Source organism: Rhineura floridana, chromosome 3 (assembly GCF_030035675.1).
Source record: "Rhineura floridana isolate rRhiFlo1 chromosome 3, rRhiFlo1.hap2, whole genome shotgun sequence".
Taxonomy (NCBI): Eukaryota; Metazoa; Chordata; class Lepidosauria; order Squamata; family Rhineuridae; genus Rhineura; species Rhineura floridana.
Window position 1 is genome coordinate 79414275 of NC_084482.1, and position 120740 is coordinate 79535014.

The following is a 120740-nucleotide window of genomic DNA, read 5'->3' on the forward strand; positions in this document are numbered from 1 at the left end:
TGATTTGAGTTTCTATTTCGAAAGGACCCACCCTCTTGTCTTGTAATTTTCTACATTTGCCCGGCATCTGGAGGAAGCGGGTGGACAGCCATACCTGGTCTCCCGGTTGAAGGGGGGGGGCCTCCTTCCTGTGCAGGTCAGCAACTCGCTTGTACTCCGTTTTGGCTTCGTTTAACTGCTGTTTCAGTGTCTGTTGCACCGCTTGCAATTCCTTAAGGAAGTTCTCAGCTGCCAGTACCAGCATTCCTTCTGAGCTGCTTGGAAAGACTTTAGGATGGAATCCATAATTAGCGAAGAACGGGGTTTGTTGAGTGCTGGAGTGCAGAGAATTGTTGTAGGCGAACTCTGCAAAATGCAAATATGATACCCAGTCAGTCTGTTGATAGGACACATAACTTCGTAAATATCTTTCCAAAACGGCGTTCAAGCGTTCCGTCTGCCCATCTGTCTGGGGGTGATGGGCGGAGGAGAGTTTTAATTCTGTCTGCAACTGTTTCCACATTGCTCTCCAAAATTTGGCTGTGAACTGAGTTCCTCGGTCTGAGACTACGCTGTTTGGCAATCCATGCAGCCGGTAGACTTCTTTTATGAATAACTTGGCCGTTTCTTTAGCCTCTAAGGCCCCTGCACAAGGAAGAAAGTGTGCCATTTTGGTAAGTAGATCCACCACTACTAAGATGGCTGTCATTCCTTGGGACTTGCGTAGATCAGTTATAAAATCCATGGAGAGGTCCTTCCAGGGTTCGTGTGGGACAGGAAACGGTTGTAACAGTCCTGCTGGTGTCCCTGTTTGTGTTTTTGTCCGCAGACAGACAGAGCAGGACTTTACACAACTCTCAATATCCCGACGCATTTTAGGCCACCAGAAGTCCTTGGCCACGTTCTGAATGGTCTTGTAAATCCCAAAGTGTCCCGCTGTGATGGAATCATGACACTGGCATAGGATTCTGAGCCTTAATTCCCCTTCTGGCACATATCTGGCAGTTTTGAACCATAACAGTCCATTTCTCCAGTGAAAGATTACTTCTGAGTCTTGACCTTGTCCCGTCTCCTGCTGATATTTTAGCATGTCTGCATCTTCTTGTTGTGCCTTTTTGAGTTCCTCTTCCCATGAAGGCTGGCATACTCCCAACGTTAATTTCTCTGGCGGGATTACGTACTGAGGCTGGTCCTCGGATTCACTTTCTTTGTATTGTGGCTGTCTGGATAAGGCATCCGCTCTCTGGTTTTTGGCTTGGGCATGGTAAGTAATCTGGAAGTTAAACCTAGTGAAGAACTGGGACCATCGTATCTGTCTCTGGTTCAGCTTTCTGGCGGTTTGGAGGCTTTCAAGATTCTTGTGGTCGGAGCGCACTTCAATTCGATGAGAGGTCCCCTCTAGGTATTGTCTCCAGTTTTCAAAAGAGTCCTTGATGGCCAGCAGCTCCTTCTCCCAAACTGTGTAGTTCTTCTCTGCAGGCTTTAACTTCCGAGAGAAGTACGCACAGGGGTGCAGCTCCTTCCCTTCTTGGTCTAATTGTAGCAGGACCCCCCCGATGGCAAAATCTGAAGCATCTGCTTCCACTATGAAAGGGCGGTTCGGATCAGCAAAGCGCAGAATGGGCTCAGTAGCAAACCTTCTCTTCAGCTCCTCAAAGGCCTCGGTGGCGTTCTCTGTCCATTGAAACTTCTTCTTCCCCCTTAAACAGTCAGTCAGAGGAGCTGTTAATTTGGAAAACCCTGGAATGAACTTTCTGTAATAATTGGCAAACCCCAAAAACCGTTGTACATCCTTTTTGGTGACAGGTTGGCCCCAGTCCAATATGCAGCTTACTTTCCCTGGGTCCATCTCCACGCCTTCCACTGAGATTCGATATCCAAGGAAGTCTAGAGACTTGAGGTCAAATCCACATTTCTCTAATTTAGCATACAGGTGATTTTCTCTCAGTCTCTTCAACACCGTCTTCACATGCTGGTCGTGGTCTTCCTGGTTCTTTGAGAACACCAGGATATCATCTAAGTAACAGATTACATACGTGTCCAACAAGTCTCTAAACACGTCGTTCATGAATTTTTGAAAAATTCCTGGACTTCCACAAAGCCCGAACGGCATGACCAGGTATTCATACTGTCCGTAAGCGGTCAAGAATCCTGTTTTCCATTCATCTCCCTCCTTCATTCTGATCAGATTGTACGCTCCTCTCAAATCCAACTTCGTGAAGATTTTTGCAGAGCGCAGTCGGTCCAGCAACTCTGAGATCAGGGGAAGCGGGTAGCTGTTGGGGATGGTGATCTGGTTCAATGCGCGATAGTCATTACAGGGTCTGAGTTCCCCCCCTTCTTTTTCACAAACAATAGTGGCGCTCCAGCAGGGGATTGTGAGGGGCGTATGAATCCTCGCCTCAGGTTTTTATCCAGGAATTCCTTCAGGGCCTCCCTCTCATTCTCTGTGAGAGAGTAGATTCTCCCTGATGGGATGCTGGCTCCTGGCACTAGGTCAATCGCACAGTCGTAAGGGCGGTGGGGGGGTAAAGTCTCTGCCTCTTTTTCATCAAACCCATCTTTGAATTCTTCATACTTTGGCGGCAGGGTCACTTGCTCGATCTCTTGCACTGCCCCCGCTAAGGTGTTCTTGATTCCTTCAGGTTGACAGTTCTCCTGGCAATACTGTGAGGTGAACCACACCACCGTCTCCTTCCAACTTATTGTGGGTTCATGCTTTGCTAGCCAGGGCATTCCCAGAATCACCTCAAAGTTTGAGAGATCTGACACGTATAGCGAAATGAACTCTTCGTGCCCAGGGATTTGAAGTTTCACTTCCTCCGTGGCTTGTGTCACCCCTCCTGACTTCAGGGGTCTCCCATCAATAGTCTCCACAGCTAGGGGAGCGACCAGTTTCCACCGGGAAATTCCATGACGCTTGACTAACTTTGCATCAATAAAATTTGTGGAGGCTCCACTGTCAATTAAGGCAGTGGAATTAAACACCACTCCTCTGGAAGTTGTAATCCGAATAGGCAAGACCAACACCCCCTTTGAGGGAGGTTGGATCGTTGGGGGGCCTTTATACAACGCTGCCCCCAGACCACTGGCCTGCATGTGGACTGGGTGTTCTAGTTTCCCAACGGCTCGGCTTTCCCCCCTTTCAGTCCACAGTCTCTGGCCACATGGCCCGGCTTTGAACAATAAAAGCATAAACGTTCCCGGCGTCGTCTTTCCTTTTCTTCTTCCGACAGTCTTGGCCTACCCCCTCCCTGTCCCTCAGTTGCATTACCTGCCATCCCTGTAGTGGGAAGGGTCTTGTTGCAGGATGCCAAGGCTGAGTATCTCGGGACCTCCTGCTTCCTTTCCAGGCGCCTTCCTTCCATCCGGTGATCTATCTGTAGGCATAGCCGGATGAGCCCTGGTAGGTCAGCGGGGGGGGAGGTCCTGGCCAACTCATCCAGGATTTCAGCATTTAATCCACTCCGGTACATAAACATCAGGGCGGCATCATTGTAACCAGTTTCCTGGGACAGAATTTTAAAAGCGTTAGTGTACTCGGAAACAGTCCCTTTAGCTTGCTTCAGAGCACCTAGTTGCCGCGCTACTGTTTCAGCCCTTTGCGGGTCTTGAAACATCTTGGTCATCTCCTGTATAAATCCTCTGTACCTTCCTAAGACAGTATCCTTTCTCACGAGATACGGAGTCACCCATTTTGCAGCTTCTCCCTCCAGGAGGCTAATCACGAAAGCTACTTTAGCCCCATCATCTGGAAATTCCGTGTGCCTGACATCCAGATATAACTCACATTGAGCCACGAAGGTTGCCAACTGATCACTTTGTCCCACGTATTTTGGGGGCAATCCAATGGGAACCTTTACTACGGCAGCTGGAGGGGCTGTTCGCATCTGGTCTATCGTGGCCTTCAAGGTTTGATTATCCGTCTTCAGCGCCTTGACTGCTGCTAGCAGGGCTTGAACATCCGTCTGCAAATCAGCTACCTTAGTCCTCAAGAGTTCCACTTCTTCCGTCTCAGAAGTGGGGTTCGTCCCCCCCGCTGCTCCCTTTGACATCTTGTCCCAGTCAAGTGAAGAGAGCGTTGAGGGTGATTTAGGTGGCTCTGTCAAGCTGTCAGGCCCAGGATGTGACTCAGGAACCAGACCAACGGCTGTAGTTAATTCGTGTTTTATTAGGGTAATGTCCAAACAAAGACTGCGTTTTCTCATGAAGCAATACAGGGATACAGGTCCTGCGGCATTGGGAGAAAGTTGACAGAGCAAGGGACTTCTTCCCGCCTGTTCTTTAAGAAGGGGCCAAACGGGCGCGCAATCTTTCGCTCCTCCTTAACTGCCCCTCAGGTACTGCCCGCCTTCCCCCCCTTCTCTCCTGTCTTTTCAGCTGTCTGCGTGTGCGCGGTGAGGGGGGAAGCATCACCCCCTCCTCTTCTGAAGTTTCCGATTCCAGGATGGGGGATAGGGGAGGGGCTGATGGTAAACTGCCTCCCCGCTTTTCGGCTGTGAGCAGCCCTCCCTCTTTCCCCTCTTGCTCTGAGCCTGAAAGAGGGGGAGGCGTGAGAATGTCCAGGGAGGGCTCAGGCTCCCCGTCGCTAAGCGACCTTATCACTGGCAGTTCCTCTGTTTCGACTTCGCTCCAAAAGGGGAAGTTCCTCCCCCTTCCCTCTGCCATCCATCCGAATACTCTTCTCCCAACTCTCCGGGATCCAGCTCCCCGGGATTGGGACCCCAGCTCTGCCTTCCGACACTTAATTATATTTAAATGAGAAAAAGTATGACTCACCCAGGTTTCTCAGTTGCTGATTCGTAAACAAATCCCTTTTATTGTAGTAATTTAAGCCAAATGATAAGATTTAGACAGAAGGAGGCTCGCTGGTTAAGAACGTTTTTAGGAAGAAAAAAAAACACTTCGCTTTTTTTCAGTACAGCATGTTGGAAGTCCTGACTCCGTCTTCAGCCGATCGGTATGCCTTCTTATCTCAGGGAATTCCTGATCAATTCCAGCAGCCGACAGCTCAACGAAGTCCTGTGGAAAATCTGATCGGTTCACCTATACCTTGGAGAACATTTAAGCCAGTCAAAGTTTCCTCTTGGCTGGCTTTTAAACTGAAATAAGCTTCCTCTGAGGCAGAGATCTCTCAGAGACAATCACCAGCTGGGCACTCACTTCCGGGAAGTCTCGGTAGACCACCAGTCTCTATGGTTGTTGGTGCCCTAGACGCTGTAGCAAAAAACGTTTGAACATAAGAGCGCAAAAGTTTGAAGTTCCTGTTGATTTGGTAATAGTGGCTGTAATGGAGTTCACCGAGTTTTTGGCTCTTTTACAGCTCCACTTACTGCTATTACATTTCTGCCTTGTGCAGTTGAGGGCAACCAGAGCCCAACGGGTGCCTGGACAGGGTCCTGTGCCACCCTGGAGCCCAGGAACAGCAGGAGCCCGAGCAGTGCCCAAGCCATGCAGAGCTTCCTCGGCTCCTGCAGGGTGGTGGTGGAGGAGGCTACTTCACAGCAGCTGCACTGGGGAAGGTTTGGGATAGGAAGCGCCATGATGTAGCAAACTCAGTGCGGCAGGAGGTGGTGGTGGCTACATTCCCCCCCTTCTGGCAACACTGTTAACAAGCCAGGGCTTGGGGGAGGGGGATCTCCGCCTCCTCCCCTTGCACCCCTCCCACCCAGCCCCCAAAAGCCTTTCCTAGCTAAGGAACCCCGCGTGGCTGCTGGATCCCTCAATTCTTGGGGGCTGCTGCTGGTGGTGCCTACTCCAGGGCCTCCCCTCCCCCCTTTGGCACACACGCACGCGCATTGGACACATCCGTTCCCCTTTCTCCGCTTTGAAGTGTTCCCTCTAATAAAAGAGACCTGCAAACCACTTATCTGACAATAATTGCTGTATTATTGCTTTCCTTTGCGATATTGTGCTAAACTGAATGTATGTATTTTACTGGGGGTAAACACGCCTGGCAATTCCACTTATTTCTCATGGAACTGCAAGCAAGTAAGGATGTGTTATGTTAATGGGGAGCACCCCCCTTCTAACAGCACCATTTTTTAATGGGGACCCTCCAAAACTCTGGAAAGGGAGGGGACATGGAGGAGGAGGAGGAGGGGAAAGAGGCGATCGCTGCAGCCGCTCCAGCCTCTGCCCTTGCCTTGCGCCCACTCGCTGGCTCATAAATTCAAATTTCGCGCTCTTGCGTCCAAGCGCAAAGGTCCAAGTGTGAGCAATAGGTTCTGGAGGGAAGGATTGGCCCCAGGCCCGGCAGAAATGGCAGCGGCGGGAGGAGAGGGAAATGTGTGTGTGTGTGTATGTGTGTGCAAAAGGGGGGAGGCCCTGGACTCACGCCACCACCAGCAGCCCCCAAGAATCAAGGGATCCAGCAGCCTCGCACGGTTCCTTAGCTAGGAAAGGCTGCTGGGGGCTGGGTAGGAGGGGGTGCGAGGGGGGAGGCGGAGATCCCCCTCCCCCAAGCCCTGGCTTGTTAACAATGATGCCAGAAGGGGGGGGAAATGTAGCCACCACCACCTCCCACTGCGCTAAGCTTGCTACATCGCAGCTCTTCCTATCCCAAACCTTCCCCAGTGCACTGCAGTACCTGCTTGAGCGCAAATGCGGAAATGCGCATTTCTGCATCTGGGAAGTACATGGCTCTGATTGGTTCAGTTTCCCGGGCTTTTCCAAGCACATTCGCGTACATGCGCACAAGTGAAAATCCATTATTGGATGGTAATGACAGAAGGGGTACTGGGAGACGCCCAAGGTCCGCCCATGGACCGCCTACATCTCTATAAACCACGGTATCGCATCCGAGCCCCTAATGTTGCAGCGGATGATGACCGGTTTAAAAAAGCAAATCGCATTTTTCGCGGTAATGCCAAAGTGGATTTAACTGCGCGAAAATGTGCAAAAGCGCATGGCGTCATATGGACGACTGAAAAATAATGAATACACAAAGCGTTCATGTCATACATTATACAGTCATCTGGATGACACCTAAGTCTGCCATTTCCTTATTTCACCATCCCCATCACCCTCTTTTAGTACCAGGAGAGCAGCTGGGAGGGCAACACTAAAGCAGGCACAAAGAATGGGCTGAAAGAAAGCCATGCTTGCAGCGCAACCAAAATATGGGTCCCTCCCAGTGCACCCCATTCAGACAGGTTTTGCATGACATCTTCTCCACTGATCTCCTAAGCAATGGGAATGCACCAGTGAGGATAGATGTGGGATGACATGGTCTTTTGATCCCACCTGGTGGATCCATCCATTGGTATGCAATCTTGCTGAGTGCTGGCATCAGCCATATTTAAGTATCCTAGAATCTGAATCTCATTTTCTAAGACTGACAGCTCCTGGACTGTAGGATGTGCCTGCATTTTTCAAGGCTTATTGCTCAGCAAGGGCAGCATTTTAATAAGATATGATGCACTTGTCAGGGGTTATCTCTATGTCACAGCTTATGAGCAAATATAGTATTAAAGGTGCCCCACCAGACTGCTCCATTATTCATATTCCAAGTTGTCTTTCTCCAGAAGTGGAAAAGTTCACTGACAATGCAGTCTCTATGCATATTTACTCAGAAGAAAGTCCAACAGTGTTCAGTGGGGCTTTGTCTCTAGTGACTGTCCTTAGCACTGCAGCTGTAATCCTATATATACTTACTTGGGAAGTAAGTTGGTGACCTTGGGCCTGTCACAATTTGCAGCATAGCTACCTTGCAGTGGGGTTGTGATGACAAAAGGCCATTGGTTTACTGAAGAAAGTGAGAGATCATTCAAATCATACACGCACAGGCACAGGCCCCTGTGACGCCCTTCCCTGGCTCTCCCTGTCAGATTCCTACCTGCTCGTGGTTACTGCCTGTCACTAGGCACCACCAGGGACTCCACCAGTCCGGACTGTCCTTTTTTATGGTTTCTCTCCCCGCTCTAGCACAGATCTCAACAGATCCCCCTGCTAGGCAGCACCACCAGTCACGTCCTATAACCAGTATTCCCAGAGACTCTGCCTGAGTCTCTCTATCAGGTTACCTCTGTGACTGAGTGCTTAAGCTGTCCAACTCCCTTTGTATCAATGCAGATAATTCTGGTTTGCTCTGAATACTTGTGGTGTTATATTCTCCCCTTCACCGCTGCCACCATTTGTTTCCCTTCAGCCTTGGTATTTACCTTACCCTCCCTTCTGGTCTGTGAAACCCCAGCCAAGGATCAGGCCTTTGGTAAACCAAATATATTTATTAAATAACAGAGATAACAAGATTTCTTTATAAAGGCACTTAAGCATATGGTTTCATCTATTCCTGAGGTACTGGTCTTAGTATTAATCCAAACTCCACACTCTCCTCACATCCACCAACTCTCCACCCAATCTCCTCTCAAAAACCCACCAAAACAACCCACTCACGATCACCGTCCACCCAGATTTAACTGTCATCCTTCCATTTATACTCTCCGCCATTCTCCACCCTCAGCCAATCATCCAGCATTCTACTGCCCATTCACTCCCCCTCCTCTTTCACTCCACTTACCACGTATCTTCTATTCAAACAGCACTTACCATATATACACTAATACAGGAACATCACATTTCCCCCCCCCTTAAAATAACAGCAGAGTATTATTCCTGTTCCAGGATTCATACGCCGCGTTAATAAGTAAAACAAGTCTCTCTGGGGAAAATTTCTTTCTTTGTTCCTCCGTCTGGTCACGTCACTGCAGTCCCAGCCACCTGCCTTGACAGTCCATCGGCCAATACATTGTCCTTGCCTTTGATGAACTGGAAGTCCACTTGATAGTCTTGTAGGGCCCAGGACCACCTCTGCAGCATAGTATTATGGTTTTTCATAATACGCCACTGGATGTCTGGTGCCTTCTCTCTCCTGCAGCAAGACGACTCCCAGCACGAGGTCTGACGCATCCGTAGCCACGATGAATGGTTGCTCATAGTCTGGTGCTATTAATATAGGTCCTTGGCACAAGGCTTGCTTCAGCAGATCAAAAGCCTTCTGACATTCATCCGTCCATACCACACGCTCAGAACACTTCTTGGTTAATTCATGCAAGGGGGTTGCTATTTCCCCAAAATTTCTCACAAACTTCCTATAAAAACCAGCCACACCTAGAAATGCCCTAACTTGCTTTTTGGTTAAGGGGATAGGCCACAATTGTATTGCCTCCACCTTGCTCCATAAGGGGGTGATTTTCCCACTCCCCACCTTATGTCCTAAATAGACCACCTCCTTCAACCCAAACTGGAATTTCTTAGCTTTTATTGTGAGGCCTGGCTTTCTTAATGCCTCTAATACTGTTGTCAGGTGTTGGACATGCTCAGGCACCGACTTGCTAAAAATGGCCACGTCATCGATATAGGCCACTGCAAAATCTGACATGCCTCGCAACACAGTATTGATTAGCCTCTGAAATGAACTTGGTGAGTTCCTTAGTCCCATGGGTAAGGTCACAAACTCATATAACCCATCTGGTGTACTGAAGGTAGTTTTGGCTCTGGATTGCTCGTCTAGTTCCATTTGCCAAAATCCTTTACAGAGGTCTAACGTAGAGATAATGGTTGCTGCCCCCAACAACTCTAACACTGCGTCCACCCTAGGCATAGGATATGCATCTGGGACAGTAATTTTATTGATTAGCCGATAATCAATGCAAAATCTTGTCGTTCCATCTTTTTTTGGAACCAGGACAATACTTGAGGCCCAGGGACTGATAGATTCCCTGATCACTCCTAGTTCCAGCATATCTTCGACCTCCTTTTTGATTTCACTCAAAACTTTCCCATTCACACGGTACGGCATAGATCTGATTGGGGCATGATCTCCAGTATCAATGGAATGTTTGGCTATACTGGTTTGGCCAGGTCTATTGCTGAAGAGATTCCCATAGTTTTTCAAAACTCTCAGAATCTCTTCTTTTACTTCCTCCTTCACCTCCTCTGACCATTCCACTTGATCTATCCCTCTTTTGTTTTTGCTTTCCTGTACCAAATCCGGAAGTTCAGGCCCACTTCCCTCAGGGAATAAGGTAACTTGCAACACCTTTGCATCCCTGGTATGGTAAGGCTTTAACATATTTACATGAACCACTTTGTTTTTGTTTAATTGGTCTGTGGTAATTACATACGTCACTGTGTCAACCTTATCTCTTATGGTATATGGTCCCACCCAGTTAGCCTGTAATTTGTCATGTTTCCTGGGTATGAATGCCATAACCATATCTCCCACATCATACACACGTTCCCTGGCTGTTCTGTCATACCAGTAACTTTGCTTCTGCTGAGCTTGACTGAGATTGTCTTTCACAACTTCCATCATTGATGTTAATTTATTGCGGAATTCCAATACAAAATCCACTACAGATGTTTTGTACTCTCCCAGGGTTCCTTCCCATGATTTTTTTAGCAGTTCCAAAGGTCCCCTCACTTTTCTAGTGAACATCAGTCCAAAGGGTGAGAAGCCTGTTGACTCCTGAGGGACTTCTCTGTATGCAAATAAGAAGCATCCCAAACGTTCATCCCAGTCTTGTGGGTGATCTTGAACATAGCTTCTGATCATGTCCTTCAAAACCCCATTGAATCTCTCAGTTAGCCCATTAGTGGCGGGATGGTAAGTAGTGGTCTTTAGATGTTTTAGACCACAACATTTCCACATACATTGCATCACTTCTCCCATGAATACACTGCCTTGATCCATCAGCACTTCATGAGGGAAACCCAGCCTCATAAAGATTTTTAACAAAGCCTCTGCCACTACAGGGGCTTCTACAGATCTTAGTGCTTCTGCGTCTGGGTACCTGGTGGCAAAATCCACCACCACCACTAGATATTTCTTGCCATGCCTTGTGGGTTTGGAAAAAGGGCCCACCAAATCTATTCCCACTCTATAAAAGGGTTGTCCAATTATAGGAAGGGGCTTTAAGGGTGCCTTAGTCTTTACTCCACTTTTTCCCACCTTTTGGCATATACCACAAGATAGACAATGTTGTTTTACATCTTTGGAGATATTTGGCCAATAATAGTGTGCACTCAATCTCCTCTTGGTCTTTTTTATTCCCAGATGTCCTGCACATGGGACATCGTGGGCTACCTCTAGCAATCTGGTTCTGTATTTGCTAGGTACTATCAATTGCTTCACTGGTTCACATTCATCCTTTCTCTCAGCAGGCATCCACAGTCTATATAAAATCCCATTCTCACACACAACTTGATTCCTCAGTTTGTCAGTGAAAGGAATCTGTTGGGTCAGGGCTTGCTCCTTTATTTGCTTCAAACTGGTATCCTTATTCAGTTCTTCTCTGAAATGCTCTGTCTCTTCCTTATTAGAGACCACTTGATACAGTTTGTCTCCTTCAGCAGGCCTGCTAGTGGTTGCTATGGTGACCTGAGGCTCGCAAACAGATTCCACCCTGTTTCCTTCAGCCCCTTTTAACATGGCTTCTGTTTCTCTGCCAAGTTGCTGTCTGGTCACCACATATATTTTCCCTTGTGCCCCCATAACATCTCTTCCCAGTATCACTGGTTCTTGTTGTTGGGCATTAATACCGACTTTATATTTTCCCTCTATATTTCTCCATTTCATTTTCACTAGGGCTATGGGTAAGCTTTCTGGTCTACCCCTCACTCCTTGAATAGTCACAGTTTCCTGAGGTAATATTTCCTCAGATTTTATTAAATCTGGCCTCAGTAATGTCTGAGCGGCACCAGTATCAAGCCATGCCCAATAATTTGCCCCTTGTACACTCACTTCCTCTCTCAGACTTGAATCCAAGTCTTTTACTTCTGTCCAGTTTATCTGGCAGAACTGAACCTTTTTCGTTGTTAGATCTTTTGGTTCTATTTTTACTGCCCTTGCCTGAGCAGGATTACTAATGGGGTTGGCAACCTCACATTGAAAACGTAGGTGCCCCAGTCTACCACATTTATAGCATAATTTCTCCTCTGTTTTAGGGTACACAGATCCACTCTGGGGTGTCCTGTGCCCTACAGATTTTACTGGAGGACTCACTCGCTGTGGTACCACATCCTTTCTGCCGCCACTATATGGTCTGGGTTTAAAATCTCTTGATGTTTTCCCCACCCAGCCAGTTCTATTGGAGGCAAAGCGATCCGCCATCTCTGCAGCCTCCTGCACCGATGTAGGGGAACGGTCTTTGACCAGGAGCCTTATTTGTGGTGGTAACTGATGGTATAATTGATCCAGTATCATGAGGCTTTTCACCTCTTCCACTGACTGAGCTTTTGCACTACTCATCCACTTTCCAAATATATCCATCAACTTTGCTCCCAGTTCAACAAAAGACCTCCCTGCTTGGATCTGACAGTTTCGGAATAATTTTCTAAAGTAGTCAGGTCCCAGTCTGAATCTTTTGTAGACTGCCTCTTTAAACTCAGCATAGGTGACAGGCCTGTCTGAGGGGAAATATTGGTATACCTCTGCCAATTCCCCTTTGATCAGGTTTGATAAATACTGCATGTATTTATCTTCAGGTAGCCCCCACAATTGAGCTGCCTTTTCTTTTTTTTTTTTTTTTCTTTTTTTTTTTTTTCCAATAATTTTTATTCAAATTTTCATAAAACATACAAGACAAAATCATAAAACATTCAAAGACAAAAAACAAAATCAAAAATAGTTAAACAAAAAGAAAAAAAGAAAAAACAAAAAACAAAAATAAAAAATAAAGAGTAAAATATTGACTTCCCATTTGTCAAAGATCAAATCAGTTATAAGTCTATAATATATAGCAATCCTGTCTCTTAAGTCATATTATAAAATCACTTTCCTCCAGTAGTTATCTTACTTAATCATCAAATCTCATAAACATTACTTTATTCTTTCCACAAAAAGTCAAAGAGAGATTTCAATTCTTTAAGAAATATATCTATCAATTTTTTTTTTCCAGATAAGCATATCGATTAATCCATCTCATTACTAATTATGATAATCTTATTGTCATAACCATAGTCAAAATAAACATTTCAATTAATCCATCACATCAGAATCTGTTAGGTTCAGTAATTTCAGTAGCCATTGTTCTATTATCTCTATTAGTTCCATTTTCCATCTTCCATCTTCAGTAGTCTTGTTAAGTCCAGTAATTTCAATATCCAATCTTCCATTATCAGTATTCCATAATAATCTTGCTGTCAAAGCCATAGTCATATAGTAAGAGTCTGATGGGAATTACCTCTATCCCAAATATTTTCTTGCCATCCATTCTGAATAGGTTGCTGAAATACTGCTGTAAAATCATATCTCTGTTCTTTTTTTCAAAATACACTGGGTCATCTCTTAAAAGTTTTTCCATTGTCACATGGCTGCAGTTAATTCCATAGATTTTCTCTATATTGGGCTCCATCACATCATTCCAGTCCAGAAGATAATCCATGCCATTGATAACTTTATCTCTAGAATCTTCATTAATTTCTTCAGAGATAACATTGAGTTCCAAACAATAGATTTTATTTCTAAAGTCCATAGACTCCAAATCTTGTTCCTGTTCCACGTTTGTTCCAATCTCCGGGATCTCCTCTCTCACAGGGACCCCTATTCCAGTCTCCAGGGTCTCCTCTCTCACAGGGACCCCTGTTCCAATCTCCGGGGTCTCCTCTCTCACAGGGACCCCTTCCAGGGTCACCTCTCTCACAGGGACCCTTATATCTTTAATCTCCTGCTTCATTTTACTCAATTCAATTTTCGTTATCTCAATCTCATCCATTATTTTCTGAAACATAGTTATTTCCAGATTCTCAGCCACTTTCTTAATTGCCATTTTAAAAGAAAAATATAGGAAAACCACTTCTTATTTCAGCAACAATTGGGTTAATACTCCAAACTTGGTGACATCACAGTATAAACAGAGCAGACAGCCTTATCTCTCCAATAGTTAAGTAAACAAAATGCAGTTCCCAGGATCGAAACAATTAATGGCAATCGTCAAGAAACAGATTCGTCAAAATAAAATAGACCAAAAAGAGAGTAGTCTCAAAACAGTATAATATTTTTCAAAATAAAAATCTGGAATAGAAATCCCTCTTCTGTGTGTATCTTTAGAATGCAAATCCAGGACAGCTTTTTGCAACAAAAACAGAGATAAGCTATTAATTAGTGCGTAGCAGAGAGAAGTTACGGCTCCCCAGTGAGATGTCAAAAACCGATCAATCTGGCAAATCTCTTTTAAACAGCAACAATTTAAGTCAAGTAAAAGAAAAATATAGAAAGAAGGGTGCTTGCCTGTTAATGCGTTCTCTCTTAGAAGATAAGATGAACGTTCGCTTTAACAGATAGAGCTTGCTGTTGAAAATCCGTCCCACCTTCGTCGGCTGGACCTCGTCCCATAAATTAATGAGATCTGGTCGTCCCAACAAAAATAGGCTTTGAGGTTAATCTCTTCGTTTCTCCCTACCCGGGAGAAGTTTAATCAGTCAAAAAAAAAGAAAAAACTGACTGATATATCTGAATAAGCTTCTTTTGAGGCAGGAGCCCGTCTCAAAAGCAGGCACAGGCTAAGTCACCCTTCCCGGAAGTTCCAATTGAGCTGCCTTTTCAAAGGTTGTGAGATAAATTTGAGGATCTTGACCAGGCTCATAGACAGCAAAGTCCTTTGGAGTAATTTTTATTTTTGCTCCATCTCTGTCTTTCCTTGTCTCCTCAGAGTGAAATTTCTCTCTATCCAATTTTAATCTTTCCCCTTGTATCTCAGCATCCACTCTCATTCTCTCAGTTTCCATCCTCAATTTCTCAGTTTCCATCCTCAACTTCTCAGTTTCTAACTCTCGCTGTTTATCTTTCCCATCAGCTTCCATCCTCAATTTCTCAGTTTCTAACTCTCGCTGTTTATCTTTTTCCTCAGCCTCCCATCTTAACTTCTCTCTCAAATACTCTATATAAGCGGGATTGCTTAAGTATCCTTCTGGGATCTCTTCCCTGACAGGTTGTTTTTGCTGGGCAGTTGCAAATCCTATAAGTGCTACCCTCAATTCATCTACCCTTTTACGCTCGTGAGGTAAATTGAATGTTATGCACTTCTCCACCAGCTCCTCTCTTTTCATTTTTATATATTCAGCCATGGTGTTTGAGTTCACTCACTCTTTGCCACACACTCTTTGCCAGTCACTCTCACAAGTAATCTTGTTTTGTTATTTCTGTTTGCCACACCACTGTTAGGGATTCTCTAGTATTCGTGCCACCGCTACAGCCAACACCTGTGACGTATTCTCCTTTGTCACCATGTGTCTTTGGGACTCTCTTTGGTTCGTATCCCACCGCTGTGCCACCACATGTGACGCCCTTCCCTGGCTCTCCCTGTCAGGTTCCTACCTGCTCGTGGTTACTGCCTGTCACTAGGCACCACCAGGGACTCCACCAGTCTGGACTGTCCTTTTTTATGGTTTCTCTCCCCGCTCTAGCACAGATCTCAACAGATCCCCCTGCTAGGCAGCACCACCAGTCACGTCCTATAACCAGTATTCCCAGAGACTCTGCCTGAGTCTCTCTATCAGGTTACCTCTGTGACTGAGTGCTTAAGCTGTCCCACTCCCTTTGTATCAGTGCAGATAATTTTGGTTTGCTCTGAATACTTGTGGTGTTATATTCTCCCCTTCACCTCACATTCTCCTCACATATTCTATTATATTCTCCTCACATCCACCAACTCTCCACCCAATCTCCTCTCAAAAACCCACCAAAACAACCCACTCACGATCACCGTCCACCCAGATTTAACTGTCATCCTTCCATTTATACTCTCCGCCATTCTCCACCCTCAGCCAATCATCTAGCATTCTACTGCCCATTCACTCCCCCTCCTCTTTCACTCCACTTACCATGTATCTTCTATTCAAACAGCACTTACCATATATACCATATATACAGGAACATCACAGCCCCATCCTCTCCTCATGTTTTATAGTGTAATACACCAGGCAAGATTTGAATGCACACACAAATAAATCCCATGATTTATCACTAGCTCCTGTTCTACATCCCTGACTTGTTTCTTTCATCTTTCCCTGTCAACATTTAGAAAACCTAGTCCCCTCCTCAGAGTCAGAATACAGAAACTGTAAAGTAGAGTTGGGGAAACCTGCAGCTCTCCAAATGTTTCTGGACTACATCTCCCCTTGGCCATGGTGGCTTGAGGGAGTTGGAATCCATCAACAACTGAAGGGCCAAAGGTACCCCATCCATAAGAACATAAGAACATAAGAAGAGCCTGCTGGATCAGGCCAGTGGCCCATCTAGTCCAGCATCCTGTTCTCAACCAGGTGCCTGGGGGAAGCCTGCAAGCAGGTCCCGAGTGCAAGAACACTCTCCCCTCCTGAGGCTTCCGGCAACTGGTTTTCAGAAGCATGCTACCTCTGACTAGGGTGGCACAGCACACCCATCATGGCTAGTAGCCATTGATACCCCTGTCCTCCATGAATTTGTCTAATCTTCTTTTAAAGCCATCCAAACTGGTGGCCATTACTGCATCTTGTGGGAGCAAATTCCATAGTTTAACAATCTTTAGAATCAACAGCCTTGTTAAATCTTCATCAACAGGCCACTTCTACTCCAGAGGCTATTCTTGAAATATATGAGGCGACTGCCACTGCACTAAAGCAATTGGTGATTTCCTCTGCCCCTCTTAGACCTGTAGGTGGCCCTAGATCATGGTATGATAGGGATTGCCGTGTAATGAAGCGAGAACTGGGTGCTCAAATAAAAAACACTCGCTGGAACGCTTCAGAGGAAGCTACTCTTCAATTATTATTATTGAAAAGGCCTTACAAGAGGCTCCTTAAAGAGAAAAAACAGGCTTACTTTGAGAATAATTGGAGAGACTTAGGACAGGCCCTACTACAAGGAAATGACCTGGAATTTTGGAAACTTGTTCAGGGGGGGGGTTGCCCAAAGCCATTTCGTCCCTATTCCTCCAATTCTCCCTGAAACTTGGGTGTTACATTTTAGTGCTATTTTCGGGTCTGTGCCATTATCACCACCTCTTTTGCCGGACGACCCGCTAGTCCTCCCATCGTGGCCCCCAGTCTCCAGTTCAGAGATAGGAGATTTGATTTTGGCTCTTCGTGCAAATAAAGCACTTGGGGAGGATATGTTGCCCCCTGAGATCTTCCTGTCAGAAATTTCATGGTGGGCCCCCCTTCTTGCTATTCTCTTCACACACATCAACACCACGGGAGCCTTTCCTTTGGGATGGCGTACTAGTATAATAGTACCTATTTTTAAGAAAGGGAACCCTTCAGATCCCCGTAACTATAGGCCCATTAGCCTTCTTGACACCACAGCCAAATTATATGGGCATTTCCTTTTGAATAAACTTATGGATTGGGATACTAGGCATTCGATTATTCATCAGGAACAGGCAGGTTTTAGAAAGGGCAGGAGCACAATGGACCAAGCCTACACCTTACATCATTTAATATCTAAATCTGTAAAAGGTCCGAGCACATCGCTCTATGTAGCATTCATAGATTTTGCTTCGGCTTTTGACTCGGTGGATAGGGAGTTGTTATGGCATAAACTGGAGAAAACTAACACAGACAAAAGACTTTTATGGCTAATCAAATATCTTCATCAATCTAATTATCTACGTGTCCGTATAGGCAGGAATGGCGCCCTCTCTCGTGAAATCCCTGCTACAAAAGGAGTCAAGCAGGGATGCATATTGGCCCCCTTTCTTTTTAATTATTTTATAAAAGATATTATCCCTGCACTGACTTCAAATAGATTTTTCCCCCCTCTGTGGGTACAAAAAAAATCTCAGCTTTATTATATGCAGATGATTTGGCCCTTTTTTCTTTAAATAAAATCGGCCTAAAAAGAATGCTAATCTACCTAGAGGATTATTGCCATGCTCAGCATTTGCAGGTTAACCAATCAAAATCTAAAATTATGGTTTTTGGGAAACATAGTAAGGCCAAAACAAACTGGACTTTGAATGAGAAACCCTTAGAACAAATCCAGTCCTTTAAATACCTTGGCATAACTTTCAATACCAAACTCTCATGGAAACCCCACTTGGAAGACATTAAATTAGCAGGTGCAAGAGTATTAGGCCAAATGAAAAGATTTTTTTACACTCGTGGGGGTCAGTTGATCATACCTATGTTGAAAATTTTTACTGCCAAAGCCCTACCCAAATTGCTTTATGGGGCAGAACTCTGGGGACACTCACTAAAAGCCAGTCTTGAGACCCTTCAAAACTCCTTCATGAGACAGATTTTGGGACTACCTCGTGGAACTCCATTTGCTCATGTAAGGGCTGAACTAGGCCTTTCATCATTGATAGCCAAAATTGACCTGGCTGTGTTAAGGTTCTGGAGGAAGATTTTAATGATGGACGAGACTTCTATCGTCAATCTTTGCTGGCAATAACAATTACAGAAAGGCAGTTGGGCCCAAGCCACTAGAGCTCTAATAGACTATTATAATCTTTCTCCTAGAAACCTTCTATCCTTTTCTCCATTGGAGCTCCGCAATTGGATCCTGAACTTTGATGCAGATCAAGACAGGGCTTCCATAGTGTCATCGCCCTTTTCACAGTGGTTCCCTCTTGTAAAAGTAAATCATGCCATTCCCTCATATTTTATTATTTTAACCAGTGCTCCTCTACGCAGAGCTTTTACCAAAATAAGATTCCAGTGCTCCTCTATGCAGAGCTTTTACCGAAATAAGATTCCAGATGATGTCTACAGCTTTCCTGGAGGGCAGATACAAGGGGATTCCGAGAGCGGAGCGTTATTGTATCTGCGGAAATAAGGCCATAGAGGACCTCGTCCATTATATGTTATTATGTCCGCTGTATAATAACCCAAGACAAAAATTTCTGGAACCCTTGATTAGCTCTAGGGAAAGGTTACCTCCCGATATTTTAATAGTAAACTTATTGGCGGACAAGCAAAACACGGTTACAATGGCGGTGGCAAATTTTGCTCTTGCCGCCAAAAAGATCAGAGCAAAATATGTTAAATTACAATCTCATTAGATCTTGGCTCGTTGTAACTGTTCTCGTCTTGATATAAATGTATTTTATTGTCACAGTGTTCATAGTTTGTTATGCAATGGCCTATGGCTATAAGCAAATAAAAAAAAAATGATAACTATGCGGTGAGTAAAGAAGTACTTCCTTTTGTCTGTCCCGAATCTTCCAACATTCAGCTTCTTTGAATGTCCACGAGTTCTAGTATTATGAGAGAGGGAGAAGAACTTTTCTCTATCCACTTTCTCAATGCCATGCATAATTTTATACACTTCTATCATGTCTCCTCTGACCCGCCTTTTCTCTAAACTAAAAAGCCCCAAATGCTGCAACCTTTCCTCGTAAGGGAGTCGCTCCATCCCCTTGATCATTCTGGTTGCCCTCTTCTGAACCTTTTCCAACTCTATAATATCCTTTTTGAGATGAGGCGACCAGAACTGTACACAGTATTCCAAATGCGGCCGCACCATAGATTTATACAACGGCATTATGATATCGGCTGTTTTATTTTCAATACCTTTCCTAATTATCGCTAGCATGGAATTTGCCTTTTTCACAGCTGCCGCACACTGGGTCGACATTTTCATCGTGCTGTCCACTACAACCCCGAGGTCTCTCTCCTGGTTGGTCACCGCCAGTTCAGACCCCATGAGCGTATATGTGAAATTAAGATTTTTTGCTCCAATATGCATAATTTCACACTTGTTTATATTGAATTGCATTTGCCATTTTTCCGCCCATTCACTCAGTTTGGAGAGGTCTTTTTGGAGCTCTTCGCAATCCCTTTTTGTTTTAACAACCCTGAACAATTTAGTGTCATCAGCAAACTTGGCCACTTCACTGCTCACTCCTAATTCTAGGTCATTAATGAACAAGTTGAAAAGTACAGGTCCCAATACCGATCCTTGAGGGACTCCACTTTCTACAGCCCTCCATTGGGAGAACTGTCCGTTGATTCCTACTCTCTGCTTTCTGCTTTGTAACCAATTCCTTATCCACAAGAGGACCTCTCCTCTTATTCCATGACTGCTAAGCTTCCTCAGAAGTCTTTGGTGAGGTACCTTGTCAAACGCTTTTTGAAAGTCTAAGTACACTATGTCCACTGGATCCCCTCTATCTATATGCTTGTTGACACTCTCAAAGAATTCTAATAGGTTACTGAGACAGGACTTTCCCTTGCAGAAGCCATGCTGGCTCTGCTTCAGCAAGGCTTGTTCTTCTATGTGCTTAGTTAATCTAGCTTTAATCATACTTTCTACCAGTTTTCCAGGGACAGAAGTTAAGCTAACTGGCCTGTAATTTCCGGGATCCCCTCTGGATCCCTTTTTGAAGATTGGCGTTACATTTGCCACTTTCCAATCCACAGGCACGGAGGAGGACCCGAGGGACAAGTTACATATTTTAGTTAGCAGACCAGCAATTTCACATTTGAGTTCCTTGAGAACTCTCGGGTGGATGCCATCCGGGCCCGGTGATTTGTCAGTTTTTATATTGTCCATTAAGCCTAGAACTTCCTCTCTCGTTACCACTATTTGTCTCAGTTCCTCAGAATCCCTTCCTGCAAATGTTAGTTCAGGTTCAGGGATCTGCCCTATATCTTCCACTGTGAAGACAGATGCAAAGAATTCATTTAGCTTCTCTGCAATCTCCTTATCATTCTTTAGTACACCTTAGACTCCCTTATCATCCAAGGGTCCAATTGTCTCCCTAGATGGTCTCCTGCTTTGAATGTATTTATAGAATTTTTTGTTGTTGGTTTTTATGTTCTTAGCAATGTGCTCCTCAAATTCTTTTTTAGCATCCCTTATTGTCTTCTTGCATTTCTTTTGCCAGAGTTTGTGTTCTTTTTTATTTTCTTCATTCGGACAAGACTTCCATTTTCTGAAGGAAGACTTTTTGCCTCTAAGAGCTTCCTTGACTTTGCTCGTTAACCATGCTGGCATCTTCTTGGCCCTGGCGGTACCTTTTCTGATCTGCGGTATGCACTCCAGTTGAGCTTCTAATATAGTGTTTTTAAACAACTTCCAAGCATTTTCGAGTGATGTGACCCTCTGGACTTTGTTTTTCAGCTTTCTTTTTACCAATCCCCTCATTTTTGTGAAGTTTCCTCTTTTGAAGTCAAATGTGACCGTGTTGGATTTTCTTGGCAATTGGCCAGTTACATGTATGTTTACTTTAATAGCACTGTGGTCACTGCTCCCAATCGGTTCAACAACACTTACATCTCGCACCAGGTCCCGGTCCCCACTGAGGATTAAGTCCAGGGTTGCCATCCCTCTGGTCGGTTCCATGACCAACTGGTCTAGGGAATAGTCATTTAGACTATCTAGAAACTTTGCTCCTTTGTCATGACTGGAACACATATGCGGCCAGTCTATGTCCGGGTAGTTGAAGTCACCCATTACTACCACATTTCCTAGTTTGGATGCTTCCTCAATTTCATATCTCATCTCAAGGTCTCCCTGAGCATTTTGATCAGGGGGACGATAGATTGTTCCCAGTATTAAATCCCTCCTGGGGCATGGTATCACCACCCACAACGATTCTGTGGAGGACTCCGCCTCTTTTGGGGTTTCGAGCTTGCTGGATTCAATGCCTTCTTTCACATATTGAGCGACTCCGCCACCAATACGTCCTTCCCTGTCCTTCCGATATAGTTTATATCCAGGGATAACCGTATCCCACTGGTTTTCTCCATTCCACCCGGTCTCCATTATGATCACTATATCAATGCTCTCCTCTAAGACTAAGCACTCCAGTTCTCCCATCTTGGTTCAGAGGCTCCTAGCATTAGCGTGCAGGCACTTGTAAGCAGTGTCTCTCTTCAAGTGTCTTTGGCACTTGTGGTTTGGCCTGTGGTGATTTTGCTCTTCTGAATTTATATCCTGTGCCCCTGCTCTCACAATGCCTACTTCTAGGCCTACCCCTTTTAAAATTTCATCATTTCTTTGGTCTTTATCCCAGGGGGAAGGTTTATTCCGAACCGGACCTTCCTCAGCTCCTGTCGGGTTTCCCCCCTCAGTCAGTTTAAAAGCTGCTCTGCTACCTTTTTAATTTTAAGTGCCAGCAGCCTGGTTCCATTCTGGTTCAAGTGGAGCCCGTCCCTTTTGTACAGGCCTGGCTTGTCCCAAAATGTTCCCCAGTGCCTAACAAATCCAAACCCTTCCACCCGACACCATCATCTCATCCACGCATTGAGACTGCAAAGCTGTGCCTGTCTGGCTGGTCCTGCGTGTGGAACCGGTAGCATTTCAGAGAAATCCACCTTGGAGGTCCTGGTTTTCAGCATCCTACCTAGCAATCTAAATTTTGCTTCCAGGACCTCACGGCTGCATTTCCCCATGTCGTTGGTGCCAACGTGCACCACGGCCACTGATTCCTCCCCAGCAGTGTCTACCAAACTATCTAAACGACAGGCGATATCCGCAACCTTTGCACCAGGCAGGCAAAACACCTTGCAGTCTACATGCTCATCACACACCCCACTGTCTATGTTCCTAATGATCGAATCACCCACTACAAGGATCCCTCCACCCCCTGGAGATATATCCTCGGCACGAGAGGATAGCTGCTCATCCCCCAAGGAATGGGTCCCTTCTAAGGGATCGGTTCCCTCTTCCTCAGCTGGATGCTCTCCTTCCCAGAGACCATCATTCTCCATGATAGCAGAAGAGCTATCATCCTTGGAGTGGGACACAGCTACAGTGTCCCTGAAGGCCTCCTCCACACACCTCTCTGCCTCTCTCAGCTTTTCCAGGTCAGCCACCTTGGCCTCAAGGAAATGAAGTCATTCCAGAGAGCCAGGATCTCATTGCACCGAGAACACACCCACAACTTTTGTCCAACAGGCAGATAGTCGTACATGCTGCAGGCAGTGCAAAACACTGGAAAGCCCCCACACCCCTGCTGGCTTCTTACCTGCATAGTTTTGTTTAAGGTTTATTACTTCAATGGGTTGGAAACTGCGGTTTTGTTGAGGTCAGGGAACAGACGGGCAGAGTGGGGGGGGCCTGGCCTCCTCGCCCTGCTGCTGAACACGCTCTGCTGCTTAACTCGCCTTGACGCTTTGTCAGCTGGGGCCTTGACGCTTCGTCACCTGGGGCTCCCTCTGGCTCGTGGAGCTGGGGCTCCCTGCCCTAAAGGGACAAATTGCTAAAAAAAAAAAAAGCAAAAAAAAGCAAAGGAGCAAATGAATGGCAGCAATTCAAGCATTATTTATTATACATATGTATTCCACCTTTCCTCCAATGAGCTCAAGGTAGTGTACAAAATGGTCCTCCCCCTTCCAATTTTATCCTCATAACAACTCTGTGAGGTAAGTTAGGCTGAGAGACAGTGACAGGCCCAAGGGTTGTATCCTGCCCTCGGGACAAGGCAGGATTTCAAAAAGCCAAAACCAGCAACTGAACTAGAGAGCCTTCACAATGGCCATTCTGCCCTGACTGATAACTGCAACATATGTAAGAAGCATCAAGCAGAGTTCTCTTTGTTTCCAGTTGTTAGTAGCCTCTTTCTTATAAGAGCCACCGTTCCAGTTCCTTGCCATGCTTCCTAAACTGAAGCACTTGCAGGGCCCTCTCAAAGTGTGCCTACTATCACAACAAACCATTAGTAATAATGGAAACACCTTTAAGATCCACGTACTCTCAGAGCTGAACGTGAGATGTCAGTGAGCATAATTAAAGCAGGTGCCTTTCAGAGCCTGTTTTGAGAGCATCAGGGACATTTATTGTCACGATTTATGGGAGGACTCCAAAGAGGTGGATGTCAAGACTGTGTGGGATAGAGAAGAACAAAAGTGCAATGTTTATTGAACTCCTCTGGAGAGTGCTTTTTTTCCACCTAAATTTAGACTGATCGTTCCTAGGGCTAGCAAGAGCCCAGATGCCAGAACGATGCTGCCATCTGCAGGCAGAACTCAGAAAAGGGCGAAATGAGCCGAGTAAAAAGAAGATGGATATAAGACTAGTTGCAATGCCATATATTCTGTGCTCTGTGAGCACAGGTTCAAAAGAGGACAGGACTCTTGAACCTTTAACGGTTGCATAGAAAAGGGAATGTCCTCAAATGCAGCACATCATGCTCGGATGAGAAAAGCTGTGCCTGCTGAAACTTCCTCCTTGAGACAGCTTTCAAGGTTGCAGTCTTGCCCTGTTGAACTCAGTGGGTGGTATTCAGTGCTAGTCCTACTCAGAGTACATCCATGGAAGTTAATAAACATGGCTAACTTGGGTTCATTAATTTCAATGGGTCTACTCTGAGAAGGACTCAACTGAACACAACCCAATTATTATTTATTATTATTACTTTATTCATTTATATCCTGCCTTTTCCCCAAAACTGGGACTCAGGGTACCTTACAAAAATTAAAACAAATACAGATAAAAACATGTAAAAAGTTATTGTTAAAATGTCATTAAACTATCTATAGAATTAAAACCATTTAAAACATATCCATTAAAAAGCCAAAGATAAAAATAAGCACACTATTAAAAGCCCTTGCAGTCAGTTCCCAAACGCCTGTCAGGATAGAAGCATTTTCACCTGCCAGCAAAAGGATAGCAAGGAGGAAGCCAGTCTAACCTCCTCAAGAAGGAAGATCCACAGTCTTGGGGCAACCACTGAGAAGGCCCTCTCCCGTGTTCCCACCAGATGTACCTGAGAGGATGACAGGATTAAGAAAACGGCCTCCCTCAAAGATCTTAGGGCTCCAGAAGGCTCAAATGTGAAGATGAGGTCCTTGAGATAGCCTGGACCCAAGCCATATCAGGCCTTATAGGTCATAACCAGCACTTTGAATTGTGTTCTGAAACAAATTAGTAGCCAGTGGAGTGTTGTAACAAGGTAGTCGTATGCTCCTTGTAATAAGCCCCAGTAACAATCTGGCTGCAATTCTTTGGACCAGCTAGAGTTTCCAAACATTCTTCAAAGGCAGCCCCACGTAGAGCATGTTAGAGTAATCCAAAAGGGATGTAACTAAGGCATGTGCCACTGTGATGAGATCAGACATCTCTAGGAATGGGCGCAGTTGACAGTCCAGTGGGACTGACTTCTGGATAGACATGCCTGCATCTGATCACTCTATATCAAAGGTGGGTAATTGCAAGTCTCTGGGCCAGATCCAGCCTGTGGCTTGGCCTCTCCCTTTCAGCCCCACTCCCTCCTCCCAAAGCCAGTGCACAACTATAACTTTCATACAGAAGTACTGTGTTTCTGTCCTAGCTATGCTGTGCTGACTTCCAGTCCCTCCAGATCACAATACAATGTATACTTTCTGACTGGTTTTTTGGGGGGGAGTGACAACCGCAGATAGATAGATAGATGGATAGATGGATAGATAGATGGATAGATAGATGGATAGATAGATGGATGGATACATGGATAGATAGATAGACTGTCCCTCAAAGTAGCTCCAAGGAAGAAAACCAAGGCATAAAATGAACATCCATGCCCTTCAAGATCCTATTAAGCAAGCCTACTTTCAAACAACTCTCAAGAAACATCTACCAACGGAACTCCCTGAAAATGTCGAGGAACACTGGATTAAACTGAAGACATCCATTATTGCAGCATGTGAACAAACTATTGGATACCAAACTAAGACACATCAGGATTGGATTGATGAGAATGATAGTGAAATTGAACATATCATCGACAAGAAAATAAAAGCCTTCCAGATATGGCAGAAAGACATTAACTGTGCTGCTAATAAAAAAAATCTATGTCAGTGCAAAGGCTGAGGTCCAAAGAAGAACTAGAGAACTTAAGAATGCCTGGTGGATAAAGAAATCCAGCACTTTGCAGATGCTCATGATGCACGGGGCTTTTTTAATGCCACAAAGGCCATCTATGGACCAACGAATTACGGTACAAATCCCTTATGTTCAATAGATGGTACCAAACTTCTTAAGGATAAAGAGTCTATTGCACTGCGCTGGAAAGAGCATTACCACAACCTCCTTAATTGTAACTCTGTTGTGGCCGGTGAGGTCTTCTCGCAAATTCCACAACAAACTAGAGGCCAGTTTGCAGTATCCCCTAATTTGGATGAAGTCAGGAAAGCCATCATTCAAATGAAGGACAACAAAGCTAGTGGACCTGATGGGATTCCTGCTGAAGTCTTAAAAGGTGGGCCTGGACTTACACAACAACTTCATAAGCTCATCAAAAAACTCTGGATGAGGGAGGAGATCCCGGAAGACTTTAGGGACGCCATAATTATCACCCTTTTTAAGAAGGGTGATAGAAAAAATTGTGGGAACTATCGAGGTATCTCTTTTCTTGCTACCGCAGGTAAAATCCTTGCAAGGATCCTCACAAATCACCTCCTACCAATCTCAGAGGATGTCCTCCCCGAATCTCAAAATCGTTTTTGCCCTTCCAGGGGGACAGGGGACATGATCTTCACTGCACAACAGCTTCAAGAAAAATGACAGAAGCAGAATCGACCATTATATATGGCATTTATTGATCTGACTAAGGCCTTTGATACTGTGAATCAAACTGCTCTCTGGACCATCCTTCTGAAAATTGGATGCCCTGATCAATTTGTGAATATTTTGCAACTCCTTCATGACAACATGACAGCGACAACTTTGGATAACAATGGCTTTCAGAGCGATCCATTCAGAGCTGGATCAGGCGTAAAACAGGGATGTGTCATTGCTCCTACCTTATTTGCTATCTTCATTGCTATGATTCTACACCTTATTGAGGGGAAACTTCCTACTGGTGTGGAAATCATATATCAAACAGATGGAAAGCTTTTTAATCTCAGTAGGCTGAAAGCAAAAAGTAAGATAATGTCAACCTCTGTTGTAGAACCTCAATATGCTGATGATAATGTAGTCTCCTCACATTCAGAGAAAGATCTTCAAACTATCCTAAATGTCTTTGCAGAAGCATATGGAAAGCTTGGGCTCTCACTTAATATTAAAAAAACCAAAGTTCATCAACAGGTGTGAACTAGTCCCTCTGTAGCACCATAAATCTAGCTTAATGGTGTAACATTGGAGAACGTTGATCACTTCCTCTATCTTGGTAGCCATCTCTCTGTAAAAGCTGACATCGATGCTGAAATTCAACGTTGTCTGAGCTCTGCGAATGCCGCATTCTCCCAAATGAAGCATAGAGTGTTCGAGGATTGGCATATTTGCAGGGAGACCAAACTGCTTATTTACAAAGCCATTGTACTACCAATCATACTGTACGCCTGTGAAACATGGACCATTTATAAATGCCACTCCCAACTTCTTGAAAGATTCCACCAATGCTTCCTCCAGAAAATTCTGCAAATTACTTGGGAAGACAGACGGACGAATGTTAGCATTTTGGAAGAAGCAAAGACTACCAGTGTTGAAACAATGATCCTTCAACATCAACTTCCCTGGACTGGCCATGTTGTTCGAATGCCTGATCACCATCTTCCAAAGCAGCTACTTTACTCCCAACTTAAGGATGGAAAATGGAATATCGGTGGACAGCAAAAGAGGTTTAAAGATGTTCTTAAAGTGAATCTAAAATAATGTAACATGAACATCGAGAACTAGGAAGTCTTGGCCCATGAATGTCCCAAATTGAGGTTGGCTATTATCAAAGGTGCTATGGACTTCGAAGAAGCATGAATACAGGGTGAAAGGGACAAATGAGCTAAGTGGAAGGCACGTCAAACAAATCTTCATTGCAACCATCTTCCATCTGGAAACGTATGTCCTCACTGTGGGAGGCCGTGCGGATCCAGAATTGGCCTCCACAGTCACTTACGGACCAACTGTGAAAGACCTTATCTTGGAAGACAATCTTACTCGGCCACGAGCGATCGCCAATGAATGAATGATGTGACTGAGTTTAAAGCAAACCAAAACATTCGGCCAGAATATTGTTATTGTTCTGCATTAGTGATTTCACTGCTTTTATATGCAGATGTATAATACCTTTCCCTCCTCTAGGATCCACACCTTAATGTGGTGAGGGGGTTTCAGAGAGTTGAAGAAGCTGAGAGCAATGCCGTCAGGAGTCTAGACCAAGAGGCTAGATTTCGAGCAGGGGCACCCAAAAGCTGAGACACCAGACTAAGATGCATCCAAACTCAGAGGAAGACAATGGTAAACAACCTCTGAATACCCCTTGCCATGAAAACCCTATGAACAGAGTATCCAAAATGCAACACGAGATAGGGCTGGAAGATGGGACCCCCAGGTCAGATGGCACTCAACGAGCTACTGGGGAGGAATAACAGACAAGTAAGAGTAGCGTTGTGACTAATGACACCACTGGGTCAAAACCAAAAGGAAGCCCAGAGGCTGAAGCACACAGATGCGAAAGGAGTTGTCCGGAGTTGTACAACGTACACAATAGGAACATGGAATGTGAGAAGCATGTACCAGGGAAAATTAGAAATTGTCAAGCAAGAAATGGAACATATCAACATTACAATACTTGGTGTGAGTGGAATAAAATGGACGGGAATGGGACATTTTCAACAGGCAACTACAAAATATTTTATGCCGGAAATGAGAAATCAGGAGGAAACGGGGTTGCTTTAATAGTGAGAAGTGATGTAACAAAAGCAATTAGGAGCTATAACGCAAGGTCTGAGACAGTGATATCAATGAGATTTAACAAGAAATCTATTAACATAACCATCATCCAAGTCTATGCTCCAACGGCAATATGGAAAAGCTCAGCTTATCCTGATACTTATATGATATAGGAAGGGCCATAGTAGCTCAGCGGTAGAGTGCATGCTTTGCATGTAGAAGATCCCAGTTTAGTCCTGGCATCTCCAGGTAGGGCGTCTGGAGAGCTGCTGCCAGTCAGTGTAGAAGAGATGGTATTGAGTTTTTTTGGGGGGGGTGAAATTCAATTCTCTACCAGAAAGTATTTGATTCATAGGGTCACCATAAGTCCAAATCGACTTGAAGGCACATAGCAACAACAAACAATACCTTTCCATGATAGTGTGCTAGAGTTTGTGTTGAGATTGTATGGTGAACTGGAAAGATTCTAGCTCAGATCTTGGCTCTGCTATGAGCTTACAAGGTGGCCTTAGGAAAAATAATATTTCTCATACTTGTATGGGCATGATGCTGATCTACATTATATGGTTGCTATAAGGATTGTTAAGATACTCTGTAGCTCATAGGATCATAAGAAACTGCCTTATACTGAATCAGACCTTTGGTCCATTTCACTCAGTATTGTGAAATTGACTGGTAGTGGTTCTCCATTGTTTCAGACAGGGTTCTCTCCCAGCCCTACCTGGAGATGCCAGGAATTGAACCTGGGACCCTGTGTATGCAAAGCAGCTGCTCTACCACTGAGCTACGGTTGTTCCCCACAGGAAGAGGAAGAGCAGATGGCTTGTATGCAGACCATCTCCAGTTAAAGGATCACAGATAGCAGGTGATGGGAAAGACCTCTGCCTGAGCTTTGGCAAACTCCTGCTAGTCAGCATAGAGAATACTGGATTAGACAGAACACCAATATGACCTAGTATATGGAAGCTTAATTATACAGCCACAAGAATGGCTGTATACTATAGTCAGAATGGATTTTTCACGTTCTGCAATGTTAAATTGAATATATCCCCATGCCATACTGCTGCTTCCCATAAGCTCATTTCAAAACCAAAACTTATAGTCCTGAACTCAGAAAAAACGTGCTTAACAACCCTCTAAATGTTCATGGCGATACACAACACAGTCAGAGAGAATTGAGAGTTCAAAGTGTAAAAAGAGAGAGAGAGAAACCAGACCCCTTTTGGACTTTTTTCTGTCAGAGTTCTCATAATTTGTTGAAATTAATTAAAAATCAGCCATGTTCACAGAGTACCTGTAATCCTATTACCCATACTCTGACCTTCATCCTCTGCAGTTTAAAAGTGAGGGAAAAAAGCCTGACTGAGTTTTAATTAATTTAAGAAATTTAGCATTGAACTCAATGATAATGCTGGGCATCCTCAGTAAGAATCAACTGTCAGTGTTCTAAAAGCCAGACTCACAGCTGCTTGGCTTGCCTAATCAGCACATGCCCTGTTTCTAAAGTTTGGGCTGATTGCAGGTGTTGTCACCACTCACCATAGGCTCAGAGGCACATGTTACCAAATTCTTCCAAGCTACACAGGAAGTGGATTGGACTGTGAAAGACCAACCCAAATTGTGTTTGCATTTTTACAGATTTGTAGGACAGTACAATATCTCAGGAGAGCCAGTGTGGTGTAGTGGTTAGGGTGTTGGACTACGACCTGGGAGACCAGGGTTCAAATCCACACACAGCATGAAGCTCACTGGGTGACCCTGGGCCAGTCACTGCCTCTCAGCCTCAGAGGAAGGCAATGGTAAACCACCTCTGAATACCGCTTACCATGAAAACCCTATTCATAGGGTCACCATAAGCAGAGCTTGGAAAAGTTACCTTTTTGAACTATAACTCCCATCAGCCCAATCCAATGGTCATGCTGGCTGGGGTTGATGGGAGTTGTAGTTTAAAAAAGTAACTTTTCCAAGCTCTGGCCATAAGTTGTGATCAACTTGAAGACAGTCCATTTCCATTTCATAATATCTCAGAGAGGAGGTCAGGTCTCCTGCTCCCCTGGTGCATTCACTATACTGCCCAATTTCCCTGGTTTTTAAAGTTTGATAGAAATATCTGTTGGCTATAGGTATATTCTTAAACTGCAAGGTTTTTTTTGCCTCCTAGTGAATATTATACTATAAATGTTTTATTTAGTTATAAGGATAGTCCTGCCATATTCTTGAATGTACCTAGCCTCGTAACAGTCTATTTCAATATCTGTTGCTCAAGACACATACAAACTTAGGAGTGGCTCAGCTTTTCTGATTTGCCTGTTGTGTGGTCCTGCATAGGTCTGTACCACATCAGAAAGCAAGTGGGGGAAGATTATTCATTTGAAAGTGGTCCCATATCAACCCTCCTCTGCCTGCTAGCATATTTAGGAGAAAGCTACGTGAGACTCATTTTCCCTGACATGCTAAATATGCACAGGCAGAAAAGGTACCATAGTGGTACTTATATTTAAGCTACCCCATGAGCTACCTCATGAGCATTTCTGAGGTGGTACAAGCCTATGCATGACAGCACCCCATGCAAAGCTGAGCATTTAGATCATATATCAGTCAGAATCTGAGAATGAATGTTGAGGTGCTTCTCCCATACAGAATTGAACACCATGGGGATCTTCCCTAAGATCTTCTGTTTAAGAAGCTTCACGGTTTGCTTTTTGATACAAGATTGGAGGCTATATATCAGGGTTGGAGAATCTTTTGCAGGCCAAGGGCTGAAATAATTATTGAATGAATGAATGAATGAATTCTGTTCTGGGCAATCTTTTAGGGTTTACAGTGATGCATGGGGCCAGAGCAATAGATGTAAAATTTACTTTTGTAGTTGGCTAGTTTTATACATTCTCACACATCTCTCTCTAGTCTCCATTCAGGCATTATCAGAGGCATTATCAGAGGACACTTTCCAACCAGGCAAAAACATCCAAGGTGGCTGCAAAGTACGGCTGGTGAGGGGTGTGGCCTGGAGGGAAGAGGTGTGGCTGAGGAGACAGTGTAACCTGAGGAGAGGCCCAAGAGCCAAACAGAGAGGCCTGGAGGGCTGCATTTGGTCCCTGGGCCTGAGGCTGTCCACCCCTGCTCCATACCCAACCAGCAGTCAGGTTCTGCTTGGTCCTCTCTGAGCTGAAACCAAGAGACTTATCTATTCTATGACAGCTTCAGCCAGTGGCAGCTGTAATGTTTTAGTTGGCGCGTTGCACAATCACATCTCCTCAAATGTTTGCTGTGGCAATTAGACAGCAGAAGCCAGTCTGCTGAGGGTTAGCATGATATCAGTATCCATATGACCAACTTTAGCCCATGGCAGCATGGCTGGAAGTCAGCAAGGGCTGTCTAAATGACACAGCTGTCGAGCATTGAAATGATGGTACGGGCAGGCCCTTAGGAAGTCCAGTGTCTTGAGCCCCTCTGCTAATCTTTCAGTTAACTTTGCATTTGCAGTTCAGTAAACACATAGTTAACATTAACTTGGGCAGTTAGGAGGAGGAGCCTGGTATATTTTGTGTTTTTTGCTTTCAGAGAATTGGCAGAAGCTCTGGTAAAGACACCCAGCATCCTGGAAAGACAGGACTAATGTACATGTTCATTTATACTCTATCTACTAACTGAAGTTCTCAAGGAGTCTAACAATATCTTTCAAATACAATAATATAGAAAAGGTTTACTAGGGCTGTAAACACACTAGTCACCAGATCAAAGAGTTTCCATTAGCCACACTTGGAGAGGGAATGGGTTGATCTGCCGATCAGTTGGGAAATCTTTTTGAAGCTGAATATTTTTTAAAAAATGCACTCAAGCTAATTGCACCAGGTCTTACAGTAGGTTTTACAGCCCCACTGAACTGGGACTTCCTTTTGACAGACATGTATAGGATTGCACTGGAAGTGAAGCAAACGTTAGCCTGTGCTCACTCAGCATAGTTTTGGAGTGACACAATATTGTTTGTTTAAAACTGGTATTTTTACATAGGATCTATCTCCAACCACATGCCTCCAGAAAACTCACAAGCAAGACATGACAGTTGGACTCCAGGCATCAGAGACACATTGCCTCTAATAAAAATATTGTATTTTTAAAATGGGTTTTTGTTTTAAAATTTTTATTGTTTTCATTGTTTTAATTGCTGTAAACCGCCCAGAGAGCTTCGGCTATGGGGCAGTATATAAATGTAATAAATAAATAATTGGATGTTCCATTATATTTTTTTTTCATATATTTGACAAGATTTATATAGCACTTGAATGTAAAAAACCCCACACCTCTAAGCCGTTTGTAAAAGGTTCCATTTGATTTGCCATGGCTAAAATCTCATGATAAACATGAAAATCTATTTTCAGCCCCTCTGGTGTTCTCAAATAAAAGCTAAAAAAGCACATCCCATCTGGCAACCTTTCCTGGGGTTCCAGAATTAACTGAAGTTTTAGTTCATGATACATATTCATAAGTAAATGACGATGAAGAGAAACACTAAAAATAACCTTTTTTTTCTGAAGTAGCCTATGCCATTGAACATTAGCCTATGAAGGAAGCATTTATTAGCAACATACGCTAGAAATAGAACCTGCAATGCCTGCTAACAAGGACTATGCGATGTGTGGCTTCAAGAGCTGCACTAAAAAATTTACCCTAACAGGCCAATGCCTTTAATTGCCACATAATGGTTGATTATGCAGATAACTCTCTCTTTTGCTGGGAAAATGAGTCATGAGAAAACAGCCCTGCAATATAGTCATAGAGTTTAAGGCTGATTCCTGTTTTTTCCACTGCAACAGAATGAAATTTAAATTCTCTCTCTCTCTCCCAACAGAGACTCCTGTCACATGCAGATTATGAAACATTTAGAAGCATGCAATGTCCATTAAAGCAGCTCTTCTCTCCCCAGGAATGAGACAGAAAAAATTGCTGCAATAAACTTCTCTTCCAAAGCGGGGTGATGGGCGGGCAGGTAGAGAAGTACTGCTGGGTTTGGATTAAGAAAGAGCACCATTTCAGATTTCAGTCAAAATGCATTAATTGTCCGTCCCCCCCCCCCACAGACCTTCATAATTCCAAAAGAAAAATATTTGCTGTGGATGCAATGGCCACTCTGGGCTCCTTTGGGAGGAAGGGTGGGATATACATTCAATAAATAAATAATAAAACAAATATTTGATTCCATATAATTGGGGGGGGGTGAACAATACAAGACCACTAAGAATATATTTTTCTTTGTTAAAAATGTAATCAAGATTAGGGCTGCATACACACCACAGCGTTAATGCACACGTGGGTCGGACAGATGCAAGTTTTCCATGTGCACTTTTGTGCACATTCATCCACAGCTAAGCACTTTCAATAGATCTTTATCTCAATGTTTCCAATCCACACTAGTGGGCAATGATTGATGGGATGCATTCACACTGTGGGTTGTTGTGCCCCTATCCCAATCAGTACTTTCCCACCCTCCCTGAGTTCCAGAAACCTGAGGTCCATTGTGGGCATATGTACAGGTAATTGTTTACCTGTACACATGGCCAATTTTTACAATTATTTTTGAGAAACAAATTTCCCAGTATACCAGACTTGCACGAAATAGTTTTTTAAAAAACGGTTGTTTTATTTTAAGTCTGTGTACTGCCTGGCCCCATCAGTAGTCCACCCTCCTTGAGTTCTGGAAACCTGAGGTCCATTGTGAGCATGCGTGCAGGTATTTGTTTACCGGTGCAATCAATTGCTGTTGCTCTTTTAGATACAAGTTTTCTAGTATACAGACTTGTACAAAATAGTGGATTAAACCATTTTTTTAAACTGTTAGTTGAGCTCAACCACACCAGCAGCCCAAAGAAGAATATCTCATCCATGGAAATAGCTGGCATTAGGGATGGAAAGATTGGTCAGTTTCAGTTCCCTCTGTTTCTTATTTTCCCAGTCTTAAATCCAGTTTTCCACATTGCTGCATCAATTTGTGATTTTTTTTAAAAAAAATCCTCATGAAAATTCTCCAGCATTTAAGTGAAAATTTATCCTATTAAACATATTTTTGTAGTAACTTTTGACTTACGTACACATTTTTCCAAGCATTTTCTCCTAATATAATGCAGGTTTGTATGTTATTTTCACTAGTATATTCACATTTATGCACACTTTTCCCTAATATATGCATGTTTGTAACATTGTTTGGTTGAAGAACTACATCATAAAATTTAGAAAAGGGTGAATTTTGAAGAATGGCTGGGTTTCAGTTCTCACATGGTTTCAGAAAGCACAAATTTGATAGAATGAGCTTAAAATACAAACCAGATTGAATTTCTCCCCCATCCCTAGTTAGCACCCAGCAAAATGTTACCACACAGTCCACACACATACTCCTCTCAAAGAAAAACACAAAAAACAACCTACCCATGCAATGTGCTTCAGTACATCTGCAGTTGAGTAATATGCAATTTTATGTTGAAATGTTTTTTTCCTCAGCACATTGTCTGCAGATTGGGTAAATTCAATCGGGGGAAAGTGTGGGCTGAAACTTGGATGAGGCCAATGTTGTGGGTACAACTCAAAAAATATGAACACATGGGATGCATCTAATCTAAATTAAACTGCCATGTGCATACAGCCTAGGACAAAATTAAAACTAGCACCACAAACAATTCTCTAGAGGTTGACTGTGAATCTTTATAACTTGGTATACAAACTTTGTAACTGATTCACTTGCATGAGATTTTGCATCCATGACCAGGAAGGCTGTTTCTCAGAGGTGGGGAACCTGTGACCTCAGGGCTAATTATGGCTGTTCAGGGGGTCCTATTTGGCCCCTGAGGCCATTTTTCTTTGCTCAAATGGGAGATCGAGGGCTGTCTTAAAGCCTTTGCAAAAGCCTCCCCCTTTCCCCAATTAACTCTCCAACACTGAGGATGAAGGGGGAGGGGGAGACTTGAAAAAGTCTCCTCCTTCAAGTTTGCTATGTCAGGAACTTAAAGCAGGAAGGGAGGAAGACTAGCAAAGCCTTTTCAAAGTCCCCAGTGTTGGAACTTAATGTGAGAAGGGACAATATTTGGAAAATCTTTTCCTTCTCTCTGTTTGGGTGATCAAATTTGGCTTGTGTGGCCAATCCTGATAAAGATCTTGCTCATGGACATTGCATGCTTCTAATGTTCCATTATTCTTGTTGTTGTTTTCAGATAACAAAATACAACATAAGAACAAGATCCCCCTCACACCAAATATATACTTGATGATCAATCCCAATATGCATTATATCTCTCATCCCAGAGTATCATCTTTCAAATAACCATGTGTTCCAGGTTGCATTTGGGATTGCATTTGACCTTACCATTCCCCTTGCATTCTGCTTTGAAGACCACTGAAAATGGTGGCAACTTCTGACATTGATCAAGTTTGTGTGCAATTAATTTCATTTTTATGGACAAATGAAGATCTCCTAAAGAAATGAAGCAGGACTTAGAGACTAGCAATTCTTCTGGACCGTTGACTCCAGTAAAAATGGAAATGGACTGCCTTCAAGTCGATCCTGACTTATGGCAACCCTATGAACAGGGTTTTCATGGTAAGCGGTATTCAGAGAGGGTTTACCATTGCCTCCCTCTGAGGCTGGTCCTCTCCAGCTGGCTAGGGCCTGCTCAGCTTGCCACAGCTGCACAAGCCAGCCCCTTCCTTGTCCGTAACTGCCAGCTGGGGGGCAACTGGGCTCCTTGGAACTATGCAGCTAGCCCACGGCTGCACAGGTGGCAGGCCACATAACCCCTGAGCCACTCACTGTGGGATTGATCTTTAGCTGGCTCTTTCCACCCAGGAGACACGAGTGAGGATTTGAACTCACAGACTCTGGACTCCCAGCCAGGGTCTCCTCCCCACTGCACTATACCAGCTGTTGACTCCAATAAAGGGGGCTTTAAAAATATGATGCTATTAAAATAAACACAGCTTTTAAAAAAAGAGATAAGTATAACTAAGCAAATATAAGAACACCATCTAGAACCACTATGTTCAAATGTATTTCTGGAGGGAGGGAAAGGTTGAATAAGGAAGGCAAACAAGAATGACTCCTTTAGATTGATTGAGACAAATGGTTAGGCTGAGGTCAAGTATAAAATTGTTTCTAAGTGAAATGTGGATGTTTCGGGTATCATCAGTTTGTCCTGTCACCCTCATAATTGTGATCTATAAAGATCTCCCTACCAAATGTTAAAGAAGAAAGCTAAGAGCTTCTCAGTTGTCCCTTCTCGGCCTTTGGGCTAAGATCGAGTGAAACATTCTTTAGTTAAATTAATCTGTTCTTATCAGTTTAATTACTGGTAAACTTATACTGCCAGGATCTCTCGACGAGCTGAAATCACTTTTATGGACAGAAAGAAGACTCTGCTGCATATGATTGCTACTTCAAGCTGACACTACTTCTGCGATTCGCTATGGAAGAAGAAGATCCACCTCCCTCTGATGAGGGGGAGAGACAACTGGAGGAGACCATCCAGTTCCTGAGAGAACCTGCCACTGCCCAGCTGCCAACACCAGCCCCTGTTGAGGAAGAAGATAGGATCCGCCTGCCTTCAGGCTGTCAGTCGGATCCGAGAAGACAACCTGGGACAGCTCCCCCGGGAGCCAATCCCCAACACGGGGAGGAAGATAGGATCCGCCTGCCTTCGGGCTGTCAGTTGCATCCGAGAAGACAACCTGGGATGGCTCCCCCAGGAGCCGATCCCCAACATAGCAAGAAGGGAAGGAAGGCTCACCCCACCCCAGGGAGCTCCTTGGGTGAGCCGCTGACCCAAGAAGCTCCTGGACTGGAAGGGCAGAACAGCAGCCCCTGGAACCCTCCTGGGCCTGCACCACCCCACGCTGCCCAGAAGAGCACCACTACTTCCACCAGCAGAACAGGACTGAGAGACCACCCCAGCTCACGCACACGTCAAGCAGCTTCCCGATCTCCGGAGGACATACCTGCAGCCCAACCATCAACCAAAGAGCCCTCCTCTGGAAGAGAAAAGAAGAGTGCTTCAGTTCCCGGAGGAAAGAAGAGCACACTGCCTTCCAGGCGAAAGGATACAAGGCACCCTCCAACAGAGGTCGTTCTCCGGTACCCCACAGAGGATCTCATCTGCCCAGTCTGCGAAGAGCCAAGACGGTATGCGAGGCATGGCAGCCTGGCCACACACATATGCAGATACCACGCTCCAGTCCTCTACTGCTGCGCGCATTGCTCCTCGAAATTCAAGACCATGCTGACCCTCAAGAGATATCAAACAACCTGCGCATCCCTCCACCGAGACAACAGCAGCTCGCCTTGGACCAGCACCACACAGCCACTGGCCCGCTCCCCCAGAAGCACCCCAAACGAGAGGTGACCAAACCAGCCACCCTTGCAAACTGAACCACAGCCTCGCAGCAATACAACCACAATGCCACAGCAGAAAGGGCCTGCAGACAAACGGAGCGACCACCCAAACCTCCCCAGATGCAGCCCACACCCGAGGCCAGCCAACAGCACTCCAGCCAAGGAGCCACCGGAAAGAAAATCAACACCACATCACCCAAATGGTGAGCCAACAAGACCCACAGCTCCGGAAACACCATCAACAAGCGGAACCACGAACGATGGCCTCTCCAACCCAGCACCTACAGCTCCTGCCTCTTCCATCCAACACCACAATGGACCACCCCGCATGACACAGCAAAGACATGAGAACCAGAGGAGTCCCAACACTCAACAGGAACCACCCGTCATGGAGGAACCTATTCAACAGGGCGACAGACAACCCACAGCATGGCAGTCTAATTGGTTTGCCAGGCTAAGAGAGATCACAACCTTCGAGGATTTGGAACTGACCATCGCTGCTCTGACAAATGAACTCTCTGCAGAAGCCAGACCACAAGAGAGGCAAGGAGGCAGACGAATGGAAGCAGCTCCCAGAGCCCCTGCGTTCCAACATCCTCCCCACCGGGGTGTAAGGAGGACCACAGCAAGGTGCTTTGACCCTCAGGCAGCATCACGTATTCAAAAGCTCTACCGCGCCAACAGAGCCAAGGCAGTGAGAGAAGTTCTCGATGGCCCATCTCCCTTCTGCAGAATCCCTGGTGACAGCCTACACCGCTACTTTGCGTCAGTCTTCGACAGAGATGACTGACGAGACACTCCACGCCCGGTTGACCTCCCTGATCTCCCCAGAGTCGACCAAGAACTTGGTGCCACACTCCTAATAGACTTTACCCCGCAGGAAGTAGAGGGAAGACTCTGCAGGGCCAAAAACACCGCCCCAGGTAAAGACGGCATCCGGTACGGCCTGCTAAAGCGATGTGACCCGGGTTGTCTGATCCTCGCCTCCATCTTCAATCGCTGCAAGAGTTCCGCCGCACACCTGATGCCTGGAAGAAGGCCATGAACCACAAGAAAGACGACCCCACAAACCCCAGCAACTGGCGCCCAATCACTGTCTGCAGCACCATCTACAATATGTATGCCAGCTGCATCTCCGCCAGAGTCACCGACCGGGCTGTCACCAGCAACACCATCAGCTCCCAGCAGAAGGGCTTCATGTCCTGTGAGGGTTGCCACGAACACAACTTCCTGCTCCAGATGGCGATCGACACCACCAGCTGCTCAAGAACAGAATGCGCCATCGCCTGGCTCGATCTCAGCAACGCTTTCGGCTCCGTCCCACACCGCCACATCTTTGACACCTTGGCTGAATTTGGCATGCCGGGTGAGTTCCTCAACCTGATCAGAGAGCTCTATGACGGTTGCAGCACCACTGTGCGCGCTGTGGAAGGAGAAACCAATGAGATTCAGATCCACTGCGGAGTGAAACAGGGCTGCCCGCTCAGCCCCATCATCTTCAACCTGTCCATGGAGCCCCTCCTTCGATGCATTGCCAAAGGAACCGGGAGGCTTCGGCCTGCATGAGGAAAAAGTCAGCGTCCTTGCCTACGCAGACGACTTGGTGATAGTTGCAGAGAAACCAGAGGAACTGCAAGGAATGCTGACCAGCATCACAACTGCTGCCAGATGGATGGGTCTTTGCTTCAATGCAAAAAAGTGTACATCACTCCACATCAATGGGAGTCAGAAAAACTGGGTCCTGCCAACAACTTTCACCATCCAAGGAGAACCCATGACACACCTCGCACATGGGGAGGCCTACCAACACTTAGGAACCCCCACGGGATTCCGAACCTACCAGACCCCCGAAGCAACCATCCACACCATCGTGACAGACGCTGGCAAGATCGACTCATCGCTACTGGGCCCCTGGCAGAAGATCGATGCACTAAAACATTCCTTCTCCCCAGAATAGACTTCGCACTGCGAGGATTGGCCATCCAGAAAACTGCCCTAAACAGAGCCGACTGAGCACTCACAGCCCTGCTCAAGAAATGGCTCAGCCTCCTTAAGCGAGCCACCAACGACATCCTCTGCATCACCCAGCGATGAGGAGGAGCAGGAATCCCAAAACTAGGTGACTTTGGTGATGTCGCAGTAGTCACCCATGCCTTCCGCCTCCTCACCTGCCCAGATAACACCATCAAGACAATAGCACATGGCACCCTGAGAGAAGTCGTCCGCAAAAGAATCGCCAGGGACCCCACCGAGGAGGACCTGGCCACTTACCTCTGTGGATCCCTAGAAAATGAGTTTGGCCGTGAAGGTGGAGACCTCTCCTCCCTCTTCACCCGCACCCAGAATGCGTCATGCCGCCTCAACAAACTCATTGGCTGCCAGTGGGCCTGGACCGCAGAAGGCCCACAGATCGCCACCACCCGAGGCAACCCACCAGAACTACAGTTCTTCACCCACAGGTCGAGGAGGCTCCTTGAAAGCAACCTGAAAGAGTCAGTGAGGGAAAAATACGTTACCGCACTTAAAAGCAAACCGGACCAGGGCAAGGTATTCGAAGTCACCTCACAATGGGATGCCAGCAACCACTACATGCCCTGAGGTGACTTCACACGCTTTGCTGACTGGCGTTTTGTGCACTGTGGCCGCCTCAACGTCGTGCCACTCAATGGTGCCATCAAATCTGGCAATCAGGACAAGCGCTGCCGCCGCTGTGGGTACTCCAACGAGACCCTTCCACATGTGCTCTGCAGCTGCCAGCCCCACTCGACGGCATGGAAGCACCGACACGACGCAGTAATGAACCGCCTAGCCAAAGCCATCCCTGCCTTAATGGGCACCATCTCCCTGAACTGCTCCATACCTGACACTGGGAGTCAACTGAGGCCAGACATCATCATCCGCCAGGAAGAACAGAAGAAAATCACCATGATAGACATAACCATCCCCTTCAAAATCAGAAAGGCAGCTATGAAGGAAGCCAGGGAACGCAAGCACCACAAGTACCTCCCTCTGGCAGATGCACTCAGGCAGAGGGGGTATGAAGTCGCCATGCACGCCCTCTTAGTTGGAGCCCTAGGAGGCTGGGTCCCTGACAACGAGCCTGTACTGAGAGCTTGTAGCATGGGCAAACGCTATGCCAAACTCATGCGCAAGCTGATGGTGTCAGATACCATCCGGTGGTCCCGTGATATTTATGTTGAACACATCACGGGCTACCGCCAGTACAAGGAACCAGCTCGCCCCCCTAACCCAAGAGGGGGAGAGCCACAAATGGTCCATCCTCCACAATCGCTGTGAGGACGGTTCAACAAGATCCTGAGTAAACGGCTCGCCCTCCTAACCCAGAGGAGGGGAGCCACCACCACAGGCTCGCCCCGCTGCAACCAGAGGGGGCAAGCCACAAATTGCTACCTCCTCCTTTGTGAGGAGGGAGCCCCAGCCTCTTGGCCTTCCCTCAAACGGGGTCAGAGCCAAGAGGCAACACCGTGTTGTGGACAAGCCCAAGTTCTCCCCCCATCTGCTGAAGGAGCCCAGATCCACCCTGCTCCCCAGCTACAGATTCTGCGTCAGAAGATCCACCCTCGACCCATCAACGCAACTCCCGGAGAGGACTTACATGCTAGATGCTTGTACTGCATGCAACCTCCCAACCATCTAAAATGCTGCATTCTACCTGTGCTCTGCTTACTGCATGTAACCTTACGCTCCGGGAACTACTATGTGTGCCCTATAACCATGCCATCTAAATACGCCGGATGCACCAGCCCCACTGCAGAGAAAGCCTTTGGAAGAGCCTTGGAGAAGAACTCCCGCTACCCAGGACCGACGACTGGAGGCTGCAATCAGTGGAAGAGGACTGGCCCGGCTCACTGGCCCCACACAAGGTGAGACTGGCTCTGCCCTGGTCTCCCTTCCTGATACTCTGAAAACTCATTTATGGGACTTTAACCTGGACTTGCCACCTTCCCTAAAAAGGACTTGCATGCCTTACCATATGTCACTTAACAACATTGCTTATGAGAACTTTTTCTGCGTGCACCTGACTTGTATGGGAACAATATATGCTGCTTCATTACCTGTATACTGATCTGTAATTGAAACATTCTCTAATAAAATTGTTTCCAAGTGAAATTTGGATGTTTCAGGTATCATCAGTATGTCCTGTCACCCTCATAATTGTGATCTATAAAGATCTCCCTACCAAATGCTAAAGAGGAAAGCTAAGAGCAGACAAATCAATTAGCCATCTTTAAAACCAAGCCAGCCCTTACTCCTGTGCCTATAGCAATAGTTTGCTCTGCAGACATTAGCAGGCCATAATGCTTATCTATTCTGTGAAAAGATTCACTTGCTGATTTCTGTAGATCAACATGCTGTTAAGGGGCCCAAGATCAAGTCAGGCTTTACTTTCTTTTCTGCTTTTCATGGGTGGGTGGGGAATCAGTTCGCCTTTCTAAATGTAGCTGTGCCTTTTTTGAGAGCAATAAACCACAAGACTCCCCCAGTCCTCTTTCTCATTAAAGGATGAAGAAAAGTAGGCAACAATTGCCAATGCACTTTAGGAAGGGCTGATTGTATACAGCAACTCAGTCTTGATTGTTAGGATGATGTGCCTGAAAGTGCTTGGGCAAACCTGATGAACTCTGAGAAGCCAGAAGAGTTGCTGAATAAAATTTAGAGTGGTTGGAAGAGGGAGGACTTCAGTGCCCTTCATATCTCCTTGACCAGAAGCAGACTATTTTAAGAATAAATTATACACAATAAGTGAAATTGTTCAAATTAACTTAATTTGCATAACACAGAGATTGTGGAATTCAGCTTTTCATGTTGCAGATTTTGGTGGAAGTTTTTTAAAAAAATTAAGAGGAGAATACACAGCACCTTTATAGTAGTGTTGGGTCGTTCCCCCCCCTTCCTAGTGCGTACTTGACCTTTTGCAGGAAATGTCCCCTGTGCATAGCTCCTGACTGATATTTATAGGCGAGCACGGAAGAGAAATGACATATGGTAAGTAAAAGATTAAGAACTCTTCCCTCCTCTACTTTCACCACCTGGAGTTACTTTTTCTTAAAAATGAACGCCAGGGTTCTGTTCCATGCATGTGCATGTAATGTGTTAGCAGCTTGGGTCCAGTTTATTTGAAGGATCTCCTTGCCTGGTATGTGCCTATTCAACCATTTCAGTCTGTGGAAGTTGCACTTTTAGAAGTGCCACATAAAGTTCATGTCTTCAGCATGGCATCACCTATGTTTTGGAATGACTCTTAACATTTATTTATAATATTAGTATATTGTTTTAGCTGCCTGCTGAAAACCTTTTGCCTTCAACAAGTGTATTCTTAAGCATAATTCAGTCTTTGTTTTAAGATTTTAGTTATTTTGTTTGGGCTTTATTGATAATTAAAATTTTATGTATACCACTTAAGAGGGTTTTTTTAAGTGGTTCTTTTTTTTTCTACAACAAGTAAATAAATAAAGGTCTCTATCATTGTCATCATTGGTTATGTGTATATCCCACCTTTCCTCCAAGGAGCTCAAGACAATGTACATGTTTTTCTCCCCACCCCCCACACTTTTATCTTCCAATAATCCTGTGAGCTGGGTTAGGCTAAGAGAGAGAATGACTGGTCCAAGGTCACTCAGTGAGCTTCATGGTGGAATGGGAATTTGAACCTGGGTCTTCTAGTTCTAGATGATATTCTAACTACAATACCACACTGGTTCTCACAAATGGTGCTCCACTCCTGTTGACTTCACTAGTTGTGCACACAGAGCACATGACATCTTCTTTAAAATTCCTGGGCACACATATAACAAAGGCCCATGGAAGTTTTTTTGTGGCTGGTAGGGATCTGTTGTGTGCTAAATAAACCCCCAGACACAACCAGCTGTAAACCCAGTACTGGCCAACTCTTGGATATCACTCTTCATTTACATTCTAGCAACAACATTTTCTCAGATAGGGTTGAGGAATCCGCAGCCCTCCAGATGTTGCTGGACTCCACATCCCATAAGCACTAGCTGCTATGGCCAATGGTCAGGAATGATGGGAGTTGGAGTCCAACAACATCTGCAGAAACACAGTTTCCCCCCTGAAGCAGTGTGTCACATATATACGTTTCTACATATACAGTGAAACAAACAAAGAAATTACAATGTAATTTGTAAAGCAGATTATAAGGAAGATGAGGAACCACACTTAAAGGCAGAAACCATTCTCCATTTTTAAAAAGTTGCCCTTGACACAGAAATAACAAGGGCTTGGTTGCTAATAGCAGAGAACAAGAATTTGCATAGATTCAATTACCAAGAAATACTTACACATTCAATATGCAAAACAGGCTCATTTGGCCCTGGAACAGTGCATAAATGAGAAATCATTAAATAGTGAAGGTCACCTGCTGAATAAAATCTCATCCAATGGTTTGTCAAGAAGTCTGAAAGTATTATTACGGAGAAGCTCAGCCTTGCTGCCATTCTGAGCATGCCCCTTTGTGCTTTGACTCAGAGAAGCTTAATTCTATATGAGACTGTGCAAGGAAGGGCTTATTCTAGTATGACAGGAGTAGTCAACAGCAGTACACCCTAACTATCCTCTTAAACAAGAATTGTGGTTATCCTCAATACATAGGGAGGTGTAAGGACTCCAGAGACATATCCAAATACCTTATTCTATATCCGATACCTTTTGCACAGGTTAGGAACTCCTCCCCACAACTCAGGATTTGCACATGAAACCCTGGTAATGTTTGAGGACTTTGCTGATTTAGATTCCTTTTATAGTTCTGTACCCAGAAGGAACTTGCCCTCCACCTTTTCACTCAGTCAGCACTAACAACTGGGAAGGAAGACTTGTGTCCATTCACCTTACTAAAGGTATGTGGTAGGTAATTCAAATCCTACAGGTACGTCTGTGCATCACAGAACCATAGAGTTGGAAGAGACTTTAAAGATTATCTAGTGCAAGCCTCCTGCCAATGCAGGAAATCCATGAAATACTCTAGACACTCTACCTTAGGTCTAGGTACACACCCTCCCTTGGGAAGCAGAACCCATAACAGTTCTCTCCCCAGGAACCTTCTAGGGCCAGTCTTTGTGAGATTTTTTCCTGGGACAGATCATTTCACCTCAAGTAAGCTTGGCCCCTTTGCTGCCTCCTTTTCTCCAGTGCCTCTGCCTCCTTTCCATCCATTATTTTATAACTGGTTTAATTAAAAGATCTAAGGGGACACACAGCTTCATGGTCCCCTTTCCAGCCACTTACTTTTTGTCAATTAGGAAGGCTCAAGGAGAAGCCAAGTTGCCTTGCTTTGAGAACTGCACCATGCAAGGAATTTGGGAAGGGACCATAGCTCAGTGCGCAGAGGATCTGCCTTGCATGCAGAAGGTCCCAGGTTCAATCCCCAGCATTGCCAGGCAGGGCTGGAAAAACTCCTGTCTGAAAATCTGGAGAGCTGTGCCACTCAGAGTAGACAATTGTGGGCTAGATGGACCAAAGTAACTCAGTGTAAGGTAGCTTCCTGGGCTTTTATGTTTAAGAGAATTGAAAAAGGCTTGCTTCTTTTTGTGAACACAAACAACCTGCAACTTTTTGTACAGGCAGGATGGAACTCCAACCATAATTCATAGTGAAATACCTGGTCCACATGTGAAACACCTGGATTACCATAAAACCCTGCGAAAGACTTTCCATACATTTCATCCTCTGTGGAATTCATAAATATATGCACTTCAGACATCCAGTATCAAGGGGAGGCAGTCGGGATGAGCACCCTACCTCCATCCCACCATCAACATTTTCATCACCTTCCATGAACTGGAGGCTGATTTTCTCCAGTGGCGAGTCTTCTATACTCATGAAAGCTCCCAACCCATGTGAGAGCCCTGGAAAAGAAATGTACTAAAATGCACAGAGAAGCTCCACAAGTGCAGGATTCTCCCTACTTCAGAAGATCACCCTCCAACTCTTGGAGGGCAATGAGAACAGTGTTAGGGTGGAGTGGCACACTTGTCCATGCTAGCCCCTCACACTTGCATGTTTACATATAAATACCAAATGCCTGAAGAGAACTAATCTTGCCCTGCGCTCTCGTTTTTGTGTTTGTTCTGCTAGATTGCTAACCTGCCCTTCACATTGTCCAATCTCTGTGCCATTTACATCTCAAGTGTTTCCTGTTCTGACTACCAGGCCTCCGGTGCAGTTTGTCAGATTGCTAGCACCCTTCCATTTTTTAATTTGGCTTTACTAATTCCCTCCCTATCTCTTTTGCAGAGCAGTCAAAAAAACTATTGGTTTGCGATACACTTTGTCTGTCCAGTCATATCTATTTGTGCTTATTAACTGCTTTATATCTTCCTATATTTGTAAGCATCATGCTTACAGAAGGGGGCGCTTTGGTGACCTTGGGGAGTGGGTGGGTAGAGCTCTGGCAAAACCTGTTGGGGGCAGAGGGAGCTCTGGCAACCCATGGGGGGAGGGGAGGGATCTGGTGACCCATGGGGAGGCTTTGGCAACCTATGGGTGGAGGGGGGGGAGGGTTTGGGCTTTGGTGGCCCATGGGGGAGGGGGAGCTTTGGTGATGGTAGGCGGGGTTGGCGGACAAAGCGAGCAGAGGTGGCAGCCCCTAGTTATGTAAAAAAATACAGATGTTTCTTTCACCTAAACTTTGTTCTATGGTCTGTTGATAATTTCCCTGGGGTATAAGTGAAAAATGTAACCTCACCACAGTGTGCCATGACTCTAGGCCCAAAATGCTAGAAAAGATGCATCCTTGGATAACTGTGCAAGTGTGAATGTGTTATCAGGATGTGCATTAAGAGTATGTAAGCTATAAACCATGTGCTCAAATATAGTTTATTTTCAAGATCACAGAAACTGTGAACCATATTATGATTTTTAAAAATATGTTTTGTTCTTAATATATTTTATAGATGTTTCTAGGGTTTTGTCATTTGTTTGCTGCCCTGAGCTCTTTCTGGGAGGATAAACATTTAATAAAAAATAAAAATAATTCCCACCAGCTATACCATATCTGGACCCAATCCTTTGAGAAGTTCTTATGCCTCATTGAAAGGAAGGAAAGTTGCACAAAAGGACATTTGAGGACAATCCCATTCAATTTTTTAAATAGATTTACTTGTGCATGTTCAGTAGTAAATACAAACAATCTTACTCAAAAGAACCCCTTACACCCCCACTCCCCTCATTTCAACAGAGCACAATCACAGGAGAACTTCCCAGAGAGCAAAGCCTTTAGAACATGATTATAAGGTGGAACTTTATTTGATATTAATTAGGCCAGTTGCCACCCTACACTGGTTTTAATACTCTTACACACACATATATACACACACACATTCAGTTCAGGAAGCAAAACAGATAATGTATGCATAACTTTTAACTTAATTGTGCTCAGTTCCAACTTCTTCTAAATGTCTCTCTCTCTTTCTCTCTCTCTCAGCTATAAGAAAAGAAAGCCATAAATGGTGTTTAACAGCTGAAGGACAAAATTATATGCAATCAACAGCTGCTAGTTACAGAATTGCTACTTTAGGAGTGCAGCTGTTTGATTATATCTTCTTTAAAGCATTAGCTAACTCTTCTTTCCTGAGGCCTTCTAAGAAACTGTCATTCTTATGCAAAGAGGAGAATGAGGGCTTAACCCTATACAACTGTAGCCTGTAAAAAAGTATGCACTGTCAGCAAGCTTCCCAGTCTCAGTCATATCATATTATTTTCCACTGCAGGGCCAATTGCCTTCACAAGATGCCAGTTATATCTTTAAAAAGAAGCATGTTACATGTTTTACACTGTTCACTCATCACTGTGTGTATTTGGGGGTGGGAGTGAGAAGGGAAGCAGTTGGCTATAGGGAAGATGGTCAGGTTGTTCTGGTTGCTACATATAAACATAGTGTTATGAGCATGGGGGTTGGGATGGATGATTCCTGTGGGTCACCTTTCCAGCCTCTGATTTGGAATCCTGTGCCTTGGAATGAGGAACTCTCTGCCGGTCAAATGAGTCTTTTGTTAACCAGATAGATTGGCCAGGTAAGATAATGGGCCGATCAGTTGCCTAGCAATGGAGAATGGGCTAGAAAGACGCCTTTTGTGATTGAAACTCTCGTGGAGAGGCTCTCCCCCACTCCTGGCAGCTAGCAGAGTTGTGCTTGTAGTTTTTAGTGTGTTCTAGAGAAAGGCTGGGGCTGCAGACACGCAGAGAGGATATCCCTCTGCATCATGGCTATAGGATGCCCCTGCACCCAGATGGAAAAGCTGGATATTAGACTGCTGATGCATTGAACCCCTCCATCCTTGAGCTCAGGTTGGAATGTGTGTAAATAAACACAACATATTTCATAAAGACACCGCAGTTTCTGCTGACCTTCTTCCCACAGAAAACCAAACTCTGGATGAGCGCAGGGACCCCCGAAATCTCACTGCTTGGAGATTGGGGGAGGCATGCAACAATATGCACACTTACCTTATGGTAAGTGAAACCATTAGTCCATCTTGGTATTGTCTACTTGGGCAGAGCAATCCTATATCCTCCAATACTCCAGGTGGAGGATTGCCAGAATGGCCACTGTATTTTAGATGTGCCAGCCTAGGAGGAGAAACAAATGGGGAACCAGGCTACCTGGAAGACTGCCTCCCCGTATACAAAACTGTTTGACCACTTAGGTCATCAGGAGAAACCCTATTGGTGGCATTGTGTCCTGCAGGGACCCAGAACCTGGCATTTTCAATGGTTGTTCCATGGTCTCCATCACCCTTTCCTCTCCATTCACATGGCACCATTAGTTATGTGTTTTAGGCGCCTCTAGAAATCATTAGGGATGTGCACGCCCCCTTGATCCAATTTAGGGTCCATTTCAGTGACTTGGATCAGCCTTGACCTGACCTAGGACAGTCTGGGCCCGGCTCATGATCTGGAAAAAGCAAATCTTCAGAAATCCCATTGACTTGCATTGGGAAACCAAAATTACCATAACCTTCTTGTTTTTTCACATAAGTGCATAACATTTGGCAACATGATTGCCCCTCAATGGGAGATTAACCCTGCCAGATTACAGACAGATAGGTCCAGAGGTTTTTGTGCTAGCAATGTTTACAATTTGCTTTTTTCAAAAAACATTTTTGAAAAAAGACTGCACGGATGTATGCAATATTACACTATTTGTCCGGCTTGAGCATTGACTGTGTACAGTCTACTGGAATGTATATAATATTCACTAATAGGGAAAAAAACCCTGCAGTTTAAGAATGTACCTACAGCCAACAGATAATTCTGTTAAACTTTAAAAAGCAGGGAAATTGAGCAGCTATAGTGAATGCACCAGCAGTAGTAGTAATAAAGACACAGAAAACATAAAACAGCTATAAATTAAATGCAAACATAACCTAAAAAAACTAGGAGAAAATGTTTTTTGCCTATCAATGAATTTCCCTGCTTTTTAGTTCGGTAGTTAAGAAATAGGATCCTGTGCAAGTTTGCTGAGAATGGATTGATAATTTGCATGCTTATTGAGTTCAGAGGGATTTACTCCCCTGCAATCATGCTTAGGATAGGTAAAACTGACCATGAGGAGGGAAGCCTGGAGTGGGCATGGGAGGAGGAAGAAGGAAGAGGGGAGGAGGGGAAAATGGGAGGGGAAAATGGGAGAAGAGAGGGGAAGGAGGGGAATGGCAGGTCTCATCATTTGCATGCTTATTGAGTTCAATGGGATTTACTCCTGTGCAACCATGGCTCGGATAAGTAAAACTGACCATGGGGGAGAAGGAGGGGGAGGGGAGAGTAGAGGGAAGGAAGAAGGGGAAGAGGGGAGCTGTCCGGTTCAGAGCGGGAACCACAAGTTGGAGACGAGGGTGCAAGGAACTCTTGCTTTGTTAACATAATGGACACATCAAAGGCTGAGCGCCTCATAGAAAAGACCCTATGCTAACTCACGGCAAGTCCCTAACTACCCTCTAGACATGCTCTGCAACATGTGATGAAAGTTGACTCAACTCCCTATTCACAGCGTGGCAGTCTTAAATAGGAGAGGTCTTGGAGCGTAACCTCTCACTCCTTCGCACACACGCCCCTCTGCCCTGTCCGCTTCTCCCTACGTCGTGAGCGCAGTGAAGGGGTGTGAATCTCCACGGGCTCATCTGACAGAACAGGGTCCTTATCTGCAGGCGGGGAAGCAGAGGGCTGGGAAGAGTCGGGCATCTCTGGGATACTGCTTGGCACAGGAGGAGTTACTGCTCTTTCGGAATCCTCCCCTAATGGCTCTGTAGGGGTGCTTGATGGCTGAGCGCTGTCCCATTGAGGGGCAGGGCCATCCATGGGAACTGGCGGTGTGGCTAGCTCGCTCTCTTCCTCAAGGTCTGGGCTAGACTCAACAATACCTGGATCGTCCATGCCCGCTGACAGCTGAGGCGCCTGCAACTCATGCGTTCCCCCTCCTTGATCCTCAGGAGAGAGGCTGGGCTCAACACCCCTGGGCTCAACATGAGCAGAAGGAGTGGGAGGGGGAAGGAGGGGCTTGGAAGGGGAGGGGTGAGGAGTGAAGGAAGGGGGAGGGGAGGGGCAAAAGGGAGGTGATGGGAGGGAGGAGGAGGGGAGGGCAGGTTTGATCATTTGCATACTTATTGAGTTCAATGGGATTTACTCCTGTGCAATCATGCTTAAAAGTGAAATGGACTGCCTTCAAGTCGATTCCCACTTATGGCGACCCAAGCGGTATTCAGAGGTGGTTTACCATTGCCTTCCTCTGAGGCTGAGGCAGTGACTGGCCCAAGGTCACCCAGTGAGCTTCATGGCTGTGTGGGGATTTGAACCCTGGTCTCCCAGGTCGTAGTCCTAGGATAGGTAAAGCTGACCATGAGGGAGGGGGAGGAAGGAATTTGAAGGGGATGGGGGAGGGGAAGGGAGGGGTAAAGGAAGGGGAGGGAAGGAGCAAGATGGAGGGGCTAGGAGGGAGCAGGAGGGGAGGGCAGGTTTGATTATTTGCATGCTTTTTGAGATCAGTGGGATTTACTCCTGTGCAATCATACTTAGGATAGGTGAAAGTGACCAGGGGTAGGGGTAGGGTTGGGAGGAGGGGAGCAGGAAGGGTAGGGGGAGGGAGGAAGGGGGAGGGGAGGAGATTGGGTGGGTGGGCATTGGGCAGAAGGGAAGCCCTTTTCCTTTCCAAAAGGAAAACATTGTGAACAGTATCATTCTTTTTCAGGGTTTCCCCCACCTTTTTATTCTACAGCAGCCACGTGTAACCTCCCACCCAAATTTAAAACAAAGTTGTCCCTGGTCACATCCACACCAGACTGTTATTTCACTTTAGGCAGTCATGGCTTCTCCCAAAGAATCCTGGGAAGTGTAGTTAGTGAAAGATGCTAAGAGTTGCTAGGAGATGCCCTGTTCCCCTCACAGAGCTTCAACCAGAGCAGCTCACTGTTAAACCACTCTGGCCACTCGAACTCTGTCAGGGGAATAGGAGTTTCCTCTCAACACCCTTCAGAAACCACACATCCCAGGATTCTCTGAGGGAAGCCATGACTGTCTAAATTGCTTAAAGGTCTGGTGTGGGTGTGGCCCCCTGATTAGCCAAGCCCAGGAGCTGTGAGTCTGGCTTTTATTTATTTATTTATTTATTTATTTATTTATTTATGTCCCACCCTTCCTCCCGGCAGAAGCTCAGGGCGGCAATAAATAATAGGACTCTGTGAACATGGGCGATTTCTAATTAATTTCAACAGATTATGAGAACATTGACAGAAAAAAGTCCAAAAGGGGTCTGGATTTTCTCTCTCTTTTTTTACACATTGAACTCTCGATTCCCTCTGACTGTTTTGTGTATCACCATGAAAATTTAGAGGGTTGTTAAGCAAGCGTTTCTGAATTAAGGACTATAAGTTTTGTAAGGTTTTATTTTGAAATTAGCTTATGGGAAGCATCACGATGGCATGGGGGTATTTTTAATTTAACATTGTGGAATGTGAAAAATCCATGCTGACTATAGTATACAGCCACTCTTGTAGCTGTATAATACTCACAAGATTTAATGATACATGCATGAATGTGCACACACCCACACACTACAAAGTAGTAATAAAGACACAGAAAACACAACACAGCTGTAAATTAAATGCAAACATAACCTAAAAAAATCTAGGGAAAAATGTGTTTGGGTGTGGTGAAGATAACAAAAGGAAACAAGATACAGGCATACCCCGCTTAAAGTTGCTTCACTTAAAATCGCCTCATAATAACATACATGCTCCATACTCCCCCATACCCCACTTTAACGTACGCGCTTCACAATAACGGACACTTAATGGCATGATGCCGCTGCCATCTAGTGGCGATTGCAGTGCAGTACAAGCATAGATAATTGCTTCACTTTAAGTACATTTTCACTTTACATACACGTTCCGGTCCTATTGCGTATGTTAAAGCGGGGTATGCCTGTACAAGCTGCATTTTAGGACTTCACGATCCCTCCCCAGAAACACTGTCACTTGAAACTGTTGGGTGAGATTCTGGCCCTGGATTGGAAGCTAGAGCTCTCAATGAGCAATGTCTAGCTCACCTCCTCCCCACCCTGGCATTTTCCTTAGATGATGTTGAAATGAATAATTGCAGCACTTAGGAGACTGTCTGGCTTTTTCAGAAACTGTTTTGAGCTATGAATTGGCAGAAATGACTACAAATCAATATGGGTCCACCTGATCTGCTCTGTAGTGATTTGTAGCTGCCTAAAAAGTTCTAAAGGACAAAACAAGCACCATGAAATGGGCCCAGAAACCGACTGTGACATATCACAAATGTAATATGGCCAGTGTCTGTAGTAATCTAGCAGCTGCATTCTGCACTAACTACACTTTTCAAACAGACTTCAAAGACAGCACTTTACAGACTAGTATAACCTAGAGGTTACCAGAATATGGATAATTGAGGCCAGGCTATGTCTTGTCAAGTAAGGTTACAGCCAGAGTACCAGCCAAAGATGACAAAAGGTAGCCTGTGCAACAGAAGCAACTTGCACTTCCAGGCTTGTTGCACTTTGAGCATTTCCAGACTGTATTGCTATTTTCGGGCGGGAGTCAATCACATACAGGCAAATTCAGATTGCACCGTTAAAGCAGCTTTGGAGCTCTTGCACAACAAACCTGCTTCCTGGGGGGGGGGGGAGGACTTTCTTACATAAGGAATGTGATGGGAAAATGCATTGGAAAGTGTGGGATAACATTTGCTTGATGCAACATCATCTAATCTCGGAAATAAATCCAAATGAATGCTCAATAAAAAGATGATGTCAGCTAACCTCCCCACGAATTTTGTGCAAACAAATCAGGATGAATGTTCAATAAACAGGCAATCTGAAAGTGACCTTTTTTCCTTCCAATAATACCACAGTCCATCAACCAGAGCCAAGTATAAAATAGTACCAGGGCAGTGGTGGTGGGTTGGTAGAGCTAGCTGTACAATAGAAGGTTAGGGTGCAGAGGCCATGAGTCCCGTGAGTTCATGGACCCCATGAGCCAAACACTTGGATGACCTGCATATCCAAATACAGAGTGCAGTGGCTGCCTCCGCGTCATGAAAGGGCAGCAAATTGTTATTTAATATATCATTTTTGAAGTTTTACTCCCAGGGATGAAGAAAGGGATTTTCTGACTCAGGTGCCAAAATAACTTGGCTAACTTTGTGTACTAATGCACCTTGACTTGGGGAGGGGTTCAGCATTTGATTTCCTGCCTAGAGTGGCACAGTCATTATTTGAAGGACTGTCTAGTCTGAGTCTGGTTGACAGACAAAAACCCATAAGAATGGAGAGCAGGGGCCTTGAAGCGCACATCAGCAGCATCACCAAACACTAACTAAGTACAATGGAACATACTGGTAATGAGATATACCTTGTAAGGCTGGGAATAAAAAAACTTCTATTATCAGGAATACCTGATCTCAGATGAACCCACCACAGGAAAAACTCCTGGTTGCTAGGTAAAAAGGAGGGCAAACTACAGAGATTCCAAGGACTACTGTAAAATAATACAGAAGTAGGGAAAATGCACCAAAGTGGAGCAGAAAACAGCAGCTCCTTAGGACCCCAGGGAGCCCTATTGCCTGGTGTCCAAACAACACACATCAATCTCAGCAGTGACTTCACTAATAGACTAAAAACACTGACAGCCGGGAGCAGTTATGCAGGGTTATTTCACAGAAATTGCTTAGAAGGGTACCTGCACATTTTGCTTCATAACGTTTGTTGTAGGAGGACTAAAGACTTACTAAAAAAATGAACCTCAGAGTGTGTGGGCTTTTCCTGGGGGCCTCAATGAAGACTTTCACAGGTGCCAGGTTGGCAACTCCCAATCTACAGTGACACCAGCTCCTCACTGGAGACAATGGAGAAATTCAAGTGCGTGTTCATCATGGCAGTACAGTTTTGCAGTCAGTAAGGTGTCATTCTTGCTCTTCGGAAAAGAAGCAGAAGTCAAATCAGACAGCTGTGCACTTTCAAACTCGGACCTTATTGTAAGGTAGGAAAAATGTGCTAGCTGCAGCTGTAGCTCCGTATTAACTTCATGTTACTAGTGGGCAGGCTGACGTTGAGATTCTGGTTTACAACAACCTTCCAGGTGGTACTGTGATGGCTCTGCCAATACAGCAGATTGGAATGAGGGTTATAACTGTCATGTCAGATGGGGATTACTATGGCTGGCAACATAGTAGTTTACAAGGCTCTGCTCAGTTAGTCTTTAGTGGTGAAATCTCTTTGCCCAATCCTTTTGGACAATCGGGTTTGTTGAAGGAATGCTTGTGCAATAGGATTTGCCTACCTCCCCATAGACTGTCCCCCGCCCTGGTCAACCTACGCAAAGTTGGCCCAGCCAAGCTCCACCGAACTCAGACGCATCGTGCTTTGGCCAACCGTAACAGAGAAGGCTGGAGTTATCAAATGAAAACGGATAGCAGGAGCTTGTTTGCAACTCTACATTTTTCTCTCTGTAGGCTTCTCTTTCCTTGCGAAAGGGTAGGGGCTGAATGAGAAGCTTTGATTCGTCTACCAGCTAAAGGTAGCAACCAATCGAGGGGATCAACACTTTTTAATAGATATACGTAAGAGGAGGGGGCGGAGTTTTGTAGTAGGTAGCCGCAGAAGCAGACCCGGGAGTTGGAGTAGACTGTAATGGAATAAAGATCGAAGAGCTCGGCTGTATAAGTGTCTCGCTTAAGTACTGCGGATGTCTCTGCCAGCTTTTTTTGTTTGCTTTTTAATTATTATTTATAAATTAAACTGCTGGTTTTAAAACGAGAAGCTGTGTAGAATGTTTGTAAGTTTATTTATTTGTAGTTTAAATATTTTATTTAGTTGCAGTTCGACTTCAGCTTGGATAGGCAGCAGCAGCAGCGTTTCGCAACCGTCTGATCTTTTTTTCTCCTGGGACACAAGGTAGGTAACAGGCAGGTGACCTAAGTGGCTTTAATGGGTGAGGATTGCTTTCCCTACCTCAGCGATCGCTGCCTTTCAAGGGAGGGAGGGGAGGGAGGGAGGGAGAGAACAGAGCAAGCGAACAGAGCAAGCCCAGGCATGCCATATCAGAAAGTTGCTGTCACTAGAGCAAAGGGTGGGAGGACCTCAAGCTTATGCAGGATCTGCTTTGCTTTATTTTTATATATTTTTTAAAAAATGGAACCCCGAGATCCACCAGTTAGAAACAAAATAAAACGGGGGAGGGAAGAACCAAATTTAGATCTCCGTATGAAAGTGCAAAACTTCAGATCAGGGATTCCCGTACATAATTCTAAAACTAGAAAGCAGAGCTCTAGAAAGAACACGTCCAAGGCAACTCATTTATTCTTCTGTTTTGCAGGCGGGGAACCCTGAGCTAGAGAGAGAGAGAGAGAGGCGCGCTCATCATAAGGTCATCCCTAGTATAGAACTGTTTTCCTTGCAATTTTCCTTACTGCTGTTTACTCGTTTGGGGTTGGTAACACTTGCTTGTCTACTGCTGTTAACAAAGCAGAAAGACAAGCCCTCCTTCCTTGATTTTCAGCTCTGGCCTGGATGAAGCCCATCTAGTATTTTTACAGAGGTGTGATATGGCCTAAAATGAGTTATGTCTGTAGGGTATTAAGTGTAACTGGAAGTATTAACCTAGCAATTGTTGTTTCAAAGGAATCTACTGATTTCATAAACATGGGCTGATGAAAAAAATGCTTTTAATTATTTTGAGTGCCTTCCTTTCTATGGTTTTAAACATTTGTGAGCAATCCCTTGGACTCTGAATGTCACACAGTATCCCTCCAGTGTAGAGTGTAGCCAGCAGACTTGACAATGGATGCATGACTTCATTCAAATATGAATACTCTTGTTTACATTTAATGGTACTGTATATGTTTTAAGCCACAGACTGTTTTTAGTAGAATGGTAGCCTTAAACAAATTGTGTTTTACCTTTCTTCTATTGTATGCAGCCTTGGAGATTGTATTATAAACACAGCTGTAAAAAGTAGTTAATGTTGTAGTACTTAACATGAAAGCATTTTCTGTTCCTATGCAGGAGACAGTGCTTTCTGAATCAGGTAGAGCAGTTATTTTAACTCTGGTTATTATCTTTTTAGGCCTGTTTAGAGATAGTGTTCACACATTGTGATGGGAGAGTGCATAGGGAGAAAATATACCCAACAGGGTCTGAAATGTTTCGAGCCAGACCATTTTTAGTAGTATGCCACACCCCCACCATGAGTATTTCCTTCTGATCATGCTTTCCTGTGCCTACATGTGCAGGTGAATGCTGCTGTCCACCTGGTTTTTCCAACTAGTCTCCTGTACTCCTTCATTTTGCAATATCTTGGCAAATGTGGGTTACATGATAATGTAACACATTATGTGGTATGGCTCTCAGCGGTACCTCTACAGCATCTGATGCCCTAACTGATGGCAGGATCAAATATGATTCTCTTGTGACTTGACATATAAATGCTTTGCTGCAAGCAGCTATTCTGAACCAAGTTTTGTATTTCAGATGATTGAAACGTTGGCAACAAGTGAGACTCGGAAACCGCTGCACCAGCTGAATGTGTTACTGGAACAGGAGTTAAAATGTCAGCCAAAGTTCTTTGGCCTTAGAATAATTGAATCTGCTCATGATAACGGGCTCCGGATGACTGCGAGATTACGAGACTTTGAAGTGAAAGACCTGCTTAGTTTAATTCAGTTCTTTGGCTTTGGTACAGAGACATTTTCTGTTACAGTGAATTACTTAGACCAGTTTTTATCAAAAATGAAGGTAAGTCTTTAAACTGCAAAGCTGTTAGGCCAATTTATCTCTGTTTTTGTGTAAATCTTCACAAATATATGGACTATGAATTCTTCAACTGCAAGGAGAGTTACATTCAGCACAACATTAATTTGTGATTCGCATGCAGTTATGCTATATAAATCCTCTTAACTGCAATGAAGATTTGGATGCCTCTTAATATATTGAATCACAAATGTCTCCATGTCACATTGATTTGAGCAATACTGAATGCATTCAAGACTAAAAGCTACTAAAGAAGAGTGTTTGAGAGATCTCACTTGCTCCTGCTTCTCTTGAGTGGGACTGGAGCTTGGTTTTGAGCATTAAATGTGTAACTATATCTTTAATATGCACACCAACTTTAATTCTGAATATCTTTAATCACACTTAATTATTTTTACATATTTGTTAGCGTCCTTGAAAAGGGCTGTGGAGATCTAGGTATGGTTGTCCTTAAAATACAGAAAACATGTCATTCTGATGTATCGGTGTTCAAGGGTGAAGATGCATTAAAGGCTAACATTCATGTAACATCAAAGGTTTCACAAATATGCAGCTTGTCCAAATGCTTGGTTTCAAGCGATCTGAATGGATGGTGGATGCCAGGTTTATCCCAAGGTTGGGAACTTTTTCATCCCAGTGGGACAGATCTTTATCTCTCTGTTCCATCTGAAACTGGAGAGGCAGTTAAGGTGCTAGACCAGTGCTTGGAGGCAGTGATGAGCTGGATGTGGGGAAATAAACTGAGGCTGAATCCTGAAAAGACAGAGGTGTTATGTGTCCAGAATTCTCTCTGGTGGAGAAACAGACTGTTCTGGATGGGGTTGCACTCCACTGGAAGGAGCAGGTTTGCATCTTGGGGGTACTTATGGATCCAACATTGCACTGGAGGTTTGGGTGGTCTCAGTGACTAGGAGTGCCTTCTTTGAGCTCCGGATGGTTTGCCAGCTTCAGCCCCTTTTGGACAGAGATGACTTGGCCACAGTACTCCATGCCCTGGTAACTTCCAAACTGGATTATTGCAATGTGCTCTTTGTGGTGCTGCCCTTGAAGATGACTCAGGAACGTCACCTGGTCCAAAATGCAGCAGCCAGATTACTGGCTGGGGTTGCTGTTAGATTTCATATCATTACTCTTTTAAAACAGCTGCATTGGTTGCAGGTTTGTTTCTGGGGTTAATTTACGGTGCTCACACTAGTGTTTCAAGCTCTAAATGACTTAAGTCCCAAATATCTGAAATACTGCCTCCTTCCTTGCAGACCCTCTTGGGTGTATATCAGCAGAGGGGGGACTTTTGGTAGTCTCACCACCCTCAGAAGCTTGAGGGATGTGACCCGGAAGAGGGCATACTCTGTGGCAGCTCCTGAGTTGTGGAATTCCCTCCCCACCGAGTGTGTCTGGCAACCTCGCTGTACAGCTTTAGGCAAATGCTGAAGATACACCTCTTTACCCTGGCCTTTGACACTGATATATATATATTTTTAGGACCCACCCTATTATGTGATTCTGGTTGTCTTTAATTATTTTTAATACTGTATTTTAAGGTTGATATAACCCCCCCCCAAGGACTTTTGGGTGAAGGGTGGGCAATAAATGCTAGTGCTAATAATATGTGGCCTGAACCCTCCCACATAACAACATCAGGTGATTTACAGGTGGGCTGTCCCACCCACCTGTCAAAGTTGGCCTGTTTGGGGTTAGGGCAGATATTGCCCAAACAGGCTTGAACTACCTGCATGTGAAATTCAGTCCTTCTTTCCGCATGATTTGGGTTTTCCTGAAACAGGATTGAACTCCTTGCACATCAGCTGATGTGTAAAGAGTTCACTCCTGCTTTCTGAACTGGATTATCACTTGCTCCATGCCTGATGTCACATATGACTTCTGTTTCTGATGTGTGTGTTGGCTTGTTGGGGCTATGTGGGAGTGTGTTAAACTCCCGGTGGTGGGTTGTTCAGTCCAGTGCAGAAGGCTAGGAGGAGGTCACATCCAAGCAAGTATGTTTATCTAGCAGCATTTTCCAGGCTGAGTGCCACATTGGTGATGGGCAACCCTCCGGGGGCCTCATAGCAAAGTGGGTGTGGTGAGAACCAATTCTCAAGGCTGCCTTCCAAACAACACTGTTCCACACCATTTTAAAATAATGTTTTCCATTCATTATTAAATTCAGTTATCATTTTAAAGGAGAATTTTTTGGGAGTTGGGGTCAGGGAAGTTACAAACCTTTTGGCATCACAGAATCGCAGCAAGGGGACCTGTGAGATAGATCAGTAAAAAAAATAAAATTCTAGTATCTCTTTCAAAAAGTATTAACTGTTGTGTACCAGGTGCCCACATACTCTCTATTGCTATTTCTGCAAGGGGGGGCATACTGAAGTGAACAGCCTTAAAACATTAGAGACGTTTATATGACAGCAGGTGCTTGGGCAGCAAGAAATGGTTGCCTTGCTTCCCCAGATGTAGAGCTGATCAGGTGTGTAGTTGGGAATCACTGTAGACTTATAAACAGGATATTTGGAATAAGCTGTCTCTCAAGAAAGTTAAGAAGAGATTCACTAATAGGCAAAAAATCATGTGGTTTAAGAACGTACCTATAGATATTGTACTGTCCTACAAATTTGTCAAAATGCAAACACAATTTGGGTTGGTCTTTCACAGTTCAATCCACTTCCTGTGTAGCTTGGAATAATTTGGTAACATGTGCCTCTGAGCACATATCTCAGAGAGGAGGTCAGGTGTCCTGCTCTCCTGGTGCATTCACTATAGCTGCCCAATTTCCCTGCTTTTTAAAGTTTGATAGAAATATCTGTGGGCTATAGGTACATTCTTAAACTGCAAGGTTTTTTGCCTATTAGTGAATTTCCCTGCTTTTTAATCCGGGAGGTAAGAAATGGGATCCTGTGCAAGTTTGCTGAGAATGGATTGATCATTTGCATGCCTTGAGTTCCAGTTTGGAAAAAGGGCGGGGTATAAATAAAGATAATAATAATAATAATACTGAGTTCAGTGGGATTTATTCCCCTGCAATCATGCTTAGGATATGTGAAATTGACCACAGGGAGTGCAGGAGGGGGAGGAGGGGGAGGGAGGGGTGGAAAGGCAGAGGGGAGGACTGGGATGGGAGCAGGCAGGAGGGGGGAGGACAGATGTGATCGTTTTAATGTTTATTGAGTTCAGTGGGATTTACTCCTGTGCAATCATGCTTAGGATAGGTAAAACTCATGGGGGGGGGAGGGACGGGATGGAGGGCTGAACTGGGCAGGGGAGGAGGAAGAAGGAAGAGGGGAGGGGAGGAGGAAGGGAGAGGAAAGGGGAAGGAGGGGAAAGGCAGGTCTGACCATTTGCATGATTATTGAGTTCAATTGGATTTACTCCTGTGCAATCATGGCTAGGATAGGTAAAACTGACCGTGGGGGCGGAGGAGGGGGAGGGGAGAGTAGAGGGAAGGAAGAAGGGGGAGGGGGAGCCTCTTGGAGGCCAGGCCTGGCAACCAACAGGTCTTCTGTATCTTTAAAAGTTGTGCAGGGGGAAGGGAGAATTCTACCTTGTGGTTTTTCCCATTACAAAGTTGCAAGAACACCTGCACTTTCTCTTCTCCTAAAGATACAGGATCAGTCTCAGGCCCTGAACCTGGCAACCCTACCTCCCACCCAAATTTAAAACAAAGCTGTCCCTGGCCACATCCACACCAGGCCTCTATTACACTTTGGACAATCATTATTTATTTATCTATTTATTTAGTGTATTTATGTACCGCCCCATAGCCGAAGCTCTCTAGGCGGTTTACAATAACTAAAAACATTAAAAACAAATATACAAATTTAAGGAAGAAATACTTAGAGAAATTTCTAGTGGCAATTTCCTCCTCCTCTAGTGATATAGAGAAGATCAAATATTTGTTGACCAGCCCAGATAGATCTGTAAAGGTCAGCACAGCCAATTTTGCCGTGAGAGCTGCTCAGATTAGACAAGCTTGCCTCGCGATCTGAGTTTTACTTTTAAATGTTGTTATAATGTTATAATTCTTGTTACAGTTTTAGATACCACTGTAAAGTTTTTAGATACTGCCTCTGTATATTAGTATTTTATCTGGCTAAATCCTGTATTTGGTTGCCTGTAATAAACTGATGAAATATACAAATTTAAAAACACATCTTTTAAAAACAATTTAAAACACAATTTAAAACAATTTATCATGGGTTCTCTCAAAGCCATGGATCAAAGCCAATCATGGCTTCTCTCAAAGAATCCTGGGAAGTGTAGTTAGTGAAGGGTGCTGAGAGTTGCTAGGAGACACCCTGTTCCTCTCACAGGCCTTCAATCGGAGTGGCTGACTGTTAAGCCATTCTCTCAGGGGAATAGGAGTGTCCTCTCAGCACCCTTCACAAACTACACTTCCCAGGATTCTTTGAGGGAAGCCATTAATGTCTCAAGTGAAATCAAGTCTGGTGTGGGTGTGGCCCTCTTATTAGCCAAGCCCAGCAGCTGTGAGGCTTTTAGAACACTGACAGTTGGTCCTTACCGAGCATGCCCACCCTTATCATTGGCTTCAAGCTAAAATTTCTTAAATTAATTAAAAATCAGCCAGGCATTTTTTAAATTTTTAAACTGTAGAAGATGAAGGTTAGAGTATGAGGCAAGGTCAGTATTAGGATTACAGGTACTCTGTGAACATGGCTGATTTTTAATGAATTTCAGCAGATTATGAGAACTCTCCGAGAAAAAAGTCCAAAACAGCTCTGGAGTTTTTTCCTCTCTTTTTAGATTTGAACCCTCTATTCTCTCGGACTGTTTGGTGTATTGCCATGAAAATTGAGAGGGTTGTTAAGCAAGTGTTTCTGAGTTCAGGACTGTAAGTTTGGTAAGGTTTTATTTTGAAATGAGCTTATGGGAAGCATCAGAATGGCATGGGGGTATTTTCAATTTAACATTGCGGAATGTGAAAAATCCACGCTGGCTATAGTATACAGCCACATGGAGTTAATCCTGGAGGTTGTATGTAACAAAAGATTTGGAAAACCTTTCCATTCATAGATGGTATACTTGAGTCTGCCAATTAGCCTGGGATGAAAAACTGACCCAGTGTAGTGAGGGGACAAATACACTCGGACAAATTTACTGAAGCGTGGTACCAATTTATTAGATATGCCAATATCTGTGATAAAACGATGTGTTGTCTTGTTTCCCAACTGTTGTTTTGGAGTGATTCAATTATCCTAGCTATGTCTCCATGACTGATACTGGTTGTCCCCCTATTGCAGCCTGTTAGGCCTGTGCTATTTGCTTAGGTATATATGATCCTTCTTGTACTCTTGTCTTATTAAATTGTGTTATGAAAAATCTTAGTAAAAATAACATTGAAAAGAAGATTTATGGGGGTGGGGAGAGAACATTTTGAAGTTTGACAGGAAAGGGCTGTAGCTTAATGGTAGAGATTGCATGCAGAAGGTCCCAGGTAGGGCTGGAAATGGCCGTCTGGAATGCTGGACAGCTGCTGCCTGTCAGTACTGAACTAGATGGATCCATGGATCTGACTTGGGAACATAGTATAAGATAGCGTTTTAATCTGGCTGCCTTTTCATGTTGTGTATAAACATGTTACTTGACTTGTAGACAAATAATCCTATGATGTGGAGTCAAACTCCCATTGAATACAGTGGTGTTTACTTCTGAACAAGCTATTTATGTTAGCAATCTAAGTGTAAAGTGATTGAAGTTGTATATAGTTCTCATTAGAAAGCTCCTTCATCTCAGACGATCCTTTCTCTTCTAGGTACAGCCAAAACACTTGGGCTGTGTGGGGCTAAGCTGCTTCTACCTGGCTGTGAAAGCAACGGAAGAAGAGAGAAATGTTCCTTTAGCCACTGACTTAATTCGAATCAGTCAATATCGATTCACCGTTTCTGACCTGATGAGAATGGAGGAGATTCTTCTAGAGAAGCTGTGTGGAAAAGTGAAAGTGACAACTGCCTTCCACTTTCTGCAACTTTATCATTCAGTTCTGCATGGCAGCCTAAGCTGTGAAAGGTAGAAAGCCCTTCTTTTGGAATGCATTTGGAATGGGTGATTCCCTTTAGGCAGAACGGGAGATAAGTCCTTGGTGTGTATGCTGTTTGAGAACAATGAATAGTGAAGATGCTAGTCCATAAAGAGATGCATGCATTGTAGCCAAATAGCATTGAGTACAGTAGCTCAGTGGTTCCCCACCTGGGGGCCCTGACGTAATCCAGAGGGGCTGTGAACAGTAAAGAATTCTTTATTATTTTTTTAAGAAAAGTCTTCACTCCCCCCTGCCGCTGCAGACAACACCTCCTCCTTGCTCCAAACAAGAGGAGAGGACTTTTGCTGAAGCACCGGAGCATCTTTCAGGTGCACCAAGGGCAGGCATCTGCCTATAAAACACGTGGCAGATGCAAACTGAGGCTGAGGGTGGAGCTACCAGGAAGAAGAGGCGATTGCTATCCGACTGTCTTCTCCTTGCACTGCCGCTGCTAACAACAGCCTTACTCAGAATGAGAGGAGAGGGCTTTTTGTGAAGCAAAAAGAAGCAAGGCTGCAAGGAAAGGCTGCTTTCCCCTTCCTTCTTGGCAGCCAGCCGGCCTGCCTCTCTTGACTCCTGCTTCGCTGCCACCTCCTTTTAAAAATTATTCTTATTTGCGAGGCTGCCCAGATCTCGCCTTTGGCCCAGAGAGAGCCAAGGAGCAGTGAGGAAGCTCAGGACTTGCTTGCCCCCAACTCTGAGCCCTAAGTGTGTGTGCCAGCATCCTCCCTTTCTTCCACCCACACTCCACCCCTCCAATCTCTTCAAGATGCTGTGGCAGTTCAGGGCGTCCCCCCTCCCACCAGCCCAAATGCATGCATGCCTGCAGATGTTTGCAGGAGGGGCAGGTGTGTGTGTGTGTATGCGCTGGTCTGTCTTCTGCTCCACTCTCATTCCCCAAGTGCACTCCAAGCAAGTCATCAGTTCTGATGATCATCTCAAGGCCTAAAAGCACTAACCCCCCTACTTATCTATCCACCCTTTTGTCTTCAATATCTAGCATCCCTACCACTACCACACTGCTGCTTCATTATAATGAGGAGGAGGAGGAGGAGGATAGGCAGGTTGACTGAGGCTGGGGTCCACATACTGCAGCTGAAATGTATTTATTTAATATTGTATTTATATCACACCTTTCCTCCAAGTTGCTCAAGGTGGTCACATGGTTTCCCTCCCCCTTCCATTTTATCATTACACCAACCCTGTGAGATAGGTCAGGCTGGGAGATTGTGTCTGGTCCAAGGTCACCCAGTAGGCTTCATGGCTGTGTGGGGATTTGAACCTGGATCTTAGCCCAACACTTTAACCCACTGGTGTTGGGAGACAGGACTGTACATCTTCAGACTATGTGTGGGGGAGGGGTAGACCAATTTGATTGGACTGTTGCATTAAGAAAAGCAACACCTCCCTGTCTGCAGGGAGCTTTTTATGGAAAGGGATATTTGGAGATGTGGTTTCATCATGCACCATTTTTTTCAATTAACAGAGGCTAAAATTACAATTACTATGGGGTGTGTGTGTTTACTAAGTATGTTTTTATTGATATTCTTTAAAATTTTTTAGTAAACTTTACAAAAAAAGCTTGATTTTTACTTGTTCAATATGAGTTTATGAGAATATAGTATTGTCACACATTTTTATATTTATAATTCCATATCTTATTTATGGGCCAGAGTATGGTTTGAAGGCACGAGGGTACCACCTTGCTGAAGCTTAGTAGGTTTTGGTCAGGTCAGTGCTTGGATGGGTGGCCATCTGGAAACACCACCTTGGGTTCCATGAAGGCTGAAAGGTGGGATATGAATGTATGAAAATAAACTTGAATATAAAAACTGAAAGTTTTCTAAAACAAGTTGGCTACATTTCCAGTTCATGGAATTTTTTTTTTTACTTGTCTGGTGCTATCCCAGTTTTGTGGAGATTTTGCCTAACTAGCTGAACCTAAGTTGGGTCAAGACTACTGCAGTACTTATTTCTCAAGTTCCAAAGCAACACATAATACCCTCTATGAATTAAAAGCACTAGTAACAAAATGCTGTCCTGTAGCTGGCAACTGACAATGTATCAGGCTGTGTTGCAAAACTTAACAACTACTCAGAGGTTTACTTTCAGAAGTTAAACCACCTTGTCCCTTATACACTAGTCAAATCATTGCAATCATCTGGAGAAGCCCTCCTGGTTCCTGCAGTTATTGCATATTCCTTTGGTTTTTACGCAAGCTAAGACTTCATGCATAGTGACACCAGTACCTTGGAACACTATTTCAATTGAAATCAGACAGGGACTTATAATTGTGATGATTTGTTGCCTGCTGATTTTTTTGTATGACAAGTGTTTTTTAATGACTTGATTCATTGTTCTTTTGTATTGTATAACTTCATGGTGTAATGATTTTATTGTACACCACCATGATTTTTTTAATGAGCGGTTTAGAAATACTCCTACAAATAACAAAATAAAATAAATATTACTACAGTTACTTAAAATACCTTGTTGCTGTTCCAAGATAGTAAGATGAACTTTGCCATGCAGATTTTGTCTGCAAAGATTAGAATCTGATAAACTAGAATGTGCTTTCTTACAGGAAGAAACATCTTAATTCAGAGAGACTTGAAGCCCAGTTGAAGGCATGTCACTGCAGAATTGTTCTTTCAAAAGCAAAGGTAAGGCTCTTAATTATTAGTACTTGTAAATATTCTGCAGAAGCTGAAGAGAAGTGGTTGTAATCTTAATTGCTTTGTCTGTTCCTCAGCCATCTGTGTTGGCTCTCTCAATATTGGCCCTGGAAGCTGAAGAAAAACTGCCAGAGTTGGTGGAAGCCATAGAATACCTTCAAATACATTCCAAGGTAGGCTGTAGATTCACTAATAGGCAAAAAAAAAACATGTGGTTTAAGAACGTACCTATAGCCAACAGATATTTCTATCAAACTTTAAAAAGCAGGGAAATTGGGCAGCTATAGTGAATGCACCAGCGGAGCAGGAGACCTGACCTCCTGTCTGAGATATTGGACTGCCCTACAAATGTGTCAAAATGCAAACACAATTTGGGTTGGTCTTTCACAGTCCAATCCACTTCCTGTTTAGCTTGGATAAATTTGGTAGAGATTGGGTAGGTGGACACTGGGCAGAGGGGAAGCCTCTTTCCTTTCCAAAAGGAAAACATTGTGAACAGTATCATTTTCCCCCACCTTTTTATTCTATAGTAGGTACATGTAGTCTCCTACCCAAATTTAAAACAAACCTGTCACTGGCCACATCCACACCACACTTTTATTTCACTTTAGAGAGTCATGGCTTCTCCCAAAGAATCCTGGGAAATGTAGTTAGTGAAGGATGTTGAGAGTTGTTAGATGCCCTGTTTGCCTCACAGAGCTTCAATCAGAGTGGCTGACTGTTAAACCATTCTGGCCATTGAAGCTCTGTCAGGGGAATCGGAGTCTCCTCTCAGCACCCTTCACAAACTACACTACCCAGGATTCTTTGGGGGGAAGCCATGACTGTTTAAAGTGAAATAAAGGTCAGGTGTGGGTGTGGCCTCCTGATTAGACAGGCCAAGCAGCTGTGAGTCTGGCTTTTAGAACACTGACAGTTGATTCTTACTGAGCATGCCCGGGCTTATCATTGACTTCAATGCTAAATTTCTTAAATTAATTAAAAATCATCCTGGCATTTTTTAAACTTCAACTGCAGAAGATGAAGGTCAGAGTATGGGGCAAGGTCAGTAATAGAATTACAGGTACTCTCTGAACATGGCTGATTTTCAATTAATTTCGACAAACTATGAAAACTCTTACAGAAAAGTCCCAAATGGGTCTGTTTCTCTCTATCTCTTTCTACACTTTGAACTCTTGATTCTCTCTGTTTTGTTTATCGCCATGAAAATTGAGAGGGTTGTTCAGCAAGTGTTACTGAGTTCAGGACTATAAGTTTTGTAAGGTTTTGTTTTGAAATGAGCGTATGGGAAGCATCAGAATGACATGTGCATCAGAATGGCATGAGGGGTATTTTCAATTTAACATTGCAGAATGCGAAAAATCCATGCCATCCACTCTCGTGGCTGTATAATAAATGCTTAACTACTTCTAGGAATGACACTAGATTAGATCTCTTTGCTGTTTCCATCAGCATTGAGCTGAGTTGTCAGACAACAGGCTCCGTAAGAGACTACATATCTTTCAAGGAAGAATTTCATCTACCCAAACGTTAAATTGGATTAGAACACGTAGAAGCACAGCATTAGAAGCCCAACCCCTTGTTCATGCAGGAAATCCACTACTATAGTATCACTGATGGGTGGCTATCCAGCCCTGCTTAAAAGAGATTATTAAACTATGCCTGGCTAAATATCAAGGGGAAACAGGTATTGGGAGAAATCCAGCTCCAGTACCATTTTGAAATTAGGGCTTACCCAGTTTGGAAGAAAATCAGCCTGTGCAGTGTGATGACATTGATGTGTGTCAGACAAAATACAAGGACACTGTTTTAAAAACAGAGTGAATACTCTACTGGGTACTTCCAGTAGCATGGTTTGCTGTGCTGCTAACATCAAAATATCTTGGGGCATGGCACAGACAGTGCCAGATTCTAAGTGTTTAACCATTGGCACAGCAGGTTCCACAATTCAGCTGTTAGAGTAATTGCTGCTTGTGGAATAGTATATTTCTGACATTATTTCTTACATTAGACTACCTGGTTGTTCTCAAGAGTCATTTCTCTGGAAAATGCTGTGATTCCTCTTTCCTTGCTCCCTGCTTGCTCAGGAAAATGGGACTTCTGGGAGGCAGCTTTTAGTACTCCCTTGAGACAAAAGTTTGAATATTTGTCAAGAGGCAGAGCATAAACTTGAGTGAATACACAGTACTTTGGAACTCTTTCCCCATTGAAATCGGACAGGCACCCACAATTTTGATATTTTGTCACCTGCACAGGGTGTCTTAGAAATTCTGCTGAGAGTATTATTATTATTAGTTAGAATATTTGTTAGCCGCTTCATACAGAACTCTCAGAGCAACTTAACAAGTTTAAATACAGATAACATCAAAATCTAAAAATTCTGACAATTTGTAATACAAAATCCTAAAACATTCCTCCAACACCACAACAGAGAGAACAAGTCCTACCCTGCTAAAAGATGAGCACCATAGCAGAGGCTAACTTAACTACCAAAGTCCTGGGTAAATAGCCTGGCACTTAAACACTGACAATGATGGTGCATTCTACAAGTGTGGGGCCACCACTGTATGTTATCATCTGTCAGTCACATCAGCTTACTTGGTTCCTAGTGTATATCATAAAAGCCAAGTGTACACCTGACTTTCAACCAAAGTTTTGCTGCGTTCTGAGTAGTACTGACTAGTTTTTATTTTCCAATTTGCTTTCTGCAGATAAATGGCAGAGAGCTGTCCTTTTGGAAGGAACTTGTGTCAAAGTGTCTCTTGGAATATTCCTCAAGCAAGTGCTCCAAACCAAATGTTCAGAAGCTAAAATGGATTGTGTCTGGCCGTACAGCACGACAACTAAAGCACAGTTACTACAGAATTGCCCATCTTCCCACTATCCCAGAAACTGGCTTTCTAAAAGGTGAGTAAATTTGAAAAGAGATATTGGGGCCTGGGTATGCAGAAGATCCAAATGCTATGCAGGGAGGGCATTTAAAAATCTACTCCTAATGACTATAGAATTTTTAAAACTCCCCTGACCCTGTGGGATGGAGTGAGCTAGAAGTGCATCAGAAGTATTCTTACTTCTGTAAGAAGATTGGAAAGCTCTTAAGGTTATATCCAACACTGTCTGCTTGAGAGCCACAAAGGGAAGTCTGTTCAACAGGATTTCACCTTCCTTACCTCCTCCCTGCAGCTCCCGATGTGCCCCTAAAATCTGCTCGTACTTAGCATATCATTTATTTTTACTACTCACAACTGAATAGTCTTCAAATAAGTTGCCTATTTACATTGTTATGGCCTGTGTATTTTCTTTAACTTCTAACTTGCATAGTTCAAAGTGTGTTTTTACAAACTTTCTGACCATCTTCCACCCGCTGTAATTAGGTGTGGCTGGATCAGGAGTGCTAGTTACATATCAAAGCTCCTTACACGCTTTACTCTTCTGATCCTTTCAAGCATAAAGAGAACATTGTTTAAACACTGACAGCAGTCATGACTGGCACAAAAAGCTGTCTCTGATGAATGAGCAGGTAACAGTAAAGCAGCAGGCCTCTGAATTATCAACCAATGCAGAGCAGGGATGGGAACCAGTGGCTCTCCAGATGTTGTTGGACTCCAACACCCATCAGCCTAAGCCAGCATTGTCAATGGTCAGGGATGATGGGAATTGTAATTCAGTAACATCTGGAGGGCCACAGGTTTCCCATCGCTAATGGAAAAAGTATTTCCCTAGGTTTTCAGAATGACAATGGTCACGTACATTAATGCGCTTGTGCCATCTTTACATTAGTAATCTCTTTATGGTAAGCTAGGTTTTGACTGATGTAGATATAAACTTGCTCCTGAAAGCAGGATGATGAAACGGTGACAAAAAATCTTGTAAATCTTCATCTCACTGCATAACTTGTTTCTTTGCTGAACACAGATTGCGGTAAACAGTACTGACTAAATCAGCTTGTACTGATTCACTTCTACCCTGCAATAACCTTTTTTTCTTTAACTATAGACAATCCTTAAGAAAAAATGGGAGCCCTGTCTGCCCTAGGATCTCGCTTTGTATTCGAGCAGAGAATCTGCTGGATGTCTTGAACCCTATCGAAAACCAATTTCCATGACTCATTTAAAATATATCTGCTTGCCACCATAAGACTGGTTTTTTAAATTCCTCAGGATAATGAAGATACTCTTACGGAATGATTCCTGGGTCTATAACATATTTCTATTTGCAGCTAGTCAAGTGTGTCATCTTGAATTCTGGGGAAACTGAAATGCAGGCCATCAGTAGTGTTCGGTCCCAAACATTTCTGCTAAATACAGCACTTCCTGGACTAGGTACCTTTGATGTGTTCAAGTTATGTTTAACACAAAACAGTGCAATTTAAACTTTCCAGCTTCAACCAGGATTCTGTAACTGCTTTAAATAATGATGCACTTTACAAATATGGAACCGGATTGAATGTCACCACGGGGTCATATAGGAATTGCAAGTGTTTGAGTTAAACAATAGTGTTTTTAGTGTGTCCTAAACATCAATGTATTAAAACTAAAGCATTTCTATACATAATGCGATAAGCACAACTCTGCAACACATTCTAGTAAAATGTAAATGCTGTTTACTTTTTTTAAAAGACTTTGAAACTTTACAATGTTCATTCACAGTTAAGTTGAATTAAGAATGTAGGTCAAGCACTGAGGATGTTAGTAATACCGAACAGAAATACAGACTGAGATGAGACATTGTTTGTATTGAGCAAAACCCTTTTATCTTGTATATGTGTTGGGTCCATCTTGGTAAACATGATAGTGGCTAGTATATGTGTTATGTATGACTTGGAATAGGGCATTGGATTAAGGTGGCTTCATAACACCTCATTTTCAAATACTCTTAACAGCATGGCAGCCCACAAGCTTGCTTTTTTAAGCTGAAAAGTGTTTCTAGTGTGAAGTAGCTTGCATAACGCAGCGATGAATGGATTCTGCCAACAAAGATACCTTGATGCCAAGGCAAGCCTTGCTACCATTAGACCATTTATGATTGCTTCAAGATTTAAATTAATAGCTGAACATGGGAAGCAAACATGAGCTACCTTTTTAGCATCATGGCCACATGAATGAAGACAAAACAGCTTTAGGATGAGAATGGCAGTCTCCTGAAACATGAAGCCAAGAGTGCAGTTTTGCCATATAGCTGTGATGTGTTAAAGTGCTTGTCACTATGCCACAATACATCAGTAGTGACTTTTCCACCTTGGCTGCATCAACACTTCTTCATTTAAGCTATTTTGTCTGACTGGCACTTCTAGTCTAAACTTGTTCCAACTATGTTAACTGGGTTAGTTCTATAGCTTGTGTGTTAATGAATGTAGTAGCCTGTCTGAATTCTTATATGGCCATTTCTACCTGATGTTCTAAAACTGCCAGCTAAAACTCTTTGCGGGTAAGTGTTTTAGTGCTAGAGTGGCAACATCAAGCACTGATTCGTCCTGCGCACTGATGTGATAACATTTTACCATAACGGGATTAGTCAGTGTTGAGGACTGCTTGATTGCCTTTAGGGTCAAGCTAACAATGCTAGTTTTGTGAATAGATGTTTAAATCTAAAAGAATCTTGTTCTTTCTGGTCTGACCCAGGACTTGGATGCAAACCTCTACATCTACCTCAATACACGCTACTCTTAAAAACAAACTGACAGGCTGTTTCCATTAACTGTTGGTTTGTAAGTGACCATACTGCTAAACTTCTTAATGTGTTTATATCTCCTAACATGTGCCTTTTGTGATAGGGAAGAGAGAATTCAAAATGAAACATTCGGTGAGATGCAGGAAATTTGTAACTAGTTATCATGGGCCATTATGCCTTGTAAGCAGCAGCATACCTTTCAATAAAACATATTGAAATGGCATTGTACAAGTTAATTTTTTTGCCTCTCATCCTGCAGGTAACTAGCTTAAAGAAAAAAATCCTTGTATAGTACTGTGCCCGCAACTTGAAGCAGAAGCATAGACACTAGAAAGAGGGGCTCCTTATCCCTTTGGCTACCCTAACTCTGTCCTAGCCCAGACAAAAGTTCAGGGAATAGGGAGAAATGCACAAGAGAAATTGGATACACTGAAAGGTGTAAGCCTCTTCCCCGTATTTGGTTTCAAACAGCAAATGAATTGTGTAAAACAATAATAATGGAACCATACACTGTGTGTCTGATTTAAAAATGCCTAAAACTATTACAGAAAGTTAAGGCAAAAGTAGTCTTTCAGAAATATTAGCTGACAAGGCTGCACACACTAGACCATGTATAGCAAAGTGGTGTATCTGTGTGGACAGCATCTGTACCTAAATGTAAGGAATCTATCCTTGTGGAAAGACACTTGAGGGGAGGTCAGTTAAAACAGTGGTGCCTAGTTATAAGTCCAGCACCTAGTTCTTTCTCAAAATATCCCTTTAAGCCAGAGGTGGGGGCTGTGTGGGCCCTCCAGATGTTAGACTTCCAGCTCCCATCCAACTCAGCCAGCATAGCAAACTGTCAGGGATGAGAGGAATTGTCCTCCAATGACAGCTGGAGGGCCATAGGAAAGCATGCAGCACTCTTGTAACTTAAATGGTCAGGGTGAGAGAGGGAGGGAAGATTGGAATGCATCTGGCACAAGTTTTTGTTTTATTTGCATTAGGCTAACTAGTACACCATTTTTGTGTTTCTGCTAGAGGAACATAATAGCTCAATGAATGGTCATAAAGGTTGTACCCAGTGAAATCCCATCAGCTCAAGGACTTCTGCCTGCGCAACAGGACTTCTCCCTCTCCTTTTCCCACATACTCCTTCAAAACATGTTCTGGGGGTCCCTCCAACTCTCCAGAGCAGATTTGTGGGAGCACACAGGGAAGAGAGAGGAAGTCTTATTGCACAAGTGGAAGTCCTTGTATTGCTGCCCTGGGCTCCTACTGGGAAGAAGGGCAGGATATAAATCTAATGAACAGGGTGACTTCATTAGATACATTATATCATCACTCCCTTTTGACAGTTTTTTCTCTCACCGTAGGTCAAGGTCTCTCCTTTGTCTTATGGAGTGTATGACTGCGTACATGCCATACAATCAAAGGACATCTCCCCCAAAGAATTGGAAGTATAGTTTAAGGGTGCTGAGAATTGTAGCTCTATGAGGAGTAAGCTACAGTTCCTAGGATACTTGGGGGTGGGATGTTCTTTAAATGTGTTTATGTATGTTACTTTTGTTTATAAATGATTCATTATGCACAACAAAAGTTCTGGGTTCTGTTCAATTTGTACCCAACTACAGGTTCTGTGGCAACTTAACAGTTAATTAAAACAATAATGTTGAGATCTTGGGAAACAGCTTTAGCAAAGCTATTTTTACTTAGAAACTGAATATGTCCCGTTTCTGCATATGGTATAAACCAATTCATGGAAAAGGTTCGACTTGTTCGAACATGAAAATTACTACCTCCATAGAGAGGTCATAGAGATCTTAAATAAAGATGTAGGGCATACATGATTAAGGAGGTAATCAGACAAACTACAATTAAATGTTTTCAGTTCTCTGAGTGTATATATAAATGCAACTAAATTTTAACCACATGCAAAGCAATATTTTGCTTACTGTCCTTTACAACAGAGGGAATCTATCGCCCTTCAGGTGATGTTGGACCATTGGCCATGCTGGCTGAGGCTGACGGGAGCTGGAGTCCAACAATATCTGAACAGGTTCCCCACTGCTGCTCTAGAATGGGATGTAACTGTTAAAACTGACCATTTACTGATTTCACAGGAAGTACATATTATTCTGGACTTAGCAAAAAAGTTTACAAAAGCAAACATTTAAACCTTTACATGCTTAACTGTACAGAGGCCAAGATCAAAAGAATCTTGGAACTAGTTCTGCATGCCCAAGGGGACTCTGGGCCAGTGTTTTTCAAACGGCAGGATGGGAAACTGCATGGCAAACCCTTCTAAAACTCTTCACAAGCAGTTTGAAAGCTAGGCCCTCATACTGCATAACAAATACCAAAGGTCAAAAATCCCACTGCATGACACAGCTTTAGGTTGTACTCAAAGCAGTTCTTTGAAACCAAATCAGACCCCACCCCCCCGTGGTATGGGTAAAGATCCAGGAAGAATATTACTGCAAGACTACTCTGCCCAAGACTGCAGCTTGATAATTTCACTCTTTTGGTTTATCTTGCAGGTGAATTTAGCACAAAACTCATTATACCACACTTTAGCATACCTGGGCCAGTGTTTCACACTGGGGCTATAGCCACTTCCACATTAACCGTATTGGACTTGGGTCAACTGAGTTGGTGTCATACAGAATCACAACAGCATGTCAAATTGCTTTTAATTATCCAGTCTTTAAAATAATGTGCCTTTCCTATATCACAACACAGAACACAAAGGATGTCATTTCAAAAATCACTTTACTAACAGTGGCAGTTTGCTATCAAAATAAAAGCCTGGAGCATGTAGGTGGTAGTATTCCTAACCCAATGAATTATGCAGTTTATGGCTGCTTGCGTTAGTTTAACTGATTAAAAAGGTAGCACTTCCGTCCCGATTGCTAAAATCCCTTTCACACTGCAGTACCTGTTGTGTTAAGGAACAGCAGCTTTTTCAGCCGATATACCGGCTTTTTGTGCAATGGTCTTTCACACAGCTGCAATGAACGCCTCATTTTCATCCCGCACCCATTATACACATGCGCACTGTTCCCCCTGTGTAGGAGGTCTAAGATCTCGTCCTGTTGCCATGCAAGCCCTCTCCCTTTAGGATCTGACTTTTTAAATTGTTTTAGTTGTATCAACACGGGTGTGTGTGTGGGAAATGCTGCTGCTGTCTGTGCCGATGCCGGAATACCAGTACATTTGTCAGGCAAAAAGCAAAACAAAAAACCAGCACAACTAAAAGGCGGGAACACACTGCATGCTGGGATGCCTGTCACGTGAGCAGCTGCAGCTAGTGAAAAACTCCTGCAATCTTCCAGGTTCACAGCCTTGCTAACGGATTATTTCGGGTATCATTTATCATGGAAATTTGCACTAAACTTCCACTACATTCCACTAGAATTCCGGAGCTAGTTTATACGTTGTGTGAAAGATCAAATATAATGTGCTAATTACCAGGTAAGAAATTGTCAGAATAACAAAATAAAGTACAGTGTGAAAGCAGCCTATGTCTCTTCAAGACAACTTACAGCTCGCACAACAGTTTTTTAATTAAAGCTGTTGAAAATGAATTCTCAGTCTTGATAAGCAGTGCCATTGTACAAATAATACTGATGTGTAAATTGTATGTATGTGTCAAGTATTTATTATTCATTACCATGTTAGTACAATTTAAGCAAAAGCCTTTATGGTTTTGTGGTCTAAAAGCTGTCTAGAAAAAGCAGAAAAATATTCTGAACCCTACTTCACACAATTGAATTCTTTGGCCAAGCTATATCCCATAACTTTTACAATTTTAATTCAAGAAAATACATTTGAAAAATACACAGCTATCTTCCAAGACTAGAGAAGTCTGGCCCGCCTTTGCTATAGTTTCCAGAAATTTCTGCTCCGCTGAAGTCAAATCCAGGGTTCTGTAAAAGATATAAGATTTCATGTATGCCCTTTGTGAGCATGTTCATCAGGTTAACAGGTTACTACATTTCCCATCATTGGTGTTGATGTGTCTGTTGGGTCCTTCCAGTACTATCTAAATGAAGGGTGACGTCTGCTGTCTTTGCAGCAGGTAGGCAAATCACCATGTCCAAATCCAGTTCTCTGATTAGTTATCAATTCACTCACTATTACGAACCACCTAAGGAATGGGTTAAGTCCTTCATTATGAGGACAATCCCCCAAGGAATGAGCCCCTCCTAAGCAATCATTTCCCTCTTAAGAACGTAAGCCGAGTCTACTGGATCCGGCCAGTGGCCAATCGAGTCCAGCATCTTGTTCTCAGTGGCCAAACTGATGTTCACGGGAAATCCGCAAGCAGTACCTTCCTCTAAGTGAAGTGCTCCTTTGCTCTAAGACGCTTATTCTCAGTGTCAGCAGAGGAGCTGTCCCCCTAATGAATGAATACCTGCATATTTGATGTAACTGGGACTGTTCACTTGTGAACTTGTACCTGGAAGATCTAAAAGGGGAAGGGTTGACTGCCCTGGTCTCTGCCCTGTTGTTCAGTCTACCTTCTCCATTGGTATTTTGTCAATGGACCTGAGCTGCAGTGTCAACAAGGCCCTCATGCTTGTGGAGAACCCCACTTTCCTTCCTCTCAAGTATTGGCTACTGCATTTAGATACCAACAAGAACTGTTCAAGCTTCAAACTTAAGATGCTGAATGAATTCTGGGTTACTTTTACAATGCATAACAGTACATGCTGTGGTTATATTCAGGAAAAATAGAACATGCATCCAAACTCAGAGGAAGGCAATGGTAAACCACCTCTGAATACCCCATACCATGAAAACCCTATGAACAGAGTATCCAAAATGCAACACAAGATAGTGCTGGAAAATGAGACCTCCAGATCAAATGGCACTCAGTGAGCTACTGGCGGAGAACAACAGACAAGTACGAGTAGCACTGTGACTAATGACGCCACTGGGTCAAAGCCGAAAGGAAGCCCAGAGGCTGATGCACACAGATGTGAAAGGAGAGTCCGGAGTTGTACAATGCACACAATAGGAAGATGGAATGTGTGAAGCATGAACCAGGGGAAGTTAAAAACTGTCAAGCAAGAAATGGAATGCATCAACATTACAATACTTGGCGTGAGTGAATTAAAATGGGCGGGAATGGAACATTTTCAATCAGGCAACTATAAAATATTTTATGCCAGAAATGAGAAATTAAGAAGAAATGGGGTTGCTTCAATAGCAAGAAGTGATGTAGGAAAAGCAATTAGGAGCTATAACACAAGATGTGAGCGAGTGGTATTAATGAGATGACGGGAAACATATTAACATCATCCAAGTCTACGCTCCAACGGCAAACACAGAAGAAGAGGAATTGGAGAGATTTTACACAGAAGTACAGGAAGAAATTGATCACACCCCCAAACAAGATGTTCTGATAATTATGGGGTACTGGAATGCAAAAGTAGGGAACAGAGAAGAACTCGAAATTGTGGGGAAATGAGGCTTGGGACATAGAAATGACGCAGGAGAAAGACTTATTGAATTCTGTGAAGCCAACAATTTGTTTCTTTCAAACTCATTTTTTGAGCAACCCAAAAGACGACTGTACACGTGGACATCACCAAATGGTCAATATAGGAATCAAACTGATTATATAAATGGTAGCAGAAGGTGGAGAACTTCCATACTTTCTGCAAAAATAAGACCAGGAGCAGACTGCAGTACAGATCATGAACTGGTAATATTAAAAAACAGAGTAAAGCTAAAGAAGAAAACAAAGCAACCATAATGCCAAAATACAATTTAAGTAACATCCCAGAAGAATATACTACTGTAAGGACAGAATATGGAGAAACCGATTGGTTCCCAGTCGGGAAGGGTGTGAGACAGAGGTGTATTTTATCACCCTATTTGTTTAATCTATATGCAAAACATACCATACGGAAAGCGGAATTGGACCAAGATGTAGGAGGTGTGAAAATTGGAGGGAGAAATATTAATAATTTAAGATTTGCAGACGATACCATACTCTTAGCAAAAACCAGTAATGATTTGAAACGAATGCTGATGAAAGTTAAAGAGGAAAGCACAAAAGGAGGAATATAACTGAACATCAAGACTAAATGAATGACAACAGAAGATTTGTGTAACTTTAAAGTTGACAATGAGGACATTGAACTTGTCAAGGATTATTAATACCTTATTAATACCTCGGCACAGTCATTAACCAAAATGGAGACAATAGTCAAGAAATCAGAAGAAGGCTAGGACTGGGAAGGGCAGCTATGAGAGAACTAGAAAAGGTCCTCAAATGCAAAGATGTATCACTGAACACCAAAGTCAGGATCATTCAGACCGTGGTATTCTCGATCTCTATGTATGGATGTGAAAGTTGGACAGTGAAAAAAGCGGATAAGAGAAAAATCAACTCATTTGAAATGTGGTGTTGGAGGAGAGCTCTGCGCATACCATGGACTGCGAAAAAGGCAAATAATTGGGTGTTAGAACAAATTAAACCAGAACTGTCACTAGAAGCCAAAATGATGAAACTGAGGTTATCATACTTTGGACATCATGAGAAGACATGATTCACTAGAAAGGACAGTAATGCTGGGAAAAACAGAAGGGAGTAGAAAAAGAGGAAGGCCAAACAAGAGATGGACTGATTCCATAAAGGAAGCCACAGACCTGCACTTACAAGTTCTGAACAGGGTGGTTTATAACAGATGGTATTGAAGGTTGTTGATTCATAGGGTCGCCATAAGTCAAAATCGACTTGAAGGCACATAACAACAATAAATACATTGCTTTCCTACAAATTTTGGTTTAAATACCTAGCCACAAACATTAACTGATGTCCATGGACTTGCCTCTCTTTGGAACCTTTCCAGCGTCAGCTTCCTCTGCATTTGGTCCTGGACCCAAGGATCAGCAACATACTCATTCTCCAACAAAGAACTCCAACAATTTCCAGCATCACGATTGGTTTTTGTCAAGACAATTCGTATCAGCTTCTGGTCCTCTTTGAAATATGATTTTTAAAAAGAGGAAAGGGGATTACCAATGACACACAACCTATTTTATTTATTTATTTGATTTATATCTTGCCCTCCCACCCTTCCAATAGGAGCCCAGATGATGACTTTTTTTACATTTGGATCTAGTTATTCTTGACCAGCAAGCACAGGCACGTTCCCTCTAAAAAGTATTACAAACAGTATTGGTGCAGCCAACACTGAATGTGTGAACTTTCCTTTTCTGACTAAGGGCACAATCCAACTCACATTTGCACCAGTCTGTGGGGAGTTGAATGTGGCGGATCTCCAGCTGAGTCAGCTGGATCCCAGCTCAGCCAGGCTATGCCAGTGTAAGTTCCTCATCCCGGCTCAGCCAGGGCTCAATCAGACCAGCATAAGTGTAGCTGGCATAAGTCTCGAAAAAAAGGCACTACAGGGATGTGTCAAAGGAGGGCCAAGATGACGGGGCTGAAGCCACATACAACTTGTGTTGAGAGCGCTCCTGTAGGACCCAATTCAGGCAAAAGCTACACTGGGAAAAAGGTCAGTCTAAGAAAATAACTGCAATAGGAATCAATGGAGAGGGCTTACCCCCCGGTAGGAGTATTTGGGAGAGCAGCTTTTACTTTCAGAAGCTCCTGAATGGCAACTGGATGTGGTGTAACTTTATGCCAGCTTCTCTTCTGCCAGCACCACTTATGCCGGCTTCCCCTGAGATGGATTGTATTGCAATTTGTTTTGTCTTCATATATTCATCCTAAGTTAATATATGTTGACTGTTGATGTAGGGTAGGGCAACAAAATAAAAAGTACTCATCAGTGGCAAGCTGATGAGTGCATTTGTGGACTCTTGCTAGAAGACAAACTTTCCATATGCAGACTCAATAACAGATCCATGCCACCTTCCCATCTAGTTCCAGTGCATGAGCAGTCAGCACAAATAGAGTGGGAGGTCTGTATGCACCTGATTATGTGTTCATGCCATGTGTTCACCCAACTCTTTGTATACGCTCAGCCATATTAGGCTAGATCTGGAGCTCACACAACTTTAACATAATGTGAGGGCTGCTTGTTAAAATGGGAGGCATGCAGACTTCCTTTCTCCCAGACTACAAGTACAGGGGGGGCAAGTGTCCTGTTGATCCCCATGGGAATCCTCATGTGCCTTGCATGGAAGGATCAAAATCCCATGTGATTTTCACTAATAAAACAAAAAGCTTACTGGAGGACGAAAAGTCAGCAAAGAAACTAAATTGCCTCTCAAAAGTTCACTTAAACAAAGATATTACCTAGCGTCCATGTTGCTTCATCAGCTATTGTAGAATCAAAGAGTTTTCCCTGAAAGAAATATTGGGGTTGTTTTTTTAAAAAAAAGGTAATATAACATGTACTTGTAAAAAAACAAGACTTGATTTGAATCTTCAAACTTCTCAAACTGGTTGCAGAAATACATATATATACACAAATATATATCTGCATTTAAGTAAATGTTAATTGTCTGACAGTAGAATATGTTTTTAATTTTTTTTAGTTTAGTAAATTTGTTTAATTATAGGGGCTCACTTTTGCTTGTCTAGTATTTTAACTGTAGAGCCTGCAAGCATTCTATTATGTTTGCAATATCCCAACAGCACAATACGAGCTTAATTTCCACTTTTAATTTCTCATGAATTCTACTCCATTAATTTATAATGGCAGAATTAACTACAAATCGTATGGCCTTCCACATGTGATGAAGCAGACAAATACTTGCTTACACAAAAAGAATGCAGCAGGCTAATTATGTGCTTTAGTTTTATAGGACTATGTCTCAAAAGTGAGAGGCAAGGATGAATGAATGATTTAATGAATAAACATTAAATACGGACAACAAATACATCTGAGAAGGATTAAAGCAAGGGGAGGAACAGATCCTGCCACATGAAACCAAAATAAAAATAGAACCTCAAGGTCTTCTCTGATTACAGCTTTAACACACAACTAGAGCATACAAGAATCATTTTGTTAAAAAGAAAAAGCACACACAGTTTTGGGATTCAAAGGAACTATTGCAAGGAAAAATATGGATGAGCTATCTAATGCTTCCCAACATTGGTTTTGCCAGCTGTACTCTTATCTTTTTTCTTCATTTCTGGTGGGAAAATGATTCTCCATTCTTTATAGCTACATCCAAGGCTTGCACTGATGGGAAAAATTAGCTGAATATTGCCCATTGTTAGGACTGTGCTATTACAGAGTGTATGGGGCAGACAGGTGTGGGGTGAAGAAACAAATCAAGGACACCAATCTCCCACACCCACTTTTTTCTAGGTCAGACAGATACTCTTCTCTAAAGAATGGGGGGCGGGGGGTTGCAGGTGCATTCTGCAACCCATCATTAACACAATAATAGTGCATTAGTGGATTTAAACTGGACCCTCCACATGACATTCCAATTTATTAGTTGTTCTGCAAGGGTTGTTGCATTATCCAGAAAGGCAATCACACACTATTGCACAACAGCAACAACCTGGGACCTTTATAGCATGAAACGTCACAGGATTTCAGCAGGAGGTTATGGAGCATGCATGGATTGGAAACAAAGCAGTATGACCACCCCGAAACTTCTGCAGGCACAAACAGTACAGAAGGCGGGATTGCATGTAACCAACCTGCTACCATGGTGAGCACAAATAGTCATGAATGCACAATAAAAAGAACGCCTGGAAAGGCCCTGGCTGAAAAATGCATACTCGTCGCTTGAAGATTATTATTAACATGAAGTGACGGTTGACATGCATGACCGCGCCGCAGAGCAAGTCAGTTACGTGTGCACGTATCCAGGCCAGCGTCGGAAGAGAAGCTTGGCCAAGGCTATGCAACTGGGGGAAGAAGGCGAGATGAGGGATTATTACTAAGTGGGGCTACCAACAACACGAGAGCAAGAAAGGCGCTTTCTCATAGCGTGCCTGCGCTCCGCCTCCTTTCCGCACCTTGAGCACCTCCTTGCCAGCCACCGTCAGCGACAGATGCCGACTCTTCAGGCTACACTCGACGTCGCGCGCGCGGGTCCCCTGGGGCACGTTCACCTCGATGAACACCTCTTCCATGGTTTGGTACCAGCGGCCCCAGGGAGTGGCGCACGGCACCAGCCCGCTCCGCTCCTCGAACGGCGCCGACATCCACTTTGATCACGCTCTCCTCATCCCCGTCTCCGGAAAAAATGCATGTCTTTGAGCTGCGCAAAGCTCCTCACCGGTTTGCAGCATAGCCCGGCCCCGGAACTGATCCCGATGGCGAACGCGCAGAGACGCCACAGCCTCTTCCCACTTCCGCCAGCTTCTCATTAGGCCACCCATAGAGCTAGGAAAAGGACCAACTAAAAGGCTACGGTTGCAACACCCGTGTTCTTCAAATCCATTCCAATGACGGAAAGGCGGACATCTTGAGAGGATTCCTAAGATGTTTAACCCATAGTCGCCCACGAAATGGTTAAAAAGCTTCTCGTTAATTTGAAATGCAATTGTTTATTTATGAAACATGTTCGCTTCTTAGGATGTGTAGCCTGACAATGTGCAGCTTCCTCCTGAGAGGAACATGACCAGTAAACTGCATTCGTTAACTGCGATGTAAGATGCATATCAAAATAAACCATTAAAACAAGAAAACGAAAATTATTGGCGCCGATCATAACATAGAGCAAGCATTCACCATGCGTACGGAATGAGGTGTCTTTCAGAAGAACCGTGTACGAATTTACGTCATTAATTTCATTGCACAGATGTCTAGTAAAATGTATTTTTTGTAAAAAAAAAAAAAGATCATGGGGTTTTATATTAAAAAGCCGTAGTTAACTTATAGATTGCGCAAGATATCCATGGTTGTGAGAATAAATTGGGGCGGGAATGAGAACCATATACGCTGTCTTGAGCTCATTGGAGGAAACAGGATATAAATGTAAACAAAATGAATTCGTTGTGCTCAGCTCCAAAAGACAGTCTATAGAATTTCCACCTCAAATTTTTTTATATAAATTTATGCAAAGCAAGACTGTAAATTAGGCTACATTCTCCTATATCCCGTTAAAGTCAGTAGACACGCCTAAAGACTGCGTTTTAAATCCGCTAGAAACCACTCAGAAGGCTGGGAATTACGTATCACTTCGAATCATTATACTACTAGGCCGCGGCGATATCCTGAGTCTTCTCTCTATAGCTCTCGAGCCGTTTCCTTACCCTGCGCATGCTCAAAGGTGAACCTCTCATCTGTGGCGCTTGCGGAGGCTGAGTTCTCTGATTGGCTGGCTTGGACTCGTATTAAAAAAGGCGGTGTGGCTGTGGCTTTTTTGAATTTTGTCCTGTTTGTTCGGAGGTCGGGTTTGTTGCGCCTCGGATACCATGTCGTTCCCGAAGGCTCCTATCAAGCGTTTTAATGACGCGCCGAGTAAGTACAGGAACAGGAGATGGAAAGGAATGTTTGGTTCTCTTTCCGCGTACTCCCTTCCCACCCCCCAAGGGTGCATCGAGTGTGGTTTCTGCCTGCTTCATAAGGAAGCCGGACGCTGCTGTCTCACTCTTAACCTCTGTGTTTCTTAGGTGATTGGTTTTCTGCGTAAGTCTAAAACGTCTTAATGATGCTAGTGTCTACTTGTCCTGCAGGTAGATCTGCTAGGTCGCCTCTATAAGCCCTATTCATTAATAGGCAAAAAGCCTTGCGGTTTAAGACCTATAGCCCACAGATATTTCTATCAAACTTTAAAAAGCAGGGAAATTGGGCAGCTATAGTGAATGCACCAGAAGAGCAGGAGACCTGACCTCCTCCCTGAGATACTATACTGCCCTACACATTTCTCAAAATGCAAACCAGGGCTGTGGAGTCGGTTTGCCAGAGCTTCGACTCTGACTCCCCTATTTTTCTACTGTCCAACTCTTTCATAAATGGCAAATGTATATTAACTAGTAATAACAAATTTACTGTAGTAAAATGGTAGCACAAGGCATTTCATCACCGCCATGTGAATCTAGAGCTTGGAAAAGTTACTTTTTTGAACTACAACTCCCACGAGTCCAATCCCTGGGGCTTGTGGGAGTTGTAGTTTAAAAAAGTAACTTTTCCAAGCTCTGGATTCACATGGTGGTGATGAAATGCCTTGTGCTACCATTTTACTACAGTAAATTTGTTATTACTAGTTAATATAATTTTGCCATTTATGAAGGAGTTGGAGTCGGTACATTCCTTCCGACTCCATCCAAAATTGCTTCCAACTCCACAGCCCTGATGCAAACACCATTTGGGTTTTGTGTATTGCCATGAAAGTTGAGAGTGTTAAGCAAGCGTTTCTGAGTTCAAGACTATAAGTTTTGTAAGGTTTTGTTTTGAAATGAGCTTATGGGAAGCATCAGAATGGCATGGGGGGTATTTTCAATTTAACATTGCGGAATGTGAAAAATCCATGCTGGCTATAGTATACAGCCACACTTGTGGCTGTATAATTAGTATTTGTTGCCAGCCATCGGCAGGCTTCCATATGTGTAGATCTCCTTTTCTGTTGTCCTCCCCAGCTATAGAGCAAAAGGTTCAGAATCTACTTACTAAATAAATAGGGCAAGCATCCATCAAGTGTTAACATCGGAAGAGCTTTACGGGAACCAGCAGAGAGCCGATTGACTCCATCATCCCATTTTCAATATGTGTCAGTTGCAAGAAAGGCATAAAGGCTACAATGCTCCTCCTCTTATCTCCAGCTTGTTACTCTGAGGTGCACTGCCTCTGAACGTGTGCTTATCTGTAGTTGCTCTACCAAAGGAGATACTTAATCACCTGGCATCTCCAGGTGAACCCTGCCTGAAACACTGGAGATCCACATCCAGTCAGTGTAAACAATACTGAACTAGGTGGGCCAGTGGACTCACTCAGTATAAGACAGCTTCTTAAGCTATTTGCAATTCAGCATGGCCTGCCCAAGACATTTTACTGTCTGAGGGAAAGGGTAAGACAGAGATCCCACCCCATTCCAGGTACAAAAACCGAGTAGCCTGGCAGTCAATCTTATATATTGGCAATGTTCTTCTGCTGCACCTGAGGGCAGCAGCTGGCTTAGGTGGTGCTGGACAGACTGGGCGCACCTATAGCCATGTCTTCTGACAGGTTGCTACTGCTACCAGCATCTGTTTCCTGAGGTGGCTGTCTGTTGATGCCTAACGGTGGGGCTGGCCTTAAGCTTGCCTCCATTAGGCAAGGATCATTTGTCTGATTTTTAAAGAAATTCTTACAGTGCCAAGAAACTGCTGGGATTTCTTCAAAATGCTGTGAAAATGTTGCAAATAGTTACTTCATCCTCTACTTGTATTCTTTCTAAATGGGCCCTCCTGACTCTTTCAAAAGTGAATGCAGATAAATGCATGACGTTGAGGTCTAAATGAACATAATGTGTTTCTTTAACATATGTATGCAAAATTTTAATTTATACCAAAATATGATCTATGGCTGATAGCGAATAGAGTATATTATAATAATAGCTGTGCTGGCAAAACTCAAAATTGTTTCATGTGAGATGATGCACTGTATTTGTATGGGAATGTTGTAAAGCCATATTAGATCATTTGGTTGTTATTGTATGCTCTATTGGATACCAGCCATAGATCATATTTTGCCTTGGTTTTACATTTTTTCATATAGAGAATGAAATACATTATGAAATGAACTACAGAAATACAATGCTCCGGTGATGTGGGACCAGTTCCAGCTTCTCCCTTCTGATGAAGTGGACAAGGTGCTTTCAACTCTAAAGCCAACCACCTGCTTACTCGACCCTTGCCCATTGTGGCTCCTTATGAGCTGTAAAGATAGACTGGGTGAGAGGATCAGGATGGTGGTTAACACATCGCTCGAAGAGGGAATAATGCCATCAGCGCTTAAGGAGGCAATAATAAAACCTATTTTAAAGAAACCCTCCTTGGATCCTCATGATCTCAACAACTTCCGCCCAGTCTCAAACCTGCCATTCTTAGGCAAGACGATTGAGCGGGTGGTGGTGAAACAGTTGCAAGCACACTTGAAGGAAGCGGATTATCTAGATCCATTTCAGTCGGGTTTCAGGCCTGGGCATGGGACTGAAACAGCCTTGGTCGCCTTGGTAGATGATATGAGGAGGGCATGGGATAGGAACGAAGGTACCTTCCTTGTCCTCCTTGATCTCTCAGCGGCTTTTGATACCGTTGACCACGGTATCCTTTTGGACCACCTGAAGAGGCTGGGCATAGGAGGCACTGTATTACAGTGGTTCCGGTCCTTCCTCTCTGGTAGGTACCAAAGAGTAGCACTGGAGGAGGAGGTTTCAGATCCGTGGCCTCTCACTTGTGGCCTCTCCCCGATGCTATTCAACATCTATGTAAAGCCGCTGGGAGCAATCATCAGGAGATTTGGGCTGCAGTGTCATCAATATGCAGATGACACGCAGCTCTATCATTTAAATCTTCACCGAGGTTGGCTGTAGAAACCATGTCCAAGTGCCTGGACTCGGTGAGTGACTGGATGGGAAGGAACAAGCTGAAGCTGAATCCTGACAAAACCGAGGTACTGTTTGTGGGAGACAAGGGAAGGCTGGGGGATGTGGACCTGATGTTCAATGGGGTACGATTGCCCCTAAAGGACCAGGTCCGCAGCCTGGGGGTCATTCTTGACTCCCAGCTGTCCATGGAGGCTCAAGTCTCGGCTGTGAGCAGGGCAGCGCTGTATCAACTGCATCTGATACGGAGGCTGCGCCCCTACCTTCCCAACCATTTGCTCCCACCGGTGGTACATGCCCTGGTCACCTCTCGCCTTGACTACTGTAATGCGCTCTACGTGGGGTTACCCTTGAAAACGGTCCGGAAATTGCAACTGGTACAGAATGCGGCGGCTCGTATGATCAAGGGTAGCTGCCGACAAGATCATATTGCTCCAGTTTTGAAGGGGTTTCATTGGTTACCAGTTGTTTACCGGGCCCAATTCAAGGTGTTGGTTTTGACCTTTAAAACCCTATACGGTTTGGGCCCAGTTTATCTGAAGGAGCGCCTCCAGCACCGTCAGGGATGCCGCTCGACAAGATCAGCCTCTCAAGACCTTCTCTCGATCCCACCGGTTAAATCAGCTAAGGCTGGTGAGGACCAGAGAGAGGGCTTTCTCAATATTGGCCCCCACCCTATGGAACTCCCTCCCAAATGATCTCCGCCATGCCCCCTCTATGATGAGCTTCCACCGGACTTTAAAGGCCTGGCTCTTCAGGCAGGCTTTTGGGATGGGTTGAAACTTTTACTGTATGTTTTAATATTTTAATGCTTATGGTATGCTTAATGTCTAATGTATTATTCTGTTTTGTACGTCGCCCAGAGTGGCTGGGTAGCCAGCCAGATGGGCGACTAATAAATCCAAGAATAAATAAATAAATAAATAAAATACATTATGTTCATCTGGAACATGACTTCATTCGTTTATCAGTATTCAGTGATTGGTCAGGGATTCAGTGTTCCAGGTTTCAAAAGTGCAATCAAGCTCTTTTTGTTCCAGATAGTGCTGGATAGATAAATAGTTTGGAATATCCTTTTGAACTGAGTGGTTTCTACCCTTCCACTCAAATATGTGGCTGTTTCCTCAAGAATTCAGAAAGTTTCAGAAACATGTTCTTTCAGCCAATGGAAATAGAAGCAAAATAGTCCCTACACACAAACAGTACTCTAATGATTTCTTAGGTCTTTGCTGAAGCAGTTGGTTATCCAAAAAGTAAGATTTTAAAGATGGGGTTCCTGTAATTAGGGTTTTGATGTTTGATGGATATTCATCCCCTGCCCACCTCTTCTAGCTTGTGCCCCACCACCAGGCTCTTATGATGTCAAATCTTCAGACTCCTCAAAAGGACCTGTGTCTTTTGACAAGTCCCAACGGTTCAGAAACAAGATGGGTAAGTAATGAAATCACAAGTGGCAGTTTCTTGGAAAAGCTGAATTGGCAACTGTTTGCCTGATGCTTCCTTAACATTAACAAGCTTCTGAACTGGGCTCCTGCTGGGAGGAAGGGCAGGATATAAATTAAATATTAATTAATTAATTAAATAAAATTATGGTTTTGCTTCATGCATGGAGGGCCTTTGCTCTCAGTTTTTTATTCGTGACTGTATGCAACATTTGCTGATGAAATCCAATATTAATTGCAAAGTCTTCCTGATTCAATGCTATGCACCCTTGACTTGAGTTCAAGCTCCAGTGAACACAGTAGATTTTACTGCATAGGACTGAGCAGTGATTTTACTGCATAGGACTGATTCACTTGAGTCTTCTGCTAATAGTCAGTGCAATGCCTAATTCTTCAAATCACCAGGCTTTTTCCTTTGGACCCTGCTGAGTTACGCCTTTTCAGAACACAGATGTCAAGCTTTTAACTTTCTGTTACTAACCACTAACATTTCAGTCTTAGTACACATGCCTCATTTTATCCTTGCACTACTTCTGCATCAGAACTCCTGTTTGTTGAATTTCTTTTTATTTAGTTATACATTGGTTCATTTGCTCTATTTGTAGTATACACCCACAAAGAACAGTGAACGGTTAGGTAACACCAACAGGGGTAATCATGCTTGCTTACATGTTGGCTTTCACACAGATAGCCATTCCAACTTGCTCCATGTAAATTCAGACTGCAACACCTATCCATGCCCTGAACTAGATTTGCTTGTAGTTTGGGGACAGTTGCCTATAGTGTTTGTTTTGTGATGCCTAGACAATGTGGGAATGGTGATATAACATTTTTCTATGAGTTTTTTCCTGGAAGGTATTATTATCATGATGTATTACCCACCCATCACCCTAACATCCCAGGGCACATCACAACAATTTAAAGCACAACATTAAAACCCAATTCCTCTGGGTATGAAAAAGTTGCATGTTATTATTATTTATTACATTTGTATACCGCCCCATAGCCGAAGCTCTCTGGGCGGTTTACAACAATTAATATAGAAGTGAAATACACTTTAAAAGAGCAGAATGGTATACACTACTATTGTTTTGTTGATCACTCTCGGTCATTATTTTAGAACTGAGTTTGGAGGACCTATGTTCTCTATCAGTAGTTCGCAAAAGTTTTTCCAATGGACCACTTGAAAATTGGTGATTGTCTCCGTGGACCACTTAAATGATTTTTATGCCTGTTGTAGTAATTGTAATATGCTATGCTAGGTGCTGTATTTTTAATTGTGCTTTGGTTGCTTCTTTTATTTCTTAGATTGTATTTTGTTGTATTACAATTTGCATTCCACAGAGTTCAAATTGTAATACAATAAAATACAAAAGAAATAAAACAACTAGTAAAAATACAATTAAAAATAAATACGAATATTTCATGCGGACATGGAGTGGGCCACCTGAATGAAGCTCACAGACCACTGCAAACCCCTGTTCAGTTTGGGAACTCCTGTTCTATATTATTCCTCAGGTCTATGTCTTTTAAGAAGACACATCTTTTTGGACTTCTGTAAGTCTGATAATCTGGATGTAATATCACAAATAAACTTTGTATTTGGCTCTTTTTAAGTGAGAGATCAAATGGATAACGCGTTGGTTCTCTCTTATTTCATTTTGTCTTATTTCGTGGAATGTTCCTATGTTTTTCATTTAAAGATGCTGAACAAATAATTTGGAAATGGAATCTGGTGAAACTTTCTCCCAGAATGATAACCTTCTCTTACTTTGTGTTCTTCCCAGGGGATGTAGTAACTCGGACGAATCTCATTGGTACAAAACCTTCACCAGCAACTGCAAGAAAACTACAGTCTCTTGACTCAAAAGTAGGATTCACGTTCCGGCTATCTTGTGTCTCCCTTGGCATTTTTCTAGTGCTGTGCTAAAATCTACAGCTTCTCAAACTTTCTTCCTCTGGGAATGACTTCTATTTTTCTGTTTTGTTCTTGGGGCTCTTTAGAATGTCTATTGGATTTCTGTGGGGTTTTAAGCTTACTTTATTGTTACAAGATAGCAGAGGGTGGTGTGCTGTGTGTTTTCTTTCTAGTAAACCTTTTTCCAGTACTCTGCAGCTTCCCTGGCTGCTTGAGTCTCCTGGCCTGAAAAAGCTCCATGGAAGAAGTAGCCTTATGACATCTTCCCCTGGGCTTTAATTGAAGTATGGGCACCCAGGAAGGCTGCAGAATGCCAACATCTGGTGAGATGATTTGTAGAACAAAATAAAGGACACTCACCTGTTAGTTACCACAAAAGTAAGTTAAGCACCACAAAAACCCTGCAGTTCACTACATTTTTGTCTATTCTTTGATCATTTTCAAATGTTTATTTTATCATTGATTGGTGGTGATGGTTAAAACAAGTTTGAAAATGTTGGTACAGTGCTACATTTTTCTTTGTTATGCAACTTTAAAGTAAAATTCCAGTTTCTGTTTTTTCTTCATGACTATGCCAAATTGATATGGGGAATGGCAAATAATTTGTCTCCCAATAGGAATTTAAACAGTAGAAGAGAATATATTGTAATAACTAAATATTACCCATATTTTAGGCAAATCTGGGAAAATGCAACTTGGCACAGTAATAATTGTCTTGCTGATAATAGTAGAGGTAGGGAAGATATCTAAACCCTGATCTTTAATCTGAACAGGATAAATGATCCACATAAATATTTCAGCATTAATTCTTCAAGGAAAATATATCTGAGGATTACTTTCTCCAGCAATTAGAAGGGTACATCTGTGTTTTTCTCAATTTTCTGTCAAATAAGCTACATTTATACTTTTCAAAAGCTGTGATAAAATGTTAGAAAACAAAAGGTCAGTAGTAGCCCTTTGAAGCAAATTCCTTATTTATGGACCTCTTGAATTTTAAAGCCAAACAGCTCAGAAATGAAGGCTGAAAAGGATTTGACCATCATGAAAGACATCAGAACACGCAAGGAGCTTGAAAAAGAGGTATGAGCACCTCCATCTCTTTCAGTAGCTTTTGTAATATGGTTTGTTAAATAAGTCAGTTGCAAATCTAGTTTGAGCATCTAAAATTCTGTGCAAATAGGTATGCAAAACTCCTTTTCCTCTCATTAGTTTTTAAATCTGTTCAGATTTGATAGGTCAAATGTGTCAAATATTTGGTTCTAAGGTGCTAGAATTATTGCAGCATGTTCTGTTAGTGCCACTATTCTCTACTCAGATTTTCTAGTGATACTTAAACACTGGACAGTGATAGTCTAACCATTGTAGTCCATGTATTCATAACCTTGAGGTTGGATTACTACAATGCAGTCTACTCGTGGCTGCCCTTGGTCCTGGTTTGCAAGCTTCAACTGGAGCAAAATGTGGTGGCCAGACTGCTGACGGGCACATGGCTGACAACACATGACACCACTGTTAAAACATTTGCACTGTCTGCCCATCTGCTCCTGAGCCAAGTTCAAAGTCCTTGTGTTAATTTACAAAGTCCTGAACAACTTAAGTCCAGGTTACCTTAGGAACTGCCAAAACCCTTATATCCCAGTTTGATCACTGAGATCATTTGCAGGAGTGGCGTTGGTCATACCCGTGTTGGTGAGACTCATTTATGATCAACACAAAATCAAGCCCTCATTGTTATCAACCCAGTTCTCTGGAATGCTCTACCAACAGATATTAAGCAGAACAGAAGGTGCCTAACGTTTAAACGGCTGCTGAAAACCTTTCTGTTCCACTAGACTTATGCATGCAATTAAGAAGACATCTTTTTCAGTAGTTGACCTTTGTTTCTACTGTGTTTTTAATGGTATTTAATGGTTTTCATTTTTATTCGTTGTAAACCGCTTTGATGCTTTTTAGAAATAAAATATCAGTATACAAATATGTTTAAAACAAGCAAGTAGTTGGCTAAATCAATTTATGTGTTCTTCAATACAAGAAAAATCTACCTTCAGAAGTTCCTGAGTGCCTTAAAGGATAAGTCACCTGGCTATTATCATACGCTCTGCATCATAAACCCATCTGACATTTCCGGGCATTTAATAGCTGAAAGATACTGTCCTGGCAACCCTAAGATCACTGGCTGAGATAATATTTTTAACTGTTCTTAAAATACTTTAAAAAATATTATTGTTGTGTTTGCTGCCCTGGGCTCCTTTGGGAGGAAGGGAAGGATACAAATTGAATCAATACTGATTTATTAATAATATAAATGTTAGAAATTACTACTTTGGTGAGTGACTGGGGCAACTTCCAGACAACTTGTGTATTGAGCATTCATTCTTATTTGTTTGCGGGGAAGTTAAATTATGTTGCATCAAAACTGGTGTTATTCCACACTTTCCAGAGCATTTTCCTTATATTGCAAAAAGTCTAATTTCTTGGAAGTAGGTTTGTTGTACAAGACCTCCCAATTAACTATAATTGCACAACCTGAATTTGCTGGTATGTGATTGTCACTCATTTTGGGTTGGATTCAGTCTGGAAGCATTCTGGGAGAATGAATTCAGCTGTGTTACTATAGAAGGAACATGTTATGGGCACATAACTAGTGATGAGATGACTAGGGGGACTTGCCTTCTGGGACTTTTTCTATTAATTTTATGCATATTACTGTAGATTCGGGTGCTAATTGCAGAACGTGGCCAGCAGGATAAAAGGCTGCAAGCTCTGGAGGAAGATCTTGCAAAGTTTGAATCAAAGCTGTGTGCTGCAGTTAGGGAGAAAACCTCTCTTTTGGCAAACATGGCTTCTCTGGAAAAACAGCTGCTGGAGTTGAGCAGAACCAATGAATTACTCAAATTAAAGGTACAGATAATCATGGTTTATGTAGCTGCTATGGTATTGGCCCCCTCTTTAAAAGGCAGCATGGCCACTTATCTTCTGTTGATAATTTCTAGATGTACATCTTTGTGCTTGAATGATTCCGGCCTTTGTAAATGGTGTTAAGACAGGATGAATGGGGTGTGAGCTCTAGTACATTCAAACAGATTATTGAAAGGTTTTCCTTTGAAATGAAAATAATTAGACCAGAAGCTCTTTCAAATCTGGCTTAGTCAATTTCAGTTCTCCCTCTACATGTATGGGACATGCATAGAGAGAGCCTACAACTGAGAATTAGGAAAGAGTCCTGATACAGCAAGGGTCCTGCCCTCTTATATGACATTGGTACACATAGAAACTACCAGCATTAGACAGTACCGTGGTAATTAGACCAGTATCACATCGTAGTTGGACCATATCAACCCGTCTGGGAACCTGAGATTTCCACAGACACTTCTAGAGGCCCCACCAGAAACTTTGGTACACTGGCTGCTGACTCGATAGGGACTTTTCTTTGGTGGAATGACGGTTATGGAAGTCCTTCTGTCAGAAATATGGCTAGTGTCCACATTATATGGCTTTTGATGCCACCTGAAAACAATCTCTTCACCCAAGTCATTTGGTGATGTTTGATCAGTGTTGCTCATTTGTAACGGGAAACCATTTCTGCTATTAACTTGATATGGAATCTAGTACTAATTTTAATGTGTTTTTAATAGTTTTAACACAGTTTTAATAATGTTATACATTTTTAATTAGTTATGAATAAATCAGTCGTTTAACAAGTCTGATACAATCCTTTTATTTCAAATAATAAAGGTGGTCTCTGTCCATTTTCCACTTTCCTTGATGACACTGCTTTGTCATCAGTTACAATTATGTTTTTTCCCCCAAGTAAAACACTAATGTTTGGGTGTATATTGCCTTGCTATCTACTTAGTTTGACTTCAGACAGTAACTAACTCAAGCATGAGAGGTTCTTCCCTTTCCTTTAACCCTGACTGTAAAACCTGAGGATTTTCCCTCCTGTAAGTTGCCTCCCAGTGAGGCACCCTACCTTAAGCATTGACAACACACATAGAGGTCACTGTATATTATGTATACTTCTAAGCCCCACTGATTTCCAGTGGAGAGATTTAAGCACATCCTGAAGGCTGTAATCCTATACAGTAGGGCCCCACTCATACGGCAGGTTAGGTTCCAGATCCCTGCCGAAAAGCGAAAATGGCCAAAAAGCGGATCAGCTGTAGCCTGGGGGTCTGGAACCTAACTCGCTTATCGCACCAGAGGAGGAGAAGATCAGATCTTCCCCTCCTCCGGCGCAATCAGCTGGAGTGCGGGGAGCTCCAGTCCCCCCTCCAGCTGGCTTGCCCTGCTGGCGCCATATTAAAAGCAGGGCGCCAAGAAGCAGGGCCCCACTGTACACTAGCCTTCCCCAACCTGGTGTCCTCTAGATGTGTTGGATTACCTCTTCCATCCAGCATGGCCGATAGTCAAAGGTTATGACAGCTATAGTCTAAAACATCTAGAAGGCACCAGATTGGGTGAGACTGTGAGTAAGTCTCAGTGAATGCAGTGGGACTTACTTTGAATAAACAGAAGGCTTTATAAGCTACCCTTTTAGAAATTTTTGTATGATTGCATTGGAATCGATCGTATGTCGAAGATCATAACTTTAGCTAGATATTCCTGCTCGGTCATGAAGCTCACTTTGTGACCTTGAGCCAGTCACTGTCTCTCAGCTGAACCTACCTCACAGGATAGTTTTGAGGAGAAAATCAGGAGGGAGAGAACCATGTTTGTATGCCATCTTGAGCTCCTTGGAGGGAAGGTGGGATATAAAGGAAATAAATAAATATGTCTTGTGTTTTGTGCTGCCTACGTGGCTTCAGACGATTATTTGATCAGACACAAAATTGAGACTAAAACTCTTCCTCTCTGCTTCCCTCCTCCCCCACTCTTAAGTTTTCTGAAGATGGAACACAGAAGAAAACAAGTCTATGGATAGAGGTAACGAAGCTGAGGAATCGTAGGTATGCAAAGAAGGTGAGTTACAGTACTTCTACTGTGATTAGAACCATATCTATCCCAGCATAACTTACACTTTAAACTTCTTGGCTTATGAGACAAGTCAGTATTGGTTTGCAAGGACCACAGTTTTCTTTCTAAATCCATTACAGAGGCAGGGTTTCAAAATTGCTAATGTAGACATGATTCACTAGAAAAGACTGATTGCTGTAAACCGCCCAGAGAGCTTCGGCTATGGGGCGGTATACAAGTGCAATAAATAAATAATAAAGACAATAATGCTGGGAAAAACAGGGAGTAGAAAAAGAGGAAGGCCAAACAAGAGATGGATTGATTCCATAAAGGAAGCCACAGACCTGAACTTACAAGATCTGAGCAGGGTGGTTCATGATAGATGCTCTTGGAGGTCTCTGATTCATAGGGTCGCCATAAGTCGTAATCGACTTGAAGGCACATAACAACAACAACAATGTAGACATTGAACAGTGGGTCAGTCACATGGAAGTTCGCACTACTGAGCTTATGTTTCTTTTATTGGAAGACATCTTCCTGTTAAGCTTTAAAGTTTGAATGAGGGCAGACTTGAGGGATCTGTTCAGGTGCTAATCTTTTGTGTGATTTTTTTTGTGGTTTTTAGATGGGCCTTGTTAAACAGGAAGACATAGAAACTAAACTGCATGTAGTTCAAAGAAACTTGGAACAATCTCAGGAAAAAGTTGCACAGCTGGAAGAACAACTGTACGTTAATGCATGAAATGTCAAACATCAACCTTTAACAACTGCGGTAATGTAGTAGGGTAACATGGTAAATGCAAGAATGTCTTGGAAGGTATGAGTGTAGCAAATTGCCATTACTTTCTAAAACACCTAAATATTACTTTCCTAGCTGTTTAAAAAATAATAATAGTTATGAACAATAGAGATATTACTTAGTACAATGAACATTTCAGACTTGATGTGTATATGAGTGGTCAGTGAAATAATTTGCCAACGATGTAAGCTCATGGTTGCTGATCTGTTATACTTTTTATCCTGCCCTTTCAGTGTGTGTCCTGTATGAAGTTGAAAACTTTTAGCCCTTGGATTTTTTTGTATGGTCAAACAAAATTCCAATAAAGTATCTGTCTTCTTCAGGTAGCCCAGCCAACTTTTGTTACTCTTCCTGCTTGGCTAGCAATAGAATCACTCGGAACAACCAAAATATTTGAGTAATGTTCTCTTAATAACATGTTTTTTGACCAGCATGTACTAGTTGGACATCTAAAATTGACAGGAAGAGGTACAATCTCACTGAAGAATCATTAATTAAAACCAGAAGTTGGATAGTAGGCTTCTCTACCCTTTTTTTCCTTATATAATTTCTTATTAAATGTTTCACTTTGAAACAAACCTTTTTGGAAAATCTAACATGCAATTTTTTTTTAGCTTCTAACAGACTAATGCTGTGCTCTTATACTTTTTCATTTTATTTTAGGACAGCAACTGAGAGACAGGTTGAAGAGAAATGTGACTTGGAGAATCTTTTGGAATACATTGCAGAACTTGTGTAAGTGAAACATATAACATCTTAATTTCATAATTTTTATTTGGTTTGTACACAATTTCTATGGACAACTTGAGATTTAAATTTTCTTCATTATGCATTTGTCTGCACTTGCTAAACTGATGAAGCTAGTAGTCCTTAAAGCCTTAACTTCCTCAAGCTGCAACTTTATAGGCGATGGTTCCATTGTTTAGTTCTCAGAATGAGCGTCCCAGGTGTTCACTGAGACAAGCGTTGGGTTTTTGCCTAGTCTGCTGCTGTTCTATGGAAGCAGCAGGGTGTGGAGAGGTGTCTTTGCCCCATTTTTGAATGGGCATTTGTGACTGGTGTGGGTGGAGCAGACCACAAATATCTGTGTTGGCTTACTGATCAGTCTTAAGTTAGCATTGGTGGTACAGTTGAGAGAAGAAGAGACTACCAACAGGCAGGTGTTCTGACCTGAGATGATGATGCTTCCATTGTAAGGGTGGAGATCATGGCTAATTCAAATGGTCTAGAATGGCCTTCTCCAACCTGGTACCCTCCAGAGCTCGCTGGACCACAGCACCTATTATTTCTGACTACTGACCTTGCTAGCTGGGACTGATGGAAACTGGAGTGCAAGAATATCTGGAAGTTGGGAAAGGCTCCTGGTTCCTAATCTACCAGCTTGTGTTTCTCTGAGAAGACATTTAGACACTGGAGTGTTTAGGCTGTGGGTATCTGCTAGCGTTTCTCCGCCTTGAAGGAACGACTTGTGCTCAGAAGTAATCAGATGGAGGTTTTTGAAATGGCAAGAGAACCACAAAATCTTCTAGGGGCAGCATGAAAAGCAGAAAGGCTTGTGGTAACTTTCTGGCATATTTCAGCCCCTGCATTGTTTCAGACATTGTGGCTTCTACAGGAGCTTCGGGCAGCTGCTGTATCTGGTTTGGAGACTTTGAGGCTATTAGTTAGAACCAAATCCTTAGCTGAAGATCAAATCAAAGATCCTTTCAAGGAACAGATTGCAAAGTGTAACCTTAAGCAAAAAAGCTAGGGCAAATGAAGCCATTGTGGCCTTCAAATTGTAGCCAAATACTGCTTGGAAGAGACTTCTGCCAGTACAGAAGCCAAATACTGTATCAGGCTTGCTGCATAGATTTGTAAAGCTAACAGAAGTTGATGAGATTGACGAACTTTTGCCAAAGTAAGCCTACCATAAACTATAATGACAAAATTCTTGTTTCTCCCAAACAGCAATGTTGCAGAACAAGTTGATAAATACAAGTTGGATGTTGTCCAATTGGAGACAACAATAGAAGCCAAGAATAAGGACATTGACACACTGCAAAATACTCATCAACTGAAAGAAGCGACACTGTTTGCACAAACTGAAGAACTGCATGAAAAGTGCAAGATGCTTGAACAGCAAAAAGGTGACAACAAAGTTATTGTGTTCCTTGGCCAAACACACCTCCGTTTCTTTCAAAATAGATTTCACTTGGCCTTTGCATGCTTATCTATCGTTCAATAGCTAATCTTGGCTGAGGTGCAACCCTCACTTCTAGTTATAAAATTGTTTTGTAAATTTGTGTAGATATTAGCAGAGACCGTGAACTGTCTGAGATGCATCTGTGCCAGTGTATGCGTTTACCTAAGTGGCAGGCCTTTACCCTGAATTGAGATCACTGAGACTTAGTTAAAGTAAGAAAAGCTCCTTTATTTATAGAAATACATAGTAGACAGGAAAGGCATACCTAATTCTAACTAAGTTGGAGGTGCAACGCCCAGGTTAGGGAGTTGTCCTCATGGCTCAGGAGGGAGAGAGCAGAGACAAAGGGATGTTACCTCTCTCTCTCGGACAGTCGAAGAAGAGAAGGAAGGAAAGGTCAGAAGGAGGAGGGGCAGATAAAGTTCCCTAAGCATATCAGTCTGCAAAGGAAGTAAGTCAGTCAGAGCATCACCGGTAAAGGTAGTCAAGCCTATCCATCTGGAGGACCCAAGAACAAAACAGGAGTTGCTCTTGCCCCACTTCCAACAAAATAAAGCACCGCTTGTCCACATACATCAACATTCTTGTCTGGTTAAATAAAACAAACTTCCTGCTAAGGAGGAGGAAAGACTGATCAGACATATAAAACCTATAATGTAAAAGCTGTGCCAAGAGATTCTTTCTCACATCTTGACAAGAATATACATCAAAGGCTTTTATAAGCCATATCATAGTAGTCCCTAGTCCCAAAGGACTTGTGAAATGGGATAACTTGGACCATAGAGGATTTCTAAATGAAAGCATAATCTGATATGTAATGAAAATACGCTGTCTAACTACATTGTCAGGTACACTGAAATAGTCAACAAAACTTAGTCAATCCTGTCCTTGCAACTGACAGTCTTTTCTTGCTCTTCTGATGCTTTAAGTAATTGTTTTGTTTTGGGTTCACATTGCATAAAATGGGGTCTGACTTTGCAAGGCAATTACACCCCCAATAAGCACGTAACTCTAAAGCGTTATTTCATTTGCCAAGCTTATGTGACTTTGGAAAATTATGAATCATTTCTTTTTTTTTTTTACAATAATTTTTATTCAAATTTTCATAAAACATACAAAACAAAATCATAAAACATTCAAAGACAAAAAACAAAACAAAAATGATTAAACAAAAAAATAAAATGTTGACTTCCCATTTGTCGCAGATCAAATCAGTTATAGGTCTACAATATATAGCAATCCTGTCTCTTAAATTATATTATAAAATCACTTTCCTCCAGTAGTTATCTTAATTAATCATCAAATCTCATAAACATTACTTTATTCTTTCCACAAAAAGTCAAAGAGAGGTTTCAGTTCTTTAAGAAATATATCTATCAATTTTTCTCCAAATAAACATGTCGATTAATCCATCTCGTTAATAATAATAATAATCTTATTGTCATAACCATAGTCTAAATAAACATATCGATTAATCCATCTCATCAAAATCTGTTAGGTCCAATAATTTCAATAGCCATTATTCCATTATCCCTATTAATTCCATCTTCCATCTTCAATAGTCCTGTTAAGTCCAGTAATTTCAGTGTCCAATCTTCCATTATCAGTATTCCATAATAATCTTGCTGTCATAGCCATAGTCATATAATAAGAGTCTGATGGGAATTTCCTCTATCCCAAATATTTTCATGCCATCAATTCTGAATAAGTTGCTGAAATATTGTTGTAAAGTCATATCTCTGTTCTTCTTTTTTACAAAATGCACTGGCTCATCTCTTGAGAGTTTTTCCATTGTCACATGGCTGCAGTTAATTCCATAGATTTTCTCTATATCAAGCTCCATCACGTCATTCCAGTCCACAAGATTATCCAAGCCATTGATAACTTTATCTCTAATATCTTCATTAATTTCTTCAGAGATAACGTTAAATTCCAAACAGTAGATTTTATTTCTAATATCCATAAACTCCAGATCTTTTTCCAATTCCACATTTGTTCCAATCTCCAGGGCTTGTATCTTCCCTTTATTTTTTCTTTTCTCATCTCTGATCTCATTCTCCTCTCTCACAGGATCCCCTATTTCTTTAAGCTCCTGCGTCATTTTGCTCAGTTCAATTTTCAGCTCCTTACTGCCCTGTCGCAGGGTTTGTTTCGTTATCTCAATCTCATCCATTATTTTCTGAAACATAATTACTTCCAGATTCTCAGCCACTTTCTTGATTGCCATTTTTAAAACCACGAAAACAAAACAAAACAAAAATAAAGAAGAACCACTTCTTATTTCAGCAACAATTGGGTTAATATTCCAGGCTTGATGACATCACAGTATAAACAGAGCAGCCTGCCTTATCTCTCTATGTTCAAGAATACAAAACAAATTTAGTTCCCAGCATCAAAACAGTTAGTGGCGTCGTGAAGAAGCAGATTCGTCAAAATAAAATAGACCAAAAAGAGAATAGTCCCAGACAATATAATGTTCCTCGGAATAGAAATCCCTCTTCTGTTTATATATTTAGAGTGCACTTCCAGGACAGCTTTTTGCAATAGAAACAGAGATAAGCTGTTAATTTCGTGAATAACAGAGAAGAGTTATAGCTCACCCAGAAGTTCTTTAAAGCTGATTCATTTGACAAATCTCTTTTTGCTGCAACAATTTAAACCAAGTAAAAAAAATAATAGAAAGAAGGGTGCTTGCCTGTTAGTCCGTTTTCTCTTTGAAGAAAAGATAAATGTATCGCATTAATCAGATAGAGCTTGTTCGGAAGTCCGTCTGGCATTGCTGGCTGGACCTTTTCTCATAAATTAATGAAATCCAGTCCTCCCAACAAAAACAGGCTTTTGAGGTTGATCTCTACGTTTCTCCCTGCCCGGGAGAAATTTCATCAGTCAAAAAAAAAATGTTCTGACTGATTTATATCTGAATAAGCTTCTTTTGAGGCGGGAGCCCGTCTCAAAAGCAGGCACAAGCGAAGTCACCCTTCCCGGAAGTGCGAAAATTATGAATCATTTCTACAAATGTATCCTTCTGGCTATTAAATGTTTATATTGAAGAGTAATCTGTGGTGGTTAATCTCCACTATTTAACTACATCTGAGCTGAAGGTTTGGTTGGGGGATAGTATTGTAAGTTCACATTTTGAATTCTGTTTATAGAGATACTTGGGGAGAAATCTGTCAGAATGCTATGCTGACCTATTAACATATTTTTAATTTAGAAGTTTTATATAAAGCTTTTAAAAGTTAGGTTAAAATGATGATGCTTTCTGCTGCTTAATTTGTTGAAATAAAAAATTACCAAACATTTGAAAGAATCTTGATGAACAGACTCTGCTCTTTAACAGTTGGTGTGGGAAAAGTGAGGCTTAAAAAATTGGTGGTTTAATTGGTGTTTTTACATTGATTCCATGCAGAGTATTATGAGATTATCTATTTTTATTGTGACTCAATTCTTGGATCAGGCAAACGTTTTCTTCCATTATTTTGGAGGCAGGAGTTATATGGGAATCTGGAAAATGGCAGAACAGAATGGCTAGAATTTAAAAGTACTATCTGTATGTCTGCAGTTCTTGTGTAACTTGGCTTTATTTTAGAAAAATTCTTAATTGAATATGGAGAAAAGGAGCAAACTCTGAATGTGGAGATAGAACTCCTTAAAGAAAAACTGAACATAGAAGAACAGGGACATCAAAAGCAGAAGGAAGCCTGTAAGGTAAATAAAAATGAGTAGGGCTGCTTTCACACATGGGGCTAATAGCGCTAGTTCAATGGATTAAAAAGGTAGTGCTTTGTTCCAGATTTCAAAAATCCCTTTCACACTGCAGTAGCAGTTTAGCGGCATTTCGCGCACTGGTCTTCCACACAGCACTCACACCTACTGCGGCCGTTAGAAGACTGCTTCTTTTCCCGCCTTTTCTATTCAAAAGCTCTGCTTGTTCCTTCTGCGTGGGGGGGTTGAATGAGTCGCGATCAGCTGAGAGGCGTGGCAGCGCAGCAGCAGAGGCGGTGGTAAGGGTGGGAATGCACTGCATGCTGGGATGGCTGTAAGGGTGGGAACGCACTTCATGCTGGGATGCCTGTGACATGAGCAGTGGCAGCTAGCGCAAAACTCCTGCAATCTTCCATGTTCCCGGCCTTGCTATCGGAGTTTTTCAGGTATCATTTATTGCAGAATTTAGCGCTAAACTTCCACTACATTCCACCAGAATTCCGGAGCTACCCGTTATGTCGTGTGAAAGCTCAAATTTTATGCGGAATTTAACAGGAAATAAATCGTCAGAATAACGGAATAAAGTGCGGTGTGAAAGCACCCTAGGAGTCTAGCAAACTAGATAACAAAAGAGTCTAGTCCAGCTATTCACCATGTGCAGAAACAGAACAAAAACAGCTGTGTTGGTGTTTCACATCCTCTGAAAGCTTCCTAACTTGTTTTACTCTCGGCAATAACTGGAGCATGATGGACATGGTTTTGGGTTAGTGGCATGCCTCTGATTTTACCATTTTCCTTGAGCTGCATTATATCCAACTAAAATTGCAATTTGTGATGGGATATTGTGCAGGTCGCTATCTTGAAACTTTATGAAAATAGCATCTGCCAAGAATATTAAGTTTGGAAATGACTGCTTCTTTCAAAAGAAGCTGGGAATTGAAATATGTTGGGCTAAAGCAGAACCTGATCTTCTGGGGGACAAATAGCTTGGCAGCTTATTATTACTAATGGGTACACTTGATCTGTATAGTTCAATCCACTATTAAATCCACTTCAGGAGGTCTCTGCTGCTATGCACCAGAAACTCTTTGAATTCCAAGAAGAGGTGGCTAAAGAGAAACAACTTCTACAAAGAGAACTGAGAGAAACCATGGATGAGTTGGAGAAACTGCATGCTAAAGAAAGCAACGCTGAGATGCTGTTGAAATGCTTGGAGCAAGTGAATAAATCTCAAATTGAGGAGCTAGCACAGCTGGAAGCAAAACTGCAAGGGTGTGTAGAGAAACTGATCTGCATATTACTTAGACATAGTTCTCACAAATGTCAGGTGATGTGGGCAAACCTGTGCCTGAGCTGCACCATTTCTATTTACAAGAGAGGGATTGAATGATGGAATGCCCTTTAAGAACCATGCTGGGTCAGCCCAAAGACCTGTCTAGTTCAGCATCCTGTTCTCACAGTGGCCTACCAGATGTCCACGGAAAGTTTGCAAGCAAGACATGAGCACAACAGCACTCTTCCTGCCTGTAATTCTCAGCAACTAGCATTCAGAAGCACATTGCCTTCAACACTAGAGGGTAGTGCATAAACATGGCTAAATCCTACCTGACATCAGGTTGTGTCAGGAATATACATATATAACATACATACATATGTCCTATGTACATGTCTGCTTGGAGGCCACTGCCATGGAGTTCAATGGGAATTATTTCAGGTAAGTAGGAATAGCACTGTAGCATTCAATCACATGAGACCCCACTTGCAATCTAAAGAAATCAAGGCACAGATTACCACTTCATCTGATATTTGTGAGAAGTAGGTGTAAATCAGAGTGAATGCTCTCCTAGCATTAAATATTGTGTGGAAATGCTCTTCCTTATTCCCATACATGAGAAGGACAATGCATAATATAAAGTTATTACCAATCAAAATATAAAGGAATTACCCACTCGTTCCTCAAAAAAGTAATGAATTACAAGTTATTCGTTACTTGTAATGAATTACTTCCAAGATCTGGTTCAAATTCATATTTGCTGGCAAAAGGTTCTATGAGGTTTTAAATTTCGTTTACTATTTCAGTTCTTCAACATAGGGTTCTAGTGAATCCTAAATTCACTAATCAAGACAGTGGTAGGAATTTTTTTAACTGTTTCTTCCAGTAATTTGTTTTGTGAAATTGTAATACATTGTAAGCCACCATAATTGGTATATTTACATTAGTAGGGCAGGATATAAATGTAACAATAAATAATAAAACTACTCCTTTGGATCTTGTACCTAGAGCAAGATAAATATTTCCTATATGATCATACCAGCCATACATTATGTCTTTCTCTTGTTCACTTAATTTTTACTTGCTCCTGTGTGTATCTGCTTTTGTGTTTCTACTGGTACCTTTCCACATACTCAGTAACAACAACCACAAATAGATTGGCTTTACTGATTTTTAGACAAGGTCTATAACAGGAATAGAACTGACTTACCACTGACATGTATCCATACCATGCACATTACTTTTAATTGAAAAGGACTGCACTGCTTAAATTGAAAGTTACATTGGACTCGGAGACTGCCACTTGGAGGCAGTGGCTCACAGTCATTTAACGTTGTTTTGGCTAGCTTTTAGGGCTTTTCTAAAGCTACTTTTATTTACTTTTTAACATGTTTTTTTCTATAGGAAAAATGCTGAGTTGGACAGAGTGGTTGAATCACACAGCAGTACCATTGTCAAGATGCAAGAAGAGCATAGCTATACCCTGTGTAAGCTTGGAGAGACCATTGCTGAATTTGAAACGTATGTAAGGCTTTGGTTAGTAAGTGGTTGGCCTCACTTCTGCTCTGGTTTCGGATAAATGGTGTACTCTTCCCCTCCTCTTCCTTCTCCCTTTCATAGTTGACATTTGTTTTTCACTGATGGCCTTAATACCTGGAGCTATTGGTGGGAAGCCTTTTTCCTTTTCCCCATGGAAAAAGTCAAAAGGCATGGTGTACACACACATAGTCAGTGAGGTGGGGCAGCGTTGAGCCCTTGGCTTCTGGATTGGTTATCAAGATGGAGAGGGGTAAGGACCACAGCACAGTGAAGTTACAGAGCCATTTTGATGCTCCTGCCAGCACAGTGCAGGCATGGCAGCAGCAGTGTTAGACTCGCTCCACCACTGTAGTTCTTTCCAGAGGTTGTTGGGACTCTAACTCTCCTGTCTGCCCCAGGTAGCATGGCCAATGGTCAGGGATTACTGAAATTGTACTGCAGCATCTGGAGGGCCGCAAGCTCCCCGTTCCTGATGTGGGATCTGGTTGGAACCATGAGGTGACTGCCTCATTTCTAACTTTCTGGCTGAAGTCCAAATGACATTTTTGAATTGGCACTTGGGAAAAACTTTAATTCACGCTTATGACACAAAGCCTGCTGTCCAGAGCTCTGAAGCGACATGGCCCACGTCCAGATAATTTGCAAAGATGAAGGAATACAAGCCCCTGACCCCCAATTAAACTGTTAACTTGTAGGCAAGGAGAAATCTGAAAGAGGAAGTGATCCAATGCATTGGGGGGGGGGAAGATGGCTGCAGGAATGGAGGGGCATGGTGTGTAAAACATTGACTGTTAAGAGCTGAAAGCAGATAAACTTGGTATAGGTATGGGGAGACATTGAAAGTACAGCATCCAGCTCAAACAGGAATGTAAATATTTTAATTCTTCTTAGTTACAAAGTTTTGGTGGCTGAAGAAATTACACGCCTCGGACAAGATAAAACTACCCTACAGGACAAATTGCTTGAGACAAGCAAAACTGTTCAGCACATGACTCAAGTGATGAAAGATGTACAGCATGCTAAAGAGAAAGCAAAGGAAGAATATGCAAGGTAAGGGCAGCGTTGAGAAATGTCACCTGTTAGTTCTGATAGTGAAGATTTTTACATAGTGCTTTCATGGATGTCTGCAGTGGGGAGGGGGCAAGGGGGCCAGTCCCCCATCCCAGATTAATCATCTTTTTATAGAAAAGAATAAGTTTCTAGCATTTGTAAAACCCGAGATAAAGAGGCAAAATGTATACACACTATTCTCATGTGTTTTGTGAGAAACTAGCCTGCTCCCACATTTCATTGTTTTTAGCCAATGAATGAAGTCATAGCAACAGCTGACATTTAGGTAAGCAGATCTAGCTGATTAAACAAAGAGAAGGCTAGAAACAAACATCAATTCTAGAGCAAGGATGGGTGGCTCTCCAGATGTTGCTGAACTACAACTCCTATCAGCCCCAGCCAGCATGGCCAGTGATCAGGGATGATGGGAGTTGTAGTTCAGTAATAACTGGAAGCCACATGTTCCCCACTGTGATCTAGATTCTCAGTTTGTTTTTAAGCCTCTTCTGTTGGTCTTCCCTGGTGGAGTGGTGTCCCATAGAAAACAATTCAGGTATCTAGAAATTGAAGCTGTGACTGTGGAGGAGTATGGCTGCTTTCACACTGCACTTCATTCTGTTAGTCTGACTATTCCGTACCTGGTAGTTTGAGCATTATATTTGATCTTCCACACAATGTACAAGCTAGTTCTGGAATTTTAGTGGAATATAGTGCAAGGTTAGTGCTAATTTTTGTGATAAATAATCCCAGAAATAATCTGTTTGCAAACTTGGAAAATTGCGGGAGTTTTTCACTAGCTGCAGCTGCTCATTCAACAGGCATCCGAGCACGCAGTGGGTTCCTGCCCTTTGGGCGCACATTGTTTTGTTCTTGCCTGACGAAAATTGTACCGGTATTCTGGTGTGGGCATGTGTAGCATTTCCCACACACACCCTGTATCTATACAACTAAAACAAAATGCCAGATGTTAAAGGGTGACGGGATGCGATCTTAGACCTCCTACACAGTGGGGAACTACAGTACACATGTGTATAATGGGTGAGAGCTGAAAACAAGACGGTCATTGCAGCCGTGTGAAAGACAGCTGGCTTGAAATGCCGGTATATCGGCTGAAAAAGCTGCTGTTCCTTAACGCAACAGGTACTGCAGTGTGAAGGAATTTTAGAAATCAGCACAGAAGTGTTCCCATTTTAATCCACAAAATTGACACAATAAGCCCTGTGTGTGAAAGCAGCCTGTGTCAATGCAAAACAAAATGTCACAGAAAAGACAGTAGTTCATAAGCTTTGTATCTCAGGCCTTTTTTATATATTAAAAAAGTGATTTTCTTCTTAGTTCTAAACATTTTAAAAACTCTCTGTTAATGCCAATGCAGACAACGTGTATCATTTATACCCATTTTGCAGGGGACAGGACTGTGGCTGAGAGTGTGAGTTATGCCAGCCCTCAATAGTAGCTTAGTGTTGTACTCATTTTTCTGAAGAGAGTGGGGGAGGTACTATGTGTCAACCCTGAAGTGTAGTCCTGTGTGCATTTTGTTCTGTTCTTAGGGAAATGCAGCAGGGAGGGGATTGTGAAGCTGACTGTAACAACAGTGCAATTAACTAGAGGCTGGAGGAAGTAGCAAAAGAACTTGGGATTTCAGCAGTGAGAGAAAAGAAGTTGTCTGGTTACCAATTTCACTTGTGGTTAGACAGTAGATCTTTCTACTGAAAATCAAAAGAGGGGCAGACTTGGAATACAAGTTTCTCAAAAGCCAGGTCTACCTTGGCTCGCCACCACTTGGCCACCAGATCTACCAGGAGTGGTTAGACCTCTTCCCTGATGCTAGTTATGTGACTTTGTTACATTTATTTGGAGTATTTACTTTGCCCCCTTGGAAAAATTCCCGTGGACACCCATAATTGCTTGATGGTATTTACATGTGTTTGTTCAGGCAGATTCCTGACTCTGTCTAGGCTAAATAGTTGTTCATCACTAGTCCAGATCATAAATTGTAATATTGCCCCTCTACCACAAAGTTTAGACAGAATAGGCTGCTCATTCAGCTTCAGAGGGCTTCCTAACTGCCGAGTGAGCAGTCTTGGCCCAATCAAGATGAGCATGGATACAGGGTGGGAAGTGTGTAAAATTCAAAGTCTCCCTTCACTCCATCTCAGTGTGCAAACCATATACTGGAGTTGATCCTATGGACCAGGGATCTAGTTAATGATTTCAGTATTTTACTCTCATGACGCATAGCCTTCTTCATCTATATGCTTTCTTCTTCAGTTTAAAATTTTACGAATCATCCAACATGGGGAAAATAGTTTTTCATTCCCTTCCTTCTGTCCTACTCCCTATTTAGGATGCTCCTGGATGCTCAGACAAAAGTAGCATTGAAAGATGCAGAAATAAAAATAATAAAAGAGTTTAGTGTTGTGGAAATTGCTAACCTGCAAGCAAGACTTGAAGAGCAAAGCGAAGAGTTCAAGAAACAACTTGAAACAGAAAGGTGAGTTTCATTAGTGAGCATTTCTAGGCTGCCTACTGGCCAAAAAAGCTCTCCAAATATTAACAAATATATAAAATTCAAGCAATAAAGTATAGCTTACAAAAATTATGACAACAAAATACCAACAATTTCTATCATCCTATTGAAAGACAACAGCTAATCCCCCACTGTCATCCCAAAATGTTGGAGAGCAGGAGTAAACTCAGGCAGCCCACCTCCCTGGCAGTAGTTCCTTCTTTAAAAGGATCCCAGATGGGAGGAGGGCAGAGCAGGAAGAAAACCTTGATGGTCCTTACATAGGGCTTATCCAAACGGAGCGGGGTAATCCACGGTTTCCATATTCAGTTTGTGGTCTGATAGTCCTCACTTTGCCTTTTAGTTCGCTCTTTCCCAATTAAAAAAAATGCTTTTTTGCACACGCAGCAGTAAGACCCCTACATTCTTTTCGCTTTTTCCAAGCTCCGCCTCTAAAACCTCCCCCTATCAACCAATTGGTCAGCAAAAATATGACGTATGCTCCTCTCCCCCTTTGCAACAAAGCACAATATGGCTGTAAAGGAGTTCTCGCCATGGAAGGAAAGGGAGAAGGAGGGGGGTGGTCGGTTTCACGCCTGCCTCTGGAAAGCTTTGTCAATTTCATTCTACTCGCTGGGGTTTTTGCTTCAAATCATTTCGCCGCGGGAAGGAAAGGGAGAAGGGGGGTGACACGTTTCTTGCTTTTTTAGAGAAATAAGTGCAATTGCCAGCGTGTGTATCTCGTTAAATATCCATAAAGGCAGAAAAGCATACATTCGTTTAAGCGTAATATCGCAAATACAAACAAGAAAGGGGCTGCTGGTTGGTTTCACGCCTGCCTCTGGAAAGCTTTGTCAATTTCATTCTACTGGCTGGGGTTTTTGCTTCACATCATTTCACTGTGGGAAGGAAAGGGAGAAGGAGCGGGGGGTTGACACGTTTCTTGCTCTATGCTTCTCCAGTCTCTATGGTTCCGGGCGGTGGGGACACTGTAGCAAACCACTCATATGCAGGGCAGGGAATGCCCATTACTTTCAACAGGTAGAACTGGGGGGCAGAAAAGCCCATGTGTCTCAATGGGTAAACCTGGCGTCACAACAGCCAATGCGTTTCAGTGAGTAGATCTGGCATTTCAATGGGTAGACCAGGCGTCCAGAAAGTCTATGCACTTCAATGGGTAGACCAGGCCACCAGGTCTACCCATTTGAAGACTGCTTGCTTTCTTGTTTCTATATGTGATATTACGCTTATGTATGCTTTTCTGCCTTTATGGAATGTATGCTTTTCTGCCTTTATGGATATTTAAGGAGATACACACACTGGCAATTGCACTTACTTCTCCAAAAAAGCAAGAAACGTGTCTCACATCCCTCCTCCCTTTTCCTGCGGCGAACTGATTTGAAACAAAAACCCCACCGAGAACTGATTTGAAACAAAAACCCCACCAAGTAGAATGAAATTGACAAAGCTTTCCAGAGGCAGGCATGAAACCGACCAGCAGCCCCTTTCTCACTTGCTGTGCGTTGCAGATCTCACCCAGAGCGGCCGCCCAGTTTGCAGGCTGGCAAAAAATAAAATGCATCTGCGCAGTAGTTGCAGACCCCCCCCCAACACCCCACCATTGCGATGATTGGTTCAATTTTCCCAGGCTTATTCTTGCACATGCACAAAAGTGCAGTTAGGTGATTGGCTGGAATGAGGAGAAGGGGAAACGCCCAAGTACCGCCCATCAGCTGTAAAGTCCGCGGTATTGCATCCTACCTCCTGAAGGCACAGCGGATGATTCCCGATTTTAAACAGCAAATCACATTTTTGCTGGTATTGCAAGGAGCAGATTTAACCCACGAAAATGCATAACAGCGCGAGACATCATTTGGACGACCAAAAAATAATGAACACACATAGCAGGTGTGTCACACATTTTGCAGTCGTCTGGATGAGCCCATAGTCTCTCTTGGGTCTTACATCAGGTGATTGGATCAAAATACCTGAAACTAGCAGTAAGCTGGTAATCTTCAGCAGACATAATCAGAAGACTGAACTGCATTACCTCTGTTTTCTTAGGAAAACCATTGCACAAAAAGTTGAAGCTGATTGTAGAGAGAACTTGGAAACCTGGCGTATCCTGTATGAAGAACTGCTTAATAAAGTTAAACCTTTTCAGGTTAGTCCAACCACTGATTTAAAGTCATTAAGTGTCTAGATACTGCTAAAAACATCAAACTTAAGTTGGCATTTTGACTGTTCTCTAGGTACTCCCACTGCCTTAAACACTACTATCTGTGGATAAAATCAAACAGTGATCATGTATGAGCAGTTCCATCATGCAGTGGGAATTCAGTTCCCCTTCTTTCCCACTGCTGCCCTCTGTGCCCCCAGAATCTTCTCTGGGGGTTGAGGGACCCTCATGCAATTTACGGAGAGCTTTGGTGGAAAGGAAGTTTGCTTGCATGATGTTGGATTTGTATATTGATGTGCTTATCATGTAGTTGAGTGCATGTTAAATGTCACATTTCAGAAACAACTTGATGCATATGAGGCAGAGAAGAATGCCCTTTTGAATGAGAATGGTGCCGCCCAAGAAGAGCTGAACAAACTTAGTGATGCATATGCAAAGCTGCTGGGACATCAAAACCAGAAGCAGAAAATCAAACATGTAGTGAAACTGAAAGATGAGAATGCCCAACTAAAGCAGGTTTGTTATATGCAGCATTTCTATGGCAAGGAATGGTACAGACTCTGGTGGCTGAGTGCCTGTTGGCTTGGAAGGAAAATGAGGCCACATAAAAAATCAAGTAGTGACTTCTATATATTCGGGGGAGGGAGAGAGATACCTACAGTATAAAGAACTGAATTAGTTTTCAGCACCAACTAAAAACTTAAGCCAGGCTTTTTAATGTGGCTTCTTGACATATTGGGCCACTGACTGTAAGTAAGAAGTAGTTGCTGTACTAATGTTTGTCCAAATTAGTGTTTTTTTAGTGGAACTATCTAATATTTGGTGTATCCTGCCCTAGCAGGGCTGTGGAATCGGAGTCGTGGAGTCGGAAGCAATTTTGGGTGGAGTCGGAGTCGGTAGAAATGTACTGACTCCGACTTCAAAATAAAATTAATATTAACATATATATTTGCCATTTATGAAGGAGTCAAAGTCTGAGTCAGACAGTAGAAAAATAGAGGAGTCAGAGTCGAAGGTTTGACATACCGACTCCACAGCCCTGTGCCCTAGGCTAAAAATGAAATAAAACTTGTGAATTGAAAGAAAATGCCATTCAAGAACAAAACTGCTGACTAGTTCTTGTCAAATGACAGAGCACTGATGACTCTGCCTCTGTAGAGGGGGTTGAAAAGGATATAAAGAAACCAGAAGTTGGGGAGATTATGAGTCTACCATTTCAAGTTCTGTGGTTGAGAGAAGTTTGAAGTGCAGAATGTTCTTGTCAATTAAAACAAAAACAAAAAAGGGTGGGGGAGGAGTAGAGGGGGGGAAAAGAATTGACCTCTCAAGTCCCTGACTACTGAAAGGGGAGGATTAGAGTTGGGAGGAGGATGCCCAGTGAAGAACGGTCTCCCACCTGCTATATAGCTATAAAATCCTCCAGGTAGCCCTTTAGTACTTGGGAGTGTGGGGAAGGGAAAAATGGGGCTCTTGCCTCTTTCTCATTCCTGAAACTCATCCTACCCTCAAGAGGTTTGAACAGCACTGAATGGGAGGATATGGGCTAGTGTTATTGGGGATAGGCTACATATTTTATTTGTCTAGCTGCTCTACCTAGTTGAATCATTGTTTTGAATAATGAATTCTAGAATCCCCGGAGGTTCCTGGAGGCCAGTCAGTGGCCTTGGGAATGGCGCCTCCCTCTGGGTCAGCAAGCAGGGTCCACTTCCGATGACTTCACCTTGGGGGAGGGCCATCCCACTCTCCAGACCGGCCCTGCCTGCTGCAGCGTTCGGTTGGGTCCTGCTGAGCTGAACAGTTTCAGTTTTAAAACTTCACCCTTTTCTCATTTCTTTCTTTCTTCTTCTGCCCTCCCTTCCTCCCCCCCCGCCAGCCATCCTTAGCTTAGTGCTTAGGCAGGGATTCACTTAGGCACATCGGCGCGAGGAGGGAGGCTTTTTGCAGCGTGACGCATCTCCCTCGCAGAGGCGCAACCGCTACCTGGACAAGTGGCAGCTGCTGCTGCACCGATGAGACTTCTGCCCCACCGCACGTTGAGCGGAGAAGCTCAATTTCTCAGCAGCGGAAAGAGCGGCTTTATGAGCCCTCTCCCCTCACCATAGGATTGGGTGGGGTCGCAACGCACGGAGGAGGCAGTTCTAGGCCTCCAGCCACAGCCTTATCGAGGAGGGGCGTGGCCAGGTTTTGGCGCCAAAAATGTGCAACCAGCAAATGGAGGGGGCAAGTGCAGGTTTTTTGCCTTTCCCAGGGGAACAGGAGTTCCCTATATTCCTGCATCGTGTAAAGGGCATAGTGGCCAAGGAAGTATAGGGAATAGGTTCCTTATGGCCCAATGCCCCCCCCCTTGTGAAAAGAGGAAGCCTTCTCAGAAGAGGGCTCAGGCAAAGAGGAGATGAGTGAGGTCCCCTTCTCCAGTTTCCTTCTCCTCCTCCCACCATTTGCCCCCTCATCTTCCCAGTCATCCCCAGAGCCGAAGAAAAGCCATGGCAAGGGCCACAAATGCTCTTCTAAGTCTAAACACAAAACCAAGAGGAAAGGGGTTAGGAAAAGGAGACATAGTAAGGCAGTGGTGACTGCTTTGGGGCTACTTTCAGATTCAGAGGGGCAGTATTCTTCAGAGGACGGAAGAGGGGGAACTTCCAGAGGAAGAGCTGGAAGCCCCACCTTCCAAGGGCAGGCTTTTCCAGGCTGAATTTTTTCCACCCTTAGTAGCTAAGGCCAGGTGGATCCTGGAACTTCCGAAAGAAAATGAGAAGAACCTGGAAATGTCAACACCCTCTACTTCAAAAGGTTCCAGATCTGCTTTTCCGGAGGGTCAACCACGAATGGCCAGCCTTCCCTTTCTGGATTCCTTTCATGTTTTGTGGAAGCAGGAATGGGTGAATCCCACAAAACATAAACTGACACACAGGCTTGTCGACGACCACTACTCCTTCCCAGTCAGTGCTGGAACAGTTTAGAACTCCAGCTGTGGATCCAACTGTGGCTGCCTTATCTTCATCATCTGTCATCCCGTCGGAGGGAGAAGCGGGCCCCAGAGACTCTTGCGACAAGTGTATGGAAGTGGCACTGAGAAGGGACTTTGAAGCAGAGGCAGCTGCATTCTGGGCTTCTGCAGCTACATCGGTGATGGCAAGGGCTTGCATGCTCTGGGCAGAGGAGCTCGTGTCCAGAGAGGATGTTCCCAAAGACATTAAGGACGGGCTGAAGAAAATCTATAGCATCAGCCTTTCAAGCAGGTGCTTCCAGGGATGCCCTGCAGTTCAATGCTAGAGCAATGGCTGCCAGCACAGTAGCATGTTGCAACAACTGGCTACAAAGCTGGGAGGTGGATCCGGGCTCCCAGAGTCGTTTGGCAAGTTACCCCTTTAACGGGTCCAGGTTATTTGGGGACCCTCTGGATAAGGTGCTGGTGGAAACAAGAACAGAAAGCCCTCCCAAATGCCAAGAAGGACTACCGCAAGTACAGGCAGTGGGGGCAGAAACAACAGACAGATAGGTTCTCAAAACTTTCTTACGGACACTCCTTGGAGTTCTCCAAACAACCAAGGGAGAGATTCATAGCCACACCAAGGTCCAGGAATCCACACAAACATCAGAACTTTACAGCGCCCATCAGTCACCTATTGGCAATACAAGCAATAGAACCTGTCCTGAGTCAGGAACAGGGGAAGGGGGTGTATTCCATTTTCTTTCTAGTTTTGAAAAAAAATGGGAGTACCAGAGCGATACTCAATCTCAAGTGGTTCAACAAGAAGGTGGCCTACAAACACTTCCGGATGGAAACTCTGAAGTCCATCTCGGAGGCCATCACTCAGAACAACTGGATGGTGTCAGAGGCCTATCTTCATATCCCTATCCACAGTGAGCACAGAAGATTCCTGTGCTTCTGCTATGGTCAGAGCCATTTTCAGTACAGAGCTCTTCCCTTTGGGCTCACCTCCTCCCCCAGGGTTTTCACAAAGGTCCTGGTGGCTCTGGTGGCACATCTGAGAACTCTGGGGGTGAGGGTGCACCCTTATCTAGACAACCTACTGGTCAGGGCACCGTCAAGAGTTCAGTGCCAGAAGGATGTGGAAACCACTCTGGAGTGCCTTCAGAGGCATGGGTTTGTGGTATATGTGGACAAGAGCATCTTGGTGCTATGATTTTGCATCTGGGGGTGGTGATAGACAAACTTTCGGATCTGGCTCAACAAAGAGAGGGTCTCCAAGATTCAGACTCTAGCACAGAAGGTGGTTGCACCGGAGTCAGCAGACTTGATGACCTTGGCCAAGCTACAAAGCATGGTGGTATCCTGTCAGGACTTAATAAACTGGTCCCGGTTCCACTCCTGCCCGCTACTCCAAGGGTTAATTCATTTTCAACTCCAGATCTCCCAGTCGAAACACATGTTGATATCAGTTTCGCCAACCCTACGCCGACAATTGAGGTGGTGGCTGGACTCCCATAGACTGACACAGGGGGTGAGTCTACACTCCCTAGTTCACAAAGTGGTGACGACGGATCTCCACGCTTGGAGACACATGTGGCTCAAGGTATGTGGTCGACCAGCGAAACCAAATGAAGCATCAATTGGCTAGAGCTTTGGGCAGTGAGGCTAGCTTTGCTGACTTTTGCTCCGCACATCCGGGGCTACCATGTTCTTGTTCGGACCAACAACGCTTCTTCAACAGCATATCTCAATCATCAGGGAGGGACCAGGTCGAGGACTCTGATGGAAGAGGCACTGCATATCTTCAGCTGGGCAGAGCTACACCTGCTGTCACTGCAGGCGGAACACGTGGCGGGACTTCAGAATGTGAAGGTGGACTGGCTCAGTCAGACCACGATCTCCACCTTGGCGTGGCAGTTGCATCTGGAGGTTTTTCACCAGGTGACCAAGTGTTTTGGTTGCCCGATCATTGACCCCTTTGCAGACGCTTGCAATGCCCAGGTAGTCTGGTTCTTCTCTTGGTATCAGACCCAGGGGACACAGGGAGTGGATGCCTTAGTGGTGGATTGGCTGGAGGGTCTACTGTATGCCTTTCCCCCCTTCAATCTAGCACCCTTTTGCCAAGAAGGCAAGAAGGCCATGGTTTCCGGAAATAATGCACTTGGCCTCAAGGAGACCATGGACGCTGCCTCAAAGGGAGGACCTGTTGAGGCAGGGCCCAGTGGTTCATCCCAGGCCAGAACTCTTTTAACTGACAGCATGGTGGTTGAGAGGCTCTGGTTGAAGGAGCTGGGTTTTTCAGGGGCTGTGTTGGATACTTTTTGGCCTCCAGAAAGGCTTCAACTAACCAGGCATACTGTTCTACATGGCGGGCCTTCCTTATCTGGTGTCAGGCGAGAGAGATTTCCTGGGGTTTCTGCAGTCAGGTTTGGGCAAGGGTTTTAGCACCAACACAATTAAATGACAGGCAGCAGCCATTAGCAGTGTTTTAGGATGCAGGGGAGATTTTTAAGTTTCTTCACATCTACTCTTTAAACAGTTTATCAGGAGGGTGGGCCTGAGTAATCCCCTGGTGGTCCATCGTTTCCCCTCATGAAACCTGAACTGGGTCCTTACAGCGCTCATGGGTCCTCCTTTTGAACCACTAGCCACGTGTAGCTTAAAGTTACTAACCCTGAAGGCGGTGTTCCTGGTGGCAATTACCTCTGCTTGGCTGGTGTCAGAGCTTGGGGCTCTCTCTTCTGATGCTCAGTTGTATATCTTTCACATGGATAGGCTGGTCTTGAGGACAGACCCCTCCTTCATTCCTAAAATCAACTCATTCTTTCACAGGGCTCAGGAGGTGGTTTTGCCGTCATTTTGCCCAAATCCTTCTTTCCCTAAGGAGAAGGCATGGCACACTGGGTGTGCGTAGGGCTCTGCATTTCTACCTGGACAGGACATCAAGGTTTAGAAAATCAGAAGCACTGTTTGTATCTTTTGGAGGGACCTCCCAAGGAGATTAGGCTACCTCCTCCTCAATTTCCCACTGGCTTAAGGAGGCAATAGTTCAAGCCTACCAGTCTTTGGGGAAATCTCCCCAGGGGGTTTCACAGCACATTCTTTGAGGGGGGCTTCTACATCAGCAGCATACAAGGGTAGCTTTCCTATACTAGATATTTGTAGGGCAGCAACATGGGCTTCTGTTCACACATTCACTAGACACTATAAAGTTGATTTGTGGGCCTCTGCCGATGCAGCCTTCGGGCGGAGAGTCTTGCAGAGGGTGGTTAAGATGTGACCTGCATTACCAGAATCCCACCCTGTTTAAGGTCTCTGGTATGTCCCAAGGCCAATAACTGGCCTCCAGGAACCTCCGGGGGAAAACAGAAATTCTTACCATGAATTTCTATTCCCGGGGGTTCCTGGATGACAGTCCCTGCCACTTCATTCCGGGGTGTTCGGTCTATGCAGGTTGGGGATTAGTGGCTTCTGCTAGCGCCCTACATGTGGGGTGGTAGTTGGGGCCACCGGGGGATTTCCAGGCAATTTCTACTCCTCTCTTCAGTTTCTGTTCAAATCAGGAAACGTCGGAAGGATGGACTGTGACACTTGACTCAGGTGATCTGGGGGTGGGGGCAAAAGGGTGATCTTGCTTGTCCAGCCGGTCTGGAGAGAGTGGGATGGCCCCTCCCCCAGGGTGAAGTCATTGGAAATGGACCCTGCCTGCTCACCCAGAGGGAGGCGCCATTCCCAAGGCCAATGACTGTCCTCCAGGAACCCCCGGGAATAGAAATTCATGGTAAGAATTTCCGTTTTTTCATGTGTTTGGTTCTAAAGCCAAACACAGTTAATTTCAACATTAACTGACAACCCAAGCTCTGTAATGGGAAATGTTCCTCACTGTATTTATTTATTTATTTATTTATTAAATTTATATACCGCCCCATAGCCGAAGCTCTCTGGGCGGTTTACAACAAACAAAACCAGTAACATACAATTAAAACCACATATCATCAGTTAAAATAAGATTAATTATACAAAAGTTAAGACATAATTAAACAAATATTGAATGCATATTAAATACTAAAATGCAGGAATATTAAGGCAATAGTTTGATAATTACTGCATTCCCTGGGATCCCCTTTCTTTGGAATTGGGATGTATATAGAATGCCTCCAGTCTGTGGGCCACTGTTTAGTTTGAGGAGACATGTGGTATATGGCATATAGAGAAAGATGAAGAATAACCAAAGAAACCCAGTTAGAATCATTGAGTTTAGTCGTTTTAAAAACTGAACATATGCTTTTTGATATTTAAGAAATAATAAATATTCACAACCAAGATTCTGAATCTGTCCTAGAATGGTGTATGATCCCAATTTCTTAAGTGTTTATACCAAAACTGATAAGCCCTCATGGATTTTTAGCCAGTGTACTTGTCCATGACAGTTGCCCACACATCAGATTAAATCATAGTTAAACACAAACTATGGTTTAATGTGAATCGGTAATGTGTTGATGCATACTGCTGAAAAGTTGTTGCTCAGCTCCTCTTCTTGTTGTACTGCCTGAAACAATCTAGAGTCTGGCCTCAGGTTGCGATTTGTCTGGAGAGGTACAAACCATGAGCAGTAACCAAGGTTTGTTCTTGGCTTAGTGCTCATGATTTGTTTGCAGAGAAACAAATTGCCAACTCAGGCTTGGACATCATGAGAAGCTGGACTTCGCACCAGCACAGTTAAACCATAGTTATGTTTTAAATATGGCTTAATGTGATATGCAAACTGGACCAGTGTAAGGTGAGGCAAGCCAGGAGCTTAATTTCTTAGCAGATAAAGTTAAAAGAGATTTTTCCTATTGTTCTGCCTAATGGAATGGGACTTGTGACTTAAGTAGAAAAACCATTTTTCAGGAATCTTTTTCCAAGGATCCTGTTATAATAAAACTAATTCCATACGATCAAGATTTTTGTACCTACACAATCCGTGAGCTAATTTTTAAACTGGTGTACTTTTTAGGCCACTGAATTGAGTCGCTATTAAGGCACAGATGTTGAAGTCTAACTGAATTTATTTACACACTTTCATGTCATTGTCACAGTAGTCACAGCTTTTCTTACACTGAAGGCTTCTGTTCCTTAGGAGGTATCAAGGCTGCGCTCTCAACTAGCAAAGGAAAAGAAAATTCAAGGAGAGCTCCAGGAGCAAATGAATGAAATTCAAGGTGTTAAGCGATTTGATCCTTCTAAAGCATTTCAGCATTCCACTAAGGAAAATGTTGATCCAAAAACTCCGTTTAAAGAAAGTGAGTCTTCACAAATACACCCCAGTTGAAATCCCTCAAATTTCTGAAATGTTTTTATGCACGATCTAATAAACTTTTATTTTCATTAATCTTTAATTACTTTTATTAAGCAATGAACACTATATTAAAATGAACAAAAAACAGAAGTACAAGCAATTTCTTTGAGCAGGGATAGGGATCCTCTATCCTATGGGTTCATATTTAGCTGGCAGATTAGTTTTCACCAAACTACACCTATCTGCTCCCCATCTCACATCATATGTGATGCGAGGTGTGGGGCAGGTAGAGATGCAGCTGCCAATGTACAATTGCAAGCCTTAAAGTGCACTCCTGATTTTGCATTGGCAACAGAAAACAGGCTTTAGCTGTACCAACTGATGAGCAGTAGAGCTCAAGCCAGCTGGATCTCTACAGGAACACCCTCATGCACCTGATGCCTGGGCTGCATGTGGTGCTTTTGACTGCAAAGTGCCCAATCACCTGATGTTGTGATGTCAGGTAGGCACCCTTGCCCATCTGCCAAATTTGGCCTGTGAAGCTAGATCCTGAAAGGTTCCCCCCGGGTTAGAAGCTTATACAGAACTGTTTAGGAATAGTCTATATTTTTCTTCTCCATCCTGAGTTTACCAAGCATTACTTCTGTCTGCACTGCACAAATAGGCAGTTACTAATAAGCCTTTTTCAAGCAACTTACTTTATCTTTTCTGTACAATAGGTAACAGAAACAAAACCCAATTGGAACTCTACTGACAAACAGAAGCAAATTTACATGTTGAAGATTCAAGGATTGTTTTATGGTCATATGATTCAGCTGGATAGTGTCATTAGACTTTTATTTTTTAAAAATCTCCTGAAATTAAAGCAACTATTAACTATCTACTTTTAAATGGTCTTTGTGTTTGCTTAGAAAGAAACTGACCTTTACACTGACACTTGATGTAGCAGCAGGGTACAGTTAGATATTTTGCCAGTGAAAGTTAAAATACATTTGTAGGGTGTTTTTTTTATTTTTAAATCAAACTACCATTTGAAATACTTAAAGTTCTTTCTCAAGCTTGCAAATCAAATGCTGCTTAATTATGTATTTTTTTCTTCTGCTTATACAAATCAGGTGACTCTTAAGCTGCTTCTACCAAGTCCAATACTTATTCCAGCACAATACTGTCATTCAAAATATGTATTCCTGTCATTGATCTAGGGCTTCTCTGTAGAGAAAAGGTAGAATGCGAGAGGTATTAATAAAAGGAAGACTTTTCCCCAGGTCGTGCACTTTTTGTTCTTCTGCATAAAACTCACCTGGTACATGATACCGAGACCAACAATGAGCAAAAGACCAAACAGGGTCTTATAGTGGAGGATAAGCTTTATTACCAATAACATGACGTGAATTGTCTTCTGAAGCTCCTAATGTTTATTCAATTTATATTCTGACTGAAGGAGCCCAGGAATCATGGGGTTGCATCTATTGCATTCTGTATATAGAAGGGCTCTTTCTCTTCCTTTCTGTGGGAACATCTGCTGGATCTCAGTCCTTTCATGAATATAGAAGGCAGTTTTTGCTGAGATCATTTTCCATCTGCAACTCTCCATCCTACCCACAGTGTTCCAGAGGATTTCCCAACCTTCTGGGGCTGAATACAGAAGGAGGATTTAGCAATCCCTTCTCTTTACTCCCCCTCTCCTATTTCCTCTAGGGGGAGAGAGCATGTTGCGATTTGAATTCTACTCATGGCACTCAATCCAAGTGTTTAATTCTTACCATTTTTGTGGGCTTGCTGTTCCATATTTCACACTGACCTAGGATGAAATAAAAATAAACTTCTAAAAAAGATCCTGAAATAGGGCTGGGGAGAGGACTTGCACATTGGCTAACTCTGTTTTTCAGGTCTGTTGAGTATAGTTTCTCCCAGGGACCTATTTAACTTGGCATAAGTATGTCCTTTGCAAGTAAAGATAAGAATGTGCCTTATAATCAAGGAGTTCGTATCTGCAGGAAGGGAGTTGGGAGAACACACTAGGGAAGAGCAGAGTTTTTTGCAGAGCTTGGAAAGTTACTTTTTTTTTTCAACTACAACTCCCATCAGCCCAATCCAGTGGCCATGCTGGCTGGGGCTGATGGGAGTTGTAGTTCAAAAAAACTTTTCCAAGCTCTGGTTTTTTGGAAGGGGTGGGGTCTCTTTCCAAGCAGCCCATTATGATATTCTTAATTCACATCTCTATAATGGAAACAAGCCATAGAGAAGATCTCATGAGACAGACTAGCAGACAGGTGTTTCATATATAGACCTGTAATGTATTATTTTCTTCCTTTCCAGATTTATATATACAATATGTGATTTACATTATAACATTTGTGGTTAAACAGACTGTCTATGCAACATATTTGCTACATATGATTTTACATAAGGTGTTGTTGGCCATTGTTTTTAATGTTGGAAGCTATAGGTTTATTAGCCCTTTTTTGTCCAAGAAGAAAGGAGTATTACTAGCCTTTCCTGAGAACGGAGCTAATTCTCCAGCTATGCAGAACATATCCCCAGCAGGGATGGTTTAAAATACTTTTTTGAAAGTTAATGATGGGTTGCTCTTTATCTCCAGATTACAGTGTTAGGCCAAATTTATAAGTAATGGTAAGCAGAAGACTTCTGCTATAGAATGCCACCTGGCTTCCTATTTCACCCTCATCCTCTCTGGAAAATTAGCACATCAGTGCAGCACTGCACAAGAAAACACTCTTCACTCTTAAATAGGCTGGTTCAGCAGTCCGACCTAAAGTGGAAAAGCTATCTGTGCTTAAGTTAACAGGTAAGGATGCATGCTTATCCCTCGCGCTGTCGTATAACCCGTTGCTGGACTTTGTGGATGTATATTGCACCAAATTAAACCACATTCAAAACGAACTCTGACGTAGTAGAAGCTGAAAGGTAAACTGAAGCACGTCTGTAAATAAAATAATGAAGA

At 43.2% G+C, this 120740-nt stretch overlaps 3 protein-coding genes across 10 annotated transcripts; 2 read left to right on the forward strand and 1 right to left on the reverse strand.

Annotated features, from left to right (window-relative positions):
- Nucleotides 1-54628: 54628 nt before the first annotated feature.
- CCNG1 (cyclin G1) lies at nucleotides 54629-71771 on the forward strand. Of its 5 annotated transcripts, none has more exons than XM_061616773.1 (8): nucleotides 54629-54934; nucleotides 55231-55311; nucleotides 56887-57150; nucleotides 62936-63189; nucleotides 65787-65865; nucleotides 65955-66050; nucleotides 68589-68784; nucleotides 69874-71770. In XM_061616773.1, exons 3-8 carry the CDS (start codon nucleotides 56887-56889, stop codon nucleotides 69882-69884), a joined length of 900 nt encoding a protein of 299 aa, XP_061472757.1. In that variant the 5' UTR covers nucleotides 54629-54934; nucleotides 55231-55311; the 3' UTR covers nucleotides 69885-71770. The 5 variants fall into 5 exon arrangements, with proteins under 5 accessions (XP_061472757.1, XP_061472756.1, XP_061472755.1 ...); XM_061616772.1 differs by lacking the exon at nucleotides 54629-54934 and adding an exon at nucleotides 55733-55783 and having other exon boundaries at nucleotides 55007-55311; nucleotides 69874-71771; XM_061616771.1 differs by lacking the exon at nucleotides 54629-54934 and having other exon boundaries at nucleotides 55008-55311.
- Nucleotides 64777-81843, reverse strand: NUDCD2 (NudC domain containing 2). 3 transcript variants are annotated; one of them, XM_061616778.1, is made up of 6 exons: nucleotides 81491-81835; nucleotides 79808-79856; nucleotides 78372-78523; nucleotides 74109-75455; nucleotides 67894-68001; nucleotides 64778-66066 (listed from the first exon to the last, which is right to left on the reverse strand). In XM_061616778.1, the coding sequence occupies exons 1-4, from the start codon at nucleotides 81677-81679 to the stop codon at nucleotides 75372-75374; spliced, it is 474 nt and encodes a 157-aa protein (XP_061472762.1). In that variant the 5' UTR covers nucleotides 81680-81835; the 3' UTR covers nucleotides 64778-66066; nucleotides 67894-68001; nucleotides 74109-75371. The 3 variants fall into 3 exon arrangements, with proteins under 3 accessions (XP_061472760.1, XP_061472762.1, XP_061472761.1); XM_061616776.1 differs by lacking the exon at nucleotides 74109-75455 and having other exon boundaries at nucleotides 64777-66066; nucleotides 67884-68001; nucleotides 81491-81843; XM_061616777.1 differs by lacking the exon at nucleotides 74109-75455 and having other exon boundaries at nucleotides 81491-81843.
- Nucleotides 81844-82821: 978 nt separating this feature from the next.
- Nucleotides 82822-118656, forward strand: HMMR (hyaluronan mediated motility receptor). Of its 2 annotated transcripts, XM_061616765.1 has the most exons (18): nucleotides 82822-82940; nucleotides 87337-87435; nucleotides 89234-89316; nucleotides 90364-90444; nucleotides 92077-92265; nucleotides 94246-94326; nucleotides 94946-95046; nucleotides 95783-95854; nucleotides 97070-97248; nucleotides 100894-101012; nucleotides 102067-102281; nucleotides 103687-103803; nucleotides 104713-104871; nucleotides 107219-107365; nucleotides 109445-109544; nucleotides 109899-110075; nucleotides 117617-117779; nucleotides 118495-118656. In XM_061616765.1, the coding sequence occupies exons 1-18, from the start codon at nucleotides 82895-82897 to the stop codon at nucleotides 118527-118529; spliced, it is 2163 nt and encodes a 720-aa protein (XP_061472749.1). In that variant the 5' UTR covers nucleotides 82822-82894; the 3' UTR covers nucleotides 118530-118656. The 2 variants fall into 2 exon arrangements, with proteins under 2 accessions (XP_061472749.1, XP_061472751.1); XM_061616767.1 differs by lacking the exon at nucleotides 87337-87435 and having other exon boundaries at nucleotides 82825-82940.
- The last annotated feature ends 2084 nt before the right edge of the window (nucleotides 118657-120740 follow it).

What these genes read in the sequence shown, in the direction of transcription:
- CCNG1 (XM_061616770.1), top strand. Translation starts at nt 56,205, where the DNA reads ATGACTTCATTCAAATATGAATACTCTTGTTTACATTTAATG. An exon ending in ACTCTTGTTTACATTTAATG is followed by an intron (nt 56,247 to 56,886) that starts GTACTGTATATG and finishes TTTGTATTTCAG; the next exon opens with ATGATTGAAACGTTGGCAAC. An exon ending in AGTTTTTATCAAAAATGAAG is followed by an intron (nt 57,151 to 62,935) that starts GTAAGTCTTTAA and finishes TTTCTCTTCTAG; the next exon opens with GTACAGCCAAAACACTTGGG.
- NUDCD2 (XM_061616776.1), bottom strand. Translation starts at nt 81,679, where the DNA reads ATGTCGGCGCCGTTCGAGGAGCGGAGCGGGCTGGTGCCGTGCGCCACT. An exon ending in CTGGCAAGGAGGTGCTCAAG is followed by an intron (nt 79,857 to 81,490) that starts GTGCGGAAAGGA and finishes TATTTCTTTCAG; the next exon opens with GGAAAACTCTTTGATTCTAC. An exon ending in TGGAAAGGTTCCAAAGAGAG is followed by an intron (nt 68,002 to 78,371) that starts GCAAGTCCATGG and finishes TTTTGTCTCAAG; the next exon opens with GGAGTACTAAAAGCTGCCTC.
- HMMR (XM_061616765.1), top strand. Translation starts at nt 82,895, where the DNA reads ATGTCGTTCCCGAAGGCTCCTATCAAGCGTTTTAATGACGCGCCGA. An exon ending in ATCGTAGGTATGCAAAGAAG is followed by an intron (nt 94,327 to 94,945) that starts GTGAGTTACAGT and finishes TGTGGTTTTTAG; the next exon opens with ATGGGCCTTGTTAAACAGGA. An exon ending in AAACAACTTGAAACAGAAAG is followed by an intron (nt 107,366 to 109,444) that starts GTGAGTTTCATT and finishes CTGTTTTCTTAG; the next exon opens with GAAAACCATTGCACAAAAAG.